This window comes from Punica granatum, chromosome 3, assembly GCF_007655135.1.
Source record: "Punica granatum isolate Tunisia-2019 chromosome 3, ASM765513v2, whole genome shotgun sequence".
Taxonomy (NCBI): Eukaryota; Viridiplantae; Streptophyta; class Magnoliopsida; order Myrtales; family Lythraceae; genus Punica; species Punica granatum.
In genome coordinates, this window is record NC_045129.1 from 28,111,839 (window position 1) to 28,256,017 (window position 144,179).

At 36.5% G+C, this 144,179-nt stretch overlaps 6 protein-coding genes, 2 long non-coding RNA genes and 1 other non-coding gene across 13 annotated transcripts; 3 read left to right on the plus strand and 6 right to left on the minus strand.

The window, feature by feature from the left end:
- Positions 1–17,122: 17,122 nt before the first annotated feature.
- Positions 17,123–17,578, minus strand: LOC116200496 (proline-rich antigen homolog). The gene has a single exon (XM_031531346.1). It carries the CDS (start codon positions 17,576–17,578, stop codon positions 17,123–17,125), a length of 456 nt encoding a protein of 151 aa, XP_031387206.1.
- Positions 17,579–36,418: 18,840 nt separating this feature from the next.
- On the plus strand, positions 36,419–36,525 carry LOC116202123. The gene has a single exon (XR_004156005.1). It is a non-coding gene; the product is annotated as a small nucleolar RNA R71 (small nucleolar RNA).
- A 4,763-nt stretch (positions 36,526–41,288) lies between these two features.
- On the minus strand, positions 41,289–42,279 carry LOC116201637 (formin-like protein 16). Its single transcript, XM_031532926.1, has one exon. The coding sequence runs from the start codon at positions 41,966–41,968 to the stop codon at positions 41,540–41,542; it is 429 nt and encodes a 142-aa protein (XP_031388786.1). The 5' UTR covers positions 41,969–42,279; the 3' UTR covers positions 41,289–41,539.
- An 8,664-nt stretch (positions 42,280–50,943) lies between these two features.
- On the minus strand, positions 50,944–52,527 carry LOC116200914 (chaperone protein DnaJ-like). 2 transcript variants are annotated; one of them, XM_031531885.1, is made up of 4 exons: positions 51,992–52,527; positions 51,814–51,901; positions 51,592–51,662; positions 50,944–51,500 (listed from the first exon to the last, which is right to left on the minus strand). In XM_031531885.1, the coding sequence occupies exons 1-4, from the start codon at positions 52,034–52,036 to the stop codon at positions 51,249–51,251; spliced, it is 456 nt and encodes a 151-aa protein (XP_031387745.1). In that variant the 5' UTR covers positions 52,037–52,527; the 3' UTR covers positions 50,944–51,248. The 2 variants fall into 2 exon arrangements, with proteins under 2 accessions (XP_031387745.1, XP_031387744.1); XM_031531884.1 differs by having other exon boundaries at positions 52,083–52,526.
- Positions 52,528–58,639: 6,112 nt separating this feature from the next.
- Positions 58,640–61,732, minus strand: LOC116200915. Its single transcript, XR_004155771.1, has 2 exons — positions 61,454–61,732; positions 58,640–58,781 (listed from the first exon to the last, which is right to left on the minus strand). It is a non-coding gene; the product is annotated as an uncharacterized LOC116200915 (long non-coding RNA).
- Positions 61,733–70,512: 8,780 nt separating this feature from the next.
- LOC116199206 lies at positions 70,513–73,333 on the plus strand. Of its 2 annotated transcripts, none has more exons than XR_004155496.1 (2): positions 70,513–72,666; positions 73,031–73,333. XR_004155496.1 is itself a non-coding variant. In XM_031529491.1 (2 exons), exons 1-2 carry the CDS (start codon positions 71,731–71,733, stop codon positions 73,197–73,199), a joined length of 663 nt encoding a protein of 220 aa, XP_031385351.1. In that variant the 5' UTR covers positions 70,513–71,730; the 3' UTR covers positions 73,200–73,333. The 2 variants fall into 2 exon arrangements, 1 of the variants encoding a protein (XP_031385351.1); XM_031529491.1 differs by having other exon boundaries at positions 70,513–72,224.
- An 11,530-nt stretch (positions 73,334–84,863) lies between these two features.
- Positions 84,864–95,051, minus strand: LOC116201320. 3 transcript variants are annotated; one of them, XR_004155859.1, is made up of 4 exons: positions 94,856–95,051; positions 94,697–94,751; positions 86,098–89,034; positions 84,864–85,646 (listed from the first exon to the last, which is right to left on the minus strand). It is a non-coding gene; the product is annotated as an uncharacterized LOC116201320 (long non-coding RNA). The 3 variants fall into 3 exon arrangements; XR_004155858.1 differs by lacking the exon at positions 94,856–95,051 and having other exon boundaries at positions 94,697–94,847; XR_004155857.1 differs by lacking the exons at positions 94,697–94,751; positions 94,856–95,051 and having other exon boundaries at positions 84,916–85,646; positions 86,098–90,944.
- Positions 95,052–99,526: 4,475 nt separating this feature from the next.
- LOC116198620 (40S ribosomal protein S30) lies at positions 99,527–101,196 on the plus strand. Its single transcript, XM_031528813.1, has 3 exons — positions 99,527–99,685; positions 99,780–99,917; positions 100,917–101,196. Exons 1-3 carry the CDS (start codon positions 99,682–99,684, stop codon positions 100,961–100,963), a joined length of 189 nt encoding a protein of 62 aa, XP_031384673.1. The 5' UTR covers positions 99,527–99,681; the 3' UTR covers positions 100,964–101,196.
- Positions 101,197–135,840: 34,644 nt separating this feature from the next.
- LOC116199114 (heavy metal-associated isoprenylated plant protein 37) lies at positions 135,841–137,449 on the minus strand. The gene is made up of 3 exons (XM_031529407.1): positions 137,310–137,449; positions 137,091–137,166; positions 135,841–136,942 (listed from the first exon to the last, which is right to left on the minus strand). The coding sequence occupies exons 1-3, from the start codon at positions 137,346–137,348 to the stop codon at positions 135,996–135,998; spliced, it is 1,062 nt and encodes a 353-aa protein (XP_031385267.1). The 5' UTR covers positions 137,349–137,449; the 3' UTR covers positions 135,841–135,995.
- Positions 137,450–144,179: the final 6,730 nt, after the last annotated feature.

Below are 144,179 nucleotides of genomic sequence, written 5' to 3' on the forward strand. Positions count from 1 at the left end.
TTTTAATCTCATGAAATTATGCCAAAACCTAGTAGCCTAATCGCCGTATTTGCTCCCCCGAGCATTGCATTTGCCACCGCCTCCTCGGTGATCCTCTCTTCTTGTTGGCTAGGCTACCCCCTCCTCCTCTCGCCGAAGACCCTCACCTCCTTTAGTCGATATTGTTATCAAACCACAACATGCAAGGATGCTTTGATTGAAGCTACAGAGACTTTGCTCAAAACCACTGTTCTTCAAATCGAAGCACGGGACGCTTCGATCGAAGCGTTGTTGCTTTGATCGAAGCTTCATGGGCTGCAACAATAACGGTCTTGTCCTATGCTCCACTCCTAGTTATCTTTCCAGCTTGAAAATAATATTTTATATGATATATATTATGAATTTTTTTCTGTAAAGGTTATTGTCACGCTTCATAAATTTCACATTTGAGTGACGAGCTCGTGGTTGTTTATATGGTTTTGGAGCCGACTTTAGCCCACAATCATGCGAGATTGCGAGTAGATGTTCTGGGGGCTACCAACGAGCTCGAATTCGTGGGAGTTATGTTCTAGACCCTGGCTCAAAAGCCCAACAAGGATGTTGAGGCTAAAAGGGGAGTCTGTCATGCCTCATTCGGCCCGTAATTGTTACAAGTTTACTCTTATTTTTACACGTTACTAAATGAAAGGTCCGTATGTACGTTCGTTGGTGGTTGGAGAAATATTGAAAAGACCAGACCACTTTCGTCGGGTTAAAGTTTCTTTTAGCAAAGGACATTTACCAATACAAAAGGAAAGAAGGACAAGACTATAGATATATCTCAATAAAGTGGAATTTCAAGTGGACAGTTACTGATACAAAGGGCAATATTTCTTCTCTAAATAATTACATCACTTTGGTTTTTTGACAATTACGAATATCAGTTGTTGCAAACATCAAGTCAATATCTGTATTTCAAAATTTCGTTGTCAAACATAGCTAATCAGACTTCACGTGATAGGTGTTACTTATATATTGGCAATCTAACTTTCATTAGTTGCTAGTAATCCTAATGTTAAACTATGCAACCACCAAGTGCATTGAAAGTTGATAAATTGCATTGTTGACGAGATAATCTAAATTAATGATGGCTGTGCGCACCCGAATTTCATTTCGTCGGGGCACGCGTGCGCACGCCTATGTAACGCGGCTTGGGAGTGTCCACCTTCCTGGGGACTTACGACCCGAAAAGGTCGAGGGCCAGCAAGTTACCCGGGTCTAGGGGTACGGGGTACACCTAATTGCTAAGGCATATGGTCTGCGAAACCCGAGGTTCTAAATTCGGGGGCTCTGTTACATGCGAGCCTATATCTCGCATGCCCTATCGGTACTCTAACTTGTCTAGGCTTGCCATTTTAATTTAATTACCGTTTAATTAAGTTCCGCTCATCTTACGCGTTTTGACACCGTAAATTCGAATGAACACTCCGACCTTCCACTCTCCGACCGGGATTCTTACATGAATAAATGTACAACATAAATCCTTACATTGTCCTTTCAAATAAGTAAAAATACAAATTACGACAACTGAATCCCGATCGAATCGCGTTCGGTTATTATTCCACTCGTGCTCACCGTGTGATTTGAAAAGACCGAAATTGAAATTAAGATGCGCGCTTAGTGTTAGGGGAATTGGACCCCGTGATCTACGATTGGGCGTTGGACCCCCTATGAATCGTGCCCTAAAGGATCGGGCTCGATCCGTATAACAAAAAAGCACGAGAATGTTAACAAGCGGACATAAATAAAACAAACAATGGGGTTTTGTGGGTTGCTTTTAGAATTGTTCTATGTTATGACACTACGGTTGTTACTGGTTATTATCGAATATTGATTCCGCCTGTACATCCTATAACCTAGTGCCTATCCCGCTATTGCCCATTTTTGTCTTAGCCAAGTACACAATTAGTCCGGTATTTGTATTTTGAGCCAATCCACCCGAACTAACTACCCGAGACTATGCTAGAATAACAAAAACTCATCGATCGGATAGAGCGGGCTATGCAGATGAAGCTGCGCCTAGACAGGTAGCCCATTCCTACCCTGATACTGTAGTGTTTCTCTTATTCTAACCCTAGGGGTGTCGCTAAGTTGCAAATAGACGATTTTGCCCTTGAGGTAAAAATTATTTTTTGGGAAAGAGAGATTACGCGGTGCGGACCACTTCGGCTTGTGACCAGCGCTAACCGATCCCTTGGACCTTTCAGGATTGTCAAAAACCCTAAGAGAGCCAAAGGATCGGTTAATCTATCCGGAAGTGATCTAAGAAAAACTTCCATGTCCCGACCTGAGTTTCCTAAAATCAGGTGAGGCCTCGAGTCAAGACGCGCAAGTCTTTCATAGACATCCATGTCACATCGAGCCACGTGTCTCGATTTTGATAAAATTTGCAAGTCTTGAAAAGGGCAACAACGCATGTTTGCAACCTATCGACGCATATTACCGGTTTATTACCAATTCGTACAAAATTATTAGGGCCAAGTGAATTAATTAATCGCATAAACGTCCAATTACCCCGTTAGTGAAATTATTGATTAAATTAATTAATGTTTTGCCAAATGCTCTAAATATTCGGGTTTCAGACCGTCGAGCCGATCATCGATGGACCGTCCGATGCGAATCCTAATTCCCGACCACCTTAGGATTTAAAAATTAATTTTAGGTTGAGTTGCAGGATTAATCCGATTCATGTGAGGTTTCGATTAAAACGAGAATAAAGCATTTAAGCACGGATCAAGAGTATATTACCACATCAAGCACGAGGAACATACAAATTTACATAACCGGTGCCGCCATGATCATGATAAACACATACAAACATACACATAAACATAATATCAACGAAATCGATAAAACAGCACCGATTCATGGAAGCGAAAAATCATGCAAAGCACACACGTTGTCATGCCGAATACATATAATTACAGGAATAAAATATTTAAATAGGGCACATACGTTGTCGGTCAGTGATCCAAGTAGGAAAGGGCTGGATATCTTAAAAATGTCTAGGGACTTATTTGAATAATTTTAAAAGAACAGGGACTGATTTAAAAATTCGGATAAAGTTTCGGGGACTGATTTGAAAATTCTAAAAAATTGGGGACTGTGTAAGAATTACTGAAAATATCCCCAGGACTCCTTTGGAATGAATCTGAAAGTCCGGGCTGATCTGAAAAATAAAAATGCCCCAAGGACTGAATTGAAACGACACGAAAAGTTCCTGAACCGATTTTAGAAAATTCTGAAAATTTCGAGGACCGATCTGGAAGTATCGAAATGACCGGGACTTGAACGGAAATAATTTAAAATTCAGGGCTGATCTGAAAAAGGCGAAAATACCCCGGGACTAAATTGAAACAACTTGAAAAGTTTCTTGGGATGCTTGAAAAATTCTGGAGATTTCAAGGACTGATCTGGGAATATTAAAATGGCCGGGACCTGACTGAAAATAATTTTAAAATTTGGGGCGGATCTGAAAAAATAAGAAATGCATCCTCTGGACTGAAATGAGACAAAATGAAAAGTTTGTAAAAACGAGTTTGCGACAAATCCGATCACCCACACGACCCAATAACGCTCATTTCACATCATATTCATCCAAACAAGCATAAACATTCAGAAATGGAGCCCTAAACATGCCACTAAGTCGAGAATTTACCTAGTTCGGGAAATTGAGGGGTGATTCTGTAAATAAAAAAAAATTAAAAAATAAAAATTTCGCCGAATATTGGGCTACTGAGGGAGGATTGGGGCGAGTGGGCCTGCTGGGAGTTGGGCTGGGCCGAGTGGAGTTGGCTGTTGCTGGGCCGGGCTGGATGGATACCGCTGGGCCGGGCCGGGCCGGATGATTGGGCTGGGCCGTTGCTGGACTGGGTCGAACTGTTGGACCGTACGGACTGCTGGGCTGGGTCGGCGCGATCGGCCCTGGTCGCTACGGGCGTTCCCTGTATGATCCAAAAAAGAAACCGACCCGATTAATGTCGGAATGGGAACCGAGGGGGAGAGGCGAGCTGAGGGAGCCCGGAGATGGGCGAATCGGCCGAGCTAAGGGTTCGCTGGGCTGAGGGACGAGCTGGGAATTTCCGGTCGTGAGAGTGAGCTGGACCGTGGGCGAGCTGTGGTTTCGGGCGTGAGTTGGGGGTTCCGGAAGTTCGAGCTTCGGGTTTCCCTTTCTTTTTTCCGTAAGCTGCCGTTCTTCCTCTTTAAAAAAACAAGCTGCCGAGAGAGAGAGAGGATCCGAGCTGAGGGGTTCGAGTCCGGGAGCTGAGGGCGGATCATCCGAACGAGCTGAGGGAAAGAGTCGGTGAGCTAAGGATTTTTTTCGTTTGTGAGCTCTGAGAGTCTTTTTTTTTTGTCCGTGAGCTGCGGGTTTTTTTTTTGTTCGTAAAAGAGCCGAGAGAGAGAGATAGAGAGAGAGAGATCGCGTGTCCGGAACCGTTGGCGTGTCGGGCGACGTTGCGTGTGCAGAGGAATTGGCGTGTGCAGCGGCGGGTCAGGAGAAGCGGCGGGCTTGGGTCGGATCGTCTCTGTCAGGAGGAAGGGCAGCCGAAGAAGAAAAAAGAAAAAAAGAAAAGAAGAGGAAAGCTGAAAGGAAAGGGAAAGCTAAAAGGAAGAAGAAGAACAGGGGGCGGTCAGAAGTCAGCAGTCTGACTTCTGACCGAAATTAACTTCTTTTCTTTTCTTTTTTTTTCTTTTTTTTTTCGAATTCGACGCGCGTACAAATTGAAAAATTTTGTCTTCTTGATCAGACGTCGGAAAAATAATTCGAGACCATCGTCGTGCTCAGAAAAATTAGTTGATCAATATTATGCAATAAAATTATTTTCAATCTCGAATTTTGTCCCGGATTTTAAAAATTGACGTCGATGTACGCGAAAATTCGAAAACGTCTCAAATGATATTATTTTTGAAAAAATCATTAAATTGGTGTAAAATTAGGAAAATTTGCTATTTTCAAAAAAATCGTGAATACTCGAGTAATTAATTAGAAATACTTCCCTCACGGGTGGCAAAATGACGAATTCGCCCCTCTGGAGCCGGTGGACCAAAATTGGGTGTTGACAATGGCAATAATGGATGCCTGAATGATATTTTTTTTATAGTAAGGGGCCATTTGGTTCGCGGATTGTTAAATCATAGGAAAAGTTAGATTGCAGGGAAAGTAAGTCAGGAAATGTCATATTACAAGAATTATGATATTATCGTATTTGGTAAGTTATTATGTATTTGCGAAAATATAAGATAATGTGAGATTGTTACGTTTGATATATTAAATTAATCAATGGAAAAGTAAAGTAATTTTACAAATATACCCCTATTTGTACGGTTATTATGCCAAAAATTTATTTTTATTGTTATTTTTATTTTAAATATATGTATATATAAATATTTGTTATATGTTATATGTTTATATTAATATTTATATAAATATATGTATAAAATATTTTAACAAAAAATATTTATAAATATAAATATATTATATATAAAGAAAATATATTATATTTACCCAAATTAAATATACAAATATATAAATAAATATAATATACAAATATATAATATATAATATATAATATATAATAAAAAATACACCTACATATTTGGTTAATTATGTGAAAATTCAAGTTTTTTTTACAGGTAAATTTTAGTTTATTTAGTAGACGTACGTAATACACATAATATATATATACATACATACATTCTATTATATAAAGTAAAAAAAGCAAAATTCTTACCTGAAAGTAAAAAAAAAAAAAAAAGAAATTGAATCAAAAATTTTCATCTTCCCCTCATGAAACAAGCGAAGGGTTTTTAAAAGATTTGTTAATAAACTCAAAAAAAAAAAAAGATTACCCCTATTCCAGAGTCCGTAATCTGAGATATACCATCTTGACTGGTGGTATTCTCAGATTACGCCTTGGGAGGGAATTTGTATTGGCCCGTCGAAGCCCGGGAATCTCAAATGGACTTCGAATTCCCTCCACTTTCCTGCCAAACCCAAGAAAGTTTGCCGATTCTAGGCCGGAATCTCATATTCCGTCCTAGAATCGGTGAACCAAACAACCCATTTATAAATGTTTAAATGAGAATTAGTTTAACTAATTAATTGAAAAGATTAATTTTTCAAGAAAAAAGTAAACTTTTATTTCATTTTTACGACATATTTAGACCCATTCTAAAGTAAATTACCTCCGTAGCTACAAAAACCTTTTGTAATACTAGTATTACACCGCGCGTCTTGCACCTGTTTATTCATTTTTGTTCTATTATTTAAAATTACTCTGTATCATTCATATTATTGTTTTTATTGGTTTTTTCCCCCCTGAAATTCATGTTATTTACTTAGCAAGTAACTTTTGTAAACTATGTGACATGTAATCACCTAGTCTGTTATTTGTAATATACGAACATTTACACTTTTACATAACGTGTTTTCTTATTCACTCTATTACGATGAATGCGAGTAACAAGGTAAAATAAGAAAAGTACAATAAAGTGAAATTTGAGTCCTTATATTGCTATCTTACTCAGTCAAGGGTCTTCGAAGACCTCATTTGTAATACTAATCATCTGTAGTTGCAGGCCCAGCTCGAGAAAAGAAGTCTCAGGGATAACGTGAACCAAATGATCGTGAATTAGGTCCAACTCATGCCTTGGACGGACAAGTTAGACCATGACCTCTCAAAAAAACTTCGTAGGATTGAGATGAACTCCTGAATTTTTTTTGTCCAGGTAATGTAAGTACTATCAGCCGAGATTACTCAACATATTGCGTTCAATAAGGCAAGAACCTAGACATCTCAGTGTTGGAATCATGGAATCTCTTCCACACTATTGCATTGACGTTTGCTCTTCAATCTTCATTATTCATTAAAAAAAAAAAAAGTTTCCACTGCCTTTCTGAGCAAGGACTTAACTATTGCATATCTTTCTTTCTGTCATTGTAGACCTGCGTGCCATAACATATATCAAAGTAAAAGCAATAGCTCAAGTTGCAAATATGATAATTCGAACAATCACATATAAAAATCATATTGCTAACCAACCTTCAGAGAAATGGTCATACTGCTAGTACTGCGATCAGTGATTCCAAAAACTTGCTCTCAGTTTTAGTTGTTAATGCTTGGCTTGCACCTTAGATCAATTGCTCATCAATTATATCACACCAAAACCAACATGGGCATCACTTAAAACAGCTCAAGCCTGTCTCTGCCTGCTGGTTCATCAATTTCAATTAGATTTGTAGTCTCAGGTTCCCAACAATAGTCCTGCTGCAGCTTGTTGATGAGGCATAACAATGCCAAGAAACAAGAATGACACTTACGGCCCGTTTGGTAGCCAGGAATGGGCTTTACCTTCCGGCCCGGTTCCGCAAGGAATGGCCTTTCCGCATTTGGGTGCAATATAAAGCCCGTCATCAGATTTTCAGATCGGGCTCTATTCCAAGTCGATGAGGAAATAGGGTTCCTGCTCAATCTATAGGAGATAAATATTCCGGCCTGATTCTCTGAGGCACCCTTTGAATTAAAAGCATTGCAATGCCATTTTTGCCCTCAACTGTTCATCGAATTTCTAAAGGTCTGCCACTTCCTCCTCCACCGCCTTCTCTGTCTTCGCGGCCCCAATCCTCCACCTTCGACGGTGAGAAAGGCATTGAGCAACTAGTAAAAAAAATTCTTGCTCCTTGCTGCGGATTAATTTCATGATAAAACAATATCACAAAGTTATTAAATTATATTGAATTTGAAATTATTTTAGCTTCCTTAAATTTACATAATTATTTGATTATTCCTAATATATGTTCTCCACTAATATTCCTCTATAATTCAAATAGCAGTGTCGAGAAGGGACCCGGGCGAGTGCCTACCCCTCCAATATATAGAAGTGTGAACACTGGGGCTACCCGGATGCCACTTGGCACTTTGCACTCCCTCACGTCACCTCATTGGAGTTGTTTTAAGCGTAAATATAGATTATAAGGGATGCGTGTAGAATTTACTATAATTTACCTAAAAAATAAAAATATTATAATTATTGATAGTTGTAATTTCTTTTATCTAATATTCATTAAATTAAATTTTTATATTTTTAATATATATATATATATATTATTTATTGTCCGGATTCTATTTTCCGTTCGTTCGAAAAAGTCTATAAATGTAATAAAATTCTAGATCCTAGAGGAAGGGAAATTGCGGCACAAAAAATCCTACTTGCAATAATATATTTGAATATGTTAATTTAATATAAGAGTATCTCATCACCCTATATTTTTTTTTTCTTCTCTTTTCTCTTAACTACTCGTCAATTTCTTATAAAAGAAATTGTACTATGCATAAAGCTTTTTCCCCCTTTATTTTCTTCTAATCTTTTCCTCTTATCCCCTATTTGGATCCAGAAAAATAGAGGGAAACAAAGAGGAAGGAAAAAGGAAGGGATTTTCTTTGAAAGCTTTTAAAAATCCCATAAAACTTTGTCTCTCCTCCCTTTCTTTTGTGACAATTTCATTCTCCAAATAAGCAATTAGTATCAAAAGAGGTGGTAGCGTAATAACACACGTCATCGTCTGGTAATCAAGAAGTTTCAGTTTTTTATTTAGTGTAATTATCCGTGCTGCTTTATTAATTATTGAATTTCTATTTAATTGTATTAGACTCATGTGTTTCCTTGTAACCAAAAGAAGGAAAAAATTTAGTTTCTATTCCCCGCCTACATATGCCCTCCGAAATAATATAAAAAATATGCCAAATTTGATTTTTGCAAAATATCCATTGGACCTATAAGCGATTGAGCCCATCTCTAACCCAAAAGCTCGAGCTGATAGATTGTGATACTCAATCTCTTATAAATCCATTGGATTCTTCTTAGTTTTTCCGTGTGGGATTTTTACTCTCAACACCCGCCCTCACGTGGCAATGTGTGGCTTTGACATTCACCTACACGTGCCACGTGGACTAGAACAACCCACCCTCAAGAACTAACTACGAGCCGGGACTGGACTTCCGTGCTCGGGATGAGAGGGGACGACAATTGACAGTGAGGCCACGATTGGGCCGGACTAAGACGAGGCGGGTTTCTCTCCACACTCAGATTTCAAAGAGACCACGAGTTCCACACTCGGGCCAAACATGGGCGCACTTCGGCTGCCCATCGACAAAGAGACATTTCAACTGGCGTGATGTGAACCCACATACATGCGCGTGAAAGCGTAACCCGCTTTGATACCATGTAAAATATCCATTGGACCTATAAGTGATTGAGCCCATTTCTAACCCAAAAGCTCGAGCTGATAGATTGTGATACTCAATCTCTTATAAATCCATTGGATTCTTCTTAGTTTTTCCGTGTGGGATTTTTACTCTCAACAATTTTAAATAAGTTAAACTATAATGATTTTTACTTATTAAATTCTATGTTTTCACTATAACGTACATGTATTCTTTCACGATACTTCCTTTAAATTAGTATATTATATATGCCCGCTTCTATATAAGAATTACTTAGACATGTGGGGCGTATTTAAGCGATAAGCCCAAACAAAAGACTGTTGTTGACACGTAATCAGAAATCAGAAATTAATTTTTAATTGAGCCCAAGTAATTTGATTAAGCAAAAGCCCATCACTCTGGCCCAAAAAAGTAAAAGCCCATTACAGTGGGACCGTATAGTTTATTTGGGCCAACTTGAATTTAATTGAATCTCAGTTGGAAACTCGGCCCGGTTTGTAGAAGCCCATGGGTGTGTATTTGCTTAAAAAGTAAGAAGGATGCAAGTGTAACACTTTAGTACAAATTTAGAAAATTGTAACAATTAAGTGTAAATTTTTTTCATTTAGTAAGGATGTTGTGCATTTTGTCAACTTGGAGCTAGCGGCGTCAATGGTTGCTAATGTGGCTTCCTGTGTGTGGTTGTTGATGTGACAAACACTATTTATGTGGCTGCTGCGTGGCATGTCATTTTAAATTTAAAATAAATAAAATAAAATACAAAATGAAACCAAAACAATAAATATGAAAAACTAAAAATATATGAAAAATTATTAAAGCAAAGATTCTCTTTAGAAATCAATGAATCCTCAATTAACAAGCTCGAAGAACTGCCCAGGTTCTCTTTCACTCAACTATTCTCGATATGCTTTGATATTTTTTTATCATGATATCTAGCTTAAGAGCTTATGTATTTATTACGGTTTAATCCGCATTATTGAGAGTTATTTTCTCTCATTGGAGAATTGATTAGAAATTTATGACGTTATAAGAGATTGAGTATCATAACTTATCAGCAAAAATTTTTTTGTTGGAAATGAATTCAATAACTTATAGATTCAGTGGAAATTTTACAGGGTATCAAAACAGTTTCATGTGTCTACGTGCCTATGTGGGCTCATACTGCGCCAAGTCTAATGTCTCTTCATTAGGGCAACGAAAGTGCATTAATCCATGAGTTTATAAGAGATTGAGCACCAAAATTTATTAAGTTGAGTTATTGGGTTGGAGATAGGTCTAATCATTGGTAACTCCAATAGGAATTTGACAAGCATTTTATTAAAGAAGTGTTGTCCGTGAAATACGTCTTATTCATATTTCTTTTCGCAATTGGCATGCCACGAGTATTTGTGTCCTAAACAATGTACCCCTGGGAAGAAAATGTTTCTAAGAGGCACTCTTTTATTTTATTAAATATTTTCGAATAAAACAGGGTCTAACAGTTGGGTCTCGACCTGAGGGTGCTGTCAGCTTTCTCGAGCTGCGATCTAGAGCATACTGGGCTTAGTGACCACAATCACGACATCCGTGATCCCACTGTGAACCTTCTGTGCTTCAAAAAATGGCCACATGCTTGAAAGTTTTTAAAACGGTCTGTGACAAGTAATATAAAATGAGTATATTATCGTTCTGTCGAGAGCTTGAACTAAAAATATACTAGCGTTCAAAATTATCTCAATCCAATTGAAGTCAAACAAATTAAAATCGATTTTTAAAATATAAAGCAAATTAAAGATGACTGAAAAATCAATTGGTGAGAGATCTAGAAAAACAAATTTCCCCATACTTTACTAATCCGATCTACTCCCTCTTTCCCTAATTCGATTAAAGATCCAATCTATTAACCTCAATTTCAAAAGTATTTCCTAAATATCTTTGGAATTGTTTAAAAAAATATCTAACTCAACCAATCATCTATATTCCTATGGGAAAGGCAATTTCCTAAATATGTTAATATGTTTGTTTACAAAACCAAATTTAACTTTATTTTTCCCTCAAATCAACAACACAATCAAGGTTGTCAGAATCGCGATTCTACCTAGAATCTGTCAAGGGTCATGGAATCGCGAATCGTAGAATCGAATTGTGAATCGTAAGATTCTACTTGTAATTAAAAAATAGCATATATATATATATATATCAAATCCCATGTCAGAAATAGCAGAAGTAAATATCAAATGATAAATCTTCATGCTTCCAACTTCGTTAGTCAAAATCAGATGGTTTAGTTTTCACGAGAGAGCGCTCCCACTATAACAACCTCTAATGAAAATTGATATAATATTGTAGTTACGAATCATGTAGGCGAAACTGCTTTTCCTCTCTAACTTTTTCTTGGTTTGTCCCTTCTTGGAATCATCTTTCTCTGCACCTAAAAAAGTCGAAAAAAATTCCAGCCTAAATCATCTCAAACCAGACGGCAATGAAGAATCAGTCGGAACCTAATTCAAAGGAGTTCTAGAAACTTTCCAGATCCCTATCACTCATACTCAAGAGACAAGTTTCAAACTTTTCATAAAATAAGAAAATCAATGAGTAATACTGTTGCATAATGAGAAATATGAGGAGGGAGAGAGAGGGGGCAGACGCCTTTGGATTGAAACCAAAATCGTAGAATCGGTCCGATTTTAGGATTCTGCGATTCGAATCGCGATTCAACCACGATTTTACCTTCCCGATTCATGCCATGAAATCGGAATCGCTAGCCACAGCTTGAATCATAGAATCGTAAGATTCTACGATTCGAATCACGATTCTAACGATCATGAACACAATCATTACTTTTATACTTTTTTTCTTCAAATTCTCTCTCATATTTTTTCTTCTCAAATATTACAATTAATGTTTTAATACCAAATTCTTTCAACTATTGAACATTTTTTTTCTTAATTCAACAATATAATTATTACTTTTTTATTGTCTTAACTTTATTTTTCCCTCAAATCAACAACACAATCATTACTTTTCTATATTTTTTTTTTCAAATTCTCTCTCATACTTTTTCTCATCAATTATTACAATTAATGTTTTAATATCAAATTCTTTTAACTATTGAACATTTTTTTCCTAATTCAATAATATAATTATTTCTTTTTTATTTTCTTCTTCAGATTCTCTCATATAATTTTCCCAACTACTTTCATTTTCGTCTCCTTAAATCAAACTAATTCAAATTAAATCAAACTTAACTTCGTTACCAAACACAATGTAAGTTTCAACTTGAATTGGTTACTTAAGGTGTGTAAGTATATTCATATCTTATCCACTAATCAACTCGACTTCTCGATATTGAACTTAGGCCACTTTATCCCCATTCTAAACCTAAAATCCATTTTCCAAATTTATCTAGATTAACATATCATAGCAACTTTTGATAAGGCAATTGCAAGCATTAAGTATCAGATATAATAAATAGATCAGATGAAAAACTCATTAGATCAAGAGAAAATAAACAAACTAATTACATGCGGGTTCAATTGCAATTCTTGCATATGAAATTAGCCCACAGGGATTAAAGAACAAGTAGAAGAGTTCAACATAGACATTAAAATCGAAAAAGAAAAAACAAGAGTAATAGAAAACTAGCACGATTGTGCCATGAAAACCAAAAATCCAAGTCTCCTTCTTCCCATGTTACTCTCAGCTTCTTAATGTCATCCACACTTTTTACAGCCTCTTCTCTTGACATTTATAAGCAACCCCTTCCAAACTCCAAAAATCTCTCTTACATAAATTCCTAATTGGACATTCAGTTGCCAATTTCTATGCCAAAAAATAATCTCAAGAGTCACTCTAAATGTTTCCTCAACTTCGGATCCTTAAAACCCAAATAAATATCCAAAACAAAGCAAGGTCGGGTCGGTTTGAACACATCTGAAAGGCTACAACCCTCTATTTCCACGGCTGGGGCCGCTCGGATTAGTAATTCTGACTGCGCGCTGAGTTTAATTCGGTCATATCTTGCTCATCCGATTTCCGATTGACAAACCGTTTGAACCACTACGTTCCTAACTCAATAAAATTTCTATCCATATGCAATTTGAACCATTTAGCTCCAATTTAACCTGTCCAAAAATATCGAAAACTTTGAGGTTGCAAAAGCTCGATTCATGAATTAACTCTCATAATACCTAAAAACAAATCGAAAACCACTTAATACTCTAAAATCCTATTAAAAAGAAAACGAATATATACTTGAGAAACTAACTCTAAATAAACCCAAAAGTATTGAGTAACTCTATGTTCATAGAGTTAACACCACACAGGCGTGGTGACCGTGGCCATAAAACACAATTGCTCAAAACCGTGGTCTAGGGGATCCACCGTTACTGCAGTCACGGACCCCCATATGCCTTAGAACATAAAATTTATTGGTTTTCATATTTCATAGTTGCTGATTTCGTCTATGAGTATATAAGACCGAGACCCGCGCTGCGCGCAAAATAAACATAATTTAAATTTGAAAATTTATATACCTGTGCTAAGTGCACTGCGTTACAAAATTTCTTTTATGTATCATAATTTTTAGACATTAATTAATTTAGTAATATTGCACTATGTATGATGAAATATATAATTTAATAAAATAAGAAGGTATATCTAAAAAGAAATATTAAAGAAGAATTCTAATCACTTATCGTTATTTTATAAGCAATTACTATTTTATTAATAAGTTATAATCACTTCTTGCTATTTTATAAGTAATTACTATTTTATTAGTAAATATATATATATAATTTTAAAGACATTAAGAACTATTAAATTTTACTTAATTAATTTTAATAAGTATTATTAACCTTATAAAAGTTAAATTAAGTAAATCTCTCATTGAAGTGATTAGTCATTTTATCTAAAATTATTCAAATTTATAAAGCTTAATATATGAAATATGAGTGGAAAAAAGACAATTGCAAATATTTGATGTTAAAATTTTATAGACTCTATGATTATTAATCATTCATTAATAATAAACTAGCTAGGATTTTTTTATACTTATTTTCTTATAAATTGAATTGATATTTGAGATCATGTCTATGAAATGTTTTAAATGAATCATCTGCTTATGCGCTCTTTAATTAATATTATTTAGAGTGGGTATGAAATTTATTGTATTAAAGTTTATAGAGTACAACAACAAATTTCTATTTTCTATATATTAATGTAAACTATAACTCAATATTAATAATTGTCTTAATATCTATTTTTCATAATAATTTTTTTTACAAAATCCGTATGATTCATTGCTTCAATAGCCTAGTTTGATAGTAAATTAGTATCTTTAATATATATTACATATATGGAAAATAATTTATAATATTTTGCATGCATGGGTTTAATTTTAAAATTAAAATTATTTTTGATTTCATGCATAACGTGGATCACACACTCTAATGAGTGAGAGGGAGGGAGAGAAGGGGGGAACAGAGGGAGAGAGAAATCGTGGGTAATTATAAGATATGAATTTACAATATAAACTAGTGGGTAATTTCTTTTCCTGTTTAAGTAGTAAGGATTTACAATGTGATACCTTATATTATTATTTAAACAAAACTCTCATATTGTAATTGCTTTTATTTTAATAAAGGAGGAGAAAGTTTCATGAAAAAGGAAAAAAGGGCACAGAAAGTAGATTCCGTCACTGCACCAGAGCTATAATTTGTGACTTTTTTTTTGTCTTTTTATTTATTTATTTAACCACACTTTGACACGCTTTTGTGATAGAAACCCGAAACTTTGCGCGCTCTAAAAAAAAGTCCTAATTGCTTTTCGTCCCATTGTAGGAGCAGAAATAGTATCTTTAGATAGAAGATAGATAGACGGGCAGATATAGATAAATAGGCAGAATCGATAGACGATAGATAGATAAAAGAAAGATAGTACTCATCTTTTCATTCAACGACTTATGTCCTTACATGTTTAGTTTTCGATTACGGTATCTCGGGTCTGATTCTAGATTAAGACCTCCAAATACTGTGTCAATCTACTATTGCATTCCCCCTTCGGCAAATCAAACTATTGTACTCTTTTCTTTCTGTACATTATCTTTCATGCACTAAACCCACTTTTCGGAGCTAATCCGATCGACCTTCCAGGGATGCTTGGTTATCGATCCGTCGTCCTCAATCCATCTTGACTTCCGGGTTGAGGAAATTCCACCGAGCTAATGTTTCGGCCTTAATTAGACATACAAACCTCCAAGGCTGTAGCACCACACTCTAATTTGGTGAGGTTGGTTGGTGGTTTCACCGCAAACACCTTGAGGTTGCGTCTTGACACGCCTAGCACCTATCACATAAGTGATCTGTCACGTGGGAGACGGAGAGAAGGTTCGGAAAAATAATGCGAAGCACTCGTGGTAACATTTTTCTTTCAATTGGACATTCCCTCATGAAAATAGTTTTCTTTCAATTTCATGCAATGGTCGTTCTCTTACTTATGTGTCATATATTTTCTTTTAATTTTATATATGTAAAAATATATATAGATTAAGGTACACTTGAACCTACCGCACTTTGACTATATATAAGTGGAGAAAAGTGTGAGAAATGATCTAGAAAATCAAAATAAGATCACATATGGTAGTTAATAATATACTATAGCGCGATTCGAGTTTTGTTTAAGGAAAAAAATGTTAGGCATTTGTATTTTATTTAGCAGTTAATCCCAGTATGTTTTTGGATCATTTAGTCTAAGCTATGTAATCTTTTGAGGTAGTTTTCTGGGTGTGTGCCCTGGTATTCAGAAGCCCAACGGATCATAACTAATTCAGTTCGAGTTGAATTGATCTACTAAGGGATAAAACTCTCACAATCAAGGATTTTATCTATTCTCACGACTCGAATCTAAGATCTTGATTAAGAGAAATAAGTGTAGAACCGCTTGAACCAATCATTGTTGGCATTTTTTGGGCTAGTTAGTATAGTAAATCACTTGCTCCCTTGATTTCGGCTTTACACACTGCTGCGTGCTTTCTCCTCCTCGTATCTTATTTTATTGTCATCAGAAAAAGGGGACCGCCATCCTCCTATTATGATCCAATCAATTCGATCAGGCATTCGCTGTAGGTCTGTAAAATTCGCTTGGTATAGCGCTATGTGCCTACTGTTATGGTCGTCCAACTCAGACGTTGTGGAGACCCTGCTTATTTGGTAACAATCGCCCGGCCCTGGTCACTGCTGCACCCTTTTTCACTGCTTCACACCCTCTGTTAAGAGGGAAAAGGGCATGGCCCGCGTAATTTTCTGGGTTTGGTTTGGTAGTGACCATTGGAGCCTCCACCTGTCATGGGTCACTGCGATTTGCATGCATAATTCGGTTCAGGCCTATTATTGTAATCCCATATAAAAAACTACCGAAATTGAAATCAGAAAATGGCATAATAGACAATATATTTAATTTGCAATTGACAAGAAAAATCCTTTCCATAGATTTGTGAAGTGATTCGCCGTTTATTCTCCTTAAATAAAATCACAAATTCGAGTCTTTTGAGTGGATAAAACTTATGATTGGAAGAGCATTACTCATTAGTGGCCTAGCTTGACTCAAGTGGATTAGTCGGGATCCATTGAGTTTATGAATATCAAGGTACACATCGAAAAAATTGACAAGAGAGTTATTGAAGATCTGGACAAATAAACTTCGTCCTAATTATGTTTTTCTTTCCTCATATGTCTAAAGCATATTCAATTATCAAACACCAAAGCTTCTCTTATTCCAAACACCTTCTTAAATACTAATCAAAAGGGAGAAAGAGCTAGGAAGGATATTAGTACACATGATAAATATATACGACTAAACTGGTAGAACATCTATAATTTGGACATAAAGCTAGTAGAAATTCACTACCTCGGATAAAAGTTACATGTAACAAGAAACACAAGAGTGCTAGTGAACATCACAATTACGACAGTCGATGCTTGAAGAGTACTAGCCAGTGCTGAGGAGCCGTGAACAGCCTCTTTGTAGTAGAACGGGAAATAAGGTAATATCGGGTCAGGAGGCGGCGGAACATAGAAACCACCACCGTTTGTGGGTGGGTTGTATGGAAAATAGCCTGCTGGAGGCGTGGGATTATTGTAACCCGGAGGTGGGTAGTACGAGCCACTCTGAGAAGGTGGCGTCGGGACAACAGGAGTTGGGGTAGAGGGAGTTCCTCCGGTGCCAGTGGGTGGTGGGTAGCAGGGGTACGTGCAAGGTTCGTCCGATCTTGCCATCTGCCAAAAACTCGAGAACGTTATGGCCGCTGATACCAAAAAGAGGGTAGAGAAGAGACTGTTCTTCAGGGGTTGGCTGGCCATTACTTAGGAACCAATTCAGGTTATGTGGTGAGATGAAGGAATAGAAGAGGAATTCTGAGATGAAGAGGAAGAGAGAATTGATCAGGAGTGGGTGAGAGTGTGATGGTGTTGGGTGGGAGTGATGATTGTTGACCTATTAGAAGGGCGTTGTTGATTTTTATTTTCCCCTTTCTTCTTTTTCTTCGTGTTTTATTTTCCCCTTTCTTCTTTTTCTTCATGTTCTAAATGACGCTCGTGGGTCATGAACATTGAAGGGAATAAATAGGTGAAGAAAAATATAGAGTAATGGAAAGTTTCATTAGTGAACATCGAACCGAATAATTCTTGGTTTCAAATATCAAAGCCACGTGATGTCACTGTATCAAACCTTGGTTATCGGCTTTTACTGGGTTTTGTCATGATGGTTAAAAGGCCAGCGAAATAAGGGCGATGAAAAGGAAGTTTTATCTGCCCTTATCAATATTGAGAATCAAACGTGGTCACTAGCTACTGTCCCCAACCAAAAAGATTAGGGGAATCAAGATTTGGGCACGACCTACATGCAGACAATATACTAGAGATACTATTGGTTCTACTCAGATAAGATATTTTTCGGGATAACGGAACGCGTTGGTAGTGTCATAGCACTATGTAGCAACTTTTTACATTTATATCTGGAAATGCTTATCCGAAATTCATGTAAATGGCCCGGTCCCAAAAATGACTCTTTAATTAGAATCAATTTGAGCTAATATATTGTAGTATAATCTAAATGAAAATGACCATTTCTTCTCAATCAGTGCTTTGGAGCTAGTGCTGCAGCAGGAGGGCGAGACGGTTTATTACCCGATTTGAGAACCGGGTGACCTAGCATCCTCACCCATTGAACCATATACAACGCTTTTCTTCGCTTACCTCCATACCCATCATTCTTGAATCGATATCCAGTTCCACCAATGGCGGAGAGAGTGATGGACGGGGTCGATGGCTGTGACGACTATTCTTTCCAAGTCAACTCGAGAGATTTATATAATACATATTATCCTTCCCTCAACTGAAAATGAATCATTATTTGAGAAAGAAGACTTAGTGCAATAACATCATACGTTCTTGACTTGAAATTAATAATGCGTTCTGAGTTTGATTTTTACTAGTAAAACTGCTTATGCTCCTTTATTTCCTCTTTCATTATCTCTTCCAGATTGACGGGCCTCGTTTGTAATGGAAAATGAATGATGATGGCTTGTTATTCTCCACAAATTATTTGCTTTAGGAAATAAGTTAGCTAGCTGGTGGGGACCGTGAGAGGCAAGTTTTCTGGCTTGACTTGGAAGTTAAATGGAACTTCATGCCGCAGCAGTAGCCCACATCTTTATTGAGTAGTGGGACTACTGATAATGCCAAAGCTTCTTATCATTAGATTTTTTTTCAATTCATTCAGGACGATTATGATGTTCAAATTGTGCAACCTCATAATTCATTGACACAAAACTAGTACGAAATGACTCCGTTAGTTATGCTCATTTTAAATAGCAATAAAGCGACTCATTTGTTAATGAAAAATCATTCAAGCAATAACCTGCCCAATGAAGTCATCTAGAGAAAACTAAATTAGTTGAATGATGGAAGTCAATTGAACCTTTTGAACCTTACTTTTAGGATTCACAAGGCACTTTGCTGAACAAAAGTAAAAAGATAATGTCGTGATTTTGCATCTACCGTAGAGACTAAGCAAAATCAACTATAGGAAAATTGATGCACTTCAAGATTGCCTCTTATGAATTTTAGCCATTGTATGTACTCAGATTAATCCTGGCTCCGCAAATTGTAATTTCAATATCATGGCAAATCCCGCCTTAAAATTCCTTTTAGAAAGTCATTTCCCAAACAAAATGCATGAATTCATGTATTGATGACTCTTTCGGGTCCATTTGGATTCCGAGAGTATTTTGATCATTTTGACCAAATTATCCTCGACCTTTCTAGACCCGTCTTGGTCGTCGTGTCATGAATTGTTTTCATTAAATTAAGCTTTTTGGGTATTTGGACTTCATTCAGTAGATCAATTCATGATATGTCTGACTGTTTGTAACTCGCACATTTCCTGCATTCGTCAATAATTTACAAGTCATAAATCCACAAACAGGTTAATTGGGATGCTCACATGATTAAACCCACTTGATACTGACAATTTTGTATGAATTGGTCATTAACTGATAACTCCCGTCGATAGATTGTCAAATAATGTTAATGCCCTTTTCAAAACATGTCTATTTCAAAACCCGAAACACACAGTCCAATGTAGTACAAACGTCTAGAAAGGACTTGTATGTCTCAACTTGAGTTTTTACCTGATTTCATGTAACTCAGGTTAGGATACAAAACATCTTTCTAGATCACCTCCAGTTAAATTGACCGGTTCTTTGACTTTTTTGGGGTTCTTGTATAACCCTGAACGATTCAGGAAATTGGTCGACACCGGCTACAGGCCGAGGTGGCCCACACTGCCATGTTTCCATTTTTTGAAAATAATTTTTTAAGTAAAGGGAAAATCGTCTTTTCACAATTTAGCTACGTCCTTAGGGTTAGATTGACAGAAACACTACGATATCAAGATAAGGATGGGCTACCTGTTCAGATGCAGGTTTATCTGCAAAGTCTTTTCTTATCCAACTGATGAATTTCTATCATTCTATCGTAGACTCGGATAACTAGAACGGTTATCTTTGTCACAAAATATGCAAAATGCTGATTAACTTTTCACTCGACCTAACCAAACACTAGATAATGGTAAGGTGGAACTCTAAGTTCCAAATCTATAGTTAAAACACGAGTTTGGTGAATTCAGTGGAATTTCAGTGTCATAATACATAACAATTTTAAAAGCAATCCACACACAAAGGATTGGACTTCAGACACCATGTCTGTCAGGTCATTGAAATAAAGCCGAATGCAAACATGTTTTGCATGCGTTTGTTTGCTTAGCATATGGCATTTGCTTGCAAAATTCCTTTGGGTTAATAATTTTTTAATCCATGTACACTCGGCAATACAAACACATTGTCTGCAATATGCATGTTGTTTATTACTTTTATGCTCTTGTTTGTCCATGTGAGTCGAGCCCGACCATAAGACGCATTGCACTTAGGGTTCAATGCCCTAACCATCAGTCACGGGGTCCAACGCCCTATTCACTGAGAGCGCATGTTAAATTTCAGTTTTTTGGTTTTTCCCTGAACTCACGACGAGTCGGAACAGAATAATAACCGAAAGTGAATTGACTGAGATTCAATCATTTGTAATTTGTATTTATTATTTTTGAGAGCATTGTAAGGATTTTATTTTGTACATTCATTCTGTAAGAATCTCAGTCGGTGAGCGAACGGTTCCAGAGTCGAACTAATCGAATTGGTCCAATGCTTGCCCAGACAAGAGTAATTTCAAGATCTTGCGGTTTCGATTCACGCAGGAATTCAACCATCATGGTTTGATGAACTGTAATGCAAAAAGTGAACCGAGTCCCCAACATACGGGCTTACTTCTCTTTCAGCTATTCAACCGACATCGTTTAATTCGCTGAATTTTCGGTGTCAAAACGTGTAAATTGAGTGTAACCTAATTCACGCGAAAAATAAAATAAAAATGCATGCCTAGCAAGCTAGAGTACTGAAAGGGCGTGCAAGATATAGGCCCGTATGTAACGTGAACCCTCGAACTCGAACTTTCTAGTTCCGCACAGACCAATGCCTTAGCAAAACTAGGTGTATCACTACCCCTAGACCCAGGTAACTTACCGGCCCTCAACTTTCGGGTCGTAAAATGGTAAGTGGCGACTCCTTCTCACGCGTGTCCGTCACGCATCTCCGGGAAGGTGGACATTCCCAAGTCGCATGATCCAAAAGTGCGTATGCGGGCCCCGACGAGAAGCACATTCGGGTTCGTACACAATCCATGAAGTGCTTTAATATAGAAGAAACGGAGGAGGAAATGAAATGGTTGAGTACTTTTGGTAATGGGGATAGAACAGAACATCATAGTCATCTAATGGAATATTTGTTATAGATATTGTAGCATGTCTCGTCTTAGTAGTTGAATTTCATGATTATCATCTCCCGCAACTCCTTGTTGAAGTTCGGTATTATTATTCATTCCAAGGGCATCCGTAATGAGTTTTTGTACATGCAATTGATCGTGTACAATTGATTGTGCCATTGGTCAACTTCTTGAAGGTTGCCTTGTTTGAATTAATAGCCTCTCAATCGATTTTCCATGAAAAACCCAACACTTGTAATCTTTTAAAAAGTCGTGGTCAAGAATATGATTATATGCAATATCCAGTGGATGTATCAACACTTTATTACATCGACGACACAGACAATAAATCTTCTCACTAAGTGTAGAGTTCTCAGCTGCGAATGCAATAAATCTATGTAGATGGTCATAAACGGCTTGGTAAACCTTGGATGATCGACCAAATTTTTATCCATATAATTATATGGAAAAGCTTAGTATATAATCATGTGAAATATTTGATTACAAATTTAATAAGATTATTGAATAAACTGCAAGTACAAGCATATACATTCTTCTGATGAGTTTTTAAAGTGAGAGAGAAGGAGAGAAAGTGTTGATGGGCAATTTCATTAATCTATCATCGGGTGCTTAAATGAACCGGATTTCTGACCGTCTAGTTTCAGCTCGACATATAATGAAATTATCGTCTGTCGACAAGCTGACAGGTTATTGACAGTAGACTTGACAAAAAATTGAAAAAAAAAATGGTTGTCATAAGTATGAGGGGGTGACGTTACGGCATGGGTCGGCAAAAGGTTAACTTTAGAGTTTCACGGTTTTAGAGTTTTATGGTTTTAGGGTTTAGGGTTTTAAAGTTTTAGTATTTTAGGCGACCAAACTTCCCGACCGATAAGAAAAGGTCATCTCAGGGTAAACTGGTTGGATGTTTCCACAAACAACGGTGTAGAAGGACTTTTTGCCGATTCTTTCCCCTCGACTTTACGACATGGGTCGTCTAAAGCGTGTTTTAGACGATGTTTATTTATGGGTCTAGCCCCAGGCTCATATTTTCGTGACTATTGTTGCCGGTGTTTATCTATGGGTTATTTAAAGCATGTTTTGGGTGATGTTTAGTTTTGGGTCGCACTAGACCCCACCGCGTTGAACTTTCGGTGACGTTTTTATATAGGCCGCTTTAAGCCCTTTTGTTGTAGTGAATGAATTCGAAAGTTGCCTATATTGTTGAAAGTATGGCATGCAAATAAACATATAAGTGGACATATATATTATTATTAATTAAATAATATTCTATATATAGTTTCATTGCATGTGCAAGCATATGAACCAAAAGTTAGGTCCTCAATTATTTCCACACCTAAAACCTCAACCAGCTCTATAAATATCAAATGTGATTTGCAAGGGGAAAAGAAATGTTATCCTTTCTTCTCAAAAGGTCTTCCATGACACAATCTTTTCAATAATTGAGAGGGGAAGAAAGATTTATCAGTGTTGAAGCGTACAATTCTGGCGACTTGAATTTAAGACAGCATGCATGCCTTAGTTGACTTCCTTGGAAACGGATTCCACGCGCAATTGAAGTAAACCCAAACCCACAGCTGGAAAAGTTAATGTTGGGTGTGATAAGGGAGATAAGTTTGATTTAATTTGATTTAGTTTAATTTGAGGTGATGAAGACAAAAGTAATTGGAAAAGTGTGTGAGAGAATTTGAACAAGAAGGTAAAAAAGTAATGAATGTATAGTTGAATTAAGGAAAAATTGTTGAAATTGAGGAAAAATATTGAATAATTGAAAGAATTTAATATTAAAAAATTAATTTAGATAATAAATAAGGCAAATTGTGAGAGAGAATTTGAAAAAAATAGTAATAATTGTGTTGTTGAATTAAGAAAAAAGTAAAGTAAAGTAAAGTTAAATTAAGTTAAATTTCGTTACCAAATGGTATAACATGACATAATTATAAAATTATTAATGGCACTGGAGCTCATATTGATTTCCTCATAAGCAAGTGTACTTAGGCAACTGTTTATAAATAACGTGTGCTAATAAAAGAGAACTTTGGATGAGGCATTGAACCGGTTAATTATTACTATTATTTTTTTAAAATTATAAAAGGGATCCATGGGAAAAAGAAATCAAAGGCTGAATAAATGAGCATACAAAGTTTCAATAATGGAAACAGGACCCGACATCTCTTGATTTCATGTGACAATGTATTCCCCTGCACCAAAAACCCTCGCTCACAATGACCAACACTTAGATGCAACTTTAACTGCAATAACTGCTGAATTGTTTGAAGTATGATGAGATCGTAAAATGATTCTCCAAAAATATTTCTAACACTCATATATAATAAAATACCCTTAAAGTTGATATAGTTACAACTTATGCTACTATGAGCAATGAAGAGAAAATTTAGGGGGTCAATTAGGAGAATATAGCAAAACTCATGGTATTATTGGTAACCGAAAAACAAAACTCGTATCATCATTCAACGGATGAAATTCTTGGAAGAATCATCTTACTCATCTATATCTATATATAAGTAAAATGACTCCTAAAAGCAATAATAAGGTTGTATTTAATAGGTCTAGAATTGTCAATTTGCTTTATCGATAAATAATTTTACAAAACTTTCTTATGTTATAAAATTATCAAAGAATTCAAAACAATTTATATTTTTCTATTACTTATACCGCTCTATTTGATATAATAGAAATTGAAGCTATGATATATAATTTTAAATTACTTATACAATTACAAACTTATATTATTAATTATCGTATCCATATATATATTCACACATTGTATATAGTCAACTACTTTTAATTTATAAAAGGGCAAGCTTGTTTGAACTAATATAATTTTAAAAAATCATTAGTAAGTGATAATAAATGTAGAAATCGATTCTGGATAGCATATTATACTTAGATATAGCTGAAAATTGGTTTATATGACAAAGCATATTCTCATAAATATAACAAATTTTAATTAATATTATTCAAATTATCAACAGAAAAACTAGTTAACTAAATGACTTAAAAGAAAATTTATTTTTCAAATATCTAAATAAATTATATAAGTTTGTGATAACAATAGGGTACATTGCAATAGATAGCATGCCAAAAGAAACAAATAATTATTATTAATGTAATTTTAAAAAAATATTATTGCATGAAATTATGATTCATAAAATTAAAAATATAAATATAAAACTAACAATTGGAAATTAAAGCCCACAAAACAATATTTTTAGAGAAAAATAAAATTGAAAATTAGTAAATGTGTGAAGGAATTATCTATGATAAATCATTGTAATATATTAACGATTAATTATATATATAATCATATTGGATTATTTATATTTAGTCTTATGTTATTAAAAATATTCTTTTAAGTTCAAATAATCATTGCTTTTATTTGGAAATTAAAGCCAACAAAACAATATTTTGAGGAAAAAAATAAAAATAAAAATAAAAATAGTAAATGTGTGAACGAATTATTCATGATAAATAGTTGTAATATATTAATGATTAATTAGATATATAATTCATATTGGATTATTTGTATTTAGTCTTATGTTATTAAAAATTATTGTTTTAAGTTCAAATAATAATTGTTTTTATTAATAAGAAATATTTGATTAAAATGTGAATAATTCCATCAAAATGATAATAGGTACGCAATAATTATGCAATAATAAAACCGTGCAATGCATGGAATAAAAGACTAGTAGGGCGTTAAATTTCTAGAAAAAAATTTCTAAATTGAGTACCTCATTAATTTTTGCACTGAATGAAAGTTTGAACAAAGTTGGATGGCAAGCCCTAAATTTGTCAAGTGGAACCCTAAAAAGAATTTCAAATATTGCTAGGTGACTGAGTCCAATGTAGGCCACATAATGAAGGGAATATAAAGAAAATTAAATTGAGGAGAACTTATTATTCCATACATCATCCAACAGCAATGTGTGCTGTCGAATTTGTCCTATCGATTTAAGCACGAAACATTTTGTCATGCTACGTCCAGAACAAATGATATCACCAGAAACAGAATCGCCTCACCTTGTTTTTTATCTGTACAGACTACAAATTTGCCGAACCAATGCTTGTCGCTTTCTAATTGGCCCAAAGTTCACGTATATATATGTATTTTGAAAATAATTAAAGTAATAACAGTAACAGCACCAATAACAAAAATAGTAATAATAATAATTATAAAGAAATAATAATCTGTATATTGTTTTCAATGTCACGATACGTAGGTGTTGTACTATATTTGTGAAGGGTATTTAGTAATAGTTAAAAGAGTTTTTAGATTGCTCTAATATCATACTATTCTCAAAAGGAATTCGGGGGACGGTTTCAGTCCCAACAGGTATGCTGAATCCAATCCCAAATTGGGGATGAAAGATTTCAATTGTGCATATCAACAGAAGAAGATATGGACTTCCTTTCAAAATGACAGTCCATGGCCATACCTCATATAGTCTTTGCAACATATAAAAACTGCGCAATTGTAAGATAGCCAATTTCAGCTCCAAAGTCCCCCGTTTCAACCAAAATGCGGTGAAGAGAAATTTAACTTCACAAAGTGCCACATCCAGGTTTATTATCGTTATGTATGATTATGAAGGAGTATTGCGCCAAACTTCACAAAACAAAGAAAAGGGTGAAAGAAAAAGGCCGGAATTTTATTATTTACTAGCCAGTAAGTTCAAGCGTTACAAACTTTTTAATTCATAACTCAGAATTTTAATAGAATTGCAAACATTCAGTCGCTTTTAATTACTTTTAATAAAATTGATTTTTAACTTTATTTTTTAAAAATATTCAGAATTTGATACCTCATGTTATACATCTTGAGTATTTTTTGCGTGCATAATATCTATACTTGTATATAAAGCCAAAAACTCTACTTCAGCCTCACTTTCAATTCAACTCCCCAAAATGCCCTTATCACATAAATTTTAATTATTATCGGCCACTAAATTGAGGTTACAATACTAATTAAACACCAAATAACCACCCAAACCCCACTACCAATCCTTCTCTCTTCCCACTACTCTCTATCCCTCCCTCAGTCTCTTCTCACGTCAACCTACTTCTTTTTCTTTTTTTCTTTTTTTAATTCTCATACAATTTTTTTACTAATTATTGAGCTATTCATTTGTTACTAGCAAGGTCTGAGTCCTAATACAATAAAAATCCTAATAGCTAATAAAGGGGCATAGATGATCACATTCGGTATTGAACTTGAAACCTCTTGATTACTAGACGAATGCATGTGCCACTATACTAAAAAAACAAAAAAGAGGTCATAAGGCCGAAAGAGAGGGGGATGCGAGGTGGCCACTGATGGCGGCCTCAACGCCAGCCACCACCCCTGATTGGGGTCATCGGCGACCTCTATTATCGCCAGCCACCCCAATTGTAGAGGTGGGGGCTGGCGTCGAGGCCCTCATGTTGGAATCGAAAAAACCTCAGAGGATGATGGTGACCCTAATTAGGGCATCTCAATTCCGACCGGCCACCTCCCATCTCCCCCCCCCCGTTCAGTCTTACGACCTTCTTTTTAGAATTTTCTTTTATTTTTGAAAACATGTGGGACCCACTCGGTCAATTATCTGAGCCGCATGACACCATCATGTACACGTTAGCAATTTCAATTAAAATTAAAGGATGTATTAACTGTGTGCTAAAATTATTATCAAATCGGTAGTTCGTGATTTAATTAGTGAAAGAAAAAAAGTTCGTGCTAAAATAATTAAAATATGAAAATTTTGGGATTTTTTTTATTGTTAACCCTAAATATAACTAGGATAAAGTACACCTGGAATTATGATATTTCGTATTTGTATCAAATATATCATAAATTATCTTTTTTAACCGTAAACATGAAGACTTTCAATCCCGTCTCGAGTTTATCATATATACCATCTATTTTCATAATTTTAGGTTCACATGACATCTATATTTTGTGTCTTCAAACTGAGGTGGCATCGCCACGTCATCAAAATATTAAAAATGTAAATAAAAATTCAAATATAATGCAAAGCTATAAAATAATAATTGTAACCAGCCCATCTGAAGCTAAGGTCTTGTCAGAGTTGGGGTGTCCCATGGCGAAAGAAAAAAGGAGTGTGCCACAAAAATCATAAAAAGACTGATGGTAGGATAGATATGAGACGGTAATGAAAGTTCACGTTTTACGGTTCAAAAAGCAAGTTCCTTATATATTTGAGGTAAATATAAAACTTGAGGATTTTAAGTGCCTTTTAGCCATATATACAAGTATGCAAAGTACTATTTTATTGTAAAAAGTAAGTAACACAAATTTATTCACACACACATATATGTATATACTGGAATTGCTTTTACTTACGGGCGGAATTTCAAAAAGCTTTTTGGTATTACGTAATTTTTTATTTCTAAATAGTTAATATATAATGTGAAAATTAAAAAGAATTAGATTTTGAATAGAAATGATTAGAAAAGTTTGGGGATTGGTACATTACTGATCTAATTCCTTTTTAGATATAAAAAGGATTTTTGTAATTTATAATTAACTTAATTAGCGATATTTGAATAAGAAAATCAAGAAAGAGAACTGGACGTGATTAGGAGAAGAGAGAGAAAGAGATATAGATAGGAGGGAGAGAGAGAGTAGTAAGAGTGCTTTGATCGTCCGGGTTCAAGAAAAGAATATAATTGCCTATAAAAAAAAGAAAATAATAAAATTATTCATTTTTTTCGATTATAAAGGAAGTCCATGAGTTTAGTACTAAGAAATAAAAATTCTAACTTCTAATAAAAAAGCACATCAATCACATTGAGTATCAAATCTTAAACTTCTAGGTTATCAAGAGAGGACGTGCATTACTGCACTGCACCCTCTTTTGATAAAATTACTCAATCACTCTTTTAATTTTTTTTTCTACCTAATAGCTTTTAATTTAAAACTTTTATTTTACAATGGACATTTTGGGGAGAAAGAAAACTACACCAACTACTTTCCTTCTTCCTTTATAATAGTATAGATACAAGAGTAATCAATTAATACATAAGTGATCCGCTGCGAATATACATAAAGATAAGCGCGAATTCTACCAGCAAGTGCACTGGGTAAGATCAAGTAATATAATAATGAATAGAGTGTCGATCCCATGAGGATTAATTAAGTACTAAACCTATATTAGATTCTATTATTATCTAGGCAATCAAATTGAGAGAATTAACTAATTAACTACTAAACCCCAAGGGGTTCAGTCTAGTGGTTAATGTGCACCCAAATTTGCACCGAGACCCGGGTTCGAATCCCCTTGGGGCCACCGGAGCGCCTTTGGCGTAATTACCATTTCTGTGCACCGCCGGGGGTTCACGGAGCCCCTAGAATTAGTCGGACGAAACCCGGACACCCCGGGTTAGCAAAAAAAAAAAACTAATTAACTACTAATCAACCTAAATCGTCATAAAGAGCAGAAAGAGAATTGTATGAAAATATATCAATTGAAAGTGGGAAAAACAGAATCCACCCTAGTTTCACTAATCAGATTGCCATCATGTTATATAGATTAATAGCTGTGTATTTATTCAAGTGAGTTTATCGAGCCTTTAAAATTAAAGTCTTAAACCCCTAATTAATGAATTAGCTCCCGCATCTCTAATTAATAGTGGACTCTAAATTACAATCATACACCTTCTAGTGCTATGATTGTCTAATGCCCTAATTAATTATCCCTAATGTCTTAGCAAATAACTAACTAGAAACATTGCATTAATCCTTGGATAATCTCTAATTAAACTAATTAACGCAGCTTCCGCATTTAACTAATTAGTGTAATCAAGAATTCCTAACAACCCTTATATCAACTCCCGTATCAATAATGTTTCTAACAATTATAACCAATTAAGAATTAAAATTGAAATTATAGGAATTGAAATCATGAATCATCCACACATCTATTAATCCTATAACATGGCGACAATCATCATATTAGCTATCTAGGGTTTCATTATATTCCCACAAGATAAACTTAGAACATTATGGAATTGAAAACACAATTATATTTCAAAGGAGTCATTGCAATAAAATTCATATTCAGCAGTAAACTCAAGATATTGAATCCTAAAACAAAAATCCAACAATTCCTTCAAGGAGTAGTCTCTTCCACAATGCTTTGCTTCCAATCAATTGATCAAGATGACGGCTCAAAAACAAGACTCTCTCCCCCCGATTCTCTAGGTTAAAAGAATGGTAAAAGATAGCTAAAAATAATGGTCCTTCCAAAACTTGTCATAAGGAATATTTTATATCCAAAACAAAGAAAGATTTCCGAAAGATATAGACTGACTCCAAATTGCGCAAAACTTCTCAATATTGTTCGTAATTCCATCCAAGTCCTCAAAGACCTACAATATCAAACTACACATAATTAAGCACCAACTTCTTATAATTTCTATAAAATTAATAATAATTTAACATGAATTGCATAATAAAATATGAATATAATATGCCCTTATCAACTTCCACACACTTGAACTTTTCCTTGTCCTCAAGCAAAATAAATAAGACCAAAGAAATAAATCTATCACAGAAAGTAAAAAATTTCATATTCACTGATTTAAGCATTTGATATTTCACAATTTATGACTCGCTATTTTGTGGTGCCCACTGCTCAAACCAAACTGGAAACATGTGATCAGAGTACTACAGTTGAAATTAACCAACTAATCTAGAGAAAACAAATTTTAATCCAAGCGTTTAGCCTAAGATTTTTATTTCAAAAGTAGATACTCAATCCTAAAATGAAAAATACACATTTAAACTTCACAACTGTTAGCAGGCATATGATCCCTCTAATTATCCCTCTTAGAAAGTCAACAAGGTAGTGAAAGCATATGGTATCTGCTTCGTCCCTAGGTTTTCTTCCTTTTTATTACAAGTCTTAATTTTATTTTTTTTTGCATTCAATTTTTCCTTTCTGTTTCTCAAGCAAAATTTTTTCAAGTCCAATTTTTGTTTGAACTTTTGCCTTTCCGCCCTTCTCGTTATAGTGAGTTCATTGAGTTGGCACATCTCGGGCTCATCACCCAAGTGATCGGGTTTTAAGGGGACCCCTACGAACTCTTCTTCCGTCTAACATTCAAGTTAGGATACTCATAACTCAATTCTTAAGTCCTTGGAGTAAAGGGTATGCTTGCTTTTTTTTTTTTAATGCTCACTAACACTTTTCAGACTTCTTTTATAGGAATCACTAAGTACAAAACTTCTTCTACCTCTTTCACTAAATGTTAAAGTGCTATTAGAACAATTAAAAAGAGGATATACTAACTACCTTTGCCTAGAAGTAGACCTGTTTATTTTTCACTTAAGGACTTGACCGACTCTTAAACTTCAAACTCTAGGGCTAAAAACTAGGTAAATTTGATTTCTAAAGATTTGACTAATTAATTTTAACTAAGTACAAAAATCACAACAGTGGTGAGTAGGGCGCCTAAGTGATTCAATTTTTTCAAACAATTCCTAAACAAATGCTATCAACAGTATTCTTCATACAATCTCTAGATTTCAATAAAAAATTTTGATAAAAATTTGGCCTAACAATTGTCAGATAACTTAAGGACAATTATAGTTCAAGGTGACAAGAAAGTATAACCATTTATCAACAAAGACATGCATCATATGTCATGAGTAACAAATTAAATCACAGAATTAGACATCAACACTATACTCCATTTTATACTCTATCTGTTTAGTATCTCCCTTCCCCACACTTAGATTAAATAGTGTCCTCACTGTTGCTAATGTAGCTCCAGTAAAATGAAAATAAAAATAAAGAACATAAGAGAAAAAGAGATACTAGTACTTCCCCGGTTTTAAAAAATTAAGCTGAAGCAATTGGAGTTCTAACCAGTATAGCAATAGAGAGAGTCAGCAGTTTTTATCCACCCTGGCTTCAAAAACAAAAGAAAAACAACAAAAAGAACAAAAATAGCAGATAATACATCTTAACTAAAACAGTCAAACAACAAATATCCCAAGTCTACCCAATGAGTGGGTGCTTGATAAAGTACAAACTAGCAACAAATCAAAATAAAACAAATGAAGCAAAAGAATTGAGAGCCAACGGGGACTTTAGCTCTCAGACATGGGTTGCCTCCCATGAAGCACTTAGTTTATAGTCACTAGTTCGACTTTTCCAGTTCTTCAACCGGATTTGCTGGATCTACTGTAGTGGCATTACCATCAATGTTTTCCCATTCAAAGTAATGCTTGAGAAGATGACCGTTTACATTAAAATTGCGGTCATCTTCTAACTTCAGCTCAACTGCACCATAGGGAAAAACAGTAGAAATAACAAATGGTCCAGACCATCGAGATTTTAACTTACCTGGGAACAACTTCAGGCGAGAGTTGTATAATAGGACTTTCTGACTAGGCAAAAACTCTTGCTTTAGGATGTTCCTATCATGTCATCGCTTGGCTCGCTCCTTGTATATCCTAGCATTTTCATATGCTTCATCTCTCATCTCAGCCATCTGATTCAACTAAAGCAATCTCTTTTCACCTGCAGCTTGTAAATCAAAGTTAAGGTATTTTATGGCCCAGTATGCTTTGTGCTCAAGCTCTACTGGTAGGTGACATGATTTACCATAGACAATCTTGTATGGGGACATTCCTATAGGGGTTTTGAAAGCGGTCTTGTAAGCCCACAATGCATCATCAAGATTTAAATACCAATCTTTCCTAGATGCATTGACTGTTTTCTATAAGATACGCTTTATTTCCCTATTGGACACCCCAACTTGTCCACAAATCTGTGGATGATAAGGGGTGGCAATTTTATGAGTAACTTCATATTTTGATAATAATTTTTCAAACTGTCGATTGCAAAAATGCGATCCCCCATCACTTATAATGGCTCTAGGTACCCCAAATCTTGAAAAGATGTTCTTTTTCAAAAATCTTATTACAACTCTAGCGTCATTACTTTGTAGAGCAACTGTTTCTACCCATTTTGAAACATAATCAACAGCCTCAAGAATATATTTATTTGAAAAAGAAGACGGAAAAAGACCCATAAAGTCTATTCCCCACACATCAAAAAGCTCAATTACAAGAATGTTGTTTTGTGGTAATTCATGTCTCCTAGAAATATTGCTAGTCCTTTGGCATTGAGCACAAGACATAATGTAATTCCTGCAATCATAAAATACTCTAGGTCAATAAAATCTACAAGATAAGATCTTAGCTGTAGTTCTTTCCACACCAAAGTGGCCTCCCGCTTCCTTAGAATGACAGTGTTGTATTATGCTAAGCTGTTCAATTTCAGGCACACAACGTCTAATTACTTGGTCAGCACAACATTTAAACAAATATGGTTCGTCCTAAAATAGTATTTCAAATCATGCAAAAATTTATTTTTCTGTTGAGATGACAAACCATATAGTGTGATTTTGTTGACCATGTAATTGACTATATCAGCATACCAGGGTAATCCTTGGATTTCTACTACATGCAATTGTTCATCAGGGAACTTTTCATTAATGGGTGGATCTAAACAATCAGATTTCACACGGGATAAATGATCAGCCACTACATTTTTAGTTCCCTTTGTATCTCTAATTTTCAGGTCAAATTTTTGCAACAGTAGAATCCAACGAAATAGCCTAAGTTTAGCATCAACTTTAGCAAAAAAATATTTCAAGGCAGCATGGTCTGTGTATACTATAATCTTAGAACCTATCAGATAAGGCCGGAACTTGTCACATGCAAATATGACTGCTAAAAGCTCTTTTTCAGTTGTGGCATAGTTCCTATGGGCCTCATTTAAAGTTCTACTAGCATAGTATATTGCATGAAATACCTTACCTCTCCTTTGCCCAAGTACTGCTCCAACAGCATAGTCACTGGCATCACACATCAGCTCAAATGGAAGCTCCCAATTAGGTGCAATGATCACTGGTGCAAAAGTAAGTTTCTCCTTCAATAAATTGAATGCCTGCAAACAACTGTCATAAAAAACAAAAGCAGAAACTTTTTCAAGTAAATTACAAAGAGGTCTAGAGATTTTAGAAAAGTCCTTGATAAATCTCCTATAGAAGCCAGCATGTCCTAAGAAACTCCTGACTCTTTTTGCTGAAGTGGGTGGTAGCAACTTCTCTATTATCTTCACTTTTGCTCGATCAACTTCAATCCCTTTCTTTGACACCTTGTGACCTAAGACTATTCCTTCTCTTATCATAAAATGACATTTCTCCCAGTTCAGAAGCAGATTAGTCTCCTTACATCTTTTAAGCACACAGCCTAAATTTGTCAGACAAGATTCAAATGACTTCCCAAAAACAGAGTAATCATCCACAAATATTTCAATAAAATTCTCTAACATGTTAGAAAATATTAACATCATGCACCTCTGGAAAATGGCAGGTGCATTACAGAGACCTAAAGGTATTCTCCTAAAGGCAAAAGTGTCATAGGGACCAGTGAAGGTGGTTTTCTCCTGGTCCTCGGGTGCTATATGAATTTGATTGTAACTAGAATAACCATCTAGAAAACAATAATAATCATGTCCTGCAAGTTTTTCTAGCATCTGTTCAATGAAGGGGAGGGGAAAATGGTCTTTACTAGTAGCATCATTTAGTTTCTTGTAATCTATACAAACTCTCTACCCAGTCACGGTATGAGTCAGGATTAATTCATTGACCTCATTTTTAACCACAGTCATACCACCCTTTTTAGGCACTACTTGAACAGGACTAACCCATTTACTATCTGAGATATGATAGATAATACCTGCATCTAACAATTTAAGCACTTCTTTCTTCACTACCTCTTTGAGAGTTGGGTTAAGTCGTCTCTGTGGTTGCACTGTGGGTTTGCATTCAGCTTCCAATAGTATCCTATGAGTGCAAATCAGAGGGCTGATCCCTTTGATATATGCAATAGTCCATTATATTGCCTCCTTGTGCTCTCTTAACACGCTTAGGAGCTGTTGCTCCTGATCACCTGTCAAGGAAGAAGAGATAATTATTGGCAAAGTATCATCTATTCCAAGATAGGCATATTTTAAATGGCTAGACAAGGGTTTAAGTTCTAGCACCGGGGACTGGGTCAGAGATGGCATTGGTTTTGTTGCACTGGTGCCCAGCTCCTCATAGTACCGAGCCTTGATTTTTGACACCTTCTCCACATATTCTTCCTCAGGCTCATCATCAACACTCCAATCATCCAGATCCCTAAGGACTGATTCCATTGTATCCACACCTGCTTTCTCCTCCACAGACTCAGAGATAAGCTCATCAATAATATCAATGGTATAACAGGATTTTCCATCATCGAATTTCTTTATGGCATCATAAACATTAAAAGTTATTTGTTCATCCATAACTCTTAAAGTGAGTTTACCTTTTTCGACATCTATTAATGATTTACCTGTCGCAAGGAACGGTCTGCCAAGGATCATGGGCACCTCTCTGTCCTCATCCATCTCCAAGACTATGAAATCGATTGGAAATATGAATTTTTCTACCTTCACCAAGACATTCTCAACAATGCCCTTCGGATATTTGATACTCCTGTCAGCAAGTTACAAGGTAACATGAGTTTCCTTGCATTCTCCAAGTCCAAGTTTCCTGAAAGTAGATAGAGGCATTAAATTTATACTTGCATCTAAATCGATAAGAACTTTTTCATAATGGAAATTCCCTATGCTGCAAGGGACAGTGAAACTCCCATGATCTCTTTGTTTGCGTGGTAAGTTAGGCAAGTCCTTCTGGAGAATCATAGAACACTCCCCTGTAAGCATCACAGGCTCACTCCCACCAATCTTCCTCTTTTTAGTAAGCAGATCCTTCATGAATCTAGCATATGAAGGCATCTGCTGGAGTGCTTCTGCAAATAGAATGTTGATTTGCAGCTTTTTAAGGATGTGCAAATTGGGCGTCCAGCTGCTATTGCTTCAATCTTCCTGGAAATGGGACAGGTGGAACATATGATTTCACCTCTGGTGACTTCTGCTTTGGTTCCTCTACCTTTTGCTTACCTTTGTCTTTTTTCTAGACTCTCTTCTTGGGTTTGAGCTTTTCTATTGACTATGTCAAATTCCTTGCCACTCCTCAGCATTATAGCATTGACACCCTGATGGTCTATTACTGAACTGTTGAGAAATTTGACTAATCTAACCCACTAAGTTTCGAATAGTGGCATGTTGATTCTGTAGCATGGTGTTTGTCTTTTGCATATAGCTCAACATGAGCTCTTCCATTCTAGATTGATTTCGCTGAGGTGGAACATTTTGAGCATGGCCTTGCTTCTGGAATCCAAGTGGCGGTTTAAGTGCATTATTCTCATTTCTCCATGAGAAATTAAGATGATTACGCCATCCTGGATTGTAAGTGTTCAAATAAGGTCCTTGATGACCCCATTGGAAGTTGTTGACAAAGTTCACTTGCTCTCCATTGGGTGAAGGTGAAGGATTTCCAGACATGCATTCAAAAGTCGAATGTGGTCCTGAACACAACTCACAAAAAGCAACCTGATTAGTATTAAAAGAATGTGTTGAGGTGAGTTTACTTACCTGGGTAGTGAGAGCTAAAATCTGGGCTGTCAAATTAGCAATAGTGTCTATGTCATTGACTGATGCCACTCTTGATTTGTTTATCTCATTCTGCCAATTATGTGCACAAGAGGCCATATCTTCTATCAGAGCACTTGCTTCATCATAATTCTTACCCATTAGTGCGCCTCCAGCTGCAGCATCTACTAGAGACCTCAATGTCTCATCCAGGCTAAGATAGAGGACCTCAATTAGGAGATTATCTGGCAATCCGTGATGTGGACACTTTCTGATTGCTTCCTTGAATCTCTCCTACGCCTCATAAAGTGATTCACCACTGAACTTGGTGAAGTTAGTGATTTCATTCCTCAATCTTACAGTCTTAGCTAGTGGGAAAAATCTCCTAAGAAACTTGGATGAGAGGTCGGCCCAGGTGGTGATGGAATTTTGTGGGAGTGAATTGAACTAAGCTCTCGCTTTATCCCGAAGTGAGAAAGGAAAAAGTTGTAATCTAATAACATCATCAATGACATTATTCAACTTTACCGTGTTACAGTATTGGAGGAATCCTGCAATATGCTGCTCATCAGGACTCTCACTGGGATATCCTCCAAACTGATTTGATTGAACCATCTGGATGAGTGCCGACTTCAGTTCAAAGTTATTAGCCAAAATAGTTGGCCTTCTGATTGCAGAACCCATAACAGTAGGTACTGCATAGTCTCGAAATGCTCTAGCAGCACCCTGTATCTAGCGATTGATGTCATCATCTGCCATCTCAACTGTATGCAATTCTTCCCTTCTTACGTTCCCTCTTCTCAACCGGTGCAAGGCTATCTCAGGATCTAATGGTAGAAGTTCAGCACTTCTACTCCTGCGCATAGAATACCTGCAAAGAGAACAAGAAACAAACACACAGTAAAGTGTGCCTAAATTAACAATAGAACTAAAGGTGGTCTAATAATAAGTTAATCCCCGGCAACGGCGCAAAAACTTGATCCGCTGCGAATATACATAAAGATAAGCGCGAATTCTACCAGCAAATGCACTAGGTCAGATCAAGTAATATAGTGATGAATAGAGTGTCGATCCCACGAGGATTAATTAAGTACTAAACCTATATTAGATTCTACTATTATCTAGGCAATCAAATTGAGAGAATTAACTAATTAACAACTAATCAACCTAAATCGTCACAAAGAGTAGAAAGAGAATTGTATGAAAATATATCAATTGAAAGTGGGAAAAACAGAATCCACCCTAGTTTCACTAATCAGATTGCCATCATGTTATATAAATTAATAGCTATGTGGTTATTCAATTGAGTTTATCAAGCCTTTAAAATTAAAGTCTTAAACCCCTAATTAATCAATCAGCTCCCGCATCTCTAATTAATAGTGGACTCTAAATTACAATTATACACTTTCCAATGCTATGATTGTCTAATGCCCTAAATTAATTATCTCTAATGTCTTAGTGAATAACTAACTAGAAACATTGCGTTAATCCCTGGATAATTTCTAATTAAACTAATTAACGCAGCTTCTGCATTTAACTAATTAGTCTAATCAAGAATTCCTAACAACTCCCGTATCAATAGTGTTTCTAACAATTATAACCAATTAAGAATTAAAATTGAAATTATAGGAATTGCAATCATGAAATCATCCACACATCTATTAATCCTATAACATGGCGACAATCATCATATTTGCTACCTAGGGTTTCATCATATTCCCACAAGAGAAGCTTAGAACATCATGGAATTGAAAACACAATAATAATTCAAAAGAGTCATTACAATAAAATTCATATTCAGCAGTAAACTCAAGATATTAAATCCTAAAACAAAAACCCAACAATTCCTTCAAGGAGTAGTCTCTTCCACAATGCTTTGCTTCCAATCAATTGATCAAGATGACGGCTCAAGAACAAGATTCTCTCCCCTCGGACTCTCTAGGTTAAAAGAATGGTAAAAGATAGCTAAAAATAATGGTCCTTCCAAAACTTGTCATAAGGAATATTTTATATCCAAAACAAAGAAAGATTTCCGAAAGATATAGGCTGGCTCCAAATTGCACAAAACTCCTCAATATTGCTCTTAATTCCATCCAAGTTCTCAAAGACCTACAATATTAAACTACACATAATTAAGCACCAACTTCTTATAATTTCTATAAAATTAATAATAATTTAACATGAATTGCACAATAAAATATGAATATAATATGCCCTTATCAATAAGTATATTATTTCTCTAGGTGTATTTAATTTCAACATGGAAATATTAATTATTTAAAATAGGTTCCTTGACATTTCAAGAGGTAATTAATTACTCGAAATATTGAAAAAGTGTGGAAATGATTTTTTCTGGAAAAAAAAACTCGGTTGGTTATGGCGATTTGTTTCTATATATATAATTATTATAAGATATATAAATACATGGACTAGGGCTTGAATATTTTCTAGGCAGAACCTATAAGCTTATGTACGCATTATTTTTCTTTTAAGTAAATTATGTATGTACTATGTAATTTTTAGCAGCACTTATATTAACTACCTCATTATTTTTTTTAAAATATTGAAGAAGGTATCTTCATAATCAAATTAGGTTAGGCCAACTTCGGTTATGCACTCCTCTATTTTGCAAGCAATCCATTTACTTGTTAGTTTTTTTTTTTTAAGAATAAAAAGGGATCTGCGGCGACCGGCGTAATAATCCCACATGGCGTAACCATATGGGCCCGAACCCTGTTGCGAATTGTTCAATTTGAACCATAATTACACCAGGATCCGAGGGCTTGGGCTCGTTACTGCGACTCGGGAAGTACTACTACCGCAAGTGGATTTAACAACAAATAGGGGGACCTTCCCCTTTCATTTGCTCTCAAATCTCCTGTCTCCAAGGAGACTTGAACCCCCGACTTAGTGCTTGAAACACTAGTACGTTATCAATTGAGTTACACCTCATTGGTTATTTACTCGTCATGGTTAGACCTAGTAAATTAATTCATCTAGAGTGTCAGCTTAATAATTATTTAACGCCAATCAACAAGTTGCGGCAAGTGATATACAATAATGGTAACTCTTAATATGTTAGAAGTGCTTTGGATTTGTTACCCAAGAAAAATGTTTTGGAATTGGACTTTAGCAGTAGTTACAGAATAGTCCATCCGAGGTGGCTATTTAATTTGTTAATCACGCCCAAAGACTACAGTCACTACTAATAGCAGTTTTGATATACAATAAAGTTTTGAAATACCCTTCTCAAATATGGTGAAAGTGTCTATTACTATTAGTATATTTTAGCACTTAACCAGCAGTCAGGATATATATTAGTCGGCCACGGCCTTACGATATACAAGGAGCTGTCTGTCTGATACAAATAATGATCCTCTTTCCTGCACTTTCAACAAATATGAACTTATAGATGAAGCTACCTACCCACCTAAAGAAAATGGGGCCTAAAGATATAAAGAGGCGTTTGATTTCAGAGCTAAACTAACTTTAATTTGATTTTGATTTTGATTGTGGAAAAATACAAATGAGATTGTATTATAAATTTGACTTGGGAAACATGTATTTTTGTTATGTAGTGGGTAGAGTTAAAATCAAAATCATAATTCTAAAATCATTTTCACAAATCAAATAAGTTATTAATTGATTTAGACAGGGAGCCCAAGTATATATTGATTAAATAGTGGTTGTCCTTGCGATAATTGATTGATCAATCAGTGGTTGTGATTTGTGCTATTTTGCTATTAGTTAATTGACCCTTTTGATATAACATCTACTCCCCAAAACCTAACCTAGTAAACTCATGGAAAAGGAAAGTGTGGGGCCCACTTTTGGTGAAACCGAAGTTGATGTTGGATGGCTGACAGTTCTGACACATGGAAGATAGGAAGAATGTACGCTTCTCTGACATCAAATTAAAGATCAGATGGCCAAAACGGAAAGACACCCCCCCCCCGACTTTTTTTTCATTTTTGTTTTTTTTGTTTTTGTTTTTCTCATTTTTCACATCACCCAATTGGAAGTCTAGGAAACCCATGTGGCCCTCGGTAATTGAAGTGAGATCCCCTTGGGATCCTTAAAGATAAAGTTTCACTTTTGCACGCAATGCATCCCTCCTCCTGCCATCTGTCTGCCAAATTATTTATCGGTCATACTCATACATCCTATACGAGTCTGGCTATATCCTGTAAAAAGATCCTAGGAAAATACATCATCCGAGTAGACATAAGAACCGATCGTATAAATTTCAATTATTTTATACACAATCTGATTGGCTCCTCTAGCTTCGATAGATTCGGAGGAATCTATGTCGCGAAGAATAATTTTCTATCTTAAATATACATAATATTGAGCGTAATATCCTAATTTCTGTTAATATTTTGTTAAAATTTTCACATAATAATTCTAGAATCATATGAATTATAATTTCATCAATATTTAAGGGTATCTTATTGATTGTGGGTATTAATGAATACTCCCTTTAAATCATTGTATCCATCAAATATTTACTTATATGGAACTTATACGAAGATCATCGGGGAGGTAGTAAGCTCAACTCTTCTTTCAATAATAGTTCAATTCAGTTCAGTAATTTATCGCATGTGTCAATCGAGCATATTATGTCACATCATGATATAAGTTCTTTTCTATAATTTTTCTTAATTTCTTTGTCATCGGTCGGTGATAAATACATTGCATACTAGACAAAGTCCACCATATCGATGTGAATTAGAGACGTTGATGATTGAAAGGAATGGAGCTTAATTAATGAGTGACACCCACGTGGCAACAAGTGGCTCAATTAAAGAATAAAACCCAACCAACAGTGGGCTCCACGCTTGAAAACAAAGTTTTTAATTGAGACAGCAGCGGCAAGAATGCAAACTTGTGTGGATGATGATCCACAACAAATCACGATCGATCATAGAAAATTAGAAAAATTCATTACCCCATTATACCAATATAAAAACCAAACCAATAAAAATAAATTGATGAGAATTATATTATAGGATAATATTATAATTTCTGTTGGCCATGAATAGAGAGAGTGTGAAGAGCTTCAAGAACGAGAAATTAACGAACGATCGATCCCATCTCATGATGTGTTGTCGGATCAAAGAGACAAGAGAGAAATTTTTCATCATGCTTATTGAATAATTGATTGGGTAATTAGGAAAGTACAGAGAGGGATGCAAAGACAGGAATTTTGAGTACATGTTGGGGGATGGGATGGGAATTGACAAGGAATAAAGAAGAAAAGGGAGAAAGTTAAATCTTATCTGGGACACAAAAATTCCTTTTCTCCCCTAAAACATTTGATCAGCTGACCTTATGTCCTTTGAATTCGACTAATCAACAGCTAATCCTCCATTCACCAAATGCCCAGAAGGCCCAGCAGCCCGATACCGATCAAGAACACAAACTGAGAACTGACAATCTGATAGGCTCCATTGAAGTCTTGGTCGATTGGGTACAAGCTACCTGGTGGGCCGGTGATGTAGATGTACGATGACGGTGGCGGCGGAGGGCAGTATTGGCCGGATGGAGGCTTCTTAGGAGGAGGAGGTGTGGGAGGTGGGAGGGCTGGTGGCGGTGGTGGTGGCAGGGCTGGTGGGGGTGGGCAAGGCGATGGTGGTGGTGGTGGTGGAGGGGCTCCGGTGCATGGGCTGCACTTCTCGGCACCAGGAACCGTTTCATCGAGCTTTCTTGTGTCGGAGCCACTGATAACAGGAGCTGAACACACGAGGACAAAAACCATGAACAAGGCGATAGCCATCGGAGGACTAGGACTAGCGCTCATCTTCAATCTCCTTGGGGTTTGTCAGTAGTTCCGGGCGGCAGTTCGAATCAGGGCAAGTTGCATAAGAGGGAGGATATGTGCAGTGTCGGGAGAGTGGTGTGGTTGGAAATGGGAGGACTCGTCTGTGGCTACGTTATTTTAGGTGCATGGAAAGTGCAAAAGAAATTGAAGGAAAAGCGGAAGGAAATATTCTACTTCAGGTTTTTTGGGGCTATTTTGAGGAAATCAGCTAAGAAAGGAGAGTGGAACGGCTGAGGACGTCTTCTTATGGACTGGTGCTTGTAGGGGAAGGTTGGTACCTTTTCTAAGACTATAAGAAGACTGAGATTAATTTCATTTGAATTCAGCCTCAATCAGCAGACTAATTATAAATATTTTTAGTGCATTTCAGATCTCTACATTATACGTAAAATTTTCTTACTGCAAGTACAATTTGTTATTGAATCATATTCTTATGACGCAACGCGGAAGGTTACCTTGTTTTGTAAGGTAAGGGAATCCAATCGCATGTGGATGGTCCAAAAAATGGGCCCCTACCCAAGAAAAGCACTTTCGACAAATAGTAATTGTATGATATCATATTCCATGTATAAATATATTGCATATTCATATTCGCGGGGTGTATTTTATATTGGGTTTAATTTTCCCAATGATTGTACCATGTTTATTTATTATATATCCAATTGTTTATATGTAAAATTAGCCCATAATTAATGGATCATGTAACCTAAATAAGCGGAAGAGTATGCTTCCACATCTTGCAAGGTTTCTGTATGTGGATTGGACCTTTTTCAATTCGATTGACTATATTTCAAGAATGATCGTTGAAAATTTGATTATACAATATTCACAATTTCGCCTATGTTCTTTTCCCTTTTGTTGCGGATAATTATTCTTCGCATTTAAGCATTTGCTACAAATGTAGCTTTGTGTACGAAAAAAAGGTTCATGAACCTAAATGCATAGTTTTTAAAACCGGACCGGGCCGGCTGGTTGAACCGTGAACTGGACTGGACACTCACCCAGTCCGGTTCTGTCAATTATTCCATTTGCATGTTTGTCCAGATTGAATCCATTTGAACCGGTTGGTTTTTTGAAGGAAATCCATGAACCCATCCAAACCGACCATCAAACCGGTCCTTTCAAAAATAAAAAATAAAAAGTAATCAGAGCAAATTCTTGAATTTGTTTGATCACTACCCAAAAGTTAAACAAAAAAAAAATTTCATTGCCTTTCTCGTCTTCTCTCTCAACTCAAATTGCAAAACCTAGAAGAAAGAAAATATCCCATAACGATGGTGACGGTGATGACAAAGGCTTCGACCCTCCTTTCACTTTCAGTGGGCAAAACAGCTTCACGGGCGAAAACAAAGAAAGGCTTCAGCTTCGAGCTTCCTTTCGTGGCTGCTCATTTGCAAGGACAAAGGCTTCGGTCACCACGGGTCCACGATCGCTTTTCCAACTTCCTTCTTGGGTTTTTAAAAGAATCGATCTAAATAGAGGTGTTATGCATGGAAAATGCGAGATTCTTAAAGTATGAATGAATAAGTTTCACTGCTTTTAAAGATGCTGAGAAAATTTACGCTTGGAAGAATAGGTAAGGGCTAATGAGCTGCAGATGGGGAATGAGGACTTGATCTTGAACTTTGAAAGAATGAAGAAGCTTGCTTGTTGAACAGTTGGCTTCCACTGAAATTTTTGTGGGTTGCAGCATATGGAGGTGCACCCGAACAGGAAGACCGTGGCCTAGGGTTCCTAGAAAGCAAGTCCCATATTTGAGACTCAAAATATTACCATTTAATCCCATTTTTATATAATTTTTTTTAACTAAGATGTGTATTACAGTGCAATTTTAAATAAATAAAGTAGAAATTATAAATACCCAATTTGGCCCATTAAAATTCGGTTGGATCTAAAAACCTATGAGCCCATGCCTTGACCGGTTCGATTTCCAGTCTGATTTTAAAAACTATGCCTAAGCGGAGTTAGGATGGGAACAAAAGGGATATATAGCAACTGTTACGGATGGAAACCGATCTTAATTACGATCTAAAGTTAGCGTGCAATACATAAGAGAAAATTAGGGATCGATGCCTTACACATGGGCTAAAAGCTACGTTTCTGTTTTCCTCAATAAAGGAGATCTAATGCGTCCAGCCTATCTATATCAAACTTTTGCATTTATTATTGGCACATGAAACTTCATTGTTCGTGTGAATTGTATGGGAACAGATATCACGACGCCATATCATGGTATTCCCTTTGAAAGATGTAATACTCCCTTTCAAAAGTGTAGTTCTTTCTTTGAAATAGTCGGAACAATAACAAATTTTTAAAAGTATTACGCAAGTGCTATACTTTTCCAAGAGAGTATTACACATTCCAAAAGGAATACTAATCATGTCACTATGACATGGTATCATGATATTATTTCCTGAGTTGTATATATGGGTTGGCCACATGGCATCTTCCTTCATATATGAAAATTGCCCAATTATTAAAGGTAATGGTTGTTGAACCAAGTGTACACATTATTAAAAAAATTTGTATTCATATAACTCCTCCCACAAAAAATAAATTACGTACATGTTCATGTAAGAAAGAAAATCAGAAATTAAATCCAAATACTAGCACAAATTGTTAATTGTCCGTCAGAGATCGGAGAAGCGAAGTCGTTATCGTGGACTTTGGCATCTTTTTAAGTCATGGAAAGGAGCTTTTGATTACTTTATCCCCATGCTGCTAGCTAGCACCTTCTTTGACGAATATGTTCCTCTTCTCTTAAATCTGCTTTATGCAAATTTTCCTCGCTTTCTCACTTTCTCAGTGTCTTTCCAGAAGATGCAACCAATACGAAGAAAAATAAAACCCAAGAGAAGGCAATGGAGAGATTTTCAGTTTTGTATGGTACAACAGAATGATAAAATCGATCAAAGTGAACAGAAATAAGGTTGGGTGCCATATCACTCTTCCTCCAGTTAGATATAAGAGATCAATTCAATTCTCATTAGTCTTTTTCTTCCTTTTTTACTCCCATATTGTAAATACCGGTTTTGTGGACTTGTTGTATATACCAACTTCACCAGACTAAAGTGATGAGACTCATATTCAACGAAACGTATATATAATGGAATCAAATAGCAAATAAACTCCAATGATTTTGTCCATACAAACGTGTCTGTTTGGTCTGTGAATTATATTTTTAAAATTTTAACTCTAACTTTAACTCTATTAATTACACAATAAAAATCAACAACACAATTATTACTTTTCTCATTTTCTTCAATTTTTTAACCATTTAATTCAATTTTTAATACTAAATTCTCTTAACTATTCATTACTTTTTCCACAATTCAACAATACGATCATTACTTTCTTTCAACTATTTCACACTTTTTTTTCACAATTCAACAATACAATCATTACAAACCAATTAAAATCAAAACTCAACTCTACTTAACTCTAAAACCAAACACCGCAAAATCTACTATAGTACCATGTCAAATTTTCACATAACTTACAGGTAGTTGGACTTATTTTCAAATAAAAAAAACGCTAGTTGATAAGTCTTGGACTCCAGTCCCGTATAAAAGTCATTGATATTATCTTGTGCCATTTTTGTCGGGTTCTCTTTCAACAACTTCTCAATAGTATTTACTTGACTATTACTAATCTATGTGAACGAGGCACACATCGTAAATAATACGTTTAGAAAATCGATCTCTAAAGCACTCGGGTATGCATGTATAAATAGTTCCGAGTACTTGTCGTGCTTATATCCCAGTGATCGAAAACTTGTGATTGATAATAACCAGATGCATCAACATGTGAGTGGTGACCATCAACCTCTTGAAGTTGCATCCATGTCGGGTCTTTTATGGTGCGAATTATGTGATATATTTGATTCCAAGTTTGTTATCGGCCGTGAGGTATAGTAGATGAGAAGACTGAAAACAGGTTTAATCACACAAGACAAGTCGCAAGCTATGCGCCCTATGCGCTTTCTTATCTTAGCCCACAGATCTTGAACGAGGTATATCACCCATTTTTAATTTCACGGGATGAGCAGGATCAAGACAATTACATCACCGACAAAAAGTTGTGATGTCTCTTTGATTAGTTTTATTCGCTTCTCATTCGGAAGAGATAAATGGCCAAAGACATACAATAAAAGAGCAAGAAAAATCCAAGGATTAGCCCGAATGATCTATCACGTATTTACTGGGTTGGAAGTGAAACTCCGTTCTAGCAGGTTAGATTCCCCTTGAACGCTACTCTCTGTAATTTACCCACACAGGGCTTCGGCCGGGAAGCTGCTCGGGGCGTGCGAGCGTGGGTTGATACCGGTACCCAAGATAATTCAACCCTTGCTCAAGGGAAAAAAAAATTAGAAAAAGAAGCCAGAACCATTATTATAAGACTTTTCACCGGAATGAACATGTTGTAGGAAGTACGTACAATAATATTGTGGAGTATGGATGGGTAAGTTCCGCCAAACTTCAAAGGAGAAGGTATATTTGATTAATTGCTTTCCGCGTTGATTCCAAAGATGATCTGGCGAAAAGAAACAAAAATGAAAAAGAAAAGATGGAAACGGAAAGAAACTGTGATATGATCGATGATCTCAATTAATTTTAAGTGATTCGATAATTCTTCTCTCATTAAATAAGATTTTTAATTTACGTATTGTGTAATTGGAGAAAATTCATGGTTAACAAAGTTTTACACCTCAATGAATCACTATATCTGACTTGAATTATAATTAAGATCCGTTGAACTTTCAAGTATTAGATGGTGTAAAACTTAAAAAAAAACTCAATATATAATAATATTCTAAAAGACATGGGGACACTGACAGCACTTGCCCAAGGTATATATCTCTATCTTTTGATGAGATCACATGTCAAGGATTTATCCATGTAAATTCGATCTTTTTGTCCGAGTGTAGATTATGCGCTTTTGAATTGTTTTGAGAGGTTAATAATTATAAGTCGAGCTGTGCCTGTCCAAACACCATCTGAGTGCCACATACAAATATTACCCATATATGCATACATATGTGTATATATTCATAGGGGACAGACACTTCAGGGATGAGTGACTTGGAAGATACTAAATGGTGGAAGACTGAGAAGGTCCACCGTCCAATCTTCTCAGGGCATCTTGCCCTCCTTTACGTCCCCCAACTAATTTGCAGTCAATTAATCCCATCCCGTAACAACTAATCGATAGCCCTAAAAGTAAAGTAAAAATGGACTAATATACCCAATTAATCAACCCAAACTACCTACTAAACAAGATCCTTCTATTGATAATGCGTCTTTATGCGGTCTCCCAACTAATTCATGCATTTTCCGCTAATCCTTCAAACGATGGCAATCTTTCTTCTTCCTCCGCGACCCTACCTGTCGTGCCATTCTAACCTTGCTCATTTTTCTGCGACTAAAAAGAGAAGAGCAATAAAGGCAATAGTGTCGACGTGATCAGTACGCAATGGAAAAGTATGCATGTTGCACGTACCTACATATTAACAACAAAGTTAGATCTAGAAAGTTTAACTCCCATTTATCTCCCTTCTTTTTAATTATGGTGTGTATGCTAATATCCGAAAGCTCAATAGGCCATAAACAATTCAATTAGAATCGGATCGAATTGGATTATTTATAATTAAAATTATTTAATTATTTTTAGTATTTTTCAGAATCTGATCCTTAAAAAATCCTTGTTAACTCCAATATTGTCTCCTAAGTTTATTTCTGATATTCCATTGCCTCCCTAGTTAAAATACCAGGGGATGAACCTACGGGACACGAATTTATGAAGAGGAAATTCTAAAATTTGAAGCATCTAATAAAATTTAAATTCGGAAATTGTTAAGGACTTTTACGATTTGACATGGCAAACAAGTTAATCTACAAAAAATAAAAACCTCGACAAATCATCATAATTTTATTCATGTGATAATTGCACTTGTATAAGTTTCCCCAAATTCCATTTTATTGTTAAATTTATTTTCATGTTTCCTGTGATACACTTTTCTACTCAATTCTAGATTTTTAAAATTTTTTGGATAAAAAATGTATTTTGATTATCCAAATAACATACTAAAACTAGCGAATAGAAAAAGGAAAAATTCAGTCAAATTTGATAAGTCTTAATACTACAAATTATATGCTTTAGGCTGCACAAAATGACGGGCTATCACGCTCACATTCTAAGCCCAGATCCATATCAGGGTGAGATGGGCTGGACCTCGCCATCGACATGAAAAATCATCTTATTATGGGCTTAGATGGCAGAAAAATCTGATCTAACCCTTTTCTCGCATTAATGAATCAAAGTCGCATCTCTAATTACATAGCTGACCTCGCGGAATGATATTGAGATAACGAGAACGCATGCTCAATGGGCACGACTTTAAATGAATGGATATGGAATCAAATCAACCATACAAAATGCATAATGCAGAGGATTGGAGGATGATTAGCCATCCGTGCAAGACACGAGAAAATCTTCTATATAACGGATATACCACATAATATGTATCATAAACTACAGGATGTTGAATGCATCAGAACAAATGGTATCAGATCTTTGACAAACTGTTGAGTAAAAAAATAAAATTATAATAAATTTTAGGTTGAGTTTTATAACAGAACGCCGCATGGTATACCCGTTATAAATAAACGAACGGGCATTTAAATGCATTAGTACAAATGGTATCAAATCTATGACTAACTGTTGTTAAAAAATATTTTTAAAAAAAACAAAGATTATTGATTGACAAAACCATGTGGTATACTCATTAAACACAAGATTTCCTTGCACCACACAAAAGTTATCTCCAAGATCCAGGCAAATAGGGGTCACAAAGCCGTCAACTTAGATTATATTTTCTTTTCGAAGTGCTTTTGTGCCGAGCAGATCAATCAGATGGGAATGCAGGGTTAATAAGATGGGCAATGAAATGTTTATATGGCTTTTTGTTCTCATAAGTGGCTGGAAGAGGCCAGGCTTTCGATCTTCTCTGGGTCATATGAAGGGCGACTGGCAATCACATACCAGTATCATTCTTCGTGGATTGTGGTTTTCTATTAATGAGGCTACAGAGGAAGAATATGCCAAGTTACTAAGACCGATATGACAGATCTTCGGACACACTAAATTTCGAGAAATCCATGATGCGGAGCATCAAATAAGGAGAAATAAGGAATTCGCTGAATGGAACAGTTAGAGACGCTGTGGGGTTGAAGGCTGCCAAGGTAGGAGAGGGGATCTGCAAAACTTCTTGAATTTGAAAAGACGAATATTGCACTCATAAAGTGCCTAAAAATGTGGAAGATCCTTGTGGCCTATGTTTCCAAAGATATTTATGTGGAGAGGATGCTCAGGAGCTTTGCTGTTGGGAGCAGATTCAGAATCCCCAACAATAATAGCGTGCAGTCAGCATGGAGACAATCTCAATCTGCTTTGGCAGAAGGAAGGGACTGAATGACATACCAGGCAGCAGCTAGCAAAGCGAAAAGCACGCAGGAAAACCGCGTTGTTTATCGAGTTGCAGCGCGACTGCTAGCAGGACCAGGCCCAGCTGTTATTCATCAATCTCTGTATTTAAAAATATCAAACAGTCATGCCAAATTGGCCCCGTAGGCTCGTAGATGCGTGCTTATCAACAACAGTCAGATCGTGCACACTGGGAGATTTGCTTGCCGAGGCAAACAATATAATGTATCTCTGTATGTCGGAAATATGTCTTGGAAGGATGCTTGGATCGAACTAGCAAATAGGTAAACTTCGATATAGAACATGTTTTGGAAATGAGACTTGAATTGCATTTGGACCAATAAGTAACATCCAATGTCAATTTCGATTCAGGAATTTGTGCAACCTGCAAATCGATAACAACTTCCGCAGTTCATGAGTAATTAACAATTCGTATTAAGAGGGATATGGAGAACTCATTACTCGTGCATATGCGAATATATTTTATATCCTAGGAAGGAATCCCTGCACGAGAAAGAGCCCAATCCCAAAGGTTATGCCAGGCTAAATGCTACTGCTGGTTTAGTACCACCACCTGACCATTTACGCTGCCTATAGCCAACAAGAATGAACGTTACCTAGACATGGGCATCACCACGTCATGAGCTCATGAGCTAATTCAAAAGCCCTCAGTAGCGGTTGCAAGATTGGTACTGATACGCTCAGACTGGGCTCAACAGCATATGATCTCCATTGATCGGTTTCTCCTGTTTCCGTAGATCCTGCCCAATGGGATTAGCATGACTTAAGGATCCTTGGGTTTGGTAGACCTTCATAGAGGTCACCGCCAATAAGAGCTCCCATTGTCCATTGTTCCGTGATAGTTCAAAAGTCTTGGCGGCTAATGCCGAGTTATGTAATCGTGAATGAAGTCTCTCAATGGATTGTGGCGACACTTGGTCGATGATAGCTCTAGGATTGAGAACCTTTTCCTACTCGTGGACTAGTCCATCATCACTGCACGAGACAGAACCTTGGTTTGGTGAATTGAAGTTGGCCTTACCTGGTTTAGGACTCCCAGTTACTGCGAGCAGTCGCATACCCTGAGGTGCTTCCAGACAGTTGTTGGAATGACGCGAGCCGGAGCTGGCCTCGATTCAGAAAGATGAAAGGCCGAAAAGTATAGGAAGGGGGCCAGAAATTCCCAATCTCTTTGGGGGCGGAAAACGAATCGACATCTCAATGTGATACAGCCTTTTCTAATCTAATTTAGTTGGGAAAGAACCGTGAAGTTCATCAGAAGCGTCCAATGAAGAAATTGAGAGCGAAGCGTCAATGATGCGGAAGTCTCACGTACGGCTCCCCGTGAAGGGGGTGGCTACCCACCGGAGCTTCGACCAACCACAACCAGTCACCAGCACCGGTCAATTCCGCTTTGGGGCCACCTCTCACCGTACCATTATTATAGGGGTATGTTGTTCGAGAAAAAGAAAGATCAAGGCAGCATATTAGTTTTTCCTTTATACTTCGGATCTGTTTCTAACTGCAATTCTTCTCTTGGCGGACATCGTAACAATCGTCTACCAGAAAAAAAGAAAAAGAAAAACCGCAACTAATCCAAACAGAGCCACAGTAACACAAGAGAAAGACCAACACCAAAGTCCAATCCAATTCACTTGCGTTTGCGCATCACTTCCCTGCCTGTCATTCTCTCTCTTTCCATATGGAAAGCACAACCCAGGACTGATGAAATCAGCAGATGTGGGGAGCATTTAGTAGCAATATCTCCCTCTTTGTCTCACATCGCGAATCCTGATACATGGATAGCGGAGTTGCTTGTCATCAAATTCGAGTCGCAACGCATCCTCTTTGAGGACTTAGAGGCAGAGGGATCTCCGAAATCCAAGGGCTCACATTGCCATGATGGGAGATCGAAGCCCCGCGCCATATCCGTTAACATCGTTTGCAGATCTTCCATTGTGCAATTCTTTTCCTCGGGCCTGGTCTTGGTCATGAGACAGACCATTTCTTGGACAAAGTCGGAGAATCCCTGCAACGGCAATCCCAACATTAGAATTACCATAAAGAACCACGAAAACTCAAAACTTGACGCCTTCAATGAAATTGTCAGCTAAACATACCTCATCGTACTCGTCTTCCGGGTCATACAAGCCCATATCGTACAGCGATCTCTTCCCCTGGTCGGACAGAACTGTTACATCCAAGACTCGTTAGATTCGAGCACAGATAACATTAACTCCAAATTCTACATTGGCCAAGAGCACTTATGAGAAGTGTGTTCGGAACAGAGGAACTCCGGCGACACCGATAAAACAAAATAAAAGCAAAAAACGCGAAAGTACCTTCATAAGCTTCCTGAACTTGCTGAAACTTACGCTTGGCTTCGCCTAATAGCGACGGGGTTTTAGCCCACCGATCCGGGTGCCATTTCTGCACATAAAATCCATCCATGTTAGTCTCATACTCTTCCAGCCAATATTCAGAACGAAAAAATCACGATCAAGATCGATTTTACTCAACCGGATTCCAAGAAATCACTAGTGATAGCTGCAGAGCCATATCCATACAAATCTCACTGGACGGAACCTGATGAGGAGCTTCGAGCACTCACCATCGCAAGCTTGCGATAGGCTTTCCTTATCTCCTCGTCCGAACAACCAGGGCTTAACCCAAGAACGCTGTAGTAAGACATCGACCCACTGCGATACTCCTCCTCCATATCCATGACCCGAAGCGCGGTTGCCGAATGCCCTTCACGTCCCAAGAAACAATCTCTGGTTTCAGAGGCACAACCGAAACCTTCCAAGAGGGATCTCACAGTCCAAGATCGGCGAGACGACAATATCAAACGGTGGCTGAGGTGATGGCAGTTATGAGGCGGTTGGAGCTTGGGGGTTCCTTATATATACTTGACAATGGCGGTCGATATCTGTGTTCCCATCCATAAGTTCTTGGCAGTCGAAGGAGAGGGAGAAAAAAATATCTTTGATCAAGAATGTTCGAGTACGAACATTTTTACGATTCTCAGACATTTCTGAAAGAAAATTTTTTCTTTACTTTTCGGCAAGGAGAATGAAGATATTTTGTTGGAGGCTTCTCGGGTTTGCTTGCGTTTTCTGATTCTGATAGGGGACAGTGGGGCCCAGATGGGCTTTTTTTATTACTATATATTTTGCACGCAATGGTATTGGAAAACCGAAGGATTTTGACTCAACTATTTCACTTGGGTCGACTCGACCATTAAGAGATACAATCTATCATGATGAATATTTTACATTTACAAGATTTGATTCTGAGATTTTATTTAAGTAGAACATAAAATAATTCAAATCAAATAACGTTAATGGCGTCTACCCAAAGAAAGAAAAATCAATCATGTTGATGGCATTTTTTGTTTTAAATTTATGCTTTCGTGGGAGGAGAAAAGTCTTCGTTTAGAGAAGGTATAGCCGACACGTGGGTTTGACTATTGGTTTTGTGAGACACGTGGTTCCGCTTCATGTACTGTCAGATACGCTGCGGAAGCATGCCGCGCGTAGCGTGGGAGAAAATATCAATCCTTTCTACTCCACTAGATCTAGTCCACATTTTCCTTTTGTCCTTATTTTATTTATTTTCATTTAGGATAAGTAAATTACAAAAATAGCCATATCTTATACTTTTTATTAATTTTATTTATGTCACGAAATATCTTTTCATACGAATGGAGACTCACGATTTATTATTCATTTTTAAAGCGATGTCATTTTTCTGTTAATTTTTAAGGGATCTATTAAAGAAACACCCGACAGTATTACGTGGTTGAAGGAGGCCCACCAAGTTGGCCAAGAAGGATATTTTAAAATAGAATTATTTTGAAATAAAAAGAGAAAAGAAAGACAAAACGGTAATGGAGATTGTTTCTTTGGGAAGGGTTTTAGGATTTTAATTTTTTTTAAGGATTAAACATAAGAATAGAAAATAGACATGTAATAGGAGAGAGGAGAGAAACGTGTTAGGAGAAAAATACGGAAAAAAAGAGAAATTTGGAAAGAAAATGAGAGAATGTTATAATTTAATTTTGGAGAAAATTTATACAGAGAATAATGCTTTTAAACCATACTTGCCATTGACAGTCGAACCAATTGGGCATTCCATTGCCTTGTCCAAGCCGAATTTAGCAAAAACCAGTTAAGCTAATAAACCGACAGACTTAGTTGACTCATTCGTTATGGTCGAACCAGTTATTTCAAAAAAAAAATCTAATTTTTTGCTGGAAAAATTAGAAACTAAAAGCCTTGAGTCTCTCCAGATTGTAAGCTTTTATTCTTTTCTTTTTTTCGTTGGATATGCTTTTATTCTTTACAGGGCAAAAACCACATTTTGATGTTTCGTTTCCAATTGAAATTCAAATTGTCATGCATTAGGGCTGCGGCACCGTATTTCACCTAAAAGAAATTCAAATTGCCATAGCATTATTATTCTAAATTTAAATTGTAAGAATTAGAAAGGAAAAAACCAAAGCAAAACGCAAAACATTAGATTCACAATTTCAAATTCATACGCATTAGTTTCAAGAGATATGGCTACTTTATCTTCTGAAAATCCGATTGAACCTTCTTCACAATCAGTGCGACAAAAGAATGATCCGACATGAGCATATGCGAGCAATGGAGCTGCTCCCGATGGAAAAAGAGTCATTATTTGTAACTTTTTATTTATCTTTTAAGTCCTTAAAAATTATCTAAAATAAAAATAGTTGAATCGATGGTTGAACAGGTTGAATCGATTGACTCACGGCCCGGCAAAGAGGCCGGTTCGATGCCCGTGCCGGGTTTGAAAACATTGGTTAGGATAGATTAACCCCTCAGAGGGACAATTCGGTTTCAACTTGATTAGTTGAGGCCTGTTTTGGACTTTGCATACCAGGTGCACAAAAAAAATAAAAAAAATAAAACACTATTGAAGGTATACCTAAGTTGGTTAGTTCAAGCGGTACAATGATTATTCCTCTTAAGTAATGTCTTGGGTTCAAGTCTTGTGAATGTAGATAATCCATGAGTGGGAGAGATTTACTCTTCAGCGATCTGACCCGACTCGAACTAGATTAGTTACCAGGGTGCATACCAGAAATATATTGAGATCTTGGTGGCATCTTCGAAATTTTTCACGAAGTTCCACTGGGCTTGCTACACAATAATGTTGGCAAAAAAAAATTGTCAGCGAGTCTCGTGATGCATGTGTGCCACAGACGAGAAGTCTCGAGAGTGAGTGAGTGTGCAAAAATGACTTCTAAACAGATGAAAGTGATTCGCTCGATGCCTCACCATGCAAAAGGACTTGAATAAAAAATTCAAAATAATGCAGTAATTAACTTGAATGCAATGATTTATGTAAAAATTTACATTGGGCTTATACGGGATCGAGTTCATTTTCACTTAAAAACTCAAGCTGATAAGTGGTGATACCCAAGTCTCATATAAATCAATAGTTGTTATTTCATCTTTTCCATGTGGGATTTTGTAATTCTCAACACCCGCCCTCACGTGCAACGTATGATCTATTTCTGCCTACACATTGTCACTCGCCCTTAAACACTCGCCCTCAACGATTGCTCGCCGTGCAAGTAATTGCGTTCCCAAGATACATGAAGAGGAGAACGATTGTTGCCAACTGTTGCTGGGAAGGGATGAAGAACACCAAGTTGTTTTGGGGTTGGCGGGTAACCTGTGGTAGCTAAAGAGGTGCAAGACAAAAGTAAAGAGAGTAAACGGAGTCAAAATAGGAATTTCAAAATGAAAGGATATACTCGTAGTCATAAGTGTGAAACAAGTTTCGCGTTTTAATTATAGATATGGATTATGTTATTTTTCATTAAGTTAAAAGTCAATTTATTATGCTCGCGCTTAAAAATAACACCTGGCTATCAATAGACAGAGTAATGCTGTTAAGCCACTTGACCGAATAGAATATTTCAACATAAACTTGAAAATAGTATACGCTAGCTTGGCATAATCATGTCCGATATTCGAAACTGGAGTTGGATCCAATATTTTGAATCTGTGAAACATGCATCCTCATAAATATTTCGTGAATACAAGTACATTGGAGTCTTTCCTGATGCACATTAAATAAAGATATGCAAAATTAAAAGTTAAAAAAATCTCCATGATATATATGTATATGAAATCAGGAGACCGACTCAATTTTTAAGTACTTTCGGACGTTACGATCTTTTTTTTACTAAATATCAATCACAGACATTGTATTCTATGGATTATTTTCCTTTCCAATGAAACTCTTTTCCCTTCTAATGAGTTTTCTGAACTATTATTCCTCTTTTTTTTTTCCAGTAAGACATTGTAGTTTGTTGATCTCTTAATTTAAAAGGGCGTCATATATAGGGGGAAAAAACAGTAAGAACATCTCATTTTTCCAAAAACTTACCAATACAATCTGCAATCCTAATATTGTTTCCTCATGCCACCTAACGAGCAATATCACCGAAGAATTTGTCATAATATAATAGGCAACGGGTTTGTAACTTTTAGTATCTCCTCAGTTTTAGTACGTAAATTGATTGATATTATGTATTCCGGAAGCAAATAATAGGTAGATTCTATAATGCACCCCCAACTTGTGTTCCATGATGGAACATTAATTTCAATCATTAAATCTTACAAACTTTTGATTTCATTCATCCATTATTTACATATTTTGCCCTAGTATTTCTAATTCTTTATATTTTCAATTCATAATTTTTACCTACTATATACCTCTATTCTCGAATCTTCCCGCCACATGTACCAATCACATTCCGCCCCATCACCCATCATTGCCACGTCACCAAATGAACCATAGAAATCGATTTTTAAAGAAAACTGGTATAAAAGAAGCTGGACACGTTAGTGACACGTCATCGACATGAAAGCGGATTTTAATTTGTATACATGTCCATGACACGCTACCAACACATAAGTTACCTCTAATTTTATTATATTTTACATGTAGTCCGATGAATTTGTGATGTCAGTGAAATATCTATGAGCCAAAACATTGCCTTTAATATTAAAAGTATTAGAAAAAAACTAGCGTTTCACCATAAAATATAAATTTTACTTTCTATCGTAGAATTTGCCCAAATAATAAAATGAAATAACAAAATAAATCTATAAAAAATCATAAATTAGATTTCTATAAAATTATATACTTGCAAATATGATACAATTTTACTCGATAATACTCGATTTGCAAAGTAGTTTTCTTGTTGCCATTTGAAAATAGTCAATTGCTTCAAATTTCATCAAGCTTGTTTTAGAACATTAAAATAATATGGAAAGATGCTATACTTAAATAATAATCTCCCAATCTATCAGAAGCATTAATTGAAGACCTTTTCCTATAAAACCATCAGATTTTGGATCACTTCTATAGCCAACTTATATATTGTCTAATTCTCCTTTCATGATATCATGAATGGCTGGTTCATTAGATTATCAACTCCCCTTAAATCAACCTAACTCGAACAAAAATGGCGAGACATTGACACAGGATTCGCATCATCCTTTACTAGAGCAAAGTTGTCCTATGACGAACTGAAAAGAGCGGATTGAGGAGGAGATAGAGCGTGACCCAAAAATTTTGGTTTTAAAATAAAGGCAATTTGAGGGCTAGTTTGTAAGAAATGAGAAGAAAAGGACCAAAATGCTACTATTTTTGAAATACTTCTGGAAAGAAAAAGGAAAACAAGCGGACTTGGTCAATGATGAAAGCAAACAAACAAAGAAAGGGAAAGTATCAGAACAAAATGCAACAACCGGATTAGTAATTTGAGGAACTGCCGAGGTTGTAATCACATTGATTTGTGTTTTTACAGAGGAAGAAGAAGAGGAGAAAGAAGAAGGAGCAGGAGCACAGAGAGAGGCTACCTTGAGAGGACCGGAGCATAGCTATCCAATCGCCAAGCATAGGAATCACGGCCGCAATCATAAATACCTTATCGTGGTGAGTTCTCAATCGATATTGTAGCTCTGTATTTTGTTCGGATCGGAAGTTAGAGAAAGAAAGCTTTGTTTTCAATCATTAATGGCAAACTCGAGCATGATCCATTTCGGTCCAAAATGTTTGTATGTTGAAACTCCTTAGATCGTGAGGAAGCTATAGAGTTCAGTAAATGGTTTGGCAGCTATGGCCCTTTGAAGTTTATGATTTCGTGATATAAACCAAATTTCAACCTAAGTTTTTGTTATATGAGCTTTACAGAGACACCAATAACTCATAAAACGGATTCTTTCTAATGATTAGGATGTTTATGGTACGTTTGGTTTCAAAATTAAAGTAACTTTGATTTTGATTGTGGAAAAAGACAAATGATTGTGTAATGTATTGAGTTAAAGTTAAAGTTAAAAATTTTTACTTGAAAAATATGTATTTTTATTGTGTAGTGTGTTGAATTAAAATTTTTGTGATTTTAACTGTGAAACCAAAACTCTAGAAACTTTTGAACCGTAGTTGTATTCGAGGCTTAGGTATATTCCACACATTTGTGTTATTCTCGACTAACCATGGTTATAGGTGATTGGATTCATATACTTCTAGAGGTTTAATTTTGATTGAGGATTTTGAGGTAAGTGATCATGACTTAAGCTAATGTTTGCGAAATTATATATTTTCGAAAGAAATATTTTCTAAATTTCTCATTTTCACCTAAAAATTACTTGGAATGGCTTTATTATTATTATTTCTAATTCTATAAATTATCGATCATGTATAAAATATTTGTTTGAGACTCTGACTGTTTTGGATATCTGATAAATCTGAATATTGTACGTCCACGAATGCTTTTGGCTTCTACCAGTGGAGATATAAGCTAAACTACTCGACTAGATTGCAACCTTTCAATCGTGGGTTAATAATCTTCAGAAAAAGGCCAATACAATCTTTTAAAAAACAATGTTAATGCTGATTCAACCTTCAATATATATGTATATATATAGATATATAGAGGAAAATTTATTAGACAAAATAAAACATAATACTATTATTTTTTCTTTTTCTTTTTACAACGTTTTCTCCATTTTCTCCCATTCTTTGCATTATCCTGCCCCTTTATCAATTATATTAATTACCTAATCAAAAGGTATAATGATTTGAGTACGAGAGAGGTGGATAAGAGAAAGAGAAGATACGTACCTCAAAACAATGGTGTCAATCCCATATAATTGGATAAACCAGGCAAAGAAAGTCAAAAATTAAAACTAAAAGGGTGTCAAGTTCTGTGCGAACCCTTGTCAAATGAGCAGTCCTTTGCGCATGCTCTCTGATTCATTGTCTGTTCGACCTCGAAAATATGATATGATCAGTAAAACATTCATTTAGTCTTTCAATTGGAGCATTTGAAATTAATTCTTACACTTTAATTATAAAGGAGGTCCAAAAGTCTAATAAAGTAAAAGGAGAAGGGAAATATACGGGACAAGAAATCCTACTAGCATGAATCGACCGAAAAAATTTTCATTCGAAATTAAAGCGTGTGCCACTGCATTAGTCTCCATTTTGAAATTACAACTAATTACTAGATAAACATTATCAGTATTCTACTTCAAAATTAGGAATTAATGCATATATTATAAAGAGTACGTATTATTTATTTTGAATAATGTCACCCACCTGCGAGGATTCTCTTGGGATGTAGGAACATAGAACAAAAATAAATATATGATAATGTATGTAGAAATGGTGCAGTACAGTAATAATGTATATAACTTAGTCTTGAAAATTGTATAACGTAGCGTTTTAAAAAAGGACGATTGCTGTTATATTTATTTAAGTTAATTAAGATGATTCATACGGGTGTCATCGAAAAACAAAAAACAACTTATGCAAGGATTAGGAGGTAGAAAACTCATTCTATACTTCATTTTTTGGTAAAAAAAAATCTCATTCTATACTTCACAAACTCGTAATAAGAAAATCAGCAATCAACATTACATCGAGAGCAGAACTCTTGAATGATCTATGAAAGGATATGCATGGGAAAAGAGAGCAGCTTATTATTAGCGGCTAAAAAATCAAATCCAACTAAAATCCAAAGTTTTGAGTAGAACTAGAAAGCCATAAATGATAAGTTGCTATTGCTTCCCATACAATGACTATAGATCATTATAATATATAAAAACTGAAAAGCGTGCTTACATGCTCTATATGAACCTGATTTTGGAACTCTTACCTCCACAAAGAGTGTCCTTCAATTTCATTCAAAGGATTTTACCACATTTTCTCAATTGGATCAAGTTCAGCGAATTGTTTCTAATTAGTCCATATCATTGGTATATATTAATTAATTATTAAGATTCTTTCTTAAACAATGAAAAACTTAACTTGAGAATTTAAAAGGGTATTTCGAGATACAAAAAGTTTTTTTAAGGTTACGTATATATTTACAAAATTAATTTAAATACCATGCATATTTTAAATAGATGTATTTCTTTAAAATTAAAATTTTCATTTTTAATTATAAAGTAAAATAATATATTATCTTTACACTTTAATCTTATTAATATTTTATAATTCTTGAAAGTAATTCAACTTTGTATTACATCAAATATCCATGAAACACCCGGGTTATCTTCTAGTATATAATTAAGTGCTCTACCCTTGATGTAATATTGATAGCTAATTTTCTTAGCATAATGGTAATGATCGGAAAAAGAAAAAGGGAAATGATATTGGAAAAACCAACAAGTACTAAAGTTCAGGAAGTCCCATAGATTAAACAAAAGGGGTGCATCAACGCCAGTGCAATTTATGCATAGAATTTATGTTTTATGGGTATTCAACTTATGTACCAAAAGTTCCAACAGCATTAATATTCTTGTGCACTTGCCGTTCAAACTTATATAGTTTGCTGCCATCAATATAAAACTCCTAAATGTCCATTGATCTTATTGTGGAAGTATATATGCCCTAGGAGTTTATAACAAATATGCATATATATATATATATATATTACATGTATCGATATATGCGGCGCGGTATCAAGCATATGCACCTTGACCAAGGTCTTGATATAACACTTAGGAAGTTAAATATCAAGAGAATATGAGTGTACAATGAAGTGAGTTCATTTAGATTTTTTCCGGTGAAAAATTCATTTAGAATTTGACAAATTACTTCACCTAAAAAAATAACCAATTACAACCTAATAAGATCACCCTATCAAATGTCTTCTTCAATAAACTATTTTTGAATAATATCTGTAAAATTAAGTAATAAAAATCTAACAAACACAATTTTTAATTAGCTAACAAAAATAACTATAGGCAAATGGATGCAGAACATGGGAACCCCGAATACCCTGAGGGAAATATCTGATTAATCGTTTTGTTTCATGACATGATATTATATATATTAGATACTTATCCATTCAGGATTGCATACACCATACGTTAAGGTGCACCTAAAGGTCTAAGCTTGCGTCGGGTGGATCCTAAGGATGATGTCACTGTCTTGAAGTTGTTTGGCATACATGAATGAGGTAAGAGAAAAGACATACTCGTACCGATCTAAAAAAACCCTAATGATTCACGATGACCCTGAAAAATGGTATGCTCGTCTTAAACTGGAATTGTTTTTAACGGTGTTATGTTCACATCAGTGACCATTAAAGGTCGATTACGGAATGAACCAAATCTATCACTTTTTTTTAATATTTTAGAACTATTTTTTGCAAAGTTATACTTATATGACTCAAACTTAAAAAGTAACAAATTTTTAAGACTATTGCTATCTTTTTCCTATATTCAAACATGTATATACATCATGAGTAATTCTACAGGTAGTTTGCAAGCACCCTATCATGATTATATACACGGTAATATAATGTCAACGACATGAAGAGACGGGAGAGAAGACAGTTGGTACGGTTACTAGTTAATTAGGTTTCGAAGTCATCAGTTATCGATATATAGTCAGGTCGAACAGACAACGAAGCAAAGGCTAAACCTGCAAAAGACTGCTCTGTTGCCAAGCATAGCACAGAACCACCTCACCCATCACAAGAATGGTTTTCCTCCTTTTCTTCTTCGATCCCGCCCCATCGTATAACTAAGCTGAAGCTATCCTTCCTCTATGCTCGGTTCAGCGAAAGGCCACCAGAGAACAAGGAAGAGAGAGAGATAGAGAGAGAGAGAGAGAGAGAGGGAGAGAGAGAGAACGGGATAGGGAGACAGCGAGACAGAGACTTTTGTGCTATCTGAATGCTTGATTAAAAGCATTGAAGGACGGCAAGGTGCTGCGGGATAAGGTCTCTAAATCCTTACTTTTATAGATAATTAGAGACAACAAATTACAACAAAAAAAAAACTTGTAAATTTTGCAAATTGTTAAGAGCAAAGCCCAACCTAATCGAGAAAGAGGATGTAATGCAACGATGTACGCCCTCACTTGGTAAACAAGAGGTTTCAAGTTCGGTTCTTATCATGAAATAATTTGCGCCCCTATATTAATTATTAGGATTTTTATATATTGTATCAAACTTATGGCCATTCTTGGAATAAAAAAGAAAGCCCAACCTAATCCTTTTTGAGAGGATCAAAGTAAGCTGTCTACTCCAGCTGTTTATGGGAATGATTTTCCACGTCCTCCCGATAAGTTTTGATTCTAAAACATCATAATTAAAGTCTCCGGTTATCTGAACTATTAATGCATTAAAAAATGGTTTGTAATTAGTAGTTTTTATAGAATAAGATGCATAATCAAGGAAAGAACCAACCGCAGATTCAGTCAATTAGAAAGAGAGATATTTTTGGTCCTATAAGTTTGACATTCAGTTAATTTTGGTCCTATAAGATTTAAAATTACCAAATCAATTATATGCGTTTGTTACATAAAATAATTTTGGTCCTATAAAATTTAAAAATGATATTTTTGGTCCTCTAAGTTCACTTTCAATTAAAATGTGGTCTATAAGTTTTTAAAAAGAAAGATATTTTTGATTTTATAAGTTACGAAATAGACCAAAATTACCTTACAAAGTAAATTTATAGAACTAATTCGGCACTTTTTAAACTAAGATGATCAAAATTGATCAAGGCTAAACTTACGGGGAAAAAAATGTCGTTTTCCTCTATTAGAAAGGTCCAACCTAAAATTTTCAAGTGGGGGAGAAGGAAACTTTGACCTGCAGGTAAAACGCATTTATCGAATAACTTAAGGAGGTGATGCACATGAATCGTATGAAACGAATTATATTATATATAATTCGGTGTAGCTGATCGATCATACTTACAAGGAACTCATTAAGCAGAGCTAGCTAAACTAGTATTTCAAAAAGTTGGGCAAAAAACAAACTAGTATTTGAAAAATTATATATTGAAAAATTTTCATGCATATTTCATATTTTGGGTTCATGAAATGAGTTGAATTCCCGGCTTTTCCAAGAAAAAATAAATAAATCCACTTGAAAGAAAGATAACCTTAGTTTTTTTTTTTCTTTTTATCATGAGGGAATCTCATGAGTGTAGTACAATTATAACTTTTTTTTCTTTTGGCGACATTTGTCCTCCCATCTTTTCCCAATTATTATTTTGATCTATTCTGATTATTTTATTTGACAACCTTTTACCAAATAAGGAATTATGATTTTTTCGGTTATAAGAGAGACGCATAGGTCTAATACAATGAATTATAAATAATAACTAATACTAAGAATTATGGTCTTTAATCATTCGTAGACAAAGTTGATCAACTTACATTCGTCGAATAATCAAAAGTTGCATTTGCTTATCATCCTGAACTTTTCAGATGAAAATGCTCCGACTCCCTCACTGTTTAAATATAACCTTCATATTCAAAATAATAACTGAAACTAAAATGTTAAATCCTCCTAATTGATGTGTCTAAAAATTCTCATAATTCAAAACCTTACTCACATCTAGTGAATATCCCTTGTGTATTGTGTAATTATAGCTCATGTCATTGTGTGTGGAATTTTGAATTAGGAGAAATTTTAGGTTGATTATTAGGAGGTATAACCACACTCAATTAATGAGGGAGAGCTCCTTCCAAGAAATGCATAAAGTCATCATATAATGCGAAAAAAGAAGAAATTTGGTAGTGGCCACTAATTTTATATTAACAAATATTGACCTTATAATTTAAAGAGGGTTGATGCTTTGGATGTCTTATGCATGGAAGTGTGCTAGGATCTTTATATCAATCTAATTGATCTATTCGTATCTTTTGGTCAGTGTAGGGGTTTTGGTTACATTCAAGGAAAGGTTAGCATCTTCAATATACCAAAGCCAAATATTTGATATCCGCATCTGAGCAAGAACACATTGTTTTTTCGCTAAATAAAAAATTTCATTAATAAGGATTGGTAGTGTCTACAAAAGCATATGGATTTAGATCCGGATATCCCTCATAAATGCAAAGAGAAGGAAAATTTGACATTGCCAACATGACCCAAGTCATGAGCGAGGGCATTGTCTGATCTAGGAATCCAAGAGCAAATCCAAATCGAAAAAAGATTGAGAGTAGATAAAATGTCTTTAACAATACTCCGAATTTCCCAAGGGGTGGATTGGGGTGCAAAATGGCTTCTACTAAAAGCAAGGCATCACTTCGTAGCCAAATCTTGGTCAATCCTCTTTCCGCAGCAATGGATAGGGCGAAAAGGGCTGCACGGGCCTCTACCTGGAGTGGCTTGTCTTCATGAGAAATCTGGAACCAAAATAGTATGGGCGGGTTGTTCGGAGTCTGGATGATTCCCGAGAGGCATGAGCGGGTACAATTCCATGTTGCATCCGTACTAATGACGCTCCATTATGGGCTTTTGGGCTCCTAAGAAGCTGTGAGTTGTAGCGACATTGTGTATGAGCTCCCTTCTTGCTTTCCGACGTTTCGACCGCTTCTGTTGTGCTCCATAAAGGTCTCCTTGATTCTTTTGGTAGTTTCATGAAGGTCCGGTGATTTTCCTGCATGCAGAACATCATTGCGTGAGTTCCATAAAATAGAGAATGATTGCTGTATAAAGAGAAAATCTAGTTTTATCAGGAGTGCTTGATAGAAAAACATATGGGGGGCACACAACAAAATCCTTAGCACTACTTCTTGGGATCGAGCTTGAAAGCAAATTCTAAGGTGATTCCCTCCAAGCAACATGATAGAAGATACAATCACCTTAGAGATGTTCTAAACTATCAGAGCTGGGGGTGTTCTCTTCGCTAAACCAAGGGAGTCTTTCACTAGCTGTTCTCCAGAGGTGGAGTTTGAGACGTTCATGGATTTTTAAACTCCAAATGGCTTTCCAAACCACACCGCTGTGGTCTTGAAATCTATTTTGTTGGTCTATAAGATAAAATGATTTGACTGAGTGCTTCTTTGATGCGTTTGGAGTCCACACTGGTGAGTCCTCGAGGTCGTCTTGGGCCAAATGAATTTTGAGTATGTTGTCCACCGTTTCTTGCTCAAAGAGGTTAGTAAGTAACGGGATGTTCCATCACTTTGGGTGGGGAAGTATATGGTCACTTACCTTTAGCTCCTCATTTTGGATCACGCTTGGTTTAGGATAGGGTTTATGATTGGTAATGTCTAGGATCCAAGGGTCAGGCCAAACTGAGATTGTGCAGCCATTACTAACGGAGAAGCAAGAACTTGTCTGGATTGTGTCTTTGCACCATTGAAGGCCTTTCCAAGTTGGCGACGGTGAGGAGCGGTTGGAAGGATTGAGGAAGTTTCCGTATTTTTCCTTTACAGCTCTGCCCGCTAGGCTAGTGTTGTTTCTTGTCAATGCCCAAGCTGTTTTTCAAAGCATTGCTTTGTTTGAATCTTCCGCTCTTCGGAATCCTAGGCCCCCTTTAGATCTTGGTTGGCAGATAGTATTCCAACTCTTCAGGGGGTAGTAGGTGCATGTTTCTTTATTCATTCCCCGCCAGAATCTTTTTGTCACTTTGTCGATGGAATTTAATGTGGATTTTGGAAGTTTGAAAAGTGACATTGTGTAAATCGGGGTGCTGTTGATGACGGAGTTAATCAGGGTCGCTTTACCCGCCTAGGAGAATGCTTTTGATTTCCATGCTGCCAACTTGCCTTTGATTCTGTCGATTAGAAATTGGAACGATTCTTTCTTCTTCCTCTTGATGAACAGGGGGTTGCCTAGATATTTTAGCATCTTCCTTCAATTTTCTCATGCCCATGATGGTTTTTGTATGTCTTCTTATGTCTGCCGTGGAGTTCTTAGAGAATAAAAGCCCTGATTTGTCGCAGTTGTCTTCTTGCCCCGACCAAGCGCAAAATTTTTCCAGGATGTTCTTTATGCTTCTAATGTTTGCTTCATTTGCTTTTGATAGGATGAGAAGATCATCAGCAAATATGAGGTGAGAGATTTGCGGCCCTCCTCTGCTAATTTGAATGCCCTTGATATCCTCGTTCGCTTCTGCCCTGTATAAGAGTCTTGACAAGATTTCCATTGACATCGCAAATAAATAGGGTCGCCCTGTCTTATACCTCTAGAAGGAGAGAAGTGCCCTTGGTGGGAGCCGTTGAGCAGGATAGAGATAATGAAAGTTGAGATACACTGAAAGATCCATGAAATGAAGGTCAGGTGAAAGCCAAGCTTTTCGAGGATCTTGATAATGAAGCTCCATTCAAGCTTATCAAAAGCTTTCTTAAAATCAATTTTCATCCCTATCCAGCCTCTACGGGCCTTGGTTTTCTTCATTGTATGCAGGATCTCTTGAGCTAGAAGTCCATTCTCATTTATCCATCTTCCCTCAATGAAGGCAGTTTGGTTCGGAGAGATGATCTTGTGTAGCATGGGTTTGAGTCTGTTTGCTGTGATTTTAGAGATGGTCTTGTAGCAAACATTACAGAGGCTGATTGATATGATGTCTTTAAAGGATGAGGCTCCTTGGCTTTTTGGAATGAGGCAGGTGAAAGTGTTGTTCCACTCCTTGAGAATGTAGTCTGAGATAAAGAAGTTCTTGACCGCCGAGAGGAAAAGTGGCTTGACTGTTTCTCGGTAATGCTTGTAGAACAGAGATGGAATTCCATCTGGTCCTGGAGCTTTGAGATTTCAAATTGAATTCAGGGCCATTAGGATTTCCTTGTCATCTGGGATTCGGGTGAGGCTTTCATTCTCAGATTCAGTGATGGTGTCGCTGATCAGATCTTCCATATCTTCGGGTATAGAAGGGTTAGAGGTATTGAAGAGCTCCTGAAAATTTTCGAGGAAATAGTTTCCTATTCCTTCATGATCCTAGATCCATTCCCGTTGTTGTCTTTAATGGCTGCAATATGGTTTGATTTGCTTCGGATGACAGTTGAGAAATGGAAAAATTTAGAGTTTATGTCTCCTTCCTTCAGCCAGAGTTCTCTTGATTTTTGTCTCCAAATAAGGTCTTTCCAGATGAGATTATCTTCAAGATTAGCAGTGAGTTTTTCTTCTTGCTCCTTGTTTTCGATTGTGGCATCCTGTCTTTGAATTTCTTCAAGCTTTCCCATAATTCCTGCAATGTTAGTGTCACAATATCCAAAGACTTCTTTGTTCCATCGCCTAAGGCCAGTTTTAACAAATTTTAATTTGGAGGAAAGTTGGAAAGCTTTAGAGCCATTCACAAAATTATTCCAGGCATTTTTGACAACTTCTTTGCTTGATCTATCACGGGTCCAAGCTTCCTCGAATCTAAAGGGTCTAGTTTTGTGAGAGGAGTCCATCCACAATTTTAAAAGAATAGGATTATGGTCAAATCGAATTTGTGGAAGATGAAAGACTCCTGCTCTTGAAAATATGGTTCTCCATTCATCATTTGCAATAGCCCTGTCTAGCCTTTGTTTTATAGAAGTTAGCCATAATCTCTTATTTCTCTAGGTGAATGGATTACCAGTAAAACCAAGTTCAACACAACCCGAGTGATTGAGGAAAGTATCAAGGAAGGAGTGAGAAGAATAGGCATAATTACGCCCTCTTTTTTTTGTCAGATGCGTAACAGATTTCATTAAAATATCCCACGGTCAACCATGGGCAATCAATGTCATTTGCCATATCAGATAGATTGGCCCAGAAAATAGGTTTATCATGCATTTAAGGCGGTCCATAAACAGCAGTGAGTATCCAGGAAGCTAGTAAAATATGATGCTCTATAGTAGCATGAATATAGTGTGTGGAAGATTTAAGAATGGTTACCTTAAGCTCGGTGTTCTAAAGTAGGCATAGTCTACCCGTTGCGTTTGAGGATTCAACCGTGAAGATGCCATCGAGGTTGCATTGCCTTGCAATTTTATTACAGTGCTCGGAGTTGGCTTTTTTTTCGGAAAGAAAGATCATGCTGTTGCGATGTTTACGGACGAGGAGTCGTAGGGCTCGAACTGTTAGTTCTCCTCTCACACCCCATCAGTTCCAAGCTAGTGGACTCATGGCTTCCTTGGGGGCTTGGTAAGGCCCGCCTCCTCGACCATTTGGATTTCTTCGGTATATGAATCCTCATCCATCTCTTGAACATAATATTGTATCTCAGCTTGCGATGGTACTTGGTACTGAGAAGTAGTCCAGTCCATTTGCACGGCCCCACCGATTGTTCTTGCCATTTTGTTGAAAATTCTGGTGTATGGAGCTGAGAGCTCGAAGAGGTCATCCATTGTTATCTCATGCTGCTTTTTCCTTTACTGAAGGCTGACGATATTGCCCTCGAAATCTGGAAATTATGTTGAGGCGGGCTGTGGGCTGCCTCCATATTTTCCTCAGCCTCTGGGTTTGCTTTGCTTCGGGCTTGGTCGGGCTTTAGTGGGCCAGATCTAGGCCAGCTTTCCTTCTGACGATGGGCTTCTTCTTCCAGACGGTCCACTGGGTTTTGCTGGGTTGTCTCATTCACAAGGCCCTTCCTGGAAACGGGCTTTCTCTTGAGCCTGGGTTTCAATGAGCCCAGAGTAAAGGGTGTCCGTGTAAATGGCCCGGGAGCAGGCGGCCATCCTCGTCTTCCTCTTCTCCTTAGGGTTGCTTTCCAGGCGGCCCTTGTGCAGGAAGTCCGAATCCCCCGCGTCCGTACCTGCAACAATCGGCTGCTTTTCAGAGGACAAACTGGTCGCAGCATTAACCCGCAGCGTCTTATCGTTATCACCAGTCAAGTATGTGTCGTTTTCAGATTGATTGAGGCTGGTATTGTCTTTTGGATTTTGGGGAGTCGGGCTTTGGTGATAGATCGGAGAAGAGGTTTCAAATTCCGGGCAATGGATAGCCGGAATCGACGACGGAGGGGCAGTGAGATTGACAGAGGATTGAGGTGGAGATATGTCAGATTGATTATCGAACCGAAGCCATGGTCCATAAATATTTGGAGCTGCTGAAGAGTCGGAGGGGTAGTGGGTTTGGTCGTGGCCGAGGATTCCACAGTCATAGCAGAAAGTTTTGAGGAATTCGTATTTGAAGTATACCCATATTTTCTTCTTGTTCCTCCTGTTGATGAGATGTCCAAGGCAGAAAGGTCATGAGGCCAAAACCATCACCAGAGCTCTCGGGGTGACGTACCACTTAGGGAGAGATGGTGAGTCCTTCTAATCGATCTCTACTACTTGACCTGCTTTTTCAGCTAGCTTTGTGATGTTTCCCTTTGGCAGCATTTCAGGTGGGATTCCCCTGATTTGGATCCAGAACGAGATTGCTCCAAAGGCGATTTCTTCCAGAGCCAACTTCTTGTCCCAATGCTCGATCATTAGGTGAGCCCCCTGGACAGACCAGGCTCTGTACTTCTCAACATATATCATATCCTTTTTGTCTTTGAAGATGCAGATGAGAATATCATAAGTGTATTTTTTAGGCGTGATAGTGACTCCTCTTCTGATGTTCCGGGCTTGTAGGAGGCATGGAATGATGGCTTTTGGGGGGGTGGTTTAAAACCGAATGGTTTAATGAGGAGGGTCAGGGGGATTGATTCAACAGTTTCGATCTCATTGGTTGGCAACTTGATGGCTTCTTGATCATGGGCCATGGACATTTGGGAATGGAAAATGTCTGCCAGAGAGCATTCTAGGTCAGTGGCCTACATTGGTGGTGGGGTATCTTGCGGATTGAAGGTGGGTTTAGGAATGGGAGACGGTGATCTCTTCACTGAGGATTTTGGAGTGGTGTTGGGTTTCTTCAGTTCAATCTGTGTTTTTGAAAAGGCATTTTCATAGCAGGAAAGGAATGTAGTAAATGCCATTAAGAAGTGCAACAAAGTGTTGGTGGGCAAAGTAAAGTCGGGGATGTTCTGATCAATGCAGGGAGTTGGATGAGCTGAGGGAGAAGACTGTGTGGCAGTTGGAAGTACAATTGAAGTGTTGTCATTTCCGTCATCCATCAGAGGGAAGCATTTTTTGCAAATTGCTCAAGCATTCACGACTTTTGAAAATGGGAGATCTTCCTAATTTAATGCCAATTTTACATTTTACAGGAAAAATACTCTACGGGACGTTTACGGATTTCATGCGCATCAACTTCAATTTTCAAAATTCAGAACAAAACTCGAGGCCGAGAAATATTTTTCCACACAACATTGATCCTTGAATTTTTCTAAATACAATGGTGGTCCCGGATTATTTTTCTGATACCCGATTGAAAATGAGAGAATTTTGGGCCTTACACACATTAATTTCATTTTTTCAAAATTCGAGTTGATATTCAGAACTGGAAAATATTTTTCTACATAATATAGATCATTGAATTTTTTTGAACACAATGGTGATCCCGGATCATTTTTTGGGGATCCGATTGGAAAGATGAGAATGTTAGGCCATACGTGTATTAATTTCAATTTTTTAAAATTCAGGGTGATGCTCTGGACTGAAAAATATTTTTCTACATAATATTGATCCTTGAATTTTTCTGAACACAACAGTGTTTTCAGGTTATCTTTTGGATATCAGTTTAGAAAGATGAAATTTCGAAAATAATCGAGCAATTACAATCGACGCACGTCAGGGGCTCGATATCAATTTTTATCGAGATTCGATCTCCGTTGATGCAAATTGAAATTTTCATAGAGCCAATTATTTTTCGAATTTCAAAATTTCGAAATTTTCACTCTAGAATTGTCATTGGCTCTCGAGAAATCGATTTACTGGATGCACATACAAATAATATATATGTAAAAAAAAGAAAAAGAAAAAGAAAAAGAGAAAGTTGAATGAACATATGGCAGTCAACCCCCATGATCTGTCGTCCAAGTTTCTTTTTCTTCTTCTTTTTTCTTTCATTTCTTTATTCTTCTTGCTTTGCAGGTACCTGCAGCTTGGCTGAACCCATGTCCTGCCCCTCCTCTGCACATCTCGACAACAACTCCATCGATCATCAGAATTCACATCATCTTCTGCTTTACGGCAAACCCTTACCGACGGAACCAACCATTTCTTCTTTTTCCTTTTCCTTTCCTTTCGGCTTTTTTTTCCCTCTTCTTCCTGTCTTCTGATGATTTGGCAGTCGACTATCCAAGTTGAAGCCCATGCCCTGCGTCCTATGCAACATGTGACCATCAGCCTCATCTTTCCTCTCCATTTCAAGCCGTCACTAGCCCCGACTGCCTTCCTGCTCTCCCTCTTTCTCCCTCTCTCTCTCTCTCTCTCTCTCTCTATGGCTCAGGCAAACAGAAGGAACACAGGCAAAAAAAAAACAAAAACAAAAGAGAAAATAGAGAACCCTTAGCTCCGTTTTTTCTCGGAGCTCATTCCCAATTTCCCTGAACTCATGCCCTCAGCTCCAGGGGCTCTCCCCGAGCTCACTCTCAATCCCCACGGAACCCCTTAGCTCACTTTCTTTCCCCCTCAGCTCAACTCCCGTTCCCTCACTCATCTGGCCTCTCTCTCACAGCTCATTCCCGACGGACCCTCACATCAATTCTCCCTCAGCTGATCGATGGCACTTTCACCCTCTCGACCCCTCTGACTCTCTCGACCCGTCCTTATTATTTCTACTGAACACCTCAACCACCTGATCAACATCGACATTACCTTCCTCATGTCACCTTCCTTCTCTCTCTCGATCACTCTTCCACTCAAGGGCGAAGCCAGTTCATTAGTAGGGGGGCAATTGCCCCCCTTGAACTTTGGATTTCTTTAAAATTTTGCCCCAAACTATGTAAAATTAATATTTTGTCCCCCCTGAAAAAAATCATTTATGTACTATTTATATCGAATAACATTTTTGCCCCCCTAGACGAAAATCCTAGCTCCGCCCCTGCTTCCACTCACTCTCTCCCGGTTCCTACAGATAAAAACACATCACGCACAGACAATCCTACCGTAAGCTCATGCCCCTCCTGCAATTCATGGCAACAACACCATTAATCTTCTCTACTTCTCAATCCTGTTCCTTTGGGGGTTTGTTAGTTTCTTTTGTTGGTCCAGCAGCCTTCAGCTTCTTGGCTGCTGATCCTTCTCACCCGCGTCCCCATGAACATTATCACCAACTTATTCCTTCCCTTGGTCACCCTCGACTAGGGGAAGGGAAAAAAAAAGGAACAACAACAGCAGCCTCACCTCCCCTCTTCGAGCTCCTCGGCTTTGCTCCCACTGCTGTGGTGCTTGAGCTGCCGCCGCCCGCAGCCCACCTAGTTGTCCAGTGGTTCTTAAGCTGTCTTCATCAAGCTTCGAAGCTAAGTCCCATTTCCCTTTCCATTCTTGTTCTCTTGCTCGGCGTTTCTCTATGGGTGTATGTCATTTACTTATCATTGTGCTCCCCTTTTGTTTCCATTTGTAGCAACCAGCCCAGGTCTTCATCATCTCACTCGCAACCTTCTTTGCAGTAGTTTCTCTTCTCTGGCTGAGCTTTTAAATAATTCTCTCGGCAATTCGAACGAGTTTTGCTTTATTTCATTGAATTTTTGTTGTGCTGAAACATTTAGCTGAGTCGTGTGGTGATTCCATGAATAATTTACGAAATATTTGACTGATTTTCATGACTAGAAATGGTGTTTGAGTTAGGGTTCTGCCATGTCACGATCCTCAATAGATTTGAAGTGCGTTGGTAGGATTTTGAGGTCAAGAGGTTGTGGCTATAGTTTGGACTGAGTTGTATGTTAGCCATTCAATTGATTTAAGCGTGTTTGGCATGATTTTTGTTTCCTTCAGGTCGATCTATGACATTTTTCTTCGCTTGCTGGTGGGTCTTGGTTTTGGTTCTTAGAGGCTCATTCGAGTCACTCTTATGCCATATGATGAGTCACCCCTGTTCTGGACACCATAAGGTTACTTTCTCTCGCGTTTCATGTCATTTCGGTCCCTTTTAAGTCAATTTACAGCATGTTTCGAGTTCTGGACAGAATTGATATGTGGCTTATTAGACTTGTGTTGATCATCTACATAGGTAACAAAGGTCTCCTTGGCATTTAAACTCTCTTAGGGTGGTTCTTTTTTGCAATTTATATGCTTGTGGTGCTTATGCTAGATGTGGTGAGTCCCTTACGTGTCTACTTGCTTGTGGGTGCCTACACTTTGAGCTGCCAATAAATTAATTTCTTGAATTCATCACTTGAATATAGAGAGTTTGGGACTCCTTGCCTTGGCTCTTCTCATTTCTTTCTTGTTCTTTTTATGCTTGCTATCCGACAGGGAAATATATGGTTTGACACGAAGACGACGTGGAGACTTACCTAGGCTTAGGTTGAGTCCAGACTTGAAGGCCGCATCGATCTGCGGTAGTCAAGGATCTTCTGAGCCAGCTCATCCTGAGAACCTCTTGGGATTACGTATAAATCTCCACTTTAGTATCATGAGATAGGTCTTCGATGTTTGATGAGTGGATTCGATGAGATTGATACGATTTTATGCCCTTGATTCATGTTTGGACGTGTTCCTTGTCAGTTTGATAAAGATCTCACATGAATTTGGATTAATCACGTAAATTTGATTTAAAATCGGATCTAATTTTGAGACGGTCAGAGACTAGAGCCTTTATCCAACGATCCATCAATGACCAACTCGGCCGCTCGAGATCCACAAACCAAGGCATTCGGTGAATTCACTCAAATTAATAAATTCGATACGCGGGATAACTAAGACGTTTCACTTGGCTAATTAATCTACTTGACTTTTTAATAAATTGCACGAACCGGCTAATAATCTGTAAGCGTGTCGATGGTTCATGAACTGTTGGTTATGCCTTATTTTTAAACTCACAATTTCAAAAGCACCATGACATGTGACACACATAGCATGGACATCTAGGGGGCACTGGTGTATATTGACTCAAGTTTGAGCCCGATTTGAGGCGGCTCAAGTCGGGATGTATGAGTTCTTTTTATACCGCTTTCGGGCGGAACAACCGATTTCTTGGCTCTTTCGGGGCCCTCTCGACCCCGATGGACACTAGGGATCGATCGACACCGACTACCGACTTTCGATAGTCCGTGTCACGTGATCTCGACTGTCCACATGCACATTACACATTTTTTTTTTAGTTTAAGGGCATGACTGCCAATTCTTGATCCGCCGAAACCCTAGGCAGTAGGGTGATCGAAACACTTCGGGTCATGGGTGAAGGCGGTAGTCTGTTCAGGCGCAAGTTTAATCTGCATGGCCATTTTCATCCGATCAAAGTGTTTTTATCATCCTAACGTAGATTCGAGTATTTAGATCTGCCATATTTGTCATAAATCACAAGACCTGACTAACAATGCATCCGACTTAATCAAACATTAGAAAGTTGTTAGGAAGAACCTTAGGTTTCAAGTTTCAAACAAAAACACACCTCTGTCATAATCTATAAAAGTTGCATTGTCACAATACATAATAATTTAAAAACAACCCACACATTCGAGATTTGACTACATATGCCATGTCTGTCAAATCCCTTTAAATATTGTCGAATGCAACATTCCCTCCCAGTGCAGTCCATGAACGATTCACAATGAATACATCACCCTCGCTTTGTTTGTTTAGTGTAGGAACTTGTCTGCCAAGCAACCCTGGTTCATAATTGACTAATCACGTAAAATCGGTGCTTTTTGTCTGTATTCATTTGTTTTATCAGTCTTTGTTTATTTTTGTCTGTTTTGTCACGGTTCGGGCCCCGAGCCAATAGGATACAATGCACATGGGTCCAACACCCCTTTACTGTCGATCACGGGGTCCAACGCCCCCACACACCGAGTGCGCACAACCCGAGTGCGATATGGGGTCTCGCCTCGAGTCACTTCTCAACTCGTTTAGTATCAATGTGGAGGATAACTCAGGTTAACACACGTGAAATGAGGTTAGACAATCACCTGAGAATTAGACCTGTCCCACGGCTATCTTGCGGACCATCATGTCCTTTTGAAATCCGTCGGGTCGGTCGAACCCGATCTCTAGCTCTTAAGAGCCCCGCGTCGCTTTAATTTCGGGTTTGATCGTTTAAACCACACGGTGAACATGAGCGGAATATTGGCCGAACGTGAGCCGATCGGGATCCATTTTGATGCGAACCTCGACGAACCTGCCGCGAAACCCAACAACAATAGAATGAGATCAAACTCGGGATCGTCCAATGAAGGTTTCAAGAATAGGGAATATTGACCCGATAACTATAAAGAGCCACAAACCAATATTATAAACAGAATATTGACCCGCTAACTATAAAAAGCTAGAAACCAATATTATAAATGTCGGGAATCACAAGTTATCACACTTGCAATATTTGCAAAGTTGTTGAGCAACAGCCCGGAGAAAATCTCTCTCACAAAGTTGAATGAAAACTGATCCATCTTTTATAGGGATGCCACATGCCTATTTATAGAGAGATACTAACTGATAACCTAAATGGATTAATGGACTTGGCTAAAATGAATCCTAAGTGTAATGAGCCCACAATGAAATAGGCCTAAGTAATTGAAATGCAACTGAATTCAGCCCTTTGAACTGTGATCATCTTCTAAATAGATTTCTAGGATATGAACGGTCGTGGCTTCTTGTTCCACATGCAGCCCGCCCAAGAGCTCAACTTCTCCTCCATGGACATGCAATAACAGCCTTTGCATGGCTTGTTGGATTCGCTTGGCTCGTACTCTTGTACTTGCTCTAACTGGCACATGCTTATCCCAAAGCTCACCTTCATGCCCAACCCTGTCATCTTGGGATTCTTCCTCAAGCCCATGCGAAGGGTCCTCTAGCTAGATCATATTATTCCCCCTCTCTTCAAAAGGATTCGTTCTCGAATCTATGACAACCGACTTGATTGGTGATTGTTCTAGGGGCATTTGCTCGAGAAAGACATTATTGAATTCCTCACTTTTCTCTCCAAAGGAATGTTTAATTTGAAGTTGCTCTTCATCCATTTGGTTAGGTGGAAGCGACGATACTGTTACGTTTCGACCATTGCTGTTCAGGAATTGAGAAGCAATATGACCATTCTCTTTGCCGTTGGGTTGAAACTTGTTTGTGGGTTTCTCTTTTATTGGCTTCAAGACTATTTTCTCTTCCTTCTTCGTCGAAGAACCCCACTTCAATTTGCAAGAGGATGAACCAGAAGCGTCGTCATAGCCATCTAGCAACTGTTCAATCCGCTTGTCTCGCCTTTCCAACCGATCGTAAATCAAATCAACCATCACATTCATGCACTCAAATTGTTGCTGCATATCCCAGATCATCATGTTGTAATCAGTTCCTCCGTTATTCTGATCATTTCCACTGCTTTCTTGTGGCATGATGAAATCTGCAAGTGAAACTTCAGAAAATAGAGATGGACCTCACAACCACTCGCTCACGTGTTTGCACTCAAATTAATATCACTCAACACTCGTGTTTCACTCAATTTTAGGCTTTTAACCTCTGATATACTCACCACTCTTGCCTTATATTTTTCTTATCTAGATTTTCTCCTCAAAGTTCCTAAGAAACTAAGCAATTCAATCGTAAGAGTAAAATCAGTTGATTAGCCCAAAGCACTTATAATCATTGATTTTAGAAAATTGAATCAAATTTTGGATCCAAACCTAAATGAGAAAGGAAATAATGTGGTAGATGAAGTTAACGAAATAACTGAGATGTACAAGGAAGATTTGTTGGAATAAGGAAACAAGAGATTTATGGAAAGTATCGAAATGGAATGAATGAATGATTCTAAGAGACAAGAAAGGAATATGATAGGAAAATATTCAATTGAAAGGACATAATATTAAATTTCTCAACTGCACTTTATATGTTAGTGGTCCATCAAAGTAAACAAGAATATATAAAGGAAGGCAATTCAGGAATAATGGCAGATATGGAAGAAAATAACATGAAATTTTTGGAATTCCCTACTTTACTCAATTAGCAGTGACATCTAAGGAAGCTTCTTCCACCCCAAAAGTAAAGATTTCACAAACAATTGCTCTTTCCTTTCTTTCTTTTTTTCAACTTTTTTTTCCTTTTTTTCCTCTCTTTTTTTTTGGATGAATTTTTTTTTGACCTCCAATAAGATAAATTGAAATTTTAGGGTTCTTCAGGACAGTTAGAATCATCCAACAAAAATCACAACTTCTATCAACGAATTTGCGAACCCTAAGAATAATGGATAACAAAAAACGAAATAAGATAGATGAAACCTGGATTGGAGTCAAAGCTCTGATACCAAAATGATGCGAACCTCGACGAACCTGCCGCGAGATCCAACAACAATAGAATGAGATCAAACCCGGGATCGTCCAATGAAGGTTTCAAGGATAGGGAATATTGATTCGATGACTATAAAGAGCCACAAACCAATATTATAAACGGAATATTGACCTGCTAGCTATAAAGATCTAGAAACCAATATTATAAATATCGGGAATCACAAGTTATTACACTTGCAATATCTGCAAAGTTGCTGAGCAACAGCTCGGAGAAAATCTCTCTCACAAAGTTCAATGAAAACTGATCTATCTTTTCTAGGGAGGCCACATGCCTATTTATAAAGAGATACTAGCTGATAACCTAAATGGGCTGGACTTGGCTAAAATAAATCCTAAGTGTAATGAGCCCAAAATGAAATAGGCCCAAGTAATTGAAAAGCAACTGAATTCAGCCCTTTGAACTGGGATCATCTTCTAAATAGATTTATAGGATATGAACGGTCGTGGCTTCTTGTTTCACATGCAGCCCGCCCAAGAGCTTGACTTCTCCTCCATGGACATGCAATAACAGCCTTTGCATGGCTTGTTGGATTCGCTTGGCTCGTACTCTTGTACTTGCTCTAGCTGGCACATGCTTATCCCAAAGCTCGCCTTCATGCCCGACCCTGTCATCCTGGGATTCTTCCTCAAGCCCGTGCGAAGGGTCTTCTAGCTGGATCATATCATTTGGCTCGTGCTCTTTTTCTTAGTCCAGCTAGCACGTGCATGTCCCAAAGCTCGCCTTCATGCCCGACCCTGTCATCCTGGGATTCTTCCTCAAGCTCGTGCAAAGGGTCCTCTACCTGAATCATATCATATTTGTTGTAATTTAAATTTATTATTTGAGAGTACATTGTGAGGTATTTATTTGTACATTTATGTAACAATCCCGGTCGGCAAGCGTAGAGTCTAAGAGTCAGAATCGATTGAGTTGGTTTACGAGTCCCCTAGGTGAGCGGGACCACACGAGTCATTGGCTCGTTCCACATGGTGAACCAGCCATCATGAACTGGTTAGCCAAGATGCGATGACGATGGACCGATCCCTTGACTTGGGGATCCGCCTTTCTCTCGGCCTCTTAAATCGAACTGATCGTTTTTACAAATTTACGGTGTCAAAACGAGCAAGATAAGCGAAACTTAAATCAAGCGATAAATAAATAAAAAGGGCAAACCCTAGACATACTAGAGTACCGATAGGACATGCATGATATAGGCCCGCACGTAACAAAACCCCCGAATTTGGAATTTCAGTTTCTGCAGGACCATATGCCTTAGAATACTAGGTGTATCCTTACCCCTAGACCCGGGCAACTCACCAGCCCTCGACCCTCGGGTCGTAAACAGGTAGTGGCGACTCCTTCTCACGCGTGTCCGTCAGGCGTCCCCACGGGAAGGTGGACACTCCCAAGCCGTGCACGTATGCGGGTCCTGACAAAACGAAATTTGGGTCCGCACACCCGCATAAATATTTTGGAATCAACATGATTAAAATTCACTAAAAGTGCATCGAGAGCTATATGAACTGAATAGCATACATCATTATAGAAACTAAATTTCACATGCCGGACCATTTTAAAAGAAAAAAAGGTGCTGTAAAATACAAAAGGACAGAAATGCAACACACGTATAAGTTTTGGGACCTAAATGATATTCAGGGACTAAAAGAATGTGCCTAGGAAAACTTAAATTTAAATAGGCAACCGATGATTCAGCATCCATTGCTCTTATAAGTTAAGTTTTAAATTTGAATATTGTGAAATCAATCGAGAATAAAATTGAAAACACAAAGAAAGGATATTAGTACTTTCGATGGCGGACGAAATATACGTAATTTCAAGATGGCTTTCACGGTTTCACTGCTGGTTGCCTCTGTGCATCGCACTTAGGAAAAGGACTAGTGTCTTTGCTTGTTTAATTTGACACACTTATAGAGGCAGGAAATGATGTGTAGACTGATTCGCAAATCATGCTTTCTAGTATCATGTGCGCATTTATGTTATTGATAATGACTCTTATATATCTCATTTCATAGATTTTTTAGTGGTGGAAGGAGTATCTTGTCTTGTTCATTGTACTGTCTGGGTGTTCTGTAGTTAGATCTTTGGGCCACTCAGCCCTAATATTACCACACACCATCCCCCTCCCCTTCTACTCCCTAACACCCCCTCCCAAAACAAAAAACAAAAAAAAACAATGAAATGCATGGCCATAAATGGACCCCAACAACGGTGAAGAGTCTCGGAGGCTAAATTGTTTGGTACCTTTCGAACTATTTATCTCTTTGGCCTAAGAAATCTACTTCGAGCTACATATAAGTCCTATGATTGGAAGGTTTATTTCATTATTACTTTGCCTCTTAGATAACGTAGCCTAAAACTTTTAAAAGGCCTACAAGTGGTTGGGTTATATCCAACCAAAAAGTTAAAACTGATAAAATGTTTGCTCCAATTTATCTTACAAGTCAATAATAGAAATAGTTGATAATAGTATGGCTAGGCGAGTAAATCTATTAATAGGCAATAATAGATTACGGTTGTCTACTTTTTGATAATATGACTAACATGACTATTATTTTCAATCTATTATTAAAATTTTCAATTATTAGGCGATTATACGATGGCTAGGTGAGTCAGGATGAAATTTTTTTAGGCGATGTTCCTGGTGAAAGAGCTTGGTGGGAAGATCAAAAGAGATGGGATCTTGGTCATTGGAGATAGAGGAAGTGAAAGCTTCATATATCCCATTTCTGGTAAAGGCCAGCCAATGCTAAGTGACGAGCTGGTTTTCATCAGAGATCGGTTTGCCAATCTCCTTGAGTGGTCGGTCAACACTGATCTCACAAAGGTACCTCTCTGCGCCTTGGTTAGTGAGCTTGATTCGAGTGAGGGCCATTTGATGTCCAAGTGCCCGTGAGCAATTGAAAGAGTCCTCCACAAATCGGGTCTGCAGTCCATCCCACACGTCCTTGGAAGTTGGGAGATCATGGACGTCCTCGAGGAGGTTTACATCAAGGTTGCAAAGGTCAAGATTAGATATTTGGACTGGTTCCGCACCAACTGGCATACGAAAGGTCATTAGACGATTGACAGAAACTGCTGCCATCAACATAGCCAAAAAAAAAAAGTAATAAATCCTATTAGATTTGAGAAAGGTAGAAAAAAGAGATTTCCACGGCATATAGACTTCGTTGGTTGAGTTTAATGATGATAAGATTGATGATGTTAGGGCTTGTGATATCATGGCCGTGATCGTTGGAAAGTAACTGACGTTCAAAGGGTTGGGAAGTGGGGTATCATTTCATGGCTGATATTCTTTTGAGGACATATTGAGGGAGATGGAAAAAGAAAAGAGAAGAAAATAGGGGGAGAGATACCTAGGAATCTAATAACATGTGAATATGTGATGCCATAGCCCAACAGGGTTGCCATGCATGAGATGTATATACAATAAGGAAATATTTACCGATTACATCTAGCTAGCTAACTGAATATGAAGATATTGTGTGTGTGTATATATATATATATCCCTTATACCCATGATTTGCTTTCTAATTTTCGATGTGAGACAATTCTTAACAGAATCATGATTATCAGACGATAGTGTATGCCACTGCATTACATCTTTATTTGATTACCAATATAGATTTTTGTTTGGCATGGTGATTGTAGAGAACCAACAGCCATTTATTAATATCAATGGTAGGCATGTTTGCCGTTCTAAGACGAAATTTCAGAGTTACTCTTGGTTCCAGTATGACTAACTTCTTGCCATACTCAAGACTATGCAGGTTTTGCTGTTGCTTTTTGGTTTTAAATGGAGAAGAAGACGATGCATTCACGGGCTAACTGAAGCAAGTCAATGTGGATGGCGGCCATATTTGTCGAGCTGTCTAACTCAATCTATTACTGTTTTCCAGATATTTTGGACACAAATAGAGTTTTGAAGATGAAATAGTAGCTAAAGACTGTATAAATTTTTCTGCTTTTTTTTTTGTCATTTTTCAACAGAGAAGGTGGGAGCCGAGGATAAAAGGTTCCTTCAGGGCTGTGCTCGATGCATTTCGAGGTAACCCTTGCAAGGATAAATTTAATAAAATTCAAATGGTACACATATCATTTTTCTCTTTTAGGTGTGTGCACGCTGAAATTTGAAAATACCATTCGAACTAAATCGACCCATGCTTATGGGGGTAAAAAAAATTCATGAATTTTCTTCATTCATATAACTCAAGTGTAAAATCTTATTTAAGGCGAATAAAAGTCGAACCGCTTAAATCAACTTATATTGGTACATAAATCTTTTAATTTCTCATGTTACATTAATATAAGAAAAGGTTCTTTCCTTCTACAGTTCTTTTAGTATTATATATGACTGAGTTCCCCACAGATATGAATTCAATTACCAATATTGCAATTTCCACGACCGCACTATGTACGTAATGTTTCAAGCAAGTTATTTCCTTCGCTTCTAGGCATGTTGCACTTGCACAAATGGTTATTGAAGTAACATTTTATTTTTCAATTATGGGAGAAACTCATGGATTTAGTACAATGAAATAAAAAATTTAATATAGGGATGTGCGGACTCAAATTTCGTCTCGTCGGAGCTCGCATACATGCGACTGATCGCACGGCTTGGGAATGTCCACCTTCCCGTGGGGACGCGTGACGGACATAGGTGAGAAGGAGTCGCCACTACTTGTTTACGACCCTAGGGTCAAAGGCCGGTGAGTTGTTCGGGTCTAAGGGTAAGGGATATACCTAGTTTGTTAAGGCATATGGTCTTGCGAAACCCGAAGTTCCGAGTTTGGGGATTCTGTTATGTGCAGGTCTATATCCCGCACGCCCTATCGGTACTCTAGTCTGTCTAGAGTTTTTCGTTTTTATTCATTTACCGCTTCATTTAAGTTTCGCTCATTTTGAACGTTTTGACACCGTAAATCGGAAAGAAATGGTCGCCTCGAGTCAAGAAGTCATGAGAAAAGCAAATGCTCGGGTCAGGAGATCGGTCCACCATCTTCGCATTCTGGTTAGACGGACAGCGATGGCCGGTTCACCGTATGGATCGGGACCTGGAACCGTACGATTTTGCTCGCCTAAAGGATCCATAACTCGGTTTGACCAGTTCTATCTCTTGAAACCATTCGCTTGCCAACGGTGGTCTTTACAAATGAATATACAAATAAATCCTTGCATTCTTCTCTCGAAATAAAGTAAAATATACAAATTACAGCACATGGACCTAGTTGGTTTGCATTCAATCATTATTCCACTCGCGCTCACCGTGTGGTTTAGAAAAGACCGAAAATGAAATTAAGATACGCACTCGGTATATGGGGGCGTTGGACCCCGTGATCGATGGTTGAGGCGTTGGACCCCGTGTGCATTACGTCCTAGGAATTCAAGCTCGACCCGCATAATAAACAAGTACAGAAATGTCACAAGCAAGCACAGATAAACAAATAAGGGGTTTGTTATTACCGAGTTTACATGAGTTAACCGATTATCAATCGGGTTATCTTGGCATGCAAATCCAACCCTAAGCAGACAAACGCGTGTTAGGTGTAAATCGATCAAGGCCCACCCCTGGAGGATATTTCGCATTCGGCATGGTTTATGAGAACCTGACAGACATGATGTCTATAGTCAAGTCTCATGTTCGTGGGTTGCTTTTAAGATTGTTCTGTATTGTGACACTTTATAGGTTATTATAGAACATGGATTTTGCTTGAAAACTAGAACCTAGTGCCTAACCCACTATTGCCCATTTATGTCTTAAACCAAGTGCACGATTAGTCCGATATTTATATTTTGAGCCATAATACCCGACCTAAATACCCAAAACTATGATAGGATAACAAAAATTCATCGATCGGATAGGAAAAGCTATGCAGATGAACCTGCGCCTAGGACAGGTAGTCCATTCTTATCCTAGAACCATAGTGTTTATGTTATCCTAACCTCAGGGTGTCGCTAAATTACAAATAAACGATTTTGCCATTGCGGTGAAAATTTGCTTTTAGAATAGGGAGACTACGTGATGCGGGCCACTTTGGCCTGTGGTCGGTGCCGACCAATTCCCCAAATCCTCCAACCCGAAAGAACCAAAGAAACGGTCGATTTATCCGAAAGTGATCTAGAAAGAACTTTCGCGTCCCTACTTTAACTACCTCAAATTAGGTAAGATCTCAAGGCAGGACGCGCAAGTCCTTCCTCGACATCCCTGCCACATTGGACTGCACGTCTCGGGCTTTGTAAAATTGTGAGTTTTAGAAAGGGCACTAATGCATGTTTGCAACTTATCGACATGTGTTACTGGTTAATTACCGATTCATGCAAAGTTATTTAGGCCGAGTGAGTTAATTAGTCGCCTGAATGTCCCGATCACCCCATTAGTGGAATTATTGATTATGAGTTATCGCCGAATGCGTTAAATGTACAGATTTTAGACAAATCAAACAGATAATGAATTAATTGCCTGAATGGAGTCTTAATACCCAAAACAAGCTTAGTTTTATGAAAACGACTTGTGGCATGGCTACCAAGACAAGTGCTTGAAGGCCAAGGGAACCTGATAAAAAATGACCAAATACCCTTGGACCCTCCTGGGCCTGCTAAGGTCATCGATACATGAATCAATGCACTTTATTTAGAGAATAACGTTTTGGCAAGTATTTTAAGGCTTGATTTGCGATGATATCAAAATGCGATTGCACACAGTTCGAAAAACGGATTTTAAATTGGAAAATGAGGTTGCCCTTGACCCGAGAAGGGTCAAGAAGCTCACGGCCACCTCCTCAAGGAAATGTCGTGGGCTAGCTTGACCCAACTCGGGTTTTGAGCGATTTCCTCGCCCGATTCCAACCCGTTTCTCGCATGCCCATACATCAAGCATGATAAACACACATATTTTACATAGTCGGTGCCGCCATGATCACGAGAAACAGATGCAACATGCAAGCGTACACAAACATAATATTAACGAAATCGATAAAACGGCACCGACTCATATAAGTAGAAAAACGTAAAAAGTACGTATTATCATGTTATATACGCATAATAAACGAGACAAGAACATATTAAACGAAAACATGCATATTGTCGGTCAGGGACCCAAGTAGAAAGGGTTGGAAATCATTAAAAAAAATGTCCAAGGATTGAATTGAACAATTTCAAAAAACTGGGGCTGATTTGAAAATTCAGTTAAAATCCCATGGACTGATTTGGAGCAGCTCAAAAAGTCAGTGACAGCTTTGAAAATGTCAAATTCGGCCAGGGGTCAATCTAGATTCATTAATAAAGTCAGGGACTAAACTGAACATCGGTGCAAAGTTCCCTGAACTGATCTGAATTGTCTGGAAAGTTCAATGGCTAAACTGAAAATACTGAAAATGGCCGAGGGTTCAATTGAAACAAATCTAAAAGTTTCGGGCTAATCTGGAAACAGTGAAAAGAATTGCAAGGACTGAGTCGAGTCGTCTCTCTAAATTTCTTCACTTCCCTCCAAGACTCGAGGGGACATGCAAATGGGAAACAAACACGGGAGAATTGGGGCAAAGGCAAATATTTGAGCCATGAACATGATCGAGAGTATAACTAACGAAACGAGCTCCAAGTCCACAATTCAAATCTGATCACGACATCAAAAACCGGAAGACTTGATTCCATAACACTCAAAATGGCATGAAATGCAGAGAGAATCGATTCTAAAGTATCCAGGCACGATAGCAACTCATCCAATAACATGAAGGCGGCCAAAGCGAGTCTCTAAGGATCATAATCAAGACGGGCCAGCAAGCATCGAAGTTATAGATAGACCTCTAGGTGCACATAACGATAAGAAACCAACCTCTATAATCCTTCAGTTCAGCCACGCGATGAAATTTAGCGTATAGTCTTTAATATCATGTCGAATGTGAACATATCGAACATCAAACCCTCAAGCAATTCAGTCCATACCATAATCTCATCATTAAATCATCTAGAACATGCCAAAGGAGTTCAACTTGATCGATAAAGCATAGACCCATTCAGCCCATGCCTTAGACTCGAACTAAAGTCGACGGAATCATGCCAAACAAACTCGAAACAATCAGGAAATGATTGCATATCATAGCTACACAAAACCAGCCGCAATTGGGATCAAATAAGCTCACCAGAGCTGCGGAAGGACACAACGAACGAGCTGGTTGCAGCTGTTAGTCGGAGAAGGTCTAGTAAGTGTGGGCTTAAAGCTAAGCTGCCATGGGGTTAAGGGACGACTGGAACTCGAGCTCGTAATTGCTGGATGCTTGGAGGGGACCCGAACAGCAACAATTGTGGCAGAACAGCGGGGACCGGCAATCAAGATATGGACGAGGCTGCAGCTTTCGGTTGAGGAAGAACACGCAATAAGCAGCAGCAACTGAGGAGGAGCTGCAGCAAAGCAGTGCGAGGGTGTCGGGGAAGGAGTGACCAGTAGTAGAGCAACTTCAGCGATGGACTGGGAGCTGCCTAGGAAGCAAGCTCGGGACCAAAGAAACCCAGGAAGAAGAAGAAGCTGCCCCCAGCCAGCCGAATCCGTCCTTTTTCCGTGTGTCTCTCTGATGCGGCAGAAGACCTGTCAAGTCGGTACCTGCAAAAAAAAATAGGTTCTGACGACCTTATTTCGAAGGAAATGGCCTCAGGAGCAAAACTCACCGCTTCGTCGTGATTTTTCGATATTTAAGGCAAATTTCATCGTTTAGGTCCTTAAAACATGCAATTTATGTTAATTAGGGTGTTTTTGCACTTTTTGAAAAATTTAGTTTTTTTATACAATTTAGGTTTTCTTAAACCCTATTTAAGCTTTCTGTAAGTCCTAGGGCAAAGAGAGTCGTCTTTTCAAATTATCAATAAAATTCAGAGTTTTCGTGCTTTGTCCAATCTTGGATTTCGAGTTTGATGCCTATTTTCTGGTATTCGTAGAATCAACAGTTATAGAAGGTTGTAGTTCCGGTATTCGTGCGCGAATCAATGAGTCTGTAACGGTTATCCGCGTTGTACGCTACGTCACTCTCTGTCCTTTCTTTTTTTTCTTTCAGTACCTCGAAATGATCGAGAGAGGAGAAGGTGGGGTTGAGTTGAATGTTTTCTCCTTTCTCCTCTGTTCTGACCTGAAGAGAGCCAAAAAAGCTGAAAACGTGTTGATGGAGAGTGAAGGTGACGTTGCCGTGTGCTGAAGAGGAGTTGATGGAAGTGTCAGGGTCAGCTCGGGATGGGCACAGCAGGTTGTCAGCTCTGGGCTTGCAGAGAGGATGAAGAAGAAGAAGAGGAGTTGTTGGTGGTGGATCGTGAGCCTCAGTTGCAGGTACCTACAGGAAGAAGAAGAAGGAAAGGAAAGAAAAAGAAATGAAGGTCAACGGATCCTGGGGTCGGCCAACTTGCATTTGGGCCGACCCCTCTGCCATCTGTTCAATCTCTTTTTTCTTTTTTTTTCTTGTTTTTTTAAATTTACTCGTACGCGCATCTTCGAATTAAAATCCAATTTCTCAGGATTCGTCGACAATTTCGGAATGAAAACTTTGAAATTGGGAAATTTGAAAAATAGTCGGCTTCATGAGAATTCCAATTTGCATTGATGAGAATCGAATCTCGATAAAAATCGATATCGAACTTCTGACAGGCATCGGTCATAATTGCTCGATTATATTCTATCTTTTAATCGGATATCCGAAAAATATTCTAGGACCACCGTTGTGTTCAAAAAAATTCGAGGATCGACATTACGCAGAAAAATACTTTTCAATCTCGAGTATCGTTCCGAATTTTGAAGAAAGTCGAAATTGAAGCACGTAGAGCTTGAAATTCTTGTCTTTTCAATTGGTTATTCCAAAAATAATTGGGAACCACCATTGCATTCAGAAAAATTCAACGATCAATATTATGCAGAAAAATATTTTTTGATCCCCAATATAATTCTGAATTTTGAAAGACGAAAATTGATGCACGTGAAACCCGAGAACGTCCCGTAGAGTATTTTCTGAAATATGTAAAATTTGAAATTAACTTAAAGAAATTGCCCAATTTAAAAAGCTGCGAATGTTTGAGCGATTAGCCAAAAAATACTTCCCCTCAATGGATGATAGAAATGACAATTTTATCCCCTGGAGCAGTGGACCAAAACGGGGTGCTAACAATGGGCACAAGTAATATCACCACGAAAGCTGAACCAGAAACCTTTAGGTTACCGGGTGAGAGCGTCTTCTGCTATATTAACCCCTTCTTCTTATTGAAGAAATCTTAGGCCCCAGGGTTCAGTCCTGTTTCTTTACAATTATTAGATTTCCTTATATATTCAGCGAAAAAAAAAGATTTCCTTATATAGTATTACATTCCAAACTTAATTTTATAAGCTTTTTCCCTAAAAATTTAATGACAATAACCACACATAGTTAAAAGTGATTGGTAAAAGATAGGAAGGTTCCATCACATCAGGAAATAAAATTGGCCATTTTAAACAAAGCAAATGCGGTATATTCATATCTTAAAAATGTGCATATATTGATTTTTGGGTCATGGTTGAATAAGTGATTTTTTTTTATGTAATCTTCTTCTATAAGCAAACAAGATGCTCGTTGAGATTCCACATTGTCACCCTATGAATTAAGGGTTTTCCGCTCTCCTATAGCCTCTTTTTCTCTTATCATGGCTTGCAGAAGGATCATCAAACAACAGCGGTTATATCTCTTCAAGCATGAGTATTATGATCTGAATCTCGCATATCAGGAAAAAACAGTTGTGTTGATTATAGAGCACGAACTCCACTTTCAACCACAAAAACCTAAAATCCTAAAATTCTAAAAAAAATGAAAATACTCTGACCTTACACTTGAGAGTGACATCTTCTTACCTCTCCAGCTTGGAAAACCATTGGTGGTTATATTTTATTAAATAGAATGATGGCGAAAATAGAATTCGATCTCGTGTCGACATTATTTTTCAAGGCAAATATTTGTTTTTAAATTAAAGTCTTTCTATAAAATCAAATATATCGAATATATCAAACACCTTAATTATAGAATGATTATAAAGAAGCAATCGTAAAAATCAAATAAATCGAGTATTTCATAAGTCATGTAACTGCATACTTATATTGAAGGGCCGTACATTATGTACGAATTTAAAATGTAATAGGAAATCGTAATAGGATAAAATGCATATAAGCATATATCAATCATCAAGAAACAAGAAATCAAGATGTAGTTAATACAAATGAAAATTTCGTTCGGGGTTGCTGGTTATTTAAAGAGTCAATCTCATTAAGAATGTAAATTTCTAGGGTGTTGGGTGGTTTAAAGTTGTGAAATACATTATTGCAGGCTATTCCTTCGATGAGTACGGTCAATTGTATTATTTGCTCAAGTTAGTGACAATTTGGGATGACCATACACATTTACTCTAACAGCTTAATCTTTTTAGATAACAATTTAATTTTTCGTAGTCATTCAACCGTCTCCCTCACGCATGAAAATTTGAGATGACTACAAGGTCTACTAAAATTTCTGAAGGTTTCTATTCTATTGTTGAGATGACCGTTGCAGATATATGTGCAAGGTATGAGGCTAATAAAAATGTTTGACCATTATTATCTTGCGTCATTCTGTAGTTGACTTGATCATTTTTGTCGAATTCGTACTCTATTGGCACACCTTTATCACTGCCTTATACAGACAATGTATACATACAATTACACATACATCCATCCATCAGAATAGCTACTTCTGTACATAATATTGCAATCATAATGCATAACATGTAACCAAAGTGGTGGAAAACCATACCTGCATCTTCTCTGCTTGCGTATCAGTCAATTTATTAAAGGTTACAGGAGATAGCAGGTTCGTGCCTTATATACCTTGTCTTCCTCCGATGTTGCATCAAGGCTTGACAAGGAATGCATCTTTAGGTATTGATTTCCATGCAAAAGCCTTGTCAAATGACCAGTCCTTGCTCAACAACCTCACATCCATTGGCAGTTCGACCTTATATTAATTACTGTTTCAGACCTTTATATCTCGCACGTCTTGCAACTTTGCATTAAGAACTTAAGACATGTTTGTTAGCAGTTATTTATGCTTTATGTTAGTGATCGATATTTGACCAACTAAAAATTAAGTACTAAACATGAAAAGTACTGGCCATATAGAGTAAAACATGTTGAGTGAAACATATAAGTCGCTAATGCTTTCGTTTGGTGGTACATTTGATGAAACTTAAAACTAAGTAGTGATTATAATAAACGGTGCAAACAATATTCAAAAAACAAATGGACAAAAATATCCAATAAAATTATGATTTTTGAAAGGTTGCACATTAAGGGTGTGTTTGATAACACTAATTAAGTACTGAAAGTAATTTTCAGCACTTAATAGAATTCAACATATTTTTTAGATTATAAAGAAGGTCTAATGCCAATATAATAAAAGTGAAATCATAAATAACTAATTAAAAGAATTCAACATTTTTTATAAATATAAAAAAGTTAGCTTAACTTAATAGATTTAAGTCAAAAAAGTACTTAATTACTAAGTAGAAAAAACCTACTTATTTTTTCAGCTGATTTACTCGGCCAAGGGACAATTTTCCAAAAATTGCAGTAGTACCCCTCAATTGTTTTTGTAATTACAATTTGGTGGAGAGAGAGGAGGAGGAGAAGGGACGATTTTGGGAAGGGATGTTGGTGGCTCCGATCTCGACCACCACCGTGATGGACAAGGTTGTTGGCGACTCTTGTCTGTCCCTGTGGTGGCCGAGATCCGAGCCACCACTGTTCCAATTCTCTCCTCTCTCTCTCTCTCTATCTCCAATTTCGAAGAGACGAGGTCGCCGGTGACCTCTAACGTCACTGGTGACCTCGATCAGGGTGGTGGTGGCAGGAATTGGGGCCACCACTGCCCTTCAGCTTCTCCATCTAATTTTTTTTCATTTCAAAAAAATATAGAAAATATTGGGGCAAAAGTTCAAAGAAGGAAAGTTTGTGGCATTACGTAATTAGGATTTCAAATGATACAAAATTTTCTCTTTTTTTTTGGTAAAGAATGATACAAAATTTTCAACATTTATCCAACCAAACAAAATTTGCTTAATTGAATAAGCACTTATTTCATTCATCACTTAAAAATTCAGCACTTAATTTTTAGCATTTAAAATTTAGTTGAAACAAACTAACTAACTGATAGAGAGTTAGGGCAATAAAATAAAATAAAATGAAATGAAAACTGAAATAAAATAGAGCAGAGATGCTGAAAAAGTTATTTCTATAATACATGCATATACATATGAATATCAATTTCCAATAGTACATATCAGTGGGGTCTATATAATGTCGGGCCTCGCCTTTCGTTTTTGGCAAAGGTGGACCAAAGGAGGAGAAAGAATGTGGGGAATTGCAGGCGAAGAGAAGAATTGCAAGAGAATGATCAGATCAGTTCTTCACCTCTTTCTCTCGTGTGTCCTTTTGGGTCATTTCAAACCAATAACATAATTTAACAAAAAATAAAATAAAATAAAATAACATAGGGGTGTTAAAGTCACATGAAATTATTTCGTTACAAGGCAGCATTGGCTGAGTGATTAACAAGAAAAATAACTCATATTGAGAAACCTTTTTACAGATCTTACTTAAATTAAGTCATCTCCTGGTTAAACTTCTATCTTTTTTTTTTTTTGGAAAAGTCATTTTTAGTCTTCAACCTTTGATTACTTTTTTGTTTTCATCCTAAATCTATTTTGTTGTTAAACTTCGTCCTAAACGTCATGTTTTCTGTTTGGATTGATCCTATCATTAGCTTTTCCATCCAAATCTAACCGTTTTCGATAAAAATTAATATTTGAAAATTTAAAAAATAAGAAACAAAAATTGAAAAAAAACTGATAGCAAGAATCAGAAAGCTGGGGGGGGGGGGGGAGGGGGGGGGGGGGGGGGGGACCTGCTGGCGCCCACCACCGCTCCGGCTTGGTCGCCAGCCCACCCCCCTCCCCCAATTCTCAGTCTCAGAATTTTTCTTTTTACTTTGCAAGAGATGTTCCCATTCCCATTCAGTTACAGTTTGCAAGGGGGAGAAAATGGGAAGAGAAGGAACAAAAGCAGCAACAGAGGACGACGGAGTAGGGGGCACGTTCCCTTATTCTTCTACCTCGTCAAGAACAGATTTTTGAACCTCATTTCGATCAACAAACCCCCTTTTACGACCATAGGATCCTTCAATGATTGTAAAAACAAACCCAAATCTCCAAAATTTTCCTTTTTGATTCCAGTAACCTCTACGAAAAACTGTCCTGGTTAACCTTTTCAGTTTAGACATCTCACTGCTTCTGGTACAAAGGAAGCCAATAGGAGACGAGAGAGGTGCTGGAAATTGGACAACGAAGAGACTTAGGCAAGTGGGCTGAGTCTAGAGCCAACCGCTTCGATGATGAGGGCCTGAGACTGAGAGTTGGGGGAGGGGTTGGGGGGCGCCCCCTCTCTCTCTCCTTGCCCAGCTTCCCGATTCTTGCTATCAGTCCCTTTTTTTTTTTCGTTTTTTAAAATTTTTAAATATTTATTTTTATTGATAATTGTTGAATTTGGATGGAAAATGTAACGGCAGGACCAATCCGAACAAAAAAAAGTAACGTTTAGTACAAAGTTTAAATAAAAAAAAAGGTTTAGGACGAAAACAAAAAAAGTGACAAAAAATCGAGGACTAAAAATGGCTTTTTTTCCCTTTTTCTTTTGTTTTCAATTTGATTATTCTGGAAACAACTGAAATTAAAAAATAAAAATAAAAAGTGATTATATCATAATCCGATAAATGAAGGCCCTTTAGCTTTATCTTTATGACAAAATGTTTGATTACATTGTTGTTTTCGTATATAAACAGAAAAAGAAATCTAATTCTTTCGTTTATCATCAACTAGATCGCACTTGTCTATCCAACTGGAAGAATAGTCAAGTGTCCGGCAGACAATTCTCGTTAGGATGACAAAGACGTGATTATTCTATACGCAAAATGGCATTCGTAAGTTTACATTTTCCTTTCTTTTTTTTTCTCTTCGGAAATGTAAATAAAATATTGAAAAAAAATAACATTGTTGATTCACTCTCCAGGTAAAAAAAGAAAAAGTCTCGAGAGAGAATTAAAGTTATTTCTGCCCTTTATGGAACGGCATAATTTTGAAAAAAAAAATGTTCTCTTTTATAAAAGGAAAAAAAAAGATAATTTGCCGTGCTTTACGCTGTACTTCACCCAAAAAAAGGAAAAAAAAAAAGAATATAGCACCATATAACAAGATTTTTTAACTTTATTTAGCAGAGCAACACAAATTGAAATAATTTCACCGTATGGCACACAGAAAAATTTTCACCACACAACATGCTATTGGTATTTCGTGAAAAGATGGACGGAATGTTGTCGTGATAACTTTTTTCAGGTAATTTTGCATGGATTATAACTTGAAGGATCCAAAATAAATTTAAAATAATATAAAATTATAAATTTAAAAAAAAAATAAAAAAGAAAAAGATGAAGCCCGCCAACCCTCTCCAAAATTTGAGGGATCACAGCCCAATGGGGTGGGTGGCCGGCGGGGTGCCCCAGCCCCTTCTCCAACTCCAGTCAGTCAAATTTCTTTTTTATTTTTATTTTTTATTTAATTTAATTTATTTTAGATCCTTCAAATTGTCATTGTACAAAATTACACTAAAAAAAAGTTGTCACTTAAAAAAGTCAAAAAACCGTGGATGAATATTTTGTTCACAAGGGGAAAAAAATCTGGCATGAATATTCATTTGTTTGCTATGCGTGCATGCACGTTTATACGTACTTGCATTTTTCATTTTGCAACAAAAAGTGCAGTTTTTTTTCCCAATTGCACCATTCCTTTTAGTTTAAAACTTAATTATTGAAGTGTGTAAAAGTTATAAATCTGTACGAGTTAGGAGAGGAAATGAATGAAAGAAGGATAAGAAGGATGAGGATAGGTAGATTTTTTTGAGCGTTTGGAGGCGTCAAGAAGTCAACGTATAATATGATTAATTTCAGTTAGTTAAATCGTTATTATTTATCATTTCTTAAGTGATTTTATACCTAATTATAAGAGTAAATTTCACACGCTCTCTGCTTTAACATTGTACACTTACTACTCCTCTTTTTGGATATGTGGCAGCTGACTCGTCATCAAGTGGGCCCTTAACAATACATATCACAAGTAATATTATTATTATTATTTACTTTTAGCATATGTGGGAGCTTCTAAGGGTGTCCGACGACCTTGTCGGTTGGGGACCGGTGGCTGCTGGGTGTACCCCAGCTCAATCACCCCACGGTCGAATTAGAAATTACACATTTTATTTTTCAGGAGCGAGAATATGATGGGAGCTGAGGAAAAGCTAGAGGGAATAGATCGAAGAACCTATAAGAGGGTTGGGCTAGAAAGTAAAAGCATAATCAGAAGTGGGCAAAAGAACGAACAGCAGCCCCATCAACGTGGATTTCAACTTCGGCACTTTAATTATGTTATAAGGAGTTCTTATGTCAACTGCATTCGATTTTTATGAATGAGACTTCGCGATGTATCAATAAATTTTTCCTTCTTATTCCTTTGTAAATTTATGAACCTTGTTTATAACCGAGAAAGTAAAATAGGTTTTAATTGTGAGCAAAAAGAATTTCTGAAATACATAGGGAATCATAATTACTAGTGTGATCAAGAACTAAGCATATTACTAATTTCCACATCTAATCATGGAGCTCCAAGAGTTTTGGAAATTGGAAACGGTGTATAGATGTGTGTGTGTGTGTGACAAAACCTCTTATTAGTGTAAATTGACAAAACTCCTTATTAGCATATTCCTAATCTCCATCCTATTATTTTTCCTAAAGCTCAAGAACTGGGATTTCGTCCATATAAATTTATTTCTTTGGAATACATTTTCTTCTCTTCCTCAATTGATTTTCATTCATAGTGAGTTACCTTAATAAATTGAACTCAATATTAGATTCCAGATTTGCATATATAATTGTACGGAAAATATTTTTAGTTATAGAAGGACTTATGCACCTAGTAGAGGTTAGAGTGAAAATAAAAAATAATAGCATGGGAAGTCCTACCATTAATAATCAAAGCTAGGACCTCTTAATTCCATAATGAGGATGAATATCATAACAGCAAAATGTTATCTCAAAATTGTAAGAAATATCTAAAAGCACTTACCCTCAAACATATCTCAAGGTGAATCCCCTCCGAACTTCAACTAACTTCAAGAGTTCTACAAGCTTATTATCAGACAAGTAGGTGTGTTTTTTATTCATCATCAAGATAGTTTAGGACATTTGCGAGACGTTTGACATTTATAAAATATAAAGATATCCATAAACCCGGGTGGCTATCAAAACATTATCATATCAATCGAAGTTTTCAAGCTATTAGATATCATTGATGATTCAAACTATGTTGGATAACATCAAAATCTGGTGGCATGTTAGCTTGCAATGTTATGATAAAAGTAGGTAGGAATCAATTAGGGTTTTTGTAGATTGTATTAATTAGGGTTTGCTGTTAAAGTCTCTACCGTGCATACTCAAGGTCGAACAGACAATGAAACAAAGGTTAACTTGCAAAAAGGACTGCTCACTTGACAAGCTCGGCATGGAAGACACTTACCCGTGGAACAATCGACACAGCTCCCGCTCTCTGATACCCCGAGAACATCTTTTACCTGAAAAAATCATAGGCTGAATGTGACGACAGCTGCAGCCCAAACCACTGAAGCACCAATCGAATCGGTCAACAATTATGTAGGAGAAGAAGAGGAAGCAGTACCAACTGGTCCTCAAGGGGGGGATTATTGGTGCACTATCTAGTTGGTAAGAACGGAAGACTTCATAATTGTTGGTAGAGAGGAGAAAGATAGTTCTGCTGGGTTTCAGGCGGACGCGTACGTGCGAGTGTGTGTCAATCTACATTATCATTTGTGGCACGTGCGAGTGAAGATTTGACTCTCGGGTGGTACAAAATGTTGTTAATTTTTAACTCATAACTTGAAAAGTTGCTGTGCTTTTGCCCCTTGTTACAACCTTCCACGCACTGTTGACCTTCATATAAAAAATCAAATGAAGCAAGAAGAAAGGTATTGCATTGTAGTGTACGTTCCCAGATCTATTTGAGATCCAATCCTTGTTGCGGAAGTACCCGTGTATATATGAACTATTAAGGTATGATATATATATATATATATATATATTTTTTTTTTTTTTTGATAACGATTGGTCCAACCAATCTGCGAATCATGTGAACACCTAGCAAGGCCACAAAACGAGTTAGTCTTGTCATAGGCCATAATATGAGATTTCTCTAAAAAAATCACACTTTTTAATCACCAGACCAATCCTATTAGGTAAATATGATATTTATTTTATTATACTAAATTTATAAATTTCTCTTATAACGAAAAAAAGAAAAAAAAAGAACAAGGAGATGAAAATTTTACTTTCTTCTTGATCTGAAAAATGGGATGAGAATTTCAAGTTTTCATTTATGTTTTCTTGTTGGGTGTGCAATTTCCTCCTTTTTGGGACAAAACAATTCTCGAAGTGTTCTAGCTGCGTAGTCTAGGGATTGAGCAACTTCGTCGGAACAAGTGCACGTACTTTAATTGTAAAAATTTATTAAAAAATTAAAGTAATTTATTAAGTATTCAAATAATTTGTTAAAAATATGTGTAATTTGTTTTTGAAAAAAATATATGGTATAGCATAACATTTTGTCTTGTGTTAATTTTATCACAATCTTTTAAAATTACTCTGTGTAGTACATCGTCTAGGATGTAGTATCAATCATAGCAGAACATTTTGCTTTTGTGTCGATTTTATGACAACCTTTTAAAATTACACTATATAACACATCGTTTAAGGCGTAGTGTCAATCATGGTATGATATCAATTCTTTCGTAAAAATTAAACGGAAGGCTGATATGGTGCATCCGTAAATAAATAGTGGGCCCAAACTCTTGCCACATATGAAATAATCTATATTCTGACCAGTCAGGTGCCCTTTTACCTATATGACTCCCTCACCATCAATACTTGAATCTCATTCAATTTTCTTCACACATCTCCTACCTCACTGCTACCCCAAATTTCTCTTTAGTTCAGCGCTTTGTTCTTTCTCCCCCTCTTCACCACGAGCTTGCCAGTCTCTCTCTTCACACTTCTCTCTCTTTAGTTCCTATAAACGAAAACGAATTAAAGTTTGCATTTCATTTGACAAATATGAGCTTCCATTTTCTATCTAACAATTTTTCATCCTTTGTTCATTATATGAACTGCAAATAAATTTAATATGTGCCTTTTTTCATTCTATTGATGGTGTGGTTGTTTTCAGAAAGAGCAATTTTGTATATGAAGAGGCGGGAATAGAATTCATGTATTGAAGGTGAGAGAGTTAGGTAGGTAAAAGGGCACCGGATCAGTCGGAATATAAATTATTCCGCATGTGACAAGAGTCTAGGCTCACTGTTCATCTACATGTGTCCAATATCAACTTTCCGTTTAATCTTCATGGAAAATTTAACGTCATGTCATAACTGACACTGCACCCTAAACGTTGTGCTACATAGTGTAATTTTAAAAGGCTGTGATAAAATTGACACAAAAGCAAAAGATTGTACTATGACATATATTTTTTCCTCTATTTTTTTGGGTGAATATATGTGTAATTGTTACAACTTGAGATAATTCACTTTGCATGTAAGATATAATTATTTTAAAGTAATTGCTCCCCTAAACCATCCCTAGAATCGTGTATTAGCCCGAGCCAAATTACATAACCGGCATATATTGACTTTAGCAAATGCGTATGCATGTTATATCAATATGTTACTCCCATTTGCTAATTTTCTATGCTGGGTTGATCTAAATTATTTTTAACCCCTCTAAGAACTGCTTCCACTGGTAAAAAGTGAGCTTACATCACGGGGAGTGTTGCAACAAAGTATAAAGTTTTGATATCTCATTAGAATTAGTGGGATCAATCATTTCACTCACACATTACGTGAAATTACTATTTGCATTTGTATATTTTATTATTGAAATTATGTCTCAGAGAATATTAACTAATTAGTTTATAATTATAGAATTAACTGTTTGATAATTTTCAAGTTAACAATGAATAAAAGATGTTAAAATTTGTATAATATTGAGTTAGCTCTATGAAAAGCTTTGTTTACGTAGAAAAGCACTACTTTAGAAGTAGGATTAGTAGCAATGTGAGTTAGTTTAAGTGATTCGACACTTATTCCGTTTAAAAAGGTTTCGGGCTCTAGATATTGTGAATGCAGAAAATTCACACTGTGAGAGCTTTACCTTTTAATGGGTAATCCCGACTCAATTGGATTAGTTCAGGCCCAATTGGACTTCTACATATCAAGGTTCACACAGAAAAAAAAAAGTAAGATTAGTAAAATCAAATAAATAAATTTAATCAGTTTTAAGGTAATTAATTAAAATTATTAATTTCTAAAAGGAATTTTCAATTTTTAATATGAATTGTATAATATGTTTCATTGTTTTAGTTTGTATTTCATCTTTTATATAATGATAAATCATTCTTAAAATTTAAATGTTTGAAATTAAAATTATATAAATTTCTTCCGTGCACTGTGTGATTTACTTAATAATTCTGTTAAAGCATTTTTGTTCCAGAAAACCAACATTGATATTTTTTTAATTGTTTTCTAAAAAAATTGTTAATGCAGTTTGTCCTGAAACAATTATTTTTAATAACATAAATTTGTTATTTCACTCTAAAATACTAAGGTAAAGCCTTATATATTGTAGACGCAAAAAAATTTCGGCCAATCACAAAGTTCCACCTCTTATTTATTATTACTAAAAAATTATTTATTCTAGAAATAAATAAGTAAAATATTTCCTTAAAATAATAATATAATATTACGTGCATCTAAATTTGTCAAGATCAATGTATACATGGAAATCAAATAAGTCACAAAAATGGCGTATGGTAATTTTGAGAACTTAAGAAATATTCCCTTACGAAATCCTAGAGACATTGTTGATGGTCCAAATTAAGTAAGAAATTTTCAATTGACCAATGGGACCCAAGAACGAGGATTGATGGCTCCCTCCTCCATACCTATAAATAGGAGCTATTCTTTACAAGGGGACCTTTAGGAGAGGAGAAGCTTGTTAGAGCTATATGGATAAAGAAAAAGTGCTCTGCAAATTAATGGAGTACTAGAAGATCAACGGGCCTCAAGATCTCAAAAACACTCGCATTCGAAGGAAGAGTGTGAAGAACGGCAGATAAAGTTACGAAGACCCCGGCGAGTTTCACAATCAATTGGATCAAGCACAGATGCCTCCAACGATTTTTAACGGTGTTAATGTTCACTAGAAAGTCTCCGAACAAGCACAAAGCCCGGAGGCTTATCAACCCGAAGAAACAAATTAATGGATCTCCGAACTTGCGTCAGGCCCGCAGACACATTAAAGCGACAAAATAAATTAATGATTGTTCGTGGTTAAAGGAGCATCTTTGAACAAGTGCCTAACCTAAGGATCCATTAATGGGAAGACATTAAACCAAAGCCTAATTGCAAAGTTTCGAGATCAAGTCACAAAGACCCTCTCATCAGCGTTAAGGTAAAGCAAAGGGAATTCGAGAATTTTCTGTCTCATTTTAGCTCAAAATATGCTTTGTATATATATATATATATATATATATATATAAAAGTTAATGAATAAATTCCATAAATACCTCTCACCAGAAAAGGTCAATGACACCCATACTCCTAATATAAGACACTCACTACCCTTATTTTAGCTAATGTGGCACGTCACCAGGCGTGACATAGGAAATTTACTGACTGGGCAATTTTTCAACAATTTTAATCATTGAAAATTGAAAGTAAAATTTTTGAAATTAAAAAAATGGGGAAATTTATTTGTTTCATATTTTTGTCCATATATATGTATGATGATACTCGATCAGGATGAGTCCATTTTAGTTTGAATTAATTCTGGAGCGAACCAACTGATGCTTCAATAAATTAAAAAATAAGTTATAATTCCATAATATAAAAAACAAAATTCAATAATCAAAACACAAACATTAAATCGATCATTAATATGGAAGAAAACAAATCTGAAGTCATCACAATAAAAACCCAAATAAATTTTTGGTTGAACAAAAACCCAATTGAAATAAAAACATAAAAAAGAACCCTAATTAAGATGGATGACTTGGAATCACAGTTGTCTTCTTTTCCTCTGTTGCCGTCCGATTTTTTGAATGATCCCCACTTAGCTTCTTCTCCTCCTCTTTGCCTTTCGGATAGCACATGATTGTGGAGTTCTCGATCAGGTCCTTTATTTGATCCCGAGGTGGATAGGATGGAAATTCTCTTCCGGTGTGGAAGGCCTCTCTATCGGCCATTAAATCTCCATGGGCCAAATGTAGGCCCATTTATCAGCCCGATACCTACACTCACCTCCCGAAGCCGGAGCTATTACGCACCAAAACCCTAACGCACTATTTCTCCCCCCATCTTCTCTCTCTTCCTCTGTAGGCTCTCAATTCTCAGTCGGATCGAAGCGGCGGCGAAGACCAGACCAGCAGCAGCATCAGCCATGGGTAACCTTACCTAGACTTCGATTCGACGGTCGAACATGAGAAATTGTCGGGAGCGGAATGATATGCTGAGGCTGTGACTGTGGTTTTATTGCAGGGAAGGTTCACGGATCGCTGGCTCGTGCGGGGAAGGTGAGGGGGCAGACGCCAAAGGTGGCCAAGCAGGACAAGAAGAAGAAGCCCCGGGGCCGCGCCCACAAGCGGATGCAGTACAACCGCCGCTTCGTCACCGCTGGTGAGCTCCGAACTGAACTTGTGCTCAATTAAATCTCTGGCTTAGGTTGCTTTGCTTCTTCGATCTGGTCCGTTGACTAGGATGATGATTAGATATGCCTATCTGTTCATTTGTGTTGCGGATTGGTTTATGAGAAGATTAATTTGAAGGTTTTGCTGCGAAAAATTGACCACTTTCTCTTATTGGAATTATCATTTTCTGTTGCCTTGGTTTTCCTCGTGTTTCAATCATGAACCAAACTCTCTACTTGGGTAAACTGATATGATAGTGATGGCGGCCTGATCAGAATTTTTATCGCTTTGATCGGACGTGATATCCGAGTTTGTTGTTATCCGGTTTGTACATGTCTTTGTTTCAATGTCGAAGGAAACAGAGGGAGACGAAGGGCAGGGGGGAGGGCAGTCTACCGAATCGGATGAGAGAGTCCTTGACAAACTCCCCTTCCCCTGCTCCCTCCTTTTCCCGCAATCCAAACATGGGGCTAATCTCGAACTTATTGAGTGTGCAACAGGTTGAGTATACAATGAGCACGAAGTGAACTTGTGCTCAGTTTCTCGGGTTTAGGATGTTTTGCTTCTGCATTCTACACTGCCTATCTGATTATTTTTTGGTAGATTGATTTATTTTAAAAAAAAAAATCTAGTTTTGGATCGGACAGAATATGAAAGCTTCAATCCATATATTGAATTTTTTTTCCTGCAAAAATTGATAATTTCTGCGAATTTCAAGCATCATTGCCTCTTGCATTTAATTTGCACGTATTATGAATATATAATACATCGTATTGGATAACTTGTTTGGGTTTTGGGACTGTTTCAAGTTTCATGTTTCATCATCATCTGTTGTGTTCTCTGATGTTTGATGATAGGATACTGTTGTTTCTTTGCTTAGATAATGTTAGGGAATGCGACTTTATCAATCCATACGTATGATTGTTAATTCAAACTTCTTTCGAAGAGAAATTATTCTCATCCTGGTTTTAATCCCTTCTTTTGACAGTTGTTGGATTCGGTAAGAAGCGAGGACCAAACTCATCGGAAAAGTAAGCATGGAGTTGACGGGGGCTGACAGCATTCTCTCCTTTCATTTCTTTGAGTTGTTTTGATAGGGATAGTAACAGCTTGTATTTTGTATTGCGATCCAGTTTGATGGATAACGCTGATTAGCGATAAGGTTAAGTATTCACGTGAGGAAGAAGCCTTTTTAGTCGTTACTCTGTCATGACTTCCATTCATTCTTTTGCGACCCTATCTTTGATTATGTTTTCTTTTTTAGTGAATGTCTTCGATTTCCTTTTAAACTATAGGAAATTATTCAATCTTATAGGATAGCTAAGAGTAATACAGGAGAATTTGAGAAATGTCATACACAAGTGAAAGCTTTTAACTATTGTACATGTGAGGTAAAATGACCAAAATGCTAGCAGTACATTAACGTATTGACTGCTACGAAGTACGAGCAAAGGCACTGAATTTGCCTGCTCTGCAAATCCAAGCTCGGAAATATCCTTGCTTATTTGGGTACAAAAATCCTTCTCCTAACTCATGACATGCCACATACTAATTTATTTAGGTATAATAATATAGGCATTGATGATATCCTCTATGTGTCCTTGTTTATGCAACAACATCAGCAGTCATGTCGAGTTCCCTGTGTACCTCAGCACACTCCCGGAGGGGGTCCTTCATGACAACGAGGGGATTTGCAATTTGAACCTCCTTCATGTCACCGAGGGGATTTGCTATTCAAATGGGAGAGAAGATGTTGCTGGGTGTGAGATTGATCGTGGCGCTCTTCCTCAAGAACATGTCCTGGCTGACCTTGTCGCACCCTTCCATGCTGCTCTTCACGAGTACAATCTACACTCAAGGCGCACCTTAGCACCTGAAAATATCGGCGTAGTTGCTACATTGATTGCTTCGCAATAACTACCTAAATTAGGATATACTGTGTCAACCATACTGCGAATGAGAGTTTTACTAACTGCATTACCAAAGCTGTAATTTCACGAGCTTAAACATCAAAATCAATGGCGTTCTTACTTTCATTCTGGCTCTTGCTCGTACTTTTAATCCAAAATTCTTGAGGAAAAGTTGCTCGTAACTTCCATATATTCGCTGACTCCGGTTTTGAACTGGGTGTGGCATGTGTCGCAGTAGACCCTGCCCCCCACGAAGATGCGAGAGTCAGCAAGGGTCGTCCTGATAAGGAAGGACAAGAAGCAGACAGCCGAGGCCAGGAAGAATTTGCCATTGATGAAACTTTGCTCCTCTTTACTAGTTTTTGAAATTCTTAAGCATGAACTAACTGATAGGAGAGGAGAGGAGCTTTATTACATTGCTCTTGTAAGGCAGGACCAACCAAGTTTATTTTTAGGTTAGTATTAAAAATCTCAGAGGCTATCGTTTGTTGGATCGTCGGTAAGTGGTGGGGAAGCATTAGTTTTGACCTTTTCTTTATTTACTCTTTTATATCTAGCAAGTATGTTCGTGAGCATCAGTATTTTTCCCAATATGGCAAAATATCTAATCCATTTATGAAATTGATAACTAAAGTTTTTGTTTGGTTACCATTTTGTGTTTGTTCCAAGGATTCGATGCTTATCTAAATACAATAATAAAAGGAGGAGCAACTGCAATTCGTAGGTTCAATTCCTACTAGAAGCACGCCAATGGGACCCTCCAATAAGTTTATTGGAATTGGCTCTATATCAATGGAATCTCATCATCCATACATAACGAATTAGTGTGGTAAATTCATATCATAACATATGAACACTAAGAATGCATAGGAAAGTGCCACATAGGGCAAATGTGTATTCAGGTTGAGTAACTTTTTAAGTCTCACCAACATAATTATTATAAATGACGCAATATTATGGTGCCACCTGGCTTATGGAAGTGCCAAAGTTCTTAGATTGTAGAAGTCTAAAGATTGTAACTTACGGAAGTGTAAGGTCGTGTTTGGCAATTGAGTTGTGCTAAACTCAACTCATTTTAATTCCCTATAAAGACAAATTAGGCAAGCTTTTTGAATGACTGGTAGGGCACAAGGGAACAATGCCGTATATTGTATGCTTAAGGACGTCTGCTCTAACTGTTGGCGAATTGCTTTTGTTTTTTTTTCTCTGCTTGCCCTTTTCCTTTTGTAGAAGTCTTAGAAGATATGCATACATAACAATATATGTATTAAATAACATGGTGATCACCCAAATATTCGACAATAGAGACAGTGACGAACAGAACAAAGCGCTACTAATTCCAAGTTCAGAGAAGTTTTCTGCAAGCAAAATTGCGCCATTCTGACAATGATTTCCTTCAACATGCGTTCGCTATCATTCCAGGTGGGCCGATTACATGGAATTTCAAACCAATTTCGGTATCTTCAGCGAACCCAATAGTTGCAGCTTCAGCGAACAGAGAGTTTACCTAATTGCAAATTGCAGACGTCGAAGGACTGTTGAAGTTGCCGATGTCGCTGTCTTCTAGCCCTCGCACGAAGGACAATGGGGTCGCAATTGCGCAGTAGCAAAGGAGCTTCGTCGTCATCTGCCGCTACTCTTCTCTCCGACACGCATGGATGAGGAACCCTACCATTGTTCTTGCCGACAGTTTTCCCTTTGCAGAAATTAAAGCAAGACAAGTCAAGTTCTTTGCTTTCCCGTTGGTGGGTCCCAGGATTTTACCGTTCGACCTCATATTTTGTCGTTTTGGGAGTTAAGTTGAAAATTTCTTTGTTGCCAAACAAAGCCTAAAAGATTCAAGTTGACGAAAGTCCAATAGTCCTAACTCACGGAAGTCCAAACATCTGAATTATTGGAAGTTAAAAAGTTTCTTAGATCCAAAAGTCATATATATAATGGACGAATATCTTCCTTTTATTACTAGATGATTATAAGATTTGCTATATGGATATTCTTAATTGCAGAGTTTGTCATTCGTGATAGACCACCAATAAGTGCTTATATGAAAAAGGGTTTAGTTGATTCTTGATGATGACTTCAACGTGATGAGGTTATGATATGTTATCTTAATTTTGTTAGTTGTAAACTTCTTCATTTTCAATGGACGACTTAGTGTTTTCATAGGATAAATGGTAGAGATGCACTTTCCATTACTATTATTATATTACTACCTTTCGAGTTCATGATATCTTGATGAATGTAAGGTGTGGTCATTCAATTTAAATAGCAGTTGAAATGATTATCTATAATGTGAAACTACCTAAGAGAGGGAATTCCACTTCTCTTATTAACTTGATTAGGTTGTATATTTACCTTTTGCAATGGTTGTTGACCAATTCATTGTCATAGCACTTTTAACCCACACATATGTGCAGGTCTTTCACCTAGTTTTCTTAAATATGGTTTCGAGTTCAACCCTCAATAATGAAGAAAATCACAGATGCAAGAGTTCTACCCTTTCATTAATGATCCATTTGGCTCGACCAGATTGATTGAGACCTATTGGGCTTCCTAGTACGAGGCGACACGTACCAAAAAATAAGTTGTTTAATTACCAATTGCATCCAGGGAAAAAAAATATCTTTGTGATCATGTAAGGTGATGCTTGAACCGTGAATCAATCTAAGCTAATAGGTAGAGGAATTAAACAAATTCCTTTTCATACAGTTGCTAAATTGCGGTATTAGTAGGCACATTTTACCTTCAGTGTAGGAGTTTGAAACTTATTAGCAGTATCTTGTGATCAGTCGGCCGAAGACCTCATATGTCATCATCTAAAACAAACTAATAAAAACTTACATCTATCTCATATTATAATGAAAGGAATTATCCTATTATTTTATCTTATGTTAACAAAAAATATGTATAATTTCTTAGCAGTAACAATATATACATATACCTCTGCTATTATAAAGCACGAGCAACCCATTTGGTCTCGCTTTCTACGGCCGAAATTGCCTTTACTACATATAATTTAACTAATAAGAACCATTAGATTCAAGTAATGATAGTAATTCTATGAGTAAATTAACAATTTCGTCTTCGAGAGATTAATGTTACATCAAATTGAACCTTGACAAATTAAGTGTACATTAGATGGGCCTTCTGTCAAACTTCCGTCCAATAATAGATGGAAAAATCTGATGTAACATTCTACATCTGATGTGCACTCGTTGATTGTTTTCTTCCATTTCTTTTTGGCATAAAAAATTATTTGCCACATTTCCCTCACTTTCCCGCTAGCCTTTGCATGTGTTGGTAGGCTTCTGCAGCCACAAGCCGTCACCTGCACCCGCCCCCCCCCCCCCCGGATGCTGCAACTGCCGCGACCACTGCCACCAGGAGCTTCTTCGGCACTTTTGCTCTGTTTCTGGTGCTCAGCTCGTCTGTTGAATCAGTTATGCAACATCTGACTAATAACTTCTTTCCATGTTTTACATGGGGGCTATGGAGGCGAGAGATCTTCTACCCAAGTGGCTTCTTTGCCTTCGTTCTTCTGCGAATCTCCGCCAGTCCAAGCACATAACCCAGTGGTCCAAGACGCCAGGTTCGACACCGAGACAATCCTACCATTTTCCCCAGCCTCACCTACTCCCTTGTCCTCCTCCGCTTACAAAGACACCGAGCCTGCCCGGATACAGAATCTGTTCTTATTGAGATCTTATTAATCCTCCCCACTTGTAACTGTAATTTGGAGGAAGTTTTATGCTTAAATTATGGGGTTTTTGTGCGCGTCTTGGAAAAATTCTATGGTGGTAACTTGGAATTGTTGATATTCTTTACATAGCAGCACATGGGAGAATTGGGCACCCGAAAGTTTATGAAAAACTCAGCTCTAATTGAATCATCGAGTAAGATAAAACACAGAAAAACCCGCGCTGATCGAATCATTGGGTGAGATAAAACACTAACTTTCAGTGGTGACATGATCTCACTGTGAATTCTTTGTTTTCTTTACCTTTAGGCCACGAAAGTGATAGCGACCGGTTCCGTCCGTATCAACCATTCTTGAGAAGGGGGAGAGGGAGCTTGTTAGGGATGAATCGGAAGGAGGGGGAGCATTGGAGGGAGAGGGAGTGGCGGAAGGAGAGGGTGGAGAGGAAGGAGGGCAGGAGGGTGGAGAGGAGGAGCGGGTGAAGGGAGGAGGAGAGGGAGGTGAGCTTGGAGCGGATGAGCTACCACCGGCAGAAAAAGGAGCGGGTGGTCAGGGAGGAGAGGAGGAGAGGAGGAGGAAGAGGGAGAGCATGAGGTTGATGGAGTCCAATAGCATCTCGAGGAACGCGACGAAGGGCGACAGCGGCGATGTTGGTGGCAGCTGCATCGCGAAGCGTGTTGATGGAAGAGGGATGCATTGCCGCCTATCACAGTGAAGTTGTGGAAGAGGAACGATGGGGAGAAGGTAGGTTCATGTGAGAGTGAGAAGATAGAAAGAGTTGCGGAGAAGGGGGGGGACTGTTAGAGAGAGGGGAGAGAGAGAAAGAGAAGGAACTACATGAGATGCAGAATGCCCCATCATATTATTCAATTTGATGTAAAATGCCACGTCAGATGTAGAATGCCACATCAGATTTTCCTTCCATTATTGGACGAAATTCTAACGGAAAGCCCATCTGATGTATACTTAATTTGTCAAAATTCAATTTGATGTAAAAAATTTCTTAAGGTTTGATTTGATGTAATAGGAATATCTCGAGTACCAGATTGTTAATTTCTCTCATTCTATTATGTAATAACTATCCACTAACTGTATTCTCCGCTCTTTCTCTTCCCTATTTTTTCTCCACCATTCTGTTCTCCTCCTCCTTTTTTTTTTCGGTGGGCTCCTCCCAAATTTTAACTCTGTCATCTTCACAATGGAGTTTTTATTTGAATGAATTCATGTTGGATATTTTTTTTTCTGCTTTTCCTTATAGTTTTCTTATCTATTAAGGTAAGTTGTCAACAAATACCCATTTAATTTCTTAATATTTCTTATGTATTGTTTCCGCGTGTAGCACCGATAGCCCCTCTATATATACCGCCGCACTATGGGCTGTAAATATAGTTTGAGATTAGGTGAATAAAATGTATAATTGGCCGAACCCATTCAACCATCTTTATCCTCATAATTTGTAACTAGAAAATGAAAAAAAAAAAGGAAAAAGGAAAATAATCGGGACGCTAGAAGTTATTAAAGGAGAAGAGAGAGAGCACGTGAGAGAAGAGGGAGTGAGGAAAAAAAGGATAAAGCTGGGTATGAATTTAAATGAAATTGCTACTATATCATTAATTATGTGTCTGTCCTTAATTATTGTCAGCACCCTATTTTGACCCACTGGCTCCAACAGAGAACACCCGACCGAAGCTCGGGTTACTAGTCATGGTTAAACGGACGGAGGCGAACATGCGAGCACGGGGACATGGACTATAGAAGAGAGGCAGGGACCACCAGGAAGACACATAGATCAATCAAAAAAGCAGACGAGCAACAAACCACAAAACGACAGAAGCCGGCACTATGGCACTATTCATCATTGGATCACCGGAGCGTCAGAAGGTATTCAATGTGGGATTCTAAAAATCACTCTTGGCGCCAAAATGACCAATGGCACCTCCAACTGTATTTCAAAAACTTTCTGCTTAAGCCGGAGCATCCCCGAACGTTCGCAGACGCATTCCTAACGGAGCTCCCGTGACGCCTACTTTACAGACAAATAAACGGCACCCGAAAACAAGCTTGTACACACCCAAGGACCACCAGGACCAGGGAACAGGTTTCAGAATGTTTTTCGGAACTCATCATGATCTCCCCAGTGGAGTCGCCAAGCTGTGTGCACCCGAATTTCATCTCGTCGGGGCATGCATGCGCGCCCCTATGCAACGCGGCTTGGTAGTGTCCACCTTCCCGAAAACGCGTGACGGACGCACGTGAGAAGGAGTCACCACTTACTATTTATGACCCGTGGGTCGAGGGCCGTTAAGTCGCCCAGGTCTAGGGGTACGGGGTACACCTAAATGCTAAAGCAATGGTTGTACAAAATCAGAAATTCCGAATTCGGGAGTTATATTACGTGCAAGCCTATATTCCACATGCCCTTTCGGTACTCTAGTTTGCTAGGCTTGCCGTTTATTATTTATTTACCGCGTGAAGTAAGTTGCATTCTCCTTGCTCGTTTTGACATCGTAAAACCGATGAATCGATCGATTTGAATCAAGAATCCGAAAAGGAAGTAAGTCCATGCGTCGAAGAAACGGTTCGCTATCCTAGCTATGGTTCGTCGAACCATGGTAGTTGATTCCCCGCGCGAATCAAAATCACGAAACGTTAAATTTACTTGCCGTTCGAGTAAATGAACCGATTCAATCAATTCTGCACTCAGACCTCTCGCTCGCCGAATCAAGGATCCTTACAAATGAATGAATAAGTGTACAAATAAAATCCTCGCAATGTGCTCTCTAATAATTACAAAAATACAACTGAATAAAGTAAATGAGTACTGATCGGTTTGCATTGGGCCAACATTCCGCTCCGACTCACCACGGGATTTTGAATGACCGATAAGTAAATTAAGGCAACGCGGGCTCAAGGAGCCGAGGGTCAGGTCCGACCGGACCGACGGACAGTAAAAGAGTCGATTGATTCTCAAGATGGTCGTGAGAACGATCTAGCTTTCGAGTGATTGTCAAGCTACGATTCACGCACCAAATCCGAGTCGTCTTCCGCTTAGACACTACTCTGAGTGAAGCGGTGACTCGAGGCTAGACCCCATTCCGCACTCGGATTGCACGCGCTCGGTGTACATGGGGGGCGTTGGACCCCGTGATCGATGATTTGAGGCGTTGGACCCCGTGCAATACGTAACCTATGGGTTCGAACTCAAACTGCAACAAAGCAACAAATAATTGCGGAAAACATAAGGAAACTAATGGAAAACAGACAAAAACTGATAAATACAAACAAAATGTGTATTAAATCGAATTTACGTGGCTTAATCAGTTATTAATCAGGGTTAATTGGCAAACAATCTCCCTACCCTAGGCAAGCAAATGAATGCACTAGAATGCAATTATAAGTCGGCTATGTGAGTGTGTTTGTTTTAAGGCTTTGTTCTGTAAATGACACTGTGATTACAGTAAATATGCCAAACTTGTGTTTTGACTCTAGATTTGGAACCTAGAGTTCCGCCTAATCATTGTCTAATGTTTGATTAAGTTGGATGAAGGGTTAGTCGGATTTCACATATTTTATTACAAAAAAAACAGATCTAACTACCTAAATCTACAGTAGGATAATGGAAACACTGAAACCGGACAAAGTGGACTATGCAAATGACACTTGCACCCAAACGGGTTGCCCGTCTCCGACCGTGGATCTAAGTGTTTAAATCACCATAACGCCTAGGAAGTCGGCGATTCACGAAAAGACGGTTATGCCATTGAACTGTAAAGTGTGTAAAGTGTTCATGCAAAATTTGAGATCACGTGACGCGAACTATCGAAAGTCGATAGCCGGTACCGATTGATCCCTTGGGTCCATCAGGGTCATGCCGACCCCGAGAGGGCCGAGAAAACAATCGTTCCGCCCGGGAGTGGTCTAAGGAAGGTTCGTACACCCCGACCCGAGCCGCCTCAAATCGGGCATGGACTTGAGTCGAGGCGGACGAGCATTCCCTAAATGTCCATGCTATACGTGTTAAGTGTATCAATGCTTTCGAAATTGTGGGTTTTAAAAGGGCGTTTCCGATATTTCGTAATTCGTCGACCCGTTTATAAATTGATGCTCATACGATTTTATTTAAGCCGAATGATTTAATTAACCAAATGATACGTCCAATTTCCCGTTTGTGGAGTGGTTTAGTGATTGAGGTCTTGAACCTCAATTGTTATGGATTAATGAGATGGTTGTTCGAAATTAACGTGCCTAACGTACAAACTAACACGAAACTAATGATTAAACGAAAAATGTAATTGCAATCAATTCCAAGAATCGGTTTTAAAGCAATAGAGGATGCCATCCTCGACCCAAGGGAGGTCAAGGGGCATTCGGCCACCCTCCAAGTAGGAAGCCGAAAACCTCCTTGACCCGACTTAGGTCACGAATGGTCTCCCATATCGGTTTTGACTGTTTCTTGCATGTATAAGACATCAAATACGATAATAACGCACATTTTACAAAGCTGATGCCGCTATATTCTTGGAGACGCACACAAACACACAATACAAATGCAAACACGATATTTAAAGCAATCGATAAAACGGCATCGACTCATGGAAATGGGAAAACGTAAAAAAAACTCGGGAAACGATTTAAATCGGGGTAAGGACACCACATACGGCCCGGGAGAGTCAAGAGGAGCTCTCGGCCACCTCTCTTGAGATGAGGCCGAGAGGCTCCCTTGGCTTGCCCGAGCCAATAAAGTTTCCTCGATTCCGATTCAAACCTTTTCTCAACATGCTAGCATGTTACACGACAAAGACGTGCATAATATGACATAAAAACGCAAACTTGTATGCAAATCGGTCATGTACCGCCTTATCACCCCACAAATGCAAAGAAAACATAAAAGACTTAACTTCTCTAAGCCGGAAATGCTTATACCTAGCCCCAGGATGAGGGAAAAGTCGAGAATAGTCGTAAAAAAGGGTTCAGGAAGTCGGTTTTGCCCCTTGGAACAAACAAACCCGAATCAGTGAAGTCGGGTTAGCTGGCAGTCCGGCTTGTTGGGGCTGTACCAGTTGATCGAGGTGGCCTTTTTGCGCAGGGTCGGTTGCGTTGGATTTCCAAGAGACTAAGGATCACGCCTGTGCTGGTTTTGTAAAGATTGCAAGCGTAGATTTTCCGGAAATCAAAAGCAAAGTCGGATCAGTTAAAAAATGATAGATCCAGTCGGGGCAAAACAGACCCGACTGGCACCCAATGAAGAAATGGATCTACAGGAGGCTCCCGGTGATCTTTTGATGCAAGGTCGGTGACATTGGACTCCTAACTGACTGAGGATCACGCTTGCGGTAGTTTCGTGAGGATTGCACGTATAGAGTTTCTGAAAATCAAAAGCAAAATCGAATCAGTAAAAAATAACAGACTCGACTGGGCGGAATTGACCCGACTGGGCAGGTCGAAAAGAAACGGCTCTCCCGGAGGCTCCCGATGGTATTTTGCTGCAAGGTCAGTGGCATTGGACTCCTATCTTCCAGGAAAATCTACACGTGCAATCCTCACGAAACCACCGCCGCGTTGCATAGGCGTGTGCATGCGTGCCCCGACGAGATGAAATTCGGGTGCGCACAATTATATTTATTTTGTTATGGGTTTCTTGAAAATGAAATGTTAGACGAAACATTTTCTTTTGATTTTCTAATAGTATCGATATATATAGACAAGTAGATGACTAAATCTATATATTAGAGCATTAAAGTAAATATTTATGAGTGAATCTATGAGAAGCATGGTTTTTATAGAATCCGAATCTCAAGGTTAGTTGCTTGATTGGAGTTATGACCTTCAATTATACTTCTATATATGATTTGCTTTATAAGTGTGGTTCCGATGGCCTATTATTAAGATGTATCTCGCTTAAAGAAGCTACGCATGTGATGGGGAAAGTCCATGAGGGCATGTGTGGAGCTCGTCAAGCCGGTATCAAGATACAATGGTTAATTAGGAGACACGGCTATTATTGGTTGATAATTCTTAAAGGTTACATCGAGTATGTCAAGGGGTGCAAATCATGTCAAGAGCACGCTCTGTTGTATCGAGTTTCTGCGTCTCAACTATGCCAGATAGTAAAGCCATGGTCGTCTAGAGGATGGGGCATAGACATAATCGGGAAGATTTATCTGACATCTTTGAAGGTGAACGGTTTTATCCTCTTCGTTACGGATTAGTTGAGGAAGTGGGTTGAGGCCGAGCCGCTCAAGAAGGTTGAGCAAAACGAGGTAATTAGCTTCATTCGGATCGAGATTGTTCACCGGTTTGGAATTCCCAAATTGGTTACCACCGATCAAGGGACGATATTTACCTGCGTCCAAGTTTAAGCATTTGCTGAAGAGTTAGAAATTAAACTAATCACTTTGACTCCGTGCTACGCCCAAGCTAATGGGGAAGCTGGGTCTTCAAATAAGGAGTCTTACGGACCTCTGGGACTGTGGAGCAATGCACTATATCGGTGAGGACGGCTGGTGGTTTCGCTCTTACGCATTCTTGGGACAGCACCCTGACACGCCTCGCAATCAAATTACCATGTGGTAGTCGGAGAGTGGATCACGAAATCTAGGCAGAACAAATACAATCATAAAATGTATTATTTATTTATTTTTACTAATATGGGTTTATACAAGTGGTTTGACGCTTGTTCCTCTTAAATAAAATCTCGGATTCGAATCTTGTCAACCGAGAAAATCCATATTGCGAGAGCTTTAACCCTTACTGGGTCTACTCGGCTAGAGCTGGATTATTTCAAGCCCATTGAGTTTTCCAGTACCAGAGTATACACTAAAAGTATATATTTTCTTATATAAAAATAGAATAATAAATTTTCAAAAATAACTACCCACTAATTCACCTTCAACCTACCTCACATCCCCTATTTCAGGACTCACTCTTTGCTTCCAAATTTGTTTTTGCTTAATTAGTTATTTTATTACTTTTATAATTCTTTTATTTGGATTATAATAGAAAAGCCACTTATTAGGGGTATCGTACACATTCTTTCTGGTATCGATGCTAGTTTAGTTCGGACCTAGAATAACTAGATCATAATTAAATTTATAGAATCCATTCATTAAATTAATGAATTAATAAAAATATTATTTGTTAAAGATCTCTGCACGTAGTGCGTATATGTTATCTAGTATTCCAATAAGCTAGATCTCTGTCATGTTTTGGTTACAAATGAAACCCATGAGCCTAGTATTGCAAGAAAGTAGATATCTGTCATGTTAACGATATACAATACATAAAGAAAAGTACAAATGATGATTATTATGGTAACTCTTGCATTTTTTTAGCTCCGGAGCGAGAACAATAACTGATTAATTTATCAAGACATTTATTCACCCAAAAAAAAATTATGAAGACATTTTAGGACAGTTCTAAGGCCGTGAGAAGCAAGAATAGAGAGTAATCTCACTTCATGAATAGAGACTACACAGATTGCCAATCAAAAGCGGCCGGGGGAATTCTCGGTAAGACTCGATGATGATCGAGTAAAATATATCTATTGATAGATGTACTTTAATGTTGCCATAGTAATCTCTCCTACAAAGGATGCCTACGATGAGTGCAGTCACAACTGTATCAAGTTTATACATCTGTATATGTAATTGGGAGTTTAATTACCTTCACCTCTGATGTCTGGGTCGGTACATTCTTTCCGCGTTTGTGAATATATTTCAAGCGCCCACAACAATTTCCATATGAATCTTTGCACAAAAGAGATACTAAAGACAGTTTCTTCAAGGATTGGGAAGTATAGAAGAGAGAAAGAATGGATCCCTAAAAAGTATAACGTGTATGCCAATGGACACATCGCCCTCTACCTTATTATGGACAAGAAACGTAGTCATCATGCGTAGTAAAGTTGGTGGACTCATCGTTGTGACAAGGAGATGGCCCGGAAGGCGGCACCGGCCCTCGGGGAAGCTGGCTCTCGAACAAATTCTTGAGCTCCCTATCTTGGATTTCTTTGGAACCAAGCATCCGCATCTGTTGTACGATATCCGTCAACTTTCTATTCCTGATCGTCTTGGCTGGGTCGACCTCAAAAGCCTGTAGCGCCAGAAGTAAGATCACAAGAAGCGGAGCACACCTTAATCCTGCTGAAAATCTGTTCCGCATTAGCATTGTCGATTGTTTTTCCATGGCTGTATGTAATTAAGGAGCATATATATTAGAGTTGGAGAAAGACATAGGAGAGGAAGTCCACATTAAGTGCCGTTTGTTTTGGACTAGAAAGATGTAGTGCTTTTGATTTTCCAAACAGATATTATATATATTAAGTCAAAAGTAATAATTTGACAAGAATTTCAAAGCCGAAATACCGGTAGATCGGCCATCAAGAGTAGTACCAATTTTTTACGCGATTACCTTTTTTTTTGTTTTCTTTTTTCTTTTTCTCTTTTACGTGATTATGAGATATTCTCAACCTATCAACTAACACTAACTCTTATTAGGACATCCATGTAGTGCTTCCACCTAGCCTGCACGTTAAGACTATCCATCGGCACTACAATTTGCAAACCGTGCACACACCGTGAGCTTGTGTATATATTAATAATCATTTTTAGGGACCTCGTGGATTATCCGAAGTGGTTATATATAGCAAAAATCACCCGAGCAAGAGCAGACAATTTGGAAAGAATGTTTAATAGTGATGGTTTGAAAGTGTCAAATCCCTACCGGTACAGACTCTGCCTATAATGTCGTTGTCTTCCATATATATAAAACGTAATCTCTTTCGGTTCATTTTTGACTAACATCGGGGCATGAACTTCCTCGCCTAATTTCTGTATCATTGCAAAGGCCGACATATACATGTAATGGAGGAAATTGTGGTAATCTATTCCCCAACAAGGATCTCCTAGATAACCGCGGGAATCGCCAAATGGATCCTTAAATGTAACAAGTATTATTTAGCCTTGCCCCCAAACAAAACTGAAACTGTGGCAATTTGGAGAAGGAAGTGCAACGCAGTGGCCACATCCTTATTTGATATAATTTAGATGTTTTAAGTTTAATTCTCATAGTGAAATTACATGCGCTTCTATATTAAGTTTTCTATTATTCTATAGCCCTATGGCCTCTTTTGTAAAAGAAAAACTATGACAGTTCATTGTAAAAACACACAAATCTGTTACCCAAAGGACTAGGTGACATTACTAAGCCTTACAAATATATGAAAGATTTTTTCACTTACACAATTGATATAGTTTTCAGGGTGTAACACTCTCTTTTAGCCCTAGCATCCTCGCTGAATTCTTGAGTCGAGTAAAATCATCTATCTATCTATCCATGAAAAGATTAAAATTGATCCCTCCGCAAATCGAGGAGGACACGTGTCAATCTCACTTTTTTCCATTTCTTTTTTAAGTTAGATTTCCATTAATTAGTACTCGTGGGCGGCCACAAAACAAAATCTACCCACCATCCCTACGGTTGTGTGCTGGAGTTGGCAGTAGTGCTATGCAACACCACCGGACCATTTCAAGATATGGGCATGAGTGATGGACATTTTCAAAAATTTCGGACGTAATAATTTCATCAGTAATTTCTAATGAAAATTCGTAGGAAATCTAACATCTAACAATCTAACAAAAGAACGTTAAGTTTCATTTGTATTCTTTTCATTTTCCTTCTGTATTCCGTAATCTGTTTAGGTATTTTCTCGGATAAATACATCCGCACGAGTCCTTATGCATAATATTATGCCACATGTCTTAGCATTTCTCATAACAAAAACTCCCACAAGCTTTGCATTATTGTTCAACTGTATCCTTTCATTTTCTTTTATATCCGGTAACTTCTTTATGTATTTTCTCGCATATCTATATATAAACTTGGCAACACCTTAATAAATGGGGTAAAGTAGTAAATTCCTCACTAATTCATATGTTAATATACTATATACAAAATAAATGATAATAGTTCATATTATAATTAATAACATTATATGAATATAAAGAAAATATTCAAAGAAGTATGAAAAGATATTTTAATCATCTCATTAATAAATAAATATATTCATAATTATAAGAAAAAAGAATCATTTATAATTATATAAACTTAACATTAATTTAATGAATTTTATGAATTATAGTTATTCTTACAAAAACCTCAATTCAGTAAACCTGTTATTTAAGTAATTGGGTCATTTTATCTAACATTATATATATATATATATATAAACTTGATAATGCCCTAATAAATGGGGTACCGTATCAAATCCCTTACTAATTCATATATTAATATACTTTATAGAAATTAAATAATAAAATTTTATATTAATAATTAATAACAATATATGAATATAAAGAAATTTTTTAAAAAATATAAAGATATATTTTCTTAATAAGTAGGTATATTAATAATTTTTAGAAAATAAAGAGCCATTTGTAATTATATAAATTTACGATTAATTTAATAAATTTTATGAATTATAGTTATTCTTACAAAAGCTCAATTCCGTAAATCTTTTAATCAAGTAACTGGGTCATTTTATCTAACAATATTCAAATTTATAAAACTTCATTATCTAAGCAAATAATAAATTTTAAAAGTTTTGATAGGCACTAAAAGTATTAATATTTCATCAAATAAAACTAATTATTTTATCTAAAAGTATTAAAATTTAAATTAATTTTTTAGAAATTAAATTGATAATTGCAATTATGAATAATAACGTAAATTTTTTACTCAAGAACTTTTGATATATATACTTCTGTCATACGTCTAAGTTTACCGCATTAAAGTTTATATAATATAAAGAGTAAACTTTTCACATGTTAATTTAAGCTATAAGTTCATACCATTTATTACTTTCATATATAAATGTTAAATAGAATTTTCTTTATAAAATCTGTGCAATGCACCGGTCTTATAATCTAGTGTATATATATATATATATATATATATGTCCGCTCTTGAAAATAATTTTAAAATAACTACTATTAACGTCATAAATGTACTAAATTGTGATAAAGATGATCTATCTATAAATATATTTAAAATTGGTCACAGTAAAGTTTCAGAAAGCGAGTGTACCGCCTAATTATGCAAGAGTGCTTGTTTTGTCACGTTTATATTTGATACAAATAAATGAAAGAGCAATCATCAGTGAAATAAAATAGACTATTAAGGAGCACCCCGCGCGATACCGTGGGGAAGATATGCAAATTGTTATTGTAAATGTTATAATTTGTTTTACGTAGATTTTATATTAATTCACAAATCTACAATGTAAAGATATGTAATTAGATATCATGAAATATATATGGTCTATTCATAGTTCCGATACCATTTTTATATTTGATATATATATATATATGTCTAAATTTATTTGGAAAAAAGTATCATATCATTAATGTGAAGAGAATGTAAAATGTTTTATTGAAACTATACATTCTAGAGTTTAACTCATCATTTTGCTACCATTTAGCTTTTTTTTCTGAGAAGTAAAAAGACATTGAGAAGATGACATGAATGAAAAATATTGACAATAATGTCGAATTTGAAAAAAGAAATATGCGCACTTAACATATTTGTTTTAGCATTAATTTATCCATTAAAAAGAAAATATAAGAACTCATAAATGCAAATGGAGTAATCTATGTATATCTTTCAATTATCTAATTATTTAGACTTACATGTTTATCCTGATAAATGATTTCCTTTTCTAATTGATATCATATTGAGAAAATGCAAAAAAAAAAGAGAGAATATGTTGTAGTTTGAGGACTTGTGAAATCGACTAAAGGGTATATGGATCGGAATAGTTTTGTGAATTGTTCGTTAAAAGTATTTTATTATGGGAAAAGAAGATAATATTTTTTGCCAGCAAATTTTTGTTAATTGTTAAAAATGAAATAAAAATAAAAGTAAAAAAATAGAAATAAGCAAGAAGCAAAGGGAAAACTAAAAGATGGAGTCGTGAATTGTGGGAATCAAACTGCTCACCATCACCCCACCACAATATTTCTATTCTCTTTTGTCTCATTTTGCACAATAAATGTCCCACTGAAAAACAATTTAGTTTTATTCTCTGATGGTCTAGGGATACTGCCACATCCTTTTCCCAAATGCCTCCTGTTTAATTCCTACCTTTGCCTTTTCCTTTATCTCCTTTTTTTTTTAATTCTTTAGCACTTTCTTATACTCATATTGCGATCGTACATTGTTTTAAATATGCTACTACAAAAGAAGATAACGTAAATGAAAAACTACAGTTACAATATTCTTTTGACATGGCAACTTTTGCATGATAAAAAAATAAATAAATTTTAGTGTAAGCAACTCTAATAAATATTAATATACTTTTTTGAGCTTACAAGGATGCGTAAGACTTAAGTTCGTTATACGAATAAAATTTAAAAATTGATCATAATATGATTGAGGACACAATTATCTAAGAAGAAATAGTGAGAGTTGAATTTTATACTTGAGAATAAATTTTCGTCTTTTGGCATGTATTAATTTATATGCCTTTTAAGAAAATCTAATAAAGTTTACTGATAGTTAAGAATCCATATTTTTTTTATAAATTACTATATCCTATTATGTACTTATGTTTATTTTCTTTTTATATAAATTATTTTATATATGAATACATGTGATAACGGTTTTATTGATGAGAAGAATCTATGGTGACGGCGGCAGCATGTGATTGTATTCTAGTATTTGGTGAAATCTACATAGAAAATATTTTTTCAAAAAAAATATTATGATATAATATTCCTTTAAATAAAAATCTCTCTTATTTAAAAATTATTTTTAATGAAAATTTCGTCCATAAAATTTTCAACAAACAACAACGAAATACATGAAAAGGCAAATATTAATTTAAAAGGTACTTGACAGATCAACCTAAGCTAAAACGGAGCACTTTGGACTGGCGTGAGTTCGGTGTTCAAGTCGGATAAGTTGAAAATTCAGATTTGCTCCTTTCCCCTTTTTCTTTGCCCTTTCATCATCTCCTAGGGTTGAAAGTTGAATGAAGAAAAATGATTGATCTTTTATAACATCCGAAAGATGTAGAACAATATAGGCCACGACATCAATTCTTTTAAAATCTTTGTTTGTGATTTAATTATCTTTTTGACTATTCGAAAAATTTAATATCATTCTCAACTATTTTACTGAAAACAAGTGTTTCGATTTGCAAATAATATTAATTTTTCTTAAAAATCCACCAATTTATGAATAAATATTCAAAACAATTTTAAAAGAAGTTTTAAAACTTTTTTTCCGTAAATAACAGATACAATAAGTTTCAGTCACGATGAGGCATATTGTTTAGTATAAGAAGATAAAAAACCAATATAATAAAAGGTACTGACACTTCCACAACGACAACCTGACTTGAAATTCTTTTTTTTTTTTATCACAAAATGAGAGTGTGTCCCATTACACTATATTTCTATTCTCTATAAAATAAGTTTTGTTAATTTATTCACACAACCGCACACCCGAGCCTATACTCAGTTGAGATTAAACAAATATGCATCCAAGTCACCCTTCCATTTTTGTTTTGTTTTCTATTCTCATCCAATAAATGCACTTCCATGTTTTTCTATCCATCGTACTAGGTTTTTACCAGGCTTCCATCACTACTAGGAATAGTAGGTCTACCGAGGGAACATGTTCCTCAGTAAAATTCCCTTGCTAATCCTTCAGTAACCCGTCGAAAATTTTTTTAAATTACCGAGGAAATACTGAGGGGCATTTCCCTCTGTAATTATAAAGGATAAAATTCCCAGGAAATTCCCTTGGTCAATTTATCAAAGGAATTACCAAGGGAACTATTCCCTTTTAAAGTAAAGCACAAAGGAATTATTCCCTTGGTAATTTAACAGGGACAAGTTTCCTTCATAAAATTTAAAACACTAAAAATTAAAAATTAAAAATTTACTGAGGGAGACATGTCCTCGGTAAATTACCGAGGGAATTAATTCCCTGGTAAAATTAAAAAATAAAAAAGAATTAAAAATTTACCGAGAGATTTGATAATTCCCTTGGTAAATTACCTTTATAATTACCGAGAGACTACCAAGAAAATTACCAAGGGAGCAACTCCCTCGGTAAAATTAAAAACATAAAAGAATTTAAAAATATCAAAATAACAAGGAATAAAAAATATTAAAATAATTTTAATAAAAGTTAAAAAATTATAAATTGTATATATGTAATGTATATATATTCTATATAAAAATTATATTTTTTAAAGTGAACATTATTGTGTGAATTAAATATTGAATATTAATGTGAAATCAATTTTTTTTGGGTTAGGAGAGAGACCCATGGATTTAGTATAATGAAATAGAAATTGTAATTCTAATATTTAATAAAGGGGCACGGGTAGTTCCACTAAACCTGAAATTTCTTGGTTATCAAGTTAGGACGTGCGCAAATTTGCTACACCGCTTTGAAAGTGCTGAAAGTGTTGAAACTGTATTAGATGATAGGTTAAAATAAATTATGGATTACTATTAATTAATTCACACATATATATAATTAATTAATACTCATATACCGCGTTAACTTGTGCTCCCCTCTACCATGTTAGTATAGGGCAGGGTAGCCGTGACAATGTGAAGAGCTTGTTGTTCTTCATAGATGATTAATTAAGGGATCGATATTGTTAGCTGGATGTAAGTACTTTGTGATATTTTATTTCATGCCGTAATTGACAAATAGAATGGTTCATTCATGACAAGGTTGTCAAAATCGCGATTTTACCTATAATCGGTCGAGGGTTATGGAATTGTGAATCGTAAAATCGAATCATGAATTGTAAGATTCTACCTGTAATTAAAAAATATATATATACAGATATATACCAAATCTCATGTCAGAAATAGTAGAAGTAAACATCAAATGATAAATCTTGTTGTTTCCTACTTCGTTCGTCAAAATCTGATGGTGCTTAGTCTTCACAAGATAGCGCTCCCACTATAACAACCTCCAATGAAAATTGATATAGTACCGTGGTCACGGATCCTGTAAACGAAGTTGCTTTTCCTCCCTAACTTCTTCTTGGTTTGTCTCTTCTTGAAATCATCTTTCTTTGCATCTAAAAAGGTCGAAAAAAATTCAAGCCTAAGTCATCTCAAACCAGATGGCAATCAGGAATCGGCCAGAACCCAATTCGAAGCAGTTCAAAAAACTTTCCAAGTCCCTATCACTTACAGTCAGAAGACAAGTTTCAAACTTTTCATAAAATAAAAGAATTAATGAGCAATACTATCACACAATGAGAAAGATGAGGTGGGAGAGAGAGGGGCATATAACTTTGGGTTGAAACTAGAATTATAGAATCAGTTCGATTCTATGATTCTGCGATTCGAATCGCGATTCAGCCACGATTCTACCTTTTCGATTCATGCCATGGAATCAGAATCACTAGCCACCCCTTGAATCGTAGAATCGTAAGATTTTACGATTCGAATCACGATTCTAACAACCATGATTCATGAGCAATAATTTTATAATATGTGCATGTGTAGGTGGAGTAACATGGGAACAAATATTTACCGAACTCGGGAGAGGTATATGTAGGATTTAATCTAGGGTTGAAATTGTTGAAAGTGTATCAAATGACAAGTTAAACATTTCGGTTGGAACTTGTATTAAAATAAATGATGGATTACTATTAACATTGGTAATAATTCAACACAAGAAACTTCAGAGTACAGAAATCCTCGGTACTCCCTACACATTCTATTCTAATCCCTTTTTAAAAATTTATATTTATTAAAGTGCATATTACTGTGCAAATTGAATAATCTAGATGACATACAAAATTAATTTATTTTTTACTCAATAATGATAAAACTGTTTAAAAATGTATTTCTGATATAGGAAAATTCTTAATAAAAAAGATTCGGCTTTTAATAAAAATATATAAATAAAGATATAATAAATATAATAGAATGCAAGATATGGACATGTCTCATGGGCGTAAGCTTGGTTGTTTTTGCAATGTGCTTCCAGGGGCAGTCCACTGATCGACTCCGCCCACACCGCGCAGGTGCATGCAACTCCATGCGCCCACGAGCTAGGCCCGGGCGAAAGCAGGCCCGGCCAACCCTTCATGGCCAGTCTAATGCCTTTTCTCTTATATAGTTTATCGGGGGAATATTCCCTTGGTATTCCATCAATAAGGGTCTAGATAAATTACATAGATCCGATTTACTGAGGGCTGTCATTCCCTCGGTAATCGACGGATTACTTGGGAGAACGTTCTCGAGTAAATCCGCTATTTCTAGCGGTGCATATAATTTCGAGCACTCAAACATATTAATTATTTGGAGCGATATTAGAACTGGCTTCTCAATTTCATTTTTCGGTTTTTAATTAAGATTAATACTTCGAAATTGGGTGACAATAGATGCTAAAACTCGTTCAGGTTGAGTAGAGCATCTCAAAAGGATTTACTTTTTTCATAGAGTTTGCTATGAATACAAGAGCGACTTTTCCCATTTTCTTCTTTAATTGATTTTCTTTTCGTCACCTTCTTATCAAATGTGAAAGTATTTTGTATATCCATTGAAAATGTAGTTTGATGCAACGAACCAATGTGAAAATGTCTAATACTCCACAGTTATCGTTGCCTACAGGATTATGCGCTGATTAGACGTTTCACTAACGGTGCCTGTTACAAAGGTGTAAGAAATAACTTGATTGTAAGAGCAACCTAGCTCCTAGCTAGGCCATTTCTCACACAGTACTATATTATATATTTACTTGTGATCTTTATATACATTCACTGAAATTACTTTCCATAACCTCCTTATAAAATTCGAATTTAAAATCTCTGGTAGGAAAGCATCGAGACAACTTTCAGAGATTATCGATGGACCGACATTCCGAAAAAGAAGGAAGAAAACGCAAGTGAAAAATTGATTTTCACCATAATTTATTTTCTTCTTCATGTGAATGTAGAAGTTAAACTCTCAGTAATTGTCAAATTGAATAAAAGAGAATATACATATATATATAAGATATAAAAAGAAAAACAACATCAAACATAATATAAAACAGAAATTCCAATAAAATAAATACGTCCATAACCAAACTAAACAGTAATAACAAGTTCAAAAAACCTGCATATTGCAATAATAATAATAATAATAATTAAAGTTTTTGAATTATGTCACCCAACTGAATAGAAATGGACTACATGAATCGTATCGCGAAACACATCATGGACTAAACCTTAGACAAAAATAAAATAAAATAAATCATGGACCAGCTCAGATAAAAAAGCGTCATTATTTTCTTCTTCTCCTTGATAAGGGGGTGAACCTGTTGAATGGCAGCTTGAGCGTGCAGTTTCTTTTGATTTCATATGATGCATAATCAAAATTTTGTTTTTCCTCTTTTCTTTTTTAATTTCCATTTGAATGAAATTCAGGCTTCACTTAATCATTAACTTTAGATGGTAATGTGAAAATCACATAAATTCGAGAAGGTCTACGCATATTGCATAATTATTTAGGAACTTTAGTCATCCATAAAGCCATTTTGTGGGAGTATAGCTTACCAAAGCACTTCCTAGCACCCTCAAGTCAAACATGTTAGTGGGTGGACTTTTCGTGCTCTCAAAACTTCAAGTAATCATTACTCATACCAAATCGGAAGTGGTTTTCAACATACAAAGACAAAACCATGATTTTGCTTCGACGTATCATAGACGATCGTTTTCTAACATATATCTCGAAATAATGAGCTGTAATGGAATAGTTCTTAGAGAACGCCTTCAAAGTTTCTAGAATTACGATTGCATAGTTGCTCAATTTATGAATTTGTATATAGGTAAAAACATATATCAAATGAACAAATGGAGAACAATTAATTGCAACTTTCGGGTTGTTACTTCAAACACAACTGGAAGATTCTTCCACTCCACGTGCGGGCTCATATGCTCGATTGCGCCAATATGTGTGGCCCTTGATTTTATTTTTTTTCCTTCCGCAGTGATCAGAACAAGCTGCAAACAAAGTCCGCTCAAACAAAGAGCAATTTACAAAATCTACCTGCACATGACATGGTTATTCCTATTGATTGTGGAGCCCTAACATATCATTCATTTGCAAGAAATCCATTTTTTCCATCTAATCGGCCGAGCATATGACAAGGGGGGTCCAATGCAGCTGTATCGCCCTTGACATTCGGACTAAGTGGTCATGAAAATCGACTCTCTGTAATAGGACTTTCCATGCCTTTCTATTTCTCTTTCCTATATATTTTCATTCAAATCCGAGAGCCTCCTTGTGCAAAAAGATAAGGTAAGAATATCGTAGTCTCTTATGACGTTTATGCCTCTTATATTTTGCTCCTTCTGTAGCTTTTCCTTTCAAATATGATTTTCATCATCCGATCGAAAGAAAATGTACAACTTTCTTTCGGGATAAAAATTAGTTAATTGATTGGAAGCACTAACAGTCTCACGTGGAAAGAAACTAATTGAAGACTGAAATGATGTCATTAACACTTTTGGGCCAACGGAAACATCCATTCATATATTAACGATAATCAAAGTTAAGTTAATCGGGCTTCCATATAATTGAACACAATCAATGAGGCAATTCAGCTCAATCTCTTATAACTCCAATTCACTACCCAAATTTTAACTAACATTCAATTTTTAAAGACATTGCAATTTACTAACGTGAGTTGGTTCAAGCAGTTCGGCTTGTTTCCCTTAAGTAAGGTATTGGGTTCGAGTCATGATGATAGAGAAAATCTATGCCGTGAGAGCTTTATCCCCTTAGTGAATCGACTCAACTGGAATTGAATTAGTTGGGCCCCTTTAGCCTCCCGGATATCAGGGTACACACACAAAAAATAGAAATTTGAGTTCAACTATCACGCAACTTAAAAGGAAACTCTAAAATCATAAAACCCTATATTTTTTAGGGTTAATAACAAAAAAAAAGTACAAATTTTTCACATTTTATTAATTTTAGCACGAACTTTTTTTCTTAACTTAAAAATGCACAAATTTTCGATTTGATAACAATTCTAGCATAGCTGCAAATTTTTCGTTAATTTGGACGGAATCGATGCCACAGAGGTGTAGCCGACCCCAATCGGAGGGAGGGCGTTGACGACCCCAGTCGAGGGAGCAGGGTCGTGGCTCCACCCATCGAAATTGGGAGAATCTCCAATTTGAGGGTTCTCCTGATTCCGAGGGGTGGGGGGCTCAATTTCGGCCACTACCTCCCGATTGGGGTTGCTAGCGCCCTCCCTCCAATTGGGATCGTCGGCGCCCTCTGTGGCCTCGATTCCATCCAAATTAACGAAAAATCTAATGCCGTACTAGAATTGTTATCAAATCGAAAATTTGTGCATTTTTAGGTTAAGAAAAAATTATGTGCTAAAATTGTTAAAATGTAAAAAAATTGTACTCTTATTATTATTATTATTATTATTATTATTAACCCTACTTTTTAGGATGACATTCACTCTCCTCACTATCCTTGCTTATGAATATACTTATTCATATCCTTCCCAATATATATATATATATGTAATTATGCACTTATTGTACAGCGAAAAGAAAAACTCATAGCCACCCAAACAAAAAGCTTAATTTATTATAACTTAGTTTCTTTTATAAACAATATATATCTTTTGTTATATTTACTCTCTATGTTCACCTTCTCTCTCATTTATCTTTCTTAATGACTAATTAATTGTTTTACCTTTTTCCTTTTACAAATAACACATCTCTCTCTTTACCAAGAGAAAAAAAAACACAGCTCTCCATTTTAAAAACCTTGAAAGGTGTCCAGGCACTGTTCTAGAACAGTACGAAAAGCTAAGGACTGATTTGAAAATTCGGTAAAAATTTCAGGGACTGATCTAGAACAATCTGAAATATTCGGTTACCCATTGGAAAACTTCAAAATTCATCCAGGGACGAAACTGTAATAATTGAAAGTCTTGGGCCGATTTAAATACTTGTAAAAAGCTTCCAGGACTGATCTGAACAATCCAGAGAAAAGTTCAGCTACTGACTGAAAAACATCAGGGACGAACATTTAGCAAATCAGAAAGTTCAGGACTTATTTAAAATAGTAAAAAATTGAAGACTGAATTAAAACAGCAAGAAAACTTATGAAACTGATTTGAAATTATCCTAATTCATCATCACGATCTTATCGACTCATTTTCCAATCATCCCAAAGATTTATTTAATGAAAATAATTAAATCACATCAAAGATCACCTTCAACAAGATTAGGCGTATGGGTAAATATAGTCGTTGATTATCGCACGTTAAACCAACCTAATCCTCACTATTGCAAACAAATCACCAAAAATGTGATCAATCAAAATAACACAATCATGAATACCTATCTACCAATTAACACACCCAAAGCCAGCTGTTTCGCCATTTTAATCGTTTTAGTCGAGTGTTTTGCACATAGCTGGTTCAGCAAATCTAATTCTCACCATCCCGAATTTAAGAATGTATATGTAGCAACCGGATATAACCGAGATTACACATGAGCGAAGCATATGGCCAGGAGCTCCAAAGTAAGAGAAGAATAATGAAAGGAATGAGAGAATGCATACTCTTAAAATTTGAACGCATGAATCTCCAAGCCTCCAAAAGTTTTGTATTTATTTCAATTTAATTAAATAAATTAAAAGAAAATGTAAAGCAGTGGGGCACACTTTCGCCTATTGACTTAAAGGACGCATGTGCAATACCTAATGGGACTATTAATGCCAATTGATTAATTATTTATGATTTCTCTTTAATTGTACTAGACATTTGACCTCATTTGTAAATCCAAAAATATATACTTTAAAATTAGTTATAAGTTAATTATAAGAAAAAATGAATGTAAGAAACATAAAAACATAAGAGATAAGGGTGTAAACTATTTAACCATTAAGTAAAAAATAACTTAATGAAAGATAGAAAATTTTCACTTATTGAAATAAGTAAATTTCAGCTTATTTGTGTTTTTTATCCCTCATAAAATTTTTTCTCATTATTATAATTCAGTCCTTTTTCTTATACATTTCTTCTTTTAAATAATTAAATACTTAATTTTTAAGTACTTAATTTATCAACCTACCATGCGTGTCCACTGCACGAGGATGGCTCTATTTATAGACTCTTCCTATGGCCGAACATCCCAAATCTCGAGATTTCTTCGGCAATCAGTTTTTCAAATGGGATTTTGATTTATTCCCCTCAATATTATGTTTTTTTTCTCTTTCATTAAGAAATCACTAGCGTTCTTATTCTTGCCCGAGATTTCAATTGATCAACAAAATATATTATTTCCCATTCAATTATGTTTCTGCCAAATCGTACAGCCACCAAATTTGGGCCAAATGAAACCGAATAGTAATTTATTTCCTTGATTTCTCTTAATTTTGTGGGTTTTCGGTTCAAAATTAGGTCAACAAAAGCTGCGGCATGAACATGAGAATCCTCCTCAAAGATGTCCAGAATATAATATATCTGAAAGCTTCCTTCAATTGCAGATCAAAGCTGGGCTGGTCTACTTAAAGAAAACCGATCTGTTTAATAGTAATACTGATGGTCCGATTTCAAGACATCATATCTGCCAAGTTGTAACGAGTTATGGGTCTATAATAATATATGTATTAAAAAGAAAAAACTTGTTCAATGAGCCGTCAAATGGGCCAAATTTCTTAGTAATTGAAGTTCATTTATGGTCAAAATAAGCCCGCACTCCAAGGTGTCGGTCCAGACCCGAAAATGCATTGCTGAACATATGGGCTCGTATTGAACTCGTCCATATGAGTTATGTGGCCCATAATATATCAGGAAATCTTGCCCAAAGTGCTTTCAAATGGGCCAAGTTTTGTAACAATTGGATCATATTTGGTCGACCTATTGTGCCATGGAATCCAAGGAGTCGGTCCATTTCCAAAACTGCATACACTGAACTGACAAGCTCGTATCGAACTCGTCCGAATGAGTCGTCAGGCCCATAAAATATCAACTAAAGCTAACTCATAGCTCCTCGATATGGACTTGGGTTTGACTCATTAATGTAATTTAGGTCTCTAAAATAGGCCTAGAAATCAGGTCTTGGCTAAGAGCCAATTCCAAGTTCATCTCATCTTCGAGAGCCCATTCATTCACGAGAATTCCTGTATTAGCTCCTTAGTCGTGTTTATTCCTGACTGAACTAGGCTATGACTTTGCTCTCGATCCTTGACTGAGCCTGGTCAAAACGAGGTGCTTACGAAGTGAATAAGAAACAAACAGGTGCAATTAATTGTAATTGCGGAATTAATATCAAAATCTAGCTAAAACATGAATTTCTTATAAATTTATTTTTAAATTATAAAAATATAAATACAAGCAAGAGTTTGAGGTTTCTCAAAGAATTGCAATTAAGGGAAATTCTTGGGTCTCGTGACTAAGTTTTTAGTCACAAGCCAAGTATATACACATTTAGACACGATTAGTTAAACGGGTTAAACGTATCGTCTCCGTGTCAACAAGTAATTAAACGTGTCGTGTTCATATTTGAAAATTTTGACACGTTCATTAAACGTGCCGTGTTCAGGTTTAGGAGCTTTTTGACATGAACCCGTTTAGACACGACCCGTTTAAATAGGACACGACACATATTGCCACCCCTACCATTATTGGCTACCTAAGGCGATTGATTATTGATAATCCTCTCGCAAATTAATTATGTTTTCCAACTCGAGTTAATCTTAGGCTATCCTATCTCGAGCCTAAACCAGGAATCCATCTCCCGAGTTCATCAAGGTTGTTAAAACAATATAATTGGTGACAAGCAATCAACAACATTAAAAACAGAATATGATAAACACAATCAATCAATAGTCAAGGAAGTAAATCACAAATTAAGAATAAACCCTAGATTCCACTGAAGCCCTAGGAAACAAAATTAGTTCATAGTAATGGAGTTCAACAACCAAGAAATTAATGAAGACATAATAGAGCGCAAGAGTAAAGAAGAGATGAAAGAAAACACAGCCGTTCTTGGTAGACATCAATTTTAACTGATTTTTCTAACATGGCACTGATAATGCACGCCTGGCATGTGAAAGTCTAACAAGTAAACCTATGAATATATTAATAATATTAAATTAAATGTAAAACAAAAAACTTTAAAAATAATTAATAATATTTACAAATAATATTTAATTTGATAAAAGAAATAAACTATATTAATTTTGATGAAAATACCTAAATGTTAATAATATCTAAATACGCGTAACAGTAATAAGATATGTGCAAAATTAGTATACCAATGATGTATGTTTGAATAATAGGAAGTTGATAAATAATTTTAAAATAATATAAATAATTTTTAAAATTAAAACTAATAATATATTAAAGTAATTACATAAAAAAACATGCAATTAAAATAAATTATTTCAAAAAATAATTTTCATTTGACATATTTTTTTCTAAATTAATTTTTCATTTCAATAAAATATCATAAAGAAACTTTAGAAAAATGAATTCAAATTTTCAACAGACGTTTAAAAAATAATTAACATAAATATTATCTTCATAAATACTCTTACAATAGCACCCATAATCCAAAAAAAATTGGAAAAACCGACTCGGGTTCAAAATACCAAAAATCAAAAGCCCTGAGGAATTTGTTTGGGTTTTCCCTTCAAACTCGGGACTTGAGTTCGGTGTGGGTTTTAGTAAAAGAAAACTAGAAGGTTAATCAATAAAACATATAAGAAACAAAGAATACACTTTATCTCCAACTAAGGCATACAAGTAAATCTTATTTAAAACTTGGATAAATTGCTCTGGTGGTCCAAAATGTTTTACAAATGTTTCATTATGGTTCAAAAAGTTTTTTTCGCTACATGATAGTACAAAATGTTCAAAATTGTTTCATGATGGTACAAACCGTCAATTGGCCCTAACGCCGTTAACATTTTGCTAACGTAGCACGTCCTATGTGTCACTTTTGTTACGTGGAACCAATCATAGTGTGCCACGTCATTTAAGAGAAAATAAAAATTTAAAAAGTCCAAAAAAATATATTAAAAAATAATTAAAAAAATACAACAAAAGAGTAAAAATTTTGAAAAAAATAAAAAAATTATTTTAAAATTTTAAAAATTATTTTTTAAAAAATATCATAAAGAGTAAAAATTTAGAAAAAAAAATAAAAAAAAATTATTTTAAAATTTTGAAAATTTTAAAATTATTTTTAAAAAATTTAAAATCTTTTTAAATCTTTTTAAATAATTTTTTATTTTTAAAAATAATTTTAAAAATTTAATATTAAAATTATTTTAAATTTAAAATAGTAAAAATTATTTAAATTAAAAGTTTAAAATTATTTTTAAAAGTTTTTAAAATTTAAAATTATTTTTAAAAGTTTTAAAATTTTAAAAATTTTAGAATTATTTAAAAATTTTCAGCTACATCAGCAAGGAGGTGACACATAGTAGCCATGTCAGCGTCGGCTTGACGGTGTCAAGCTCGAGTTGACGGTTTGTACCATCATGAAACAACTTTGAAATATTTTATACCATCATATAGCGAAAAAAACTTTTTGAACCATAATGAAACATTTGTAAAACATTTTAGACCACCAGTGCAATTTACCCTTAAAACTTTCGTGTGCATTTTCAAAAAAAAATTCAACGGCAAAATGTTTGTTAGGTATTCGTGAGGAAATTTCGGTTCGTAAAATAAATTGTTAAAATAAATCAGTACAAATTTTGAAAAATCTATAGAAAAATTGTTTGAATATCTCGGCATTTTCAAAAGGAATTTCTCATGGAATATTCGTCGGTAATTTATCGAAGAATTTCATTTTCAAAAAATAATTTTTAAAATTTTTAATATAAATTAGAAAATCCATTGATATTTTTTTTCTTAATATGTACTTAAATACCAACAGAATTTCGTTGGATTTTTTTTTTGTATTTTCTAAAGGGACTTATCAACAAATTACTGTTGAAACTTCATAGCAATACCTGTACAAGGTATAAATCAGAGCAAACTCATAATATTAGCCACGAGAAAGAGTGACGAGGCATTAGGTATCTGTTTTTGGATGAGATTATAGTGTGATGAAACGATTAAGTCGGCTCAAGCATTGAATTCAAATACTATTAGGAAGACGTATAACAAAGCATAGGGTTAGAATAGATACAAGAAGGAAATCATTGACTGAAACTATAGAAGGAATATAGTAGAAGAAAGAGAATGTGTGAAAAAAAAATTTCCAGAGATGAGAAGAAGACATAATTTTTTTTAAGGGAATAGTAATTGGAACGAATGAGAAAATTGAAGAGATGCAAATGGAAATGGGAAAAGGGAGTCAGCTAAACCGGAAGTGTTAAATGAAAAAGTTAGTTCATATTTGATTTATTTGAAAGAGTAAATAATTATGAGAAAAAATGTAATAGGTAGTTTATAGTGAAAAAAGAAAGGATCTCTGAAAATGGAAAGGTTTTAATAAAGAATAGGTATTTGGTGGGTTTTCAATAGAAAAAGGGTGAAAATGTATCATGAAATTGAAATGGCGTCATGTTTACTATATTCGTATTATTTGAGTAAATGGTAAAATAATAATATTAATAATATAAAGAGATAGAAAGTTGGAGAAATATTTTGAAAATGATCATACTTTTATATATAGCTTAGATATTAGGGGTGTGCATGGAAACCCGGTATACTCGGAATTGATTGGAATCTAGCCATTAGGGAAGGGTCCGGATAACTCCAATTGAAAATAGAATAGGGTCCAGATAATTCCAATTAAAAATATAGTAAGGTCCAGGTAATAATTTAAGGAACCGATGAAAATAGATTATGGTTCCAACATACAGGATACCAATGAAACCGGTACCCAAGACCTATAATTTTTTCTAAAAAATTATTTTAAATAATTCTTTCATGTGCGATGTAATAGCTACAAAATCCTAGGGAGAACTTATTTACTTTGCATACTAAGAAGAGCTACATCATCCTTTTTTTTACTAAATAACTACAAAACCTTTTAGTTGCATATCTGTTTTGTCTATTATATAATCCTAAAGAGAACTACATAATCCTTTAGTTTTGTGATTGGATGTGATTCGATTACTTTATGTCAACAGTTATTTGTTTTGTGTGATTGTGAATGAAATTTTTTCGATTTTAGTTATTTATTTTATTTATTGTGCTTTAAGAAAAAAATTATAGGTAAAATTATTGATTCCAACAGAGTATTCAGAACCTGTAATATAATTCAGGTTTCGGATAAGTTTCGATTCCAGGTTCCAACAGTATAGGGTCCGGTTCTAAAATTTTAGAATCTGTTCTCTACAGGTATGGTCTGGATATCGTAAAAAAAACAGAATACCCAAACCCACACGCCACTAATAGATATATATAAATATATATGCATATACGGGTAAGTCCTCGTACTATTCTCTCTATTAACAAGACATGTAGTATAGAAAATAGCTGATTTCACTGTAAGAGAGGGAAATGGAAAAACCCATCCGATTTCCCCCTTTTGCAGGCAATCGGACAGGATCTCCAAGACAGCGGATTCTACCCCATATCATCTTCAGCCCTCTCCCTTCAGCATCTGATGATTCTCGAATAAACGTAACACTCCAATCATTCTCCTTTTCAAGTTTCCTTACCTGAAATAAGATTTCGAGAAACAAATATTCCAACTATTCCCCATTTCTATTTGGAATTTTTTTTTCCCTTACAAGTCAACTTGGAAACCAAGGAAATCCCGAGAAAAAGGAAACAATCAGAAAAATGAATCAGCGAGGGACAGCCGCGGCCTCCACATCTCGAGCTTACTGTTGGACTTCTTAGCATCAAGGGATAGATGGAATCGGTGGATTTTGCATAATCACTGAGTTCTATCTCGAACACAATGCAGAAAGATCTTGGCATAGTCAAGAGCTTCCGTCGCTTAGAGTGCTGGCGCGTCCGGCCTTGGCCGGGCGCTCCCGGCAACCCCAGTTCTGCCCAAATTCTCGTAGTCCCTGCCCTACAATCCCATGTCGATATCTCCCTATGGGTTTCCTGGTCTTTGCTGTCGACCCTTGCTCCACCCACAGTCGCTTACGTTGTCCTTGCAACTCTGTTGTCTCTGCTGCAATGCCTACAACCTTTCTCATTCTTGAATTGAGTTGAGCTATGCTCCATCTCTGCCTCTCGCAGCAAAACAAGCACAAAAATGGCTTTTCTCTTCTCCTGTTCTTGGCCGATCTCTTCTCTTCTTGCAGCCTAGCCATTTGTCTAGAGCACCAGCCGCAGCCTTGTCATCAAGCTCCCTCTTAGCGGAGTCCTTCTAGTCCTTTCTATCTCACTGCAATTCAGTTCAACATATCCCAGACAAATTATCACCCGATAAACCTATCACCAGTCACCGGTCCTCGTTGCTTCTCATTCTTTGCTGGCCTCGTCTTAGTCCGGCCCAAGTGCAACCTCATTGTCAATTATCCCACCTCCTCCTCTCACCCGAGGTGTGGAAGAAGGAAGGTCACCTCGTGGTTATATCATGAGCTTGGAAATAAGCCTAAACTCGTATAAACCCAATGAAATTTTAATATGGTATAAGTGCCCAGATTTCAAACGTCCATGTGCGTTCGCACTATGTCAAGCCCACTATGTGCGAGAGTGTGCGAGAGTGAACCTCGTGTAAGTCCCTCCTCCCCCGAGCACGAAAGAAGAGCCTCACTCAATGTCAGTTATTGAGAACGGGTAATTAAGGACACGTGACAATTTATAGGCAAAAATAAAAAGAAAAAGATCACACGTTGCATGTGAGATCAGGTATTGAAGAGTAAAAAGAAAAAAGAAAAAGGAATCCCATATAAGATAAATTAAGAGAAGGAATTAGACTTATATGAATTTTCGGTATCACCACTTAACAACATGAGTTTTTAACTGAAAATGGATCAAAAGCCGTATAAGTTCACTAAAAATTTAATAATTATCTACTTTTATAATTATTTTTCAGTAGGCTAAGTATTTTTATAATTAATTGGATGTATAAGCCTATGAACTGTTCATGTACCTGAAAGTAAACAAATTACCGTTATTACAAAGAGAAAAAAGTAGAGCAAATTAATAATTTGCCCTTCAAGAGATTCATGTTATATCATATCTGATATTAAGAAAAATTTTATATCAATTTTGACCTTAATATAATAAATGTACATTATAGTGTTCCTTTCGTCTATTTGTCGTTAAAAGCTCGACAGAACCCTCTAACGAAAGGGGTAATATGATGTACATTTAATAAATCAATATCAATATTGATGTAAAAAAAAAGAAATAATGCTACATTAGATGTTTCCGTCTATTATTGGATGACAGATAGACGGAAGGAGTCATTTAATGTATACGTAATCTGTCAATATTCAATTTGATGTAAAAAAAATTTTGAGGTCTGATTTGATTTAACATCAATTTTTCGATGGGTAAATTGTTAGTTTCCTTAAAAAAAATATTGGGCCGATCATTAAGTATTGGGTCACTGACAGAAATGAGGAGTGCGGTAGTTTACGGCCCCCAAGCTAATGCAATCATGAAACTTTTTTCACGCTTCCATCGACCGTTTGTTTTTATTTTGTATTTCAGTCCATAAATTACAAGGAAAGGCCCAAATATTTTTATCACGGAGTGGCAATGTGATCATAAACATTTTTCTATATGTAAAACTTGGTATTTGAAGTCCAATGAATCTCAATTTTTTCGCGTTAGATTGGCCTACCAAAAAGTAGTGCTATCCCAAGTTTGGACAATAACCCAAATACTTAGTGAAGGGAACGAGGTGCTACACCACTTGCATCAACCCGTACTTCAATGTAAAGTTCGCTACACGCATTGATTCACACTTTTTTTTTCCTTATTGAAATAAACACACGTTTCCTCAAAGGAAAATTACGCCATTGTTACACGTTTTGTCAAATTTATTTTATATTTTTTTTATCAAATATATTTCATAATTAACATTTTACTCGAAATCTATCTTGGCGTTATCTTGTCCGTTTATGAAACATTAGTAGGCTCCAAATTTATCTCAAGGTTTTAATTTTTTCCAAATTTATCTATGATTTTAATTATTTCCTCAAAAATATCTCATGATTTTAATTTTTTTTCTCAAATCTATTCCGAATAAAATGGGTCACAGTAGCAAAATTGTTAATCATTGATGGAGATATAAAAACGGGATAGATTTGAAACAAAATGTAAACTATATGATATATCTGATAAAAAAAGTATATGATAAATTTGACAAAACGAATAAATTATAGGCTATATGGGGTTAAAATCCCTTCCTTGAATACAATAGAAAGATGATTACTATCAGTTCCATCACCGAAAATCCCCATGCCTTCTTGATGTCTTCCTTGGGCACTGTCACAGTAAGCCCCCCCATTTTCCATAGAAGCGTTTATACATTCCAACCTTTGCATATTGCATTCTCAGGCAGCCTAAATCGGTGAAGGAACTTTCCGATGCTCCTCTCGACTTGATGCCAAGTCTCGCTCGATCTCCTTATTATGAAATTAATGGGATACCATGAACAAACCGAGAGGTTTGAGAGAACGCTCAAAACTTGTTTTTATTAATTCATTAGTACAACCTCTTATACAGAGAATTAGCTCTAGAGTAATTAGGCAAGCACTCTATAATTAGATAGAAATAAAGACGATTAACTATCTAGGATATATTCTCCTAATATATACAAAATCCTATCGTATGTTGCAAGATATCGTATCTTAGCTCATTATCTGGAGGATCCTACCCTCTTTAACCTCAACCTTTAGTCCTTAGGAAGTCTGCCTTAAACACCCGAGCCTCCGTGTCTCCTTCCATTCCAATCAACTCTAGCATTTGCAAAAGCTGAGGTTCCCAGGGCCGAGCTGGGCACATTGGTGAACCCCGAGCAGTATAATCCATCGACTGGTTCTCGTATGTCAAGGGAATCTGCAGGCGGAACAGATGGTTCGGCCACCGAAAAGGCTGGGGATAAGTAATGCCCACTACAAAATCGCGGGCTTAGAGGAGACAGAGAACATGACGGAAATTTCTTGGCCGATGACGTAGTATTTTAAGATATCAGAATGTCTTCTTATGGTGACTGAATGAATTGATCATAACACATGATTCTCGATGTCTCATCGCAACACATGATTAACCATTCGAGAAAAATTCGTTAATAAGGACATTATAAGAATATCCTAAGACGGAGCTTTCACTACCATATGTCATATTCCATAATAATTAAGGTATCATCACAAAACACAAGCCCTTAATAATTAAGGTTGCATCACAAAACACAAGCCCTTAACAGACCAAGCTCCCACAACCTACAGGTTACCCATAAATTTGTTAGACACACTAAATTAGTTCGAAGTCACCAGACCATCATTACACTATAGTTAAACTACATTACAGAACAGCTACTACCAGTGTCCTCACCGCTGAACATGTGAGCAGCGGTATCACCCGAAGGATTACCATAGCTTGGTTCACTGTAGGTGGAGTACGGCGAATGACCATAGTCGTAGTACTGATCGTAGTAAAACCCGGTGTTGGGAGGAACATAAGGAGACATTTGGTACATCATCTGAGGCTGCTGAAACAATTGCCTGCCTTGCACATTCATCATACCGGACGGCCCTCCAAGCTGATGAATGGGATGATTCCCATTCATGCCCATCAACATTGACGGCGGGAACTGGCCACTGGAGTAAAACCCATTCTGAAGAAACCCATTGATGTTGTTGCCGTTGTTGTTTGGCTGAATCTGAAACCCACCAAACCCACTCAGCTGCTGATCACCAAGTCCACCAAGACCCAGCACGGAATTCATCTCGTTGGGCCTCCTGAACTCCCCGATATTGTTCACTTTCTGTGCCCCCATAGCCTTCAGGTCAATCCCCGCATTTGGGTTACTGGGATTCACTTTCTTCCCCATGTTACCATTGGCTAAGTGGTTCACCATCTTGGCATTGTTTAGGCCCTGAGGAACATTCCCTCCGCCGGGTTTCTTCATATTTCCCGGCCTTAGGAAACCCAGGTGGTTAGCCCTCGCCCTGAGGAGGCGCATTTCCTCGTCTTCCTCGTCACCGTCCACTTGAACATCATTGAGGCAGTCCAGTTCCTCCTCGAGGGCTTTGATGAGCCCGTGTTTCTGGGCCTTGCTGCTGCTGCTGTTCTTGTCGTCTTTGAGGAAGTTGTTCTTCTGCTTTTGGGTTTGGCCGGGCTTCGCTCCCCACAGTTCGGCATGCTTGCCGGCCTTGACGAGCTTCTTGATCAAGGCCGCTGGGTCGACGCTCCCCGAGACGGTAACTTTCTGGTTTTCGGCATCGATCATTACTCTATAAACCCCTGAGATAACACAGAAACAGAAACAATAGAGAAGCACAGCCCCACACATTGTTCAAATTCCCGGGGATCTGGGTGACCCACAAAGAAACGGAGCAAGAACAGGACGAGAACAAGGTTAGAATGTCGGGGTTAAAGCAATGGGGCATACCTTCGATCCTTTGAAGAAGTTTCTTGACTTTCTGCTTACACCCATCACAGTGAACGTTGACTCTGAGAACACATGTCTGAGGAACAAAACAAAAGCCACAATGTCAACAGAGTAATGAACTTGCGTTAACAGAGGAACCAAGGAAAAAAAACCTTCTTGGACCCAGAACAAGAAAAACAAAAGAAATCCCCACTATGTCTAAAGATGAAGAAGAAGGACCTGGATCTTAAGGAGCTTAAAGTCGTCTTCAATGGTCATTTCTTCTGAAGAGCTAGTGAGGGAGTGAATGCTTACAGTTACTCTCTTTTTCTCTTTATATTGCAATGGAAAAGGCAAACATCCTTTTTACCAATTTTTTAAGTCTGCATTAGTCCCGCTTTTTTTTTATGTGTACTTGGTATCCATAAGTTTAATGGAATATGACTAATTCAATTAAAAAACCGAACATTAAAATTATTTTTTCTTTCAACGAGTGCATTAGTCCCGTTTTTGGTGTTGCTTCTTCTTCACTTCTAGTTCCGCTGCTGCTGCTTTCTCTCTCACCTGGGGCTGGGGAGCAACAGGCAGCAGCCGAAAGTAGCAAAACAGACCACAGGGGTCACATGGGCATGTGGCTTTAAATGGTCTCAGAACAATGACACAGAACAATGACAGGACATATATTAAACCAGTGCCCAGACAAAAGGGTGGGAAATCAAACAGACAACTCGGGAAAGGGTAAAGGAGACGATGCAGAATTAAGACAGGGGAGGGGACATTTGATATATTAATCAAGCAAACTGTAGATAAAGAATTTGGTTGCTCTCCAGTTGGTGGGGCGCTGAAAATGGCACTGTTAAGTGACTGTTAACAGATTACCTTCCGGAAAAAATTAACCATTTCAGGAGAAAAGTCGTCGTTAGTCTTTAAACCTTTAGCAATTTTGTCATGTCATTCCTGAATCTATTTTTGAGTTGTATTTGCTCCTCAATTTTCTTTCATGGCATCAGTTTTAAACCCTTTTTACTTTTCAACCAAAACCGTTATAATTTTCTTCGACTCCGACAAGAGGGGTGGTAGCCCTGTCAACGACCACCATGCCTCCAATCGGATTGCATGTGACTTCAACACTAGCCGGTGATCCTGAATGGAAAGGGTGGTGACGTGTTGGCAACCCCCACCCCCGAGATCAAGATCGGATAGCAACCACTATCTCAGAACTCAGAAGGGTGGGGGCCTCACAGACAGGCATCACCCCCTCCAACTAAGTTTTGTAGGCTTCAAGCCATTAGCAAGCTTACCTTTGAGGCCTCAATCAGGTCAAATAAAAAGAAAAAAGAGAAATCTAACAAAGGTAGACAAATAAAGATTAAAAAAAAGAAATTATTTTTAGTTCTATAATAAAACAAGAGATTAAATGCTTATTTAATTTATTGTGATAATTATTATATTTTCTTAAGAAAATTTTTATTAGTGAACACCTCTCATTATTTAAAGAAAAAGTTAATGTTTATTCGCCATTTTCAATAGAATAATAAATTTTAAAGTAACTCTTTAAAATAAAATATCATTTATAAACATACCTAGTACAAAGAACATTGAAGTTATAATAAATATGTTCTAATGGCATCTAACTACTTAAAACTACTTTTCCTTGGTATCATTCCCAAAGTTTTAAATGTTTAATTCTATAGATATAATTTTCGATAGTTTATATCCGATTTGCAGCTGAATTTCTCTAATATTCTTATTTCTCTGATAAAAACCAAGTAGATTACCTAGCTTGTTACATGCTTGGCTTAACAAAATTTTAAAAAGTTCCAAGAAAAATCTCTAGCAATTCTCTACAAAATTCAAATATAAGTTGATAAAAAATCTGTTTAAGAATATGTCTAATAGAAAACCTGTAAAACAATTTATTCGAGAAAGGGTACACTAGTAATTTAAAAAGATATTATTTTCTAAAAAGGGTTCAGATGGAACAAATCAAAAAGTTGTAGGGACTAGAAGAATATTATGAGAATAGTGTAACTGTGTCTTGAGAATTATTTTTGTTGAGAAGTCCATGTTGGGAAATAGTTTTTAAAGAAGTCTATCGTTGGAAAACTTATCTAATTTCGACAAAAACTCTACTTGAATTCTCTTCGAAGAATTTAATTATTCAAGTAGTAGAAATTGCACTTTTTCTAGTTACAATGAATGCCCATGGACTTATTACAATAAAATAAAAATTTTAATAGTTAATAAAGATATATGGATAATTTCACTAATATCAAACCTAGAACTTCTTGGTTGTCAAACGTTTGTCATTATTATAGTTAATAAAGATGGATGAATAATTTCACTGAGTATCGAACCTAGAACTTCTTCATTGTCAAATGTTCGTCACTGTATTATACCCTCTTTTCGCAGTAGAAATTGCACTTCACCACGAGTTAGATTCCGTTTTGGCATTTTCTCGTCTCGTTTTCCCACTTATATGTGGGTATATATATATATATTTGATTAAATCCTACAATGTGTTGTGAATCCTTTTTTTAGTCTTTTAGAAGTTTTAAGTTTCAATAGATTATACTCAAAATTACACACAAAAAAAGGCGATTTCACCTTTTTTCGGATAGGAAAAAGCGATTTCACCTTTGCCTTAAATGTATCACGTGATTTCAAGATTACCTTATAAAAACCACGTACTTCTAATTTCAATGCGAAATATGACATATTGTTTTATATCGTCCAAAATTGATGAAAATTCTCAATTACAATATCTAAATGAAAAGGAGAGTATATTAATTGCAATTGCCCTCAATATACAACTAGAATGAGTTTTTTTTTTCTCGGCCAACCAAAATGAGGTTATGAGTTTGTTTCTTTTTTTTTCTTTTTTTCTTTTTTTCCTTTTTCTGGGTAAGTTTGATCCTCATACTCCCGTAATAATGGAATGGGAATTCCTCATGCTAAGGGTAAATTACAAAAAAAAAATTTAATTTTGTAAAACATCTCAGGTTTACTCTAAATTTTACTTTGTAACAAAAAAAGTAACATGTTTTGATAATCGTCTTAGATTTGACCTCCGTTACTATTCCGTTAAGATTTCCATCTATTTGCCTACATGGATTTTATGGGACCCACCAAATTTACATATAATTTGACCATCTTATGTTTTCTTTACAAAAATAACCTAAGTTTTCATAAAGTCTCGGTTTTATTCTAGATTTTGAATATAATTTTTAAAAAATACATGTCAGCAATCCGTTTTGATACATTGACTCCAGGAGAGAACATCAACATAATTCCTAACTACAACCCGAAAACTATTAAAGAAGAAGGCCCAACAAATCCCGTGTTACTATTCACAGCCGGGTCAATCAAGTTACTTCCCATCGATGGATGACAGAAATGATGATTTTGCCCTTCTCCTTGTGATCATGATAGGTTGTCGATTTCGAATTTTTCTCGTGCTACGATCCTCTGTGCATCGCTCTCAGGACCGTCCGGTTGACATGGCTAACCTGGCTGTAAATAGTAACTCGGGGTTTACTAGGCCTTCTTCTATTATAGTTTCCGGATGGTAGTCAGGAATATTGTTGATGTTCTATCCTAGAGCCGGTGAACCAAAATGGAGTGTTGACATGTATTTTTTAAAAATGACAAATCAAAATCTAGAACAAAACTGAGATTTTTATAAAAATTTAGGTTATTTTTGTAAAGAAAAGAGAAGATGATCAAATGATGTGTAAATTTAGTGGGTCCCATAAAGTCCACGTAGGTAAATAGACGAAAATCTTAAGGGAATAGTAACGATGTCAAATCTGAGACGATTATCAAAACATATGGATTTTTTTGTTACAAGTAAAATTTAGCACAAAATTGAGACGTTTTATAAAATTTAGGTGTTTTTTTTTAATTTGCCCTAATTTATAATAGCCTTGAGGACGCCCAGCTAAAGTAGTGACCTGAAAGCAAAAGCCTAACCATATTAATACTGGCTCTGATATTATCAAAACAGAATGATAAGGCAATCAGGGAAGCCCGAAACACTGGACAAAAAGGAAGCACCAGACAACTAGAGGAAAAGGTCCATGCTTTTATTTTTTCTTTATTGTTATTGATTATTACAATGAAGACCCGTTAGTATTATCATTCTCATGAGTAATCAAAATTTAATAAAGGGATACGAATGATATTACCATAAGAAATGAACATGAAATCCATAAATTATTAAGTGAGAGTATTCGCCGCTCCATTACATATTTATTTCTCATGTTTTTCCTTTTATTTATAACGTTACATAAGGAATAAGTATATAATATTTATGGGACTTCAAAAATCAAAACGAACGCAGCTTTCGAGGACAGACATGCACATCTTTTAAGCTTGGCTGTGTGCTGCAGTTTAGCAGCCACTCGTGAAGTGTGGTCACGGTGTCGTGGACGAAAAGCACGCGGGCACACGCAGGGCAAATTGGCCATAGAAAAGGAATTGCTTTTGTTTGAAGAAGTACTTCACGTTTCCGTTCCATAAATTTTATTTCAACCATTATAACGTGGGTCCAAGATCTATGAACACAAAGGTCTCGGCAAGAAGCCAATAAGGTATTGTCCATTTATCCTAGAGCCTGCACGATTTTGTCAATGTATATAAATGCACTGAAGAAGGGCATGTCTTCCTCTTGCTAACTTTCCGAAGCTCTTGCTATGGGAATACCGTTTAGTCAACCTGTGATTGTTTGAACAGTTTCGGTTAATCCTGTATTTCTTTGATAAGAATCAATATGATCTTTATAAAGTTGTTAATCCGAATGAAATTCAATAGTATCCAGAGAAACCATGTCTTCATCCATAGGATCTCAAGTACCTCGATCAATCCAAAGTTCGATTAAATGTGAACTACTTTCAAATAATATCCAGAATATTCACAAATATTCATTTTTTACTTAAAAATTTCTTATAACTTACTCCATAACAATTTTCGCATTGAACCCATGAATGCCTATATTTGATACTAATGCATGTCTAACCTGATAACCTAGAAAGTTCAGGTTTTATACTTAGTGTGAGACTTCCGTGCGTCTTTATTAGATATTAGGATTTTTATTTCATTGTAATAGGCTCATGGACTTCTCTTTTAACCAAAGAAAAAAAAAGTTCAAACTTATAACTAGTACACATTGATGAGGATCAAATCCTACTCCGAAGAGAAGCAAGAGCATTGACCAGCTCATAAGAGCAACGATTACACTCGCCCAGGATGTCTTAAGTTGAACAAATTGGACAGGGTAGACTCCGAGAGCTGAGAGGACAATAATTCTTTGAAAAAAAAAATCCAGATCTTATCGTTCAAAGGCGCTCTGGAAGAGAAGGGCAGTTATTTCTCTTAGAAGCTGGCTAAGACTCTTGTATCTCTTCGATGCAGGATTTTTTATCTCATCATTGTCGCCAAGAGAGTAGGTAGGCGGTTGAAAAATGGAGAAGATGGCTTTGTTGAAAAACAACGCCAATGATGAGCTTATGAGCCCAAGATTCTCACCATGGAGGTTCAGTTCATATAGTATTGCTGGCTCTGAGGTTGATTTTTTATATCACAGACTCATTTTGAAGAGGTGCTTCATGGGAGACGGAGGTGGTTATTAGTCTAATAAGTAAACCAAGAACCTCTTATTGCAGTGCAATGAGATTTGGTACCTCATCGTAACCCTCGAAGAAACAATGGCCAGCTTGGGAAGTTGGGAGATATGGTTTCATTCCTAGAGACGCTGCCGATTATGAGGTTATGAGCCCAAGATTCTAAACATGGAGGTTATGCCCAATGATGAGGGTATGCTTCCCGATTTCGGAGGGGCAAATGGTTTCATTCTCATAGACGTCAACGGCAATGAGTGGATATGGGCTCAACGCTCTGAACAAGGAAGATATAATTCTAGATTTTGGAGGGGTGGGAGCCTCACCAGTCACCAGCAATCATCATCCTACCGCTAAGATGATTATGAGGTGGTACTTGTGGAGACCGCCAAAGATGAGTCCTGGGGCGACATTAAGCATACTCAACATGGATGGTCAAACTGAAGAAGAGGAGGGAAATTCACGTATGGTCGTATCCGAACAGATTGAGTTTGAGCATATCACATTTGATCTTGTCGAGAGAGGAGGGATGAGTAACCATGAGACAGGGACTCCCTTGACGAGGCTGTTGAGGATCCCACACCTGCAAAAGAGACGAGGGGGAAGGGGTCAAGAGGAGAGAGAATGAAAATTCTATGATACAATTATATATGGTATAATTAATTTTTTATGACCATCTATATATTCATATTTTTGTCAATGATTTTAGTGCAACAATTTTCTTCGGTGTACCTTTTTTTTTTTGGAGATACTGAGCGCAAGAATTTAAAATAAAGAAAATTCATGTTGGAAGAGCTTTACTTTTTAATGGCCGACTCAGCTCAACTGAATTAGTCGGGAGTCTAATTGGGTTTCCGAATACCAATGTTCACACTAAAAAAAAAAAAGATGGTACCAAACAGTTATTATGCCATAAAACTTTCCAAGAAATAGGCCGTAGTGCAAGAAGTGATTATACCAAAATGTAGTTGTATCATTGACACGGAGGATTTTAGGAAGTTTACAATTCAAGAATCCAAAGTCCAAATAAGTATATGTTGGGTTATTCAAGGAAGGATTCCTATTATCTGGAATTGAAAGATGAGATTTCTTGATCCGTAAATAAGAAATGTTATCATTTTAATAATGTTAATATATTTTATTTAGTAATTAGGATGATAATTAGGAGGTATTGTCTAAGAATATTAAATTCTTCAAAGAGAATTCAAGTAGAGATTTTGTCGAAATACGGAGGATTGCGTTTGGTTTTAAAGTAGGATTTTAAAATTCGATTTTGATTTTGAAAAAGAGTGGTATAAATGAGACACACCCTTTGACTTTGTATGAGTTATTTGTTTTATTGTGAAAAAAATGGTATAAATAGAGCACACTCTTTGATTTTGTATGAGTTATTTTATTTTGTTATGTGTAGAATTAAGTTAAAGTTGTGATTTTAAAGTTGCTTTCATTGTTATTTCTGGGATTCTAATTTCCATTTTTTTAGTCGTATTTG

Coding starts and splice junctions, on each gene's coding strand:
- LOC116200496 (XM_031531346.1), bottom strand. CDS start 17,578: ATGGCCAGCCAACCCCTGAAGAACAGTCTCTTCTCTACCCTCTTTTTG.
- LOC116201637 (XM_031532926.1), bottom strand. CDS start 41,968: ATGAGCGCTAGTCCTAGTCCTCCGATGGCTATCGCCTTGTTCATGGTT.
- LOC116200914 (XM_031531884.1), bottom strand. CDS start 52,196: ATGGATATGGAGGAGGAGTATCGCAGTGGGTCGATGTCTTACTACAGC. Junction 51,902..52,082: donor CCTATCGCAAGCTTGCGATG/GTGAGTGCTCGA, acceptor TTTTATGTGCAG/AAATGGCACCCGGATCGGTG. Junction 51,501..51,591: donor CGGAAGACGAGTACGATGAG/GTATGTTTAGCT, acceptor TTGCCGTTGCAG/GGATTCTCCGACTTTGTCCA.
- LOC116199206 (XM_031529491.1), top strand. CDS start 71,731: ATGCCCCTCCTGCAATTCATGGCAACAACACCATTAATCTTCTCTACT. Junction 72,225..73,030: donor CACTCGCAACCTTCTTTGCA/GTAGTTTCTCTT, acceptor GCTATCCGACAG/GGAAATATATGGTTTGACAC.
- LOC116198620 (XM_031528813.1), top strand. Junction 99,918..100,916: donor CCGCCGCTTCGTCACCGCTG/GTGAGCTCCGAA, acceptor TTCTTTTGACAG/TTGTTGGATTCGGTAAGAAG.
- LOC116199114 (XM_031529407.1), bottom strand. CDS start 137,348: ATGACCATTGAAGACGACTTTAAGCTCCTTAAGATCCAG. Junction 137,167..137,309: donor TTAAGCTCCTTAAGATCCAG/GTCCTTCTTCTT, acceptor TTTGTTCCTCAG/ACATGTGTTCTCAGAGTCAA. Junction 136,943..137,090: donor ACTTCTTCAAAGGATCGAAG/GTATGCCCCATT, acceptor GTGTTATCTCAG/GGGTTTATAGAGTAATGATC.